This window comes from Xenopus tropicalis, chromosome 8, assembly GCF_000004195.4.
Source record: "Xenopus tropicalis strain Nigerian chromosome 8, UCB_Xtro_10.0, whole genome shotgun sequence".
Lineage (NCBI taxonomy): Eukaryota > Metazoa > Chordata > Amphibia > Anura > Pipidae > Xenopus > Xenopus tropicalis.
Window position 1 is genome coordinate 27,709,263 of NC_030684.2, and position 144,179 is coordinate 27,853,441.

Consider the following 144,179-nt stretch of genomic DNA (forward strand, 5'->3'; position numbering starts at 1 on the left):
CTGGGGCTGTAGCTGCTCCTTCTCATTTCCATTTACACACTCAAACAAATGGACCAAGCTATTTAACCACTGATGTGCAAGGTCAAATCACACATAAAGTCATCCTGTGTGTGGGCACTTTAAAGGACAATGGCACATGGGGCAATTTCAGGTTGATCAGGGGTTAACAAAACTCTCGGAATAGGAATGGCCATTCTGCTGATGCCCTTTTGGGTGCCTGGCTGGGGCATCAGCAGAAGAAATTTTCATTTTGGCCAGACTGTGCGGGCAAGCAGATGCTCAAGGAGTACAGTAGTTATTAGGTAGACTTCTTCAGCCAAATATGTGGGGTCACATAAACGTGGGGCCCCATTGTGGCCGGTATTCACCAGCTAAAGTGGAAGGTGCCCAGGGTGACACCGGCTTGAAACTGCCCTATGTTCCAATATATGCGCCCCTAAAATTTGTTAAGTTGATGTAGTTTAGTGATATATATTCAAATGGTTCAATAAGTAGGGCCCCTGGGAATCCATAAGCTCTATTACTCTGTTTGCTCCCCTGGCATCTCCCATTCCCCCCATGCCAGGCTGCGGATAACTCAGTAGTGGTAGCTGTGATCCCTGTAACAAGATAGTATTCTGGGAAAAGGAAGAAAAGAATTAACAAAAAAAACATTAAGCAAAAAATGTAGACCACCTAAAAATATTTGCTCAGGGTAAGTCAAACTGCAACATATTCCGAGATAATTTAATGGTTAGTGTCCCTTATAATAGTAGCAAAAGAGGATGCAAGTGATACATTGCCTCGTTCTTATAGGGCATACAGGTTTCTGTATTATTCCCAACTGCTCAAGAACGGCAGAGACAGCCATCTTGCAACTCCCGCTCACCGCTGCTTGGCCAATGTGCTGAGAGATCTAGTAGTGCACAGGATTGATGCCCATGTATCTTTCATCCTGCTAATTCTCCTTGGAGTGAGTATAATGCAGTGCAGGTGCTCAATAACAGGACTAGTTTGTCATGTTAGCAGCCTCCCCACTGGGGTTTAACACCTGAGCATTACATTTGGCATTAATTGGCCCAAGACTGCAGCAAACAATAAGCCCAGAGTCTACTGTACGGAGGCTGCAGCCAAAGAGCAGGTGTGTGACTGTGGGCTTGGGCCTTCCCTGCTCTTTGTGGTTCTGAGGCATCATGGCGGCGACCAGTTGCATCGCAAACAGTGGTAAACTTTCAACTGGCCATAACTAGACTGAAAAATATCTGGCCATAAAGCATCCAGGTATCTATTGGGCAAGTTTGAATTTTCTATCGGGCTAGGTCGCATTGACAGTCTCAGTAGGCTCAGTATTATCTGTTCATTGGCCCCTGGGACTGGGCAAAAACCTATAGCAACCAACTGAAATGTTGCAGTCATTGTTCCATGTGGAGCTTTCAGGCATACTGCAATAAACATATCCGGGAATTACAGCCCCCCCACAAATTGGCTGTGCCCTAGGCAGGTGCTTCTGCTGCCTACCCTAGCTCCAATCCTCAATCCCTGGTTGCCACAGAAGCCATGAGTGGGGGCCCAGTCTGGCTAATTAGGGTGAGATTTGGGGAGAATGTGAACATTTCGCACCATCGTTTAGCTCTATTATAGAACTAATTAATAGTGTTTGTGCCTTCTATAAACAGAGTCTTCCCTTCAGCCTCAGCAATGGGGGGACTCTAACCTCCTCTTCATTCAGGCTACTGCCACAGTGCTTGAAGAAAGGGGGATTATGGGAAATTAAGTTCTTCATCTCCATCTAGATGCACCTTAGCTGGGGGGCAGAGCGATAATAATTGTTTCAGTTTCCCAGTCAATACCTCGGGTCATTTGGACTCCGATATGGGCGCCCAACTTCTCGACCCTGAAAGAACATCCAGGCTTGCAAGTTAAAGTAACCTCTCAGGGCCCGAGTGGGGTGTTTGTACTTTTCAAAGCTCTGCACTCATAAGAAATGCTGATCTTGGGCAGAAGGGATCAGTGAAGATCACATGATTTCAGATAGAATGGCGGTTATAGAATTATTACAAGTGCAAGGAACTTTAAGCACCCCCATGGAATTCAATAAAAACGTTTTCCCTGGGCTGGGGCTCCTTTCTGGCCCTTGAGCCTGCACAGTACAGTAAGGTGCAAGTCTAATAGGTGTATTTATTAACATTAGAGACAAACATCACCAGTAATGTTTCCCTGAGCAATCTATCAGCAATTAGATTTGAACGGTCACCTACAAGTTAGAAAACAAAAGCAAAGATCTGATTGGTTGCTATAGGCAACATAATTAGTAAGGTTTGTCTCAAATGTTAATAAATAGTCTACACTAGGGGTGTATGCTAAAGCATGTAAAATGGTGGTGCAGCACTGCAGTAGCAAGTCCCCCGGGGTGACTTTTCACTTGCCCCCTAAATGCCACCTGGGTAATGCTATGCTTAAACTTGTAAATATCTATGTAGATTGTCCCTAATTATATAGGGATTTATATATTATAAGTGACTACCCTGGGGCCCCGTTATATGGATGGGAACTAGGGTGCTGCTCTTGCTCCTGCCAATGACAGATTGTGCCCTGCTGTGCAAGTGACACTGCTCTGCCATGAATCTGTCAGCAAATGACACACGTGCCCACCTACAGCAACCCACCTGTTCCACAATAGCACCTTGAGCACTATCTGACAGACCCTTGGCCAGACCTGAGACCAGGGCTGTATTAGTTCCAGTGCTGCCCTCGGCCGCCCCCGCAGCTCTCAATCGGCACCGGCACAGACAGCCCTTCTGTACTTTGCATGGGTCTATCTCAAAGGATGATATTTCCCCCCAATTTTTACTTACCAAATAAGGACACTTGGTTGGCCCCCAGACCAATGATCAATCATAATAGTAGTCTAAGCAGACCAACGTGCTCCTGCAGTTATTGCCCAGCAGGGATTCCCAACCTGCTTACCCGAAATCTGGCTAGGCCTATAAGCTGATGATCTGTAGGGACCAAGTAGGCAGTCAATGTGCGCCATGTGAGGCCTGGGGATTAGGGTAGAATCTAGTACTATTCACAAAAGAACCTTGGCAGCTGATAGTTGCTAGGTAGTGGTATTACTGTATCACTGTATCACAAGCATCACTGCCAGAACTAGAGCACTGCAAAATAACCCCTTACAAGATCCCTAGTGAGGGAAACTCCCGGCCTCCCGTACCCAGGTGAGGGAACTGGCAGAGAGTAAAGACTTACATACCGGCAGGTTGGTGGTTGAATCCTTTGGCCAAGACATTTGGGAGTTTAGAGGTGCATGAGGTAGTAAAGGGGCCCAGCAGGTACTGATCATATTCAAGCAATAAACTCTTCCTCCAATAACTGTTCCGCAACAGAGAAATGTTCTCATTTTTTTTATTTTAGAAATCTCTTTTCTTCACAACATAGTTTCACTAATACTCTGTTCCGATTGGTTATCACTTACATAAGGGATGTCAAACCGAAAGGCCCCTCCAAGCTTTTGTGAAGCACAGTGGCTTCACGCGAGGGCGCCATTTTCACATCCCTGACCAGAAAGAGCAAATCATTGAGAAAGTCTCTAACCTCAGTAGGAGGGGAATTAATTCCAGCGAGCCCGCCCATTCTGTGAGGTAAAAGGTTGGTGCTACCTGGGGCCTTGTGGCCTACGAAGGCATCAGAAGGTCCTTTTTGCATTCTGAAGCTGCAGTAAAAACTGGGGATGATAATTTGAGGGTGGGGGGGATGAACGAAAGGCTAAAATGTTTGTGGGATGCCCCAAAATCGGGCTCCTAATTGTCCTTTGTCAGTGTCCATCATGGAAGGACTCACAATGCGCGGTACGAGGCCTGGTTACCAGCAGATTCGGCAGTTGTGGGGGTCACATCCTGGCGGATTCTCCCCTATCCTGGCTTCTTTTCTTTCTGGAAGCTGAAGCTGGTTCTCCTGGTCAGTTTTCTCTGTTTCTGGGCAAAGTAATCGGCTCGAGCAGTGCTGGCCCGCGACTCCAGAATGTAATTAACCTGCAGGGAAGAGCAAGGGGTACAAGACATATTTAACATCCAGTAAAGCAAATAGGGTTATATGAGAGATGTCTATTCTGTGCCCCTCTGGCTGCAGCTGAATTATAGCCCCCTGCTTTGGGCAATTAAGGGTTGCTGGGAGTTGCAGTTAATATATGAGCATCTACGGGTTCGATATCCTTTCATTAAATCAGCTTTTTGTCGCTTCAAGAAAAAAAAAAAGTGAGACTGCTCTACCCAGAGTGGAAAGGGCAGTACTTAGCTCCACAGATAATGAAGGCAGCTTTATGCCGGCTATTAACATCATCTGAGTGAATCTAAAAGCTGCAATTAACCATTCAATTAGGTCTATTGCTAATTATCCCATTTGCTGTATACACATGACGAGCAGTTATCATACTGTCTACTTGGCTCACATTATTAGCTGCGATCCTTAATATTTTACATGGCCCTCCCCAGAGCCCCTGGGCCCAGCAGGTACGTGGCACTGCAATGGGCGCACATTTGGCTTGATTGTATTTCAGTCTGATATATAAGTTTTAGTTGGATCAATTGGTTGGGCAGCTAAGCACAAGAACTTGTTTGCTTAGCAAGTGTATTAAACAGTGCTGTGCTGCCTTTGCTCTCTACACTGCACCTTAGGCCAATCAGTACTCACATAAGAGCAACTCAGTAGCACAGTATAATAAATTGCCTGCAGGAGGCCTTCTAACCCCCGTACCCCAAGCCTTTAACCCCCGTACCCCAAGCCTTTAACCCCCGTACCCTGAGCCTGCCGCAGGAGGCCTTCTAACCCCCGTACCCCAAGCCTTTAACCCCCGTACCCCAAGCCTGCCGCAGGAGGCCTTCTAACCCCCGTACCCCAAGCCTTTAACCCCTGTACCCCAAGCCTGCCGTAGGAGGCCTTCTAACCCCCGTACCCCAAGCCTTTAACCCCCGTACCCCAAGCCTGCCGCAGGAGGCCTTCTAACCCCTGTACCCCAAGCCTGCCGCAGGAGGCCTTCTAACCCCCGTACCCCAAGCCTTTAACCCCTGTACCCCAAGCCTGCCGCAGGAGGCCTTCTAACCCCCGTACCCCAAGCCTTTAACCCCCGTACCCCAAGCCTGCCGCAGGAGGCCTTCTAACCCCCGTACCCCAAGCCTGCCGCAGGAGGCCTTCTAACCCCCGTACCCCAAGCCTGCCGCAGGAGGCCTTCTAACCCCCGTACCCCAAGCCTGCCGCAGGAGGCCTTCTAACCCCCGTACCCCAAGCCTGCCGCAGGAGGCCTTCTAACCCCCGTACCCCAAGCCTGCCGCAGGAGGCCTTCTAACCCCCGTACCCCAAGCCTGCCGCAGGAGGCCTTCTAACCCCCGTACCCCAAGCCTGCCACAGGAGGCCTTCTAACCCCCGTACCCCAAGCCTGCCGCAGGAGACAAAGTTTGAAAGAAACACATAACAACAGGGGAAGGGGGTTTAGGGGGACAGTATCATGTTCAGTACAGACTTTGTGCAGCATGATTAGTAGTAACAGTGGTTAAGACAGTACTCAAAGTTTACACAAAGGGCTTATGTACAGATGTAACATTGTATGCAAGTTAATCCACATGTTAAACAATAACTGTAATACATATTTTGCTTCAGAGAGGGCATCTGTCTAGTTGTTCCAGTTTTTTTTTTTTTTTTTTTTTATTTAGCGGACATCCCCTGGCCATATAGGTGTATCAGGGGCATAACAGAGCAGATTAGACTAAGCCATTCTTCCAGTGTTGGAGCATAGAGGGAGCAACATTACTGCTTTCCTTACCAGGTATACGAGGGTTCTCCAAAGGGGCCAATCTCATTTACCACATTCTGGCGGGAGTATTTTGGGAAGAGCTACTTTGTCCTGAATAAAGCTCATCACCCTGTCCCAATATCTCTCTATGACCGGGCAAGCTCCATATCATGTGGCTAACGTTTACACTGGGTATACTACATTTGGGCCAGGCTGGATTGCTAGTTACATGCATGTGAGTAAGATGTTGGGGAGTTATAAATAGGCGGCATAGAGTTTTAAATTGTATAGACCTATCACTGGTCACTGACCCACACCCATATTTTTACCTGCTTAGACCTGCATTGCCTGCCTGCAAGTTACTCAGTTTTCTGTGGGTAACCAGCAGGTACCCAACCCAACACAAGACTCTAGCAGGAGACTCTCTCTAGCTTGCCCCATGAGGGCCTCTAACCACCATGCTCCAGCCTACTTGGCAAGACTCCATAGATTTGAAAGGCTGGTACGAGGTTGTGAGCTGTACAGATTAGTGTATAAACCTGCCTTTGTGCACATGATTCCAACCAGAAATGACAGTCACCTTAATATGACATTGATTGGTTGAGAGGCTTTCACTACAGTGACTGTGCAGAGAATCCTGCTGCTATTTTATGTATGGGTGTGAGTAAACCTACTTTTGCATTACATACCTCTTGATTTATACAACCCAATCATGGCACCCTCAGCAATTCCTGATTAGCAAATCTGCACCCAAAAATCCATTTATTATGGCAATATAACGCACCTCTATGCAGTAGTATCATTGCTGAATTAGTTGTAGTCACACCCACTCGCACACCACTGATTGTATATAACCCATAGCTGCAGCAACATATGGAATGATCCCCCCAGTTACCCCATGTCATATATATGGTGATAACCTGGGCCGAGCTGACAATCTGCGTGCCTCTGTGTATTTATAATGCCAGGGCCTTTTTAAAATCCCAGGGCTGGTAATAACCACAAGTTCCATAAAATACCTCCCAAGGGCAACTGGCACAAGTAGTGGATTCCGTGCATTTCAGGGTGAAATCTGCCCCACATGTGCAGGAGAATACAACTGAAGCAAATGGCAGGGGCAGTATAATAAGCATTTCATTGCCAGCAGAGGATCCACTATGTTTGCCCAATGCATGTATTTTCTCTCCCATTGAGGTGCCCATTTCTTATATTATGTATTTCCAGCACCCAAGCGCTCTGCTAAATCAGATATAGATCTCCCTAGTGATCCACTCGCTTTATAGCCCTCCCCTCACTTATTTATAGGTAAATTCTAGTAAAAAATAAGCAAAACTCTATATTAATTTGGTAAAGGTCACCCTCGGTAACATGCCAACTTTAGCCTTTGTTTCGAATATACTGAAGGTTAATGGAAGTCGCTCAGATGGATCCTGCTCTCTCTATATATCTATAGAATACCTGCCATAAAGGAAGATGCAACTGCTGTTTTCTTGCCAGCACAAAATAAAAAATAAAAAAGTTCTTATGAAGCTTTCATTTTCCTTCAGGGTTGGTGTTTACCAAAGTCTCTGAATACTTAAGAGTGGATTCACAAGTGAGTGGAAGGGGCCATAAAGCTTGCTTTAACTGGAGCAGCCTCTGTAGATTTGCCTGGAGGCCATAATGCCACAACAGGATCATTCTCAGCAGCCTAAAGCTATGCCTTTATAATCCTGATGTCTACGGGAATAATCTGAGGAACAGGGTGTACTTGGCCATTAAATCAGATATCTCAGTAACTGTTATTGGTTAATAAAGGGCCAATTTTGGTGAATCACAAATAACAGCATTCCCACAATGGCAGTCGCATGGTCTCATGTTCTCCGTCTCTGTGCAGCCCAAGAGGTTAATAAGAATGACCTCTACGTATAAATGAGCTGCACTGAGCGGTGATGAGGAGTGTGATTATAGCCAGGGCCAGATTTATGGGTGATACGGCCTAAGGAACACATCTAGAGCCACTCTTAAAGCAATACTATCATTTAAATCCACCCTACATAGTGTGTGTGTGTATAAATGTGGTGTCAGTATCAGCAGGGCATTGCCACTCACCTTTAATACAATCTCATTCACTGTGGCTGCATCTGATTCAAAGTAAAGATGTTTGTAGTCATGGTTGCTCAGGTACGTCACTTTAAACATTGCATGGCCTGGAAGAGGAGAAAAAAAGTGATTAGAATAGCCAATATGCAGCATGACTCCATGGGTGGTGTATTGAGATGTGCATGGTTATTAAGTGCACCACACCACCCCTGTATAAACCACAGAGGGCAGTTTATTGCCAATAGATTAGTCACAATAGTGCAAGCTAGAATGCTACATTTATTCTGTAGAATGCTTTACCATACCTGAGTAAACAGTCCTAGAAGCTGCCTCGCTGTTTGACAAAGCAGCAGCCATTTTAGCTTGGTCTTACTTCATTTCCAGGTAGCAGCGGGCAGGCAGGGAACAGCTCTCAGCTCAGAGCAGAGGGGGGAGGGGGAGAGAGGAACAAACTGAGCAGACTCCTGCCTTGTCCTGAAGAATTTTTCTCAGAGCAGGAAGTCTGACACAGAAGATCATGTATACAGAATAAAAGAAAGGGAATGCAGCGTTACTTAGTTTTTAGCTTTCCTTCTGCTTTATGGAAATGATTCCATGTCAAGGGCTCTGCCCACAGGCTTTTAGTTTAATAGGAAAAATAATGGGGCATTGCTGAGTCCTGGGTTCCAGACCTGAATATAAAATGCTCTTTAATTCCCACAAAGCAACCAGAGATGGGGGGACTGATCAGCAATTGTTCCCATTGGGACCCTCAGGCAGCTGCAGCATCACAATATGGGATGGAAATATTCTCTATTTATTAGTTTTCATTTCCGTGCAATTGACTGGAAATTGAGATTCTGTACACAGACCATTCATTTTTTACTTGGCTAGAGAAGCTGCCATACTGTTTGCCTTAGTCCCCAAAACAGTGAGGTGTTCCTGTTATATAGAAACAGGATCCAGGGGAATATTCCAGCCCCTTTACTCTTACATTGTTCCGTATCTTAAATATTTATCCTGTTCTGCAATATCATCCAGCAGGTTGTGCGTAAGATTGTTATTATATTGTGCAGTCTCGGAGGCCGGTACATTTTATCCTAGAACGGTAATTAAGCATCATTACAGGGCATTCATCTTGTCCCATTAATCCACCTAATGATTTAAAGATGAGGACAAATATATAGGTTCTTTAAATCATTCCCCAAATTAAAGTTTGGATGGTTCATATATTTGCTGCCGCTGCCTGAAGGGGGATAATCTGTTCCTGATGCATGGTGTAATCAGCCGCGTATCTGGGGGAGTTAATAGGTATACAGAGAAGTTCTACTCCCAATGGCCGTTGCTTGTATACATACCCAATATATTCACAGGCCCCATGGCCACCCTCTGTGTAGTCCAAAAAGAAAGTACAGCTTGTCTTTACAATGTTCTTTCCCTGTCCCAGCGATGTCACTGCATAGATCCCAGTCCCATCAGTGATGTCACAGGCATACCTTACCCACTCTGATGACATCACATCTATTCTGCACCTATCGCTGAGGTCCCTGGTGGGGGAGTAGAGGGTGTGAATGTATAAACCCAGGTGTAATATTGGCCTTTGTTGGGAATGGGTCATGAAGGCGAGAGTTCATAGCGGTGCATCATTACTATCTTTATAGCCATAACAGCACCCATGTGTTAGTTGCCTTGGGCAACTTACTATTTAGCACATGTCAAGATGTCTATACATAGCAAGATATGGAATCCAATATCCAGAAACCTGTTATCCAGAAAGCCATCTTCCATAGACTCCATTTTAAAAAGATAATTCTATTTTTTCAAAATGATTCCCTTTTTCTCTGTAATAATAAAACAGTACCTTGTACTTGATCCCAACTAAGATATAATTACCCCTTATTGGGGCAGAACAGCCCTATTGGGTTTATTTAATGGTTAAATGATTTCCTTTTTCTCTGTAATAATAAAACAGTACCTGTACTTGATCCCAACTAAGATATAATTACCCCTTATTGGGGGCAGAACAGCCCTATTGGGTTTATTTAATGGTTAAATGATTCCCTTTTCTTTGTAATAATAAAGCAGTACCTGTACTTGATCCCAACTAAGATATAATTACCCCTTGTTGGGGGCAGAACAGCCCTATTGGGTTTATTTAATGGTTAAATGATTCCCTTTTCTCTGTAATAATAAAACAGTACCTGTACTTGATCCCAACTAAGATATAATTACCCCTTATTGGGGCAGAACAGTCCTATTGGGTTTATTTAATGTTTAAGTGATTTTTAGCAGACTTAAGTTATGGAGATACAAATCCTGCAGAGACCCCTTGTCTGGAAAACCCCAGGTCCGGAGCATTCCAACAAGTCAAATACCTGTATCAGACAAACTATACTTTTTCTTTTTACTGCTAAGATCATAAATCTGTAACAGGAGTGCCCCCTGCTGTTCTGCTAAGCAGTGGAAGTTACTGATGCAGGAAGCATCTCCTGACACTGCTCAAAAACCTGCAGCAGCCCTGTTCTGCTTTCTAATTGGAAGCCTAAATGCCTCATAAGATCGCATTTAAAAAAAAAAAAAAAGAAAAAAAAGGTCCCTTACCTAAAAGGATCAAGGCTTCAAGTGTACTATATGCCAGGTGTGCCATTAGACTAAACCTACCCACAAAGCGCTGCAACCTCATTCCCCAAAAAGCATCCGCTACTGGTATGTGTTTCACTATGGCAGAGCTACGCAGCGGAGCTTGGCGGCCGTGGCGTCACTGTGGTTATAGCACACACGCAACTTTCTCTTTCCATCTTTAATGAAATTACTCAGACGAAAGGACACACAATGCCCTGCATGCCATCTGTGACAGAACCAGAACTACATCACCTAAACGCAGTGGGGCTTTCCCTAAGGTTAATTATGTGATAACTTTATTCCTTTAGGGGAAAACATATGAAAGCTACAGAGTGCCTTTGAATAGGGTATATTTCACCACTAAGAGACAGTCATGCTGCCCATGGGAGACATCATTTTGTGGCATCTCTGGCAAGGGGTAAATCTATTTAACCATTAAATGGCTGGGTAGCACATTAAGAATTTATTGCTTTAGAGGGGCTGCAATCCTGAAAAGACCACGTACTTCTGTGCCCGCCACATTACGGGTGAGCTATAAAATCACTGCCTGCTGTATCAGGTAATGTGACAGACTGCCAGCTGGACACCCCAACAAAGCACATGCTCCAGACACTAAACCTGCTAACCTATCCATTATTTTAATAAGGACAAGCTGTTGGGCACTCCCATAATGCCTAATGTTTTTATTCACAGTTTAACATGAAATAGGAGATAAAAGTGAAGGGATGAGATAGAGGGGGCAGAAGAGGATGGTGAGAAGACACTCAGGAGAGAAGGAAGGTGAAGGCACCAGAAGGGTATAGATGGTATGGGCCATTTTAGGGGCAGTTTTTTTTATCCCCTCTTGGCTACTGCCTCCTTACCCCCAAGTGGTATAAAGCCCAGAATAATTTATTCTTAAAGAACTGCAAGATAAAAAAGCTGGTCCAGGATTACTGGGCACGGGGTGCAGGACAAAAGTAACTCCACTCTCCACTCCAGCTAATAAACCTTGCAGGAATCCCAATGCCACCACTGCCATATACCTGCCTATCCAATAATCTGCAGGCACAAGGGCTCCCAAAACAGCCGCTGTTCATCCAAACAGGCCTCTCTGTGCGGCCTTTCCATCGGTTATAGATGCTGTTCAACATGCAGCTTAGTTAGGAACTCATGTCAATGCTTGTTCCCATGTTTGTGTGGATGGTTAGCTCTGTGCCATAGCAGAAACCCATGTCTCTCAGTTGTCCCTAATTAAAAACAAAGTGTCAGACGGGGAATATTTTTGAGTGAAAGATATCATTTCAAGTAACATAAAGGAAGGCCATGGATCAAGATGTGCATGAAGGATTAAAAGCAAACGGTAGCCCCTGAGCCAGACAAGGATGAACGAAAGAGAAAAGTCACTGTATGTGTATAAATATTAATGAAGCATATATTTCTTGGTGCCCGTATGAATGCCGGGCTGATTAATACAACATGATGCATGGGAGTTTGCAAAAGGGCACCTTTAATGTTTCTATTGGCGCAGCATGCGTATGGGGTCTTGGGGACCAGCGAGGGTACGAGTGGGTGTGACTGCCAGTGCCTTTTTGTGTTTCGTCCCAGTGACAAGGACATGCTGGGGAATCCTCCGACCTTTTTCATACACGCTAATTAAAAAGAAATTACCTCTGGTTCTCGGTTCCTTGGTGAGACACCAGAACAGCAGGTTTTACACATGAACAGCTCAAAAGCTGCTACTCTTTATCCTCTCTCTCCTCGTAACCCTTCCCATGCCGACCCCGCACCCAGGGCATGCCAAGTCAAAATGATATCTCAGAGGCAAAAAGAAGCGAGATGAAAAGGGAAGAACAAGGGCCGAGGATCAGAAGGAACAAGGGGCACATGAGTAATGGGAAATGATGTGATAACGGGGAGAAAAGGGAATATTTGGGAGAACGGAATGAAGGAGTAACGAGAGGAATGAAGGGGGCTGTTAGACTGGAATGTGAGAAATGGAGGGGGGGGGGGGGAGTTGGGTGCGTCATAAGGCAAAAGATGAAGGCCAAACAAAGGAGAAAGAAGGGAACAGAAGAGAAAAAGGTGCAGAGCTGTGAAATAAGTAAGCGGCCCAACAATTTCATAAAAACATGTAAAACACCAACTGTTCTGGGAAGAATCAGACACTGTGAAAAACTGCGACCAAAGTAGTAGTACAGCACTCTGTCAACAAACATGTCATACAGTGAAGCAAATGGACGCAAATGAACAATAAAATGAATAATTGTGCAACAAAGCATCTTGCTGACCACTCAGCCCCCCTCCCTGGCACTGCTTATGGTTCTGCCATGCAGTTTGCGTGCTTTTGTGTGTGTACGCCATACTAGGCTGTGTCTACCCGTGTTTTCCTGCAATGTGTCTGTGTGTTTGTTTAGAGAGCCGAGCAGACTCGCTTTCCGCGGTGAGGGACATCAATCAAACTGTCAGTGCTAGTGACAGCTGCCGACAGAAGGCCAGGGTCAGAGGTTACAGGATAAAAGAAAAAGAGGAGGGGTGCAGAAATGGGCTGATCTTCTCTGTGTCTATGCCTTTCCCTTTTACTACAAAGAGGCACACACACGGGAGGCCCAGAATTCATCATCTTCATCAATCTTCTTGCCAAAGCCTTCAGGCCAGCAGTGCGGAACTACTATATGCAGAGGTGTGACGGGATGAGGGTCTTCCACTCCGCACCTGCCGCTTCCTTGCATGTTGCATGGGGTAAGGAGGGACCACCCTCCCCCAAAATGGCACATTATGGTCACTAGTGAATGTAATGCCTACCTGAGACACTGGTGCCACTGCCACTGCCAAGGCCTTCAGCAAAAGGCCTACTGTAAAGCTCTAACAAATCAATCAATTTTAGGTATCTGATTGCTTTCTCACTGGTGCTGAGAATACCTCCCTATACAAATGCATGATTATCACTTATTAATGACACTGTTATACCTTTGCACGACTGTAACCACCTTAGGCTTTTGGCGCCTTTTAGAGCAGATCCAATCAACACCTGCACTTGAAGTCGTACAGCCGAAATTTCCCTTTTCTTATTCTCTTTAATTTGCACCTGCAGACAATCGGGTAAATGAGCAATCAGTATATGGTTACTAAATGCTATTCCAGGTTCCCTCCTGTCAAGTAACTGCCTTTCTGCATGAAGGGATCCGTTGGCTCAATAGCAACCTGCGACTTGTAGCCACTGAGCCAAATAGAATTCTATTGATTAATGGCAGAACTGCTCCCTAAACCCATTCCTCCTTTAGAAGCAGCAGCCATGGGTATATAATGGCAACACAAAGATGCAGAATTGCACTGTTACAGGGATAATGTTCCAAATGTCCAATGGCCAAAGAGGGATAAACAAGAGATTTATTGTTTTGGTCCATGAATGGCGCAAAAGCCTTTAAATCCAATACTATAAACACAGGTGCACGGTGCACCCCACACCCCTGCCAGGCTATGGCAATATAAAGCTGGTATCCGCACTCTCACCAAGAAGAGACCATGGTACAGTGCCACCTCTGTGTGCCATATAGAAGCCATGGAATGGAGAAAGAGATAATAGAATATTATACAATAAAACATCATAATGTTTGTAATAGTGAACAGGGCAGAATTAACCTGTGCAGCACTGACAAAGGCTGTAATATGCTCTAAAGGGGCCAGCGAGTCAGATAAAACCCTTAACGCTCAAGCCATCTTTGGAGGGATATAAAGTCATTATGTAGTGCTTTCAATTTCACTCTATTTCCAAGGCAGATAGCCTGGCCTGTCAGAGGCGCGGAGGGAATCACTGCAGATGCTGATTGATTTACTCAGGAGAGAGAAACTCGCAGGGCACATAATAGTGCGAGTTTAGGAGGCTAATGTTGCAATAGTCGTCATCCTTAGGTTGGCAGCCTGATACAATCACATTATTGTCATATGCGGCAAGTGGCTGCTCTCTGCATATCATCTCTATTTGCCGACTTGCTTGGGTACGTATGTACATTAGGTTTTATATGCTGCCTATTGTGGGCATTGCATGACTATTCCCCCCAACAAAAACAAATCTTTATATAGGGGAAAGGATAAGAGTCTCTATATTTAAGGTTTTACTATGCCTCGTGGGACTTTTGTTTAAAGTACAAGAACTATTGGATACATTATGACATTACTATTATCACAGAACGCTTTACAGAGAATATTTAAGAGCTTACAAGATAATCCTGACTACAACTTCCAGAATCCTCTAGTGCAGGGCTGTCCAACTGGAGGTCCATGGGCTAGATGTGGCTCTCCAAAGGGTTTTTATGGTCCCCAGTGTGCTCAGTCAACATCTGAATGATTTCCAGCCAAATATGGGTTGGGTAGGCCCGACGGAGGGCCCCATACACGGGCAGATAAGCTGCCGAATCAGTCAGAAGGCCCAATATTGGCAGTTAAAATCTGCCCATGTATGGTCACCTTTAAATGATCCCAGGGACCTGCTAGTGTTTTAAATGAAGGGTATGAGAGGCAGAAGAGAAGGGCTTGGACTACAAAGTACATAAATAAATGATGATACACTGTTGTTCTCAGCATAAGCAACCTGTCTCTCCGAATAGTTTATAAACGACCTTGTAGAGGAAGCTGAATGCACAATGGGTGCCATATAATTAGCCCCAGCATAAGTCCTGGCACAGAACCGTGGGGGCTATTTCTTATGGGGCTGACATCTTCATTCTGACAGTCATCCAGTTGACCCGGCACTGCTGGCGTTTGGATGCGTGCATAAGTACAATTTATAATATCATTCCCAGCTAGATAGGCTGAGCTTGTGTTACCAGAGATAAAACATGGAATAGAGGATATATTGCACAAGTCTGAGCTCTTATCTCTCTCTCATCCTCTCCTTCCCTCTTATAATTCATTCAAGGAGGACCCCAGGAATCATTTTTTTTGATGTAAGCCTTGCAGTGAGACATACATCACCGGCCGATAAGAATCGCGCTAAAACTTGGGAGAAATGGAGAATGTGGAAACCAGTAAGGGAAATATTTCTCTGTTCCCCCCCATTAGAAAGGAGGCAGGGAAAGCAGAAAAAGCTCTAGTTATACATCTGAATTGTGGTGCCAAAGAAGCATTTATATCCAAGCAAGCATTTTTATCCTGAAACTTGACCATAAGCTCCTAAAATATGTCTTGCCAGGATTCTCCTCTGCCAACCGAGGAACTCGGCACAGCTCTGTAGGGGTGAAAGAAACAAACCTGGGCCAAGATTCAGTGCAGCAGTGCCCTCTGCCCATACAAGAAATACTGTTATCTCAAATCATGATAGATTGCTATCAGGCCCAGACTGAAAATCTGTGGATTCTAGCAGATGCCAGAGGGGATGCTGTAAGATCCCATAGGCCAGAAGCTCCCAAACTTTTTTTTTTACACATTCAAATGTAGAGTTTGGAGCAACACAAGCATGTATGAGCTGTGATTGGCTATTTTATAGCCCTATGTGGACTGGCAGCCTACAGGAGGTTCTCCAGACCTGATTGCTATGATTATATTCCTACCCTACTTTCAGAATAGCTAACACCAGTATGGGTTTTTATATATTTTCATTATCTTTTCAGAACAATTATGCTATTATATAGTGTTATATATCTCTATATATTGCAAGGGCATGCCTACTAATGGGGACAATAATCACATTGGTGCCATTAGTCAATACTCTTACAATTTGTACAGTTCCGTGGTGGGCGAGTGTTAGGATCCAAGTTCAAGGGGACAACACCAGTCTGACTCTCATAAAAAAAAAATGGCAACATATTTAACTAAAATTGAAAATGAAATTACATTTAAATGCAGCACCTCTTGTGGGAGAATCCATGGTAGATCAGGCATCTGTTATTCAAGGATATTTGAACTGCACCTCAGTACTCTTTTTATATTGACTAGGGCTGTTCAACCAGTGGCCCATAGGTGCGTTTTCTGTGGCTTGTCACTATCCTTGATATGATTTGCCTTTGCCTTGAGAGAGCTCTCATATTGCAAACAATGCTGCTGTTCTGCCTTGCACTTGATTGGACAAGTGGCACAAGATACTTGATAGCTGTTGGTTCCTATGTGATAAACAGACTGCAAACAATGGGGCCAGTGTATTGGGCAATGGTAATTGGACAAGCCATGGCAGATAACTGTTTCAATGGATCAACACTGTGAATACACTGGAGTCAAGATACTGAAATTGACTCACATTTACAACAAAGGAGGACAGGGAAAAGATATAAGTGAAGAATAGTACAATGTAAAAGAAGACTGAAGGGAAAAGGAAAGACTTGTGTAAAGGTCCCCATACATGGGCCGATAGTAGCTGCTGATATCGGCCCCTTGGACAAATTCGTCAGGTAATCGGCCCATGTATGAGCACTTCCGACAGGCCTGCCCGACCGACATCTGGCCTGAAATCAGCCAGATCTCAATTGGGCAGGTTAGAAAATCTAGTCAGATCGGGGACCGCATCAGCTCGTTGATGCGGTCCCCGGACTGACTTTACCTATACCCGTCATTATAATTCGATCGTTTGGTCCCAGGGTCAAACGATCAAATTACCCTGTATTCTCCCGATATCCCCCACCCATAGGCGGATCTACCAGTGAATGGGAACCTTTAGGGAGGGGTAACAGAGGAAGGGTAGAGATGTAAGAAATGAAAAAAAAACGGAAGAGTGGAAGAAAGAAGAAAGGGGGAGGTTGAAAAGGAGAGCAGGAAAGTGGAGGTAATTAAACCAATAAGACAACAACGGGTTTGGTGGAGAGAAGCAGAAATGAGAAGAGGATGGGAAGGCCGTGTAATGCGCCAGTATACTCCACACAGGTAGCTATAGCAGAACCACTGCCGGCCTGGCTAGGATTTCTCTGGGACTGACAGTTGCCCTTTAAGCAGTGAACTGCAATCACAGACTGAATCCTCAATGAGACACACAAGCTGCCAGCCTGCTGGAAAGGTCAGAGTACAATTCAGGAAATATAGTATACTATAAACATTTACAGTAAATTATAAAAGTGTGATTTTTCTGCCAAAACAACTTGTTTTTAGCATCAATATTCCTTTAAAGTGCTTTGAGGAAGCGCAATATGGGAGGCAGGCTCAGTTATGTAGAACGGCGCGGCCGTGTTTGGAGAATATTGCAGCCAGCGGATCACAGAATAAGGAATACGTTTGCTGCCTTGAGAGAAGTGATTGATAGAATTGAGATCCACTGGCTGGGATCCCACAGTAGCTTGGCTGCCGATGGCAAGATGCCTCTACTTAAGAACAGGAAGCTTGTGAGAATCCCTGAGAAATCCCTTACTCAGCAATAGCTAATTATAAACCAACTGTGTGCCGAGTGCTAGTAATACATGGAGCCATTACTGCAGCTTCTCAATGTAATCAAATGTCAGGGTAGGCACTGGTTTTTGTTTTTCATTTCATATCTGCAGGATGACTGTATATTCATCACCCACACACTTCCCCATCATTCAGAAATGCAAGGGTTTCATTTACATTAAGCCTTCCTTTAAATGTCAGTGCATCCTAGTCTGGCCACTCTGCCATATAATGGAATAAACAGGAGGGGTTATGCACATTGGAGGGAGTATGAAGAGGGGTGAGAGCCCTGGGGCTCAATGCAGTTGTTGTTAGGAAGACAAAAATGGCGGCATCAGGGCAAGATGAAAACCATATCTGTAAGCATTTCCCCAAAGGTCACTTACTTGGACTTTTCTCCTCTGCCAGATCACATGCGCAAAGCACATCTGAATCAATGGAGATTGGCTTCTGTTTGATCCAAAACTTGGTGCTGGTCTTCTGATTGGTCACCGGATCAATCTCCACTTTCTCACCAGAGATCCCTGTGGACAAAGGGCATCACATTTACTACCAATTGAAGCTTCTTTTTACTTGCTCATCTACTGATGATCCCTGTAGATTGTAAGCTCTTGTGAGCAGGGCCCTCTGACCTTATTGTTACTCTGTATACCCTTGTTTGTTACACTCCTGTTTGTTTAAATTTATTGTCAAGCTCGGCTGGCACTATATAAATAAATGATGGTGATAATGCACTATGTGTATCCACACACTGCCAGGAATGAGTATGGCCACCTTAAGCCTTTGGACCTTTTTGTGGTAGCCTCCAAAGCCCATTTCTACAATCCTCTCCGGAACAAGGTCTACAAAAGGGTCCATTTAAACAGAACCACTGAAGTCTATAGCTAAGGGGGCCCATGCTTCACTCTACACCTGGTCAGGGCTGTGCAACCTGTCCTCCTCCCGAAACTTGGATGGAAGCCAAAAAGCCAGTGTGCCGGAATGTGATGTGGATAAGCTGGAGAGGCTTCCTATATTTATATTTTTCTTCCCTGGTAATGGCACAGTGCTAGATCTATAATGAAAGCTCTACGCACTCACAAAGAATGACAGAGACAACACAATTAATGATATATGTAGAGAGAGAGACTAATCCTATATACTCAGCACAACACTGGCAAGTTCTTGGAAATGTTATTAACAGCAGATAAGACATTAGGGCAGGGGGAACCTGTTAAAAAAGTTCTGTCTAGAGCTTAGAATTGTGGCTCCTTAGGCAGGGTAGGAGTTAATGCTGTTAATTTGCCAGTCTCTATCATGACCACATAATACCAAACTCTTCCAGATGAACAGATGACGCCGGAGGTTTGAACCTGGAGTGATTTTTCGACAGTAGCCGAATATAAACCAGCAGTGACACCTAAAGTGGCCGCTGATTTATAGCCGCGGTGAGTTTGGGCCCATGTCCCCATGAATATTAGCACTACAAATCTGGGCCCATTTAGCACAGAGAGCCTGGTACATACATCACTGGCTCCTGCTCCTAGTCAAGGTCACCCTCAGAGCCATCAATCTTTCCAGAAAGGGGCAAGTGGGCCAGGCGTGGAGTAGAGCAATGGGAGAGCCCAGACGTTCCTGTCCCTCTCATCTGCCTTTTTATCATGTAAAGATCGTGCAAACTTCCATTATTTTTATCTGCTGCATGGGCCCTGCATCATCCATCCACTTGCCTCTGTTGTGTGATTCTATATGAATGTGTGTTATACAGTATAACCTTATTATTTACATATAGCACCAGTTGCACTTTATAGAGAGCTTATAATCCATTTTTAATGGAGGAGGCTGAAATAATGCTATGGAATGTAAAGGAAATGATGTGTATTTATATACTAATGAGGATATATGCATGCATTAAAGTATAAATGCAGGTACTAAGCTTCCTACCCCTAGGTAATCCACACCTGTTCAGGCCTATGGACCCTTACTATGAACCTGTACTTGCAGTGGTGCCATGGAGAGAGAGAGGGCAGGCAGAGTATAGCGCACACAGGCAGCATAGGGCAGGCAGAGTATGGCACACACAGGCAGGGTAGGGCAAGAAGAGTATGGCACACACAGGCAGCATAAGGCAGGCAGAGTATGGCACACACAGGCAGGGTAGAGCAGGAAGAGTATGGCACACACAGGCAGCATAGGGCAGGCAGAGTATGGCACACACAGGCAGCATAGGGCAGGCAGAGTGTGGCACACACAGGCAGCATAGGGCAGGCAGAGTATGGCACACACAGGCAGCATAGGGCAAGAGTATGGCACATAGGCAGCATAGGGCAGGCAGAGTATGGCACACACAGGCAGCATAGGGCAGGCAGAGTATGGCACATAGGCAGCATAGGGCAGGCAGAGTATGGCACACACAGGCAGCATAGGGCAGGCAGAGTATGGCACACACAGGCAGCATAGGGCAGGCAAAGTATGGCACACACAGGCAGCATATGGCAGGCAGACTATGGCACACACAGGCAGCATAGGGCAGGCAGACTATGGCACACACATGCAGCATAGGGCAGGCAGTGTATGGCACACACAGGCAGCATAGGACTGGGCATCTGTGGCAGCAGTGCTGAAACTCACAGGCCCGAGGGCAGCAGTGCTAAAACTCAGACTGGTCACAGGCTGAGGGTTGCAGTGTTGGACTGGAAACCCAGGGGCCCACCATTCTTCCATCTATTTCTCCCCTTTCTTCCTATTCAGAAATAGGGAATAACCATGAAACAGGCCAATGGAGCAGGAGGGCCCACTGACACCTGGGCCCACCAGGAGTTTTCCTGGTATCCTGGTGGGGCAGTCCGACACTGGAGGGCTGCAATGCTTAAAGTCACTTTTAATACAGAAAAGCTTGAACATAAAATTGGCAGCAATATATATTTTTGGGGGCACAGTGGAAAAAAATATTTGTTGAGAAAATGCTGCTTATAAGGAACTGAACTCAGGCCCTCATGATGGCGCTTCATTATTTGTATCTGTATGTACTATACTCATTTTTTTCAAAAGAACAGTGTGCAGTACTGGGAAATTTCTATGCATAGAGGTTTATCCTTATGTATCTAAAAAGGTTATAAGCAATATTAAAGAGATTGTCCTGCTAAGGCCAAACCCTACTGGCTTATTCAAAAGGTATAATAACACAACATGCTGTGGGAGAATTACAAGGGAAGCTGTGGCCATCCAGCATGAGACAATGGCAGTATATGAAAGTAACACCTTTATGGAGGATAGAGCAACATGATATCACCTCTTGAGATTTATATTAGAGAAATCCACAAAGGGAATTAAAAGTTAGAGGTTCCTTCACATGCAGCCTATTATAGTGCTGACAAGCCAAGCAAGACCATTGCTGGATGAAGGCCATACGATATTTAACCCAAACACGTTAATGTCCCTTAGCAGCATGAACAGAAGTAAAAAAGATCATACAGTGGTGTGAAAAACTATTTGCCCCCTTCCTGATTTCTTTTTCTTTTGCATGTTTGTCACACTTAAATGTTTCTGCTCATCAAAAACCATTAACTATTAGTCAAAGATAACATAATTGAACACAAAATGCAGTTTTTAAATGAAGGTTTACGTTATTAAGGGAGAAAAAAAACTCCAAATCTACATGGCCCTGTGTGAAAAAGTGATTGCCCCCCTTGTTAAAAAATAACTTAACTGTGGTTTATCAATTTCAATTTTCAATATCAATTTCTGTAGTCACCCCCAGGCCTGATTACTGCCACACTTGTTTCAATCAAGAAATCACTTAAATAGGAGCTACCTGACACAGAGAAGTAGACCAAAAGCACCTCAAAAGCTAGACATCATGCCAAGATCCAAAGAAATTGAGGAACAAATGAGAACAAAAGTAATTGAGATCTATCAGTCTGGTAAAGGTTATAAAGCCATTTCTAAAGCTTTGGGACTCCAGCGAACCACAGTGAGAGCCATTATCCACAAATGGCAAAAACATGGAACAGTGGTGAACCTTCCCAGGAGTGGCCGGCCGACCAAAATTACCCCAAGAGCGCAGAGACAACTCATCCGAGAGGCCACAAAAGACCCCAGGACAACATCTAAAGAACTGCAGGCCTCACTTGCCTCAATTAAGGTCAGTGTTCACGACTCCACCATAAGAAAGAGACTGGACAAAAACGGCCTGCATGGCAGATTTCCAAGGCGCAAACCACTTTTAAGCAAAAAGAACATTATGGCTCATCTCAATTTTGCTAAAAAACATCTCAATGATTGCCAAGACTTTTGGGAAAATATCTTGTGGACCGACGAGACAAAAGTTGAACTTTTTGGAAGGTGCGTGTCCCGTTACATCTGGCGTAAAAGTAACACAGCATTTCAGAAAAAGAACATCATACCAACAGTAAAATATGGTGGCGGTAGTGTGATGGTCTGGGGTTGTTTTGCTGCTTCAGGACCTGGAAGGCTTGCTGTGATAGATGGAACCATGAATTCTACTGTCTACCAAAAAATCCTGAAGGAGAATGTCCGGCCATCTGTTCGTCAACTCAAGCTGAAGCGATCTTGGGTGCTGCAGCAGGACAATGACCCAAAACACACCAGCAAATCCACCTCTGAATGGCTGAAGAAAAACAAAATGAAGACTTTGGAGTGGCCTAGTCAAAGTCCTGACCTGAATCCTATTGAGATGTTGTGGCATGACCTTAAAAAGGCGGTTCATGCTAGAAAACCCTCAAATAAAGCTGAATTACAACAATTCTGCAAAGATGAGTGGGCCAAAATTCCTCCAGAGCGCTGTAAAAGACTCGTTGCAAGTTATCGCAAACGCTTGATTGCAGTTATTGCTGCTAAGGGTGGCCCAACCAGTTATTAGGTTCAGGGGGCAATTACTTTTTCACACAGGGCCATGTAGGTTTGGATTTTTTTTCTCCCTAAATAATAAAAACCCTCATTTAAAAACTGCATTTTGTGTTTACTTGTGTTATCTTTGACTAATAGTTAAATGTGTTTGATGATCAGAAACATTTTGTGTGACAAACATGCAAAAGAATAAGAAATCAGGAAGGGGGCAAATAGTTTTTCACACCACTGTATATCACAAGCTGAAAGAGGATGCAGGGAGACTCACCAAGCTGGACATCCGTAGTGAAGCGCAATCGGTGAATCATGCTGACTTTGAAAGACTTGTACTGGTGGCTGCTAAGCATGTCCTGCACTGTCGCAATGTCAATTTGGGTCTCCTCCTCTGGAGGCTCCTCTCCTCTGGAACCTGCCGAAGAGATAAAACAATGCAGTGGATTTTTGGACAAGTAACATATGGCTTTCCACAGCCTACATGATACTAAGATATCAAGCAAATTGCATCTTGCGCTGGATCTGTTATGTGATTGCAGGCCCAATGGCTGAATGATCAGATCACTTGAATTTAGCCCACTACTTGGGTGCCAAATTGGGCAAAATCTACTCTTGTTGCAGCATTGTTAAGTGTATGGCCAACTTTAGTCTACGTTCTAGTAGACATTTTTAGACTTGTGAGTGGGCTGAAAAAATGCCAATAGGACACAAAATGCATAGGGCACTCCCTGGGGCTTAAACACCATGACCACCTGTTCCACTTGGTGAATATATCTATAGTTGGTCCTTTGTGTGCTCTTTATTCTTTAGTGCATAATTTGCTTATTCTTAATTCAGACAGGCCACAGACTGGTGCTGCAGCTTAAAGCTGGCCATACATTATAAGATCCACTCATTTAGTGACCGCAATTATTCCCCGATATGCCCACCTAAGGGCCAAACCATGGGACTGCAATGGGACACATGCCATCAGGCTGAAGGCCACATCAATGATCCAAAACAGTCTTTGGTTCGACGGGTAGATCAAACCTGCCTGATCATCATCTGCCCAATTTTCAGCCAGATATCAGTCAAATGGGCCTGTTGGAGGGTCCCATACCTGGGCAGATAAGCTGACAAATCTGTATGAAGAAGCAAAATCAGCAACTTAAATCTGCCCATGTATAGCCACCTTAAATTGAGGGGATGCAGGTAACACACCTCAATAAGTGCACCAGTAAAAATGCCCCCCCAGAAACACTCTCTAGTGATGTTTGGGCCAGCATCCGCACAACTTCAACAGGTTCAGGCTGAACTTTACCATGCAACCACCCTACTATGAACTCCATAGCTCAGTATTCATAGATTTGCATCTGTGCGTCCCACCCCTTTTCATGACATCAGAGAGGGGTGGGGTGCAGGTCTATAAATGCAGAGGCTCATTGGGTTAGGGTCGGGTAGGAAGTGCCTAGATTAGGGTCAAGTGCGAGCGGAGTTTCTGTTAACCCGCACATTACTGTTGCCCTCTACCTATTACATGACTAGCATATGAAAGCCCAGGTGCTTCTGAACTACAATTCCCAGCATTCACTTTCAAACAATGATGAGAGACAGCTGCAACAGTGCCACCATAGCTGGTGGGTGACACACACTACAAAGGCAACAAAAGAGACAGTGGATCTCAAAATAAGAATAAAAACATTATTTCATTAAAAAATGAACAGAGAATAGAGCAGAAGAGGCAGCAGGGCTGCCTTCCCACTCTGGCAGTGAAGGAGTCAACCCTTGCCTTCACCCCCTCCTGTATGATTTAGATACTGTGGAACTTTAACAACTTTTTCCCATAAAGCTGCCACCAACCCCATTACCAAGCTCATATATTCTTCTTTACCAACACCCTGACTTTTTCCTGAAGCTATTAGTTATACTGCAGATAACCACGCTTTAAGCCAAAATGTCAATTACTTTAAAAATACCACTACAGAGCCCCACACGCTGGCTCACTTCTTTAATTTTTTGACGCGATTTTGGAAGGCGACCAATTTGAAAATGAGCATTTCTGACGGATTCTGTTTAAATATAGCCGCCGGGATGGCAGCCCTGGAACCGGGAAATAATCAGTCAGATGCTTTTAAATAAAGTGCTGCATAAAATATGGCAGAAACAGTGATTTAGGCCTGAGCGGAGACAATGTGACATGCTGCTTACTGCTCTGGTTAATGCAAGGGCCTAAAAGGGGCACGAGGAGATTTGAGCCGCAGATTAAAGGAGCCGCCATTGTTTGGTGTCAGGTGATGTGTAGGAGCATACATACCATGCTTTAAGTGGAGCCTTTACAAGGAAGAGTAATCAAACATAAATCAAAATAGATGCTTTATTTGCAAAACTACATACTAATATTAGGGATGCACTGAATCCAGGATTTTGCCAAGATTTGACATTTTTTAGCAGGGTTCGGCCGAATCCACGTACCTGGCTGAAGTGAATCCTTAAAATCAAATCAGATTTGGTTCACAAAGAATTCGGGGGTCTGGCTGGATCCCAAAACTAACAAACTGTAGGAGGCAAGGCGGAAGCAGGAGAAATTTTGCATGATTTGGCTTGGGGCACTTTCCCCAGTTGCAAGTTCCAGCACTGAGTAAAGTGCAATCTACCTTATGTGGAACATCAGGATATATCCATATATATTCACACTATTTCATTTAATATTTATACTGACAATGGGTTTAAGTTCTTACACAAAGATAAATGGGGTCAAATGCCATCCATGGCTCTCTATAAGACTATGAATAGCTTTCTCTTTTAAGAGAGGGCATTTGTTGCCAGAAACAAGAATTCTATACAGGTATGGGATCCCTTATCCAGAAAGTTCCGAATTACGGAAAGCCCGTCTCCCATAGACTCCATTTTAATCAAATAATTTAGAATTTTAAAACGGATTTCCTTTTTCTCTGTAATAATAAAACAGTACCTTGTAATTGACCCCAACTAAGATATAAATAATCCTTATGGGATGCAAAACAACCCTATTGGGTTTAATTAAAGTTTTATTGATTTTTTTAGTAGACTTAAGGTATGGAGATCCAAATTACAGAAAAACCCCTTATCCGGAATACCCTTGGTCACAAACATTCTGGATAACGGGTCCTATACCTGTAAAAAATATTTATTATCACTTTTTGACATTATTAATGCTTTAATCTTACTGGTCTTTACTGACAGACAATTGGCTGGATAGTCTCTTGCTTTATTAGTCAACTCTGCATCAACTGTTACAGATATCAGAGAAGTTTTTTTAGATAGATGCCTGTGCAAGGTAATGTATGTATATTGACCAACATATGGCAGAGAGAAGGTTAAGCCACTGGCAACATGGTGCTTTATCATTTTAATACACTGGTATTTTGCTTAATGAAAACTCTTAATTGTAATTCAGTTAATTGTACACACACACACAGTCTTCAGTTAGAATTTCCTATAAGGCTCTGGCTTTTTATACAGGTCTAAAGCCACTTAACCAATTTTAATATATTAAGACCAATTTCCCCTGAATGCTAATTAGTTCTTAACGATAAGATGACGAGGGGAGCATCATGGGAAGCGAGCGGCAGGACATAAAATTCAATTAGCCGTGGAAAGAACAGGCTTTCTGCACAAGTTGCATGGAAAGGGGTGGAAAAGGCTGGAAATACGGACGGTAAATCTGTCTGATAACTGGAAAAATGGACATGGCCCCCATGTTTGCACAACTGTAGGGCCAGATTTAATGTGCACATCTTATGCTCATTGTGTTATGTGGATGGGCTAAGCAAAATGCATGAAACAAACTGTCCTAATTACATTTTCTATAATAAGGTCAGGAACCTATATTTATTTTCCATAATCTCTAGCAGAAAGATTCCAATGCACTTTAATGGAATCTAATGTGCTAAAACTTGCATCGGGGGGGATCATAGTAAACCTTGCGCTGGACAAAACAACTGGCACAAGGTGCAGAACATGGCACTTGGTGCAAAGAATATAGATACATGTATACAGATGCTATGGTAAAATACAAACTCCTTACTCTGCATATAATGCACAGTTCCCTGGCCGGCTCTGCACATAGATACCCTCCTTGTCTGTATTAATAACCCAGATATCCTCCTAGTTAATGGACACATTCCCTAAGCTTTGGATACTACTGATATACCCCCCAAACCCCAGCTCTACTATACACATATAACTAGCAGTTTTTCATTTGGACAAAAAGGTTGAACTTGATGGACATGTCTTTTTTTAAATCTTAGCCACTATGTCATACACAGCACCATGTACACAAGCCTGCCTATAAAACAAATATCTGTAGTGTAATACAGTAGAATGCTGTTTTTTAAATGAAAGAGATAAGGCGGTTTGCACTAATGTGTCATGCATTCTGTTTCCATCTCTTTGCGACCCCTTCATCAGTTATCTAGAGATTCTCATTTCAGAAGCGCAGGAGTCAGACCCTCCGCACAGATCAGTCATGGCCGAGATAAACAGGACTCTGATGCTTATAAACAAAGCGAGTCAATCAATCACAGTCGGTAGGCATGTATTCTTATCAAGGAGAACAATGGGGAAATAAACCCCTAAAGAATAAAGTAGTAGCAAATATGTCAGGGGCTAGAAGTAAAGGGTTGAAAATAAGGGGAAATAGACACATACTGTTCTCTCGCACAAGGCAGAACTCCAGGGAATTCTGATTCTCCAGAGTACTGTCCAAATCCACAGGTACATTGGGCTGGCTTTGTTTCTCCAGGCGGTACTGGGGACCTGGAACACAGGAATGCAGAAACGGTTTAACATAATGTCTTAGTATTATAGACAAAGTCTTTCTGTTATACATATACAGACATTTAAGAAGGTAACCCAGAGAACAGGAACAATAATCAATAGAAATTTCTAGCACACCCCATTTATATTGCAACCTATGGCCTTATAAGAGATAATTCATATATCATCGGCCCCAACTTGCTCAGTGTTACTCAATATACAGAGATCTATACCTAATACAGATACAGAGCATGCTGTGTGTATAATACAGGTAAGCACTCACTGGGGGTTCCTAACATTTGGAACCCCCCAGTGATTTAGAGGGCACAAGGAAGATAATTATAGGAAGAGCCTTTGCCACGTTACTGCAGGTTTTCAAGGGCCACCATTTTTTCATCAACTTGTTGATGATAGGAAATCTGAAAACAGTAGTTTTGCAGGAGCAGCTTAAGCAACAGTTTTTCATTACTGACTTATTACCATTAACATTGGAATTATCCTCCCTTTCCTTTATATTTTTACCTGGTCAACCTGCCTGCCATATTTGTATCCCTAGAGCAGTGGGCACAGAAATAGGCACCCCTCTGGGATCCTTAAGTTGGCCCTATAGTTGCACAGTCAGGCAGAGGTAAGTGCCTTCCAGTACTAGACATAACATTCCAAGGGTCTCTTGTTTGGACTCCTACTTTTGTCTAAATAATGGAGATACACATAGGTGTTTGTCTGATCAAACAGAAACAACTCTGGACACAATTAATGATATATGCAATGGTAGCTAGTATATAGCATTTACTGACCACTTGCATTGTGAATAACACAGACAGGAAGCAGCAATAAAGTTACGCTGGCTGGTAAGGAACATTAGAGGTTAACGCTTAGTGCAATATGAGTAGACGCTCTAGGGAGACCCTGTAATGTACCATTTAATACTCGAGTTGGACTGGGCTCTCCCAGAGACAGCACATATAAGACTGTAGGCCTCCTGTGCCCTTTACAGAGACCTTAAAAATGTCAGCGGCCAGAGAGGAAACAAGTTTGTTTATGTGGCAGCGGGAGGCGTTTATGTGAGGCAGTAATACGGCCGTCAGGAGAGAGCCAGGCTAAATGATTGATTTCCCACACAAACAGGCCTCTTTATGGCCCACAAACAGATTTAGCTGTGGGCTTTTTCTGCCAAGGTCCGAGTGAAAGCTGCTGGCCCAGACTACAATTTTTCGGTTGGACAAGTGCCTCTGAGAGCATGATGGTGGCTTGCGTGCTGGCAGCAAACTATCAGGAGCTCTTCCATTACTTCTAAGGGGACAGAATAATAATCAGAACAAGAAGAACATTATAGCAGGTACAGAGTGTTGTGCCGAGTAACTAGAGTGTAAGTGTGTGTGTAATTAAACTACATCACCCAGCTTTCCCTGCTGATCTATAGCTATTAATGCCAATGCCAGTTGTAGCCCTGCAAAAAAAACAAAAAAACAAAAAAAAACTTTGGGGTGCATTGAAGTTCTCTTTCGTCTTCACTGTATCTAAATGCTGCATTGTGTAAGCAACAGTGTCTAGAGCTCCTGGAAAAGAGGGCCCTGCTTGAATCTTACAAAGTATGAAAATACAAAACACTTGGGTAAACTTTCAGAATTGCCCCCTGTATCTCTAGTTTTAAAGGGATTCTGTTACACTGTTTACATAACAAATAATTCACTCTACCATTTAAAATGTTATTCTTGAACCAACAAGTGTATTTTTTGTAGTTGTAATACTGGTGTGTAGGCACCATCTCAGTGCATTGTGCCTGAGTCTGAGCTTTTATATAACCTATTGTTTCTCTTACTCCCATGTAACTGGAGGAGTCCCAAACTGGACTTGGATTTCTTACTATTGAGTGCTATTTTGATATCTAACACTTTTAGCAATACGGGTGTCAGGGAGCTGCTATCTTTCTACTTTCCCATTGTTCTGCTGATCGGCTACTTGGGGGGAACTTGCAGCGCAGCAGTAAAGTGTGACTAAAGATTATTATAGCACAAGTCACATTGCTGTAGCACCCTGGGAAATTAAGAATATGGTTAGCCCCTTGTCAAATTTCAACCATATCGGCTTGTTGAGGTGGTCCTTGCCCTGATGGCCTGTATCCTCGCGGGCCAAATGTTTAGATAAGTCCGATATCACCCACCTTAGGTGGGCATAATGGAGAAAGCTCCATCCATTAATGGGACATTAGCAGCATTTTTCAATTGGGAAAGAAGCGTCCTAATTTTGCCCAGGAGCCTGTCAGTAGTTGTGCCCGAAATGGTCCGTCACTAGTGGCAACAGATTTTGGGCTGAAAACGGTTAATTGTGTGGTTTCCATTAAAGCTACTGATAGGCTCCTGTCAGATAATCTTTCAGTCCTGGTGGATCAAGCATTATTTGCAAAATATCATAGTGTACACCTCATCAAAATAATCATAATAGTACAGGTATAGAAAACTGGAGAAAGCCCATTCAGCAACTCCAAAAATAATCACAAATTCATTTTTTGCCCCTGATGAAGACCCTTTGTTGGGTTGAAACGTGTTGGGCTTTATTTTCTATGATTTTGTCATTAATACATTTTTCTTTTGTATTTACTTTCTTTGAGTGTGCAGATACTTTTTTGCTTTTGTGATCAAGCATTATTTGTCATAATGGAAATGTTCATTTGTCTGCTAAAAGAAGTGTTGCTGCAGCGGTTTCTATTGTCTGGGTGGTCTGTCTGAAAAAAAGAGACAATAGAAAAGGGGGCCACTCCATATACTATGCATACTGTTCTGCCTGAGTAGTACTGTAAAGGTCAGCCTTTAGACACAGGGTCAGAATAGGCTGGTGGGACACAGAAAAATATACCTGTGGGCCATGGGCCTCATGGGTCACTCCCCCCCCCCCGGCTTGCTGCCTGCCTGGGATCTACAGCAAACTAAAAGTGCAAGTACATGGGCGTGGTGGTGGGGGTAAGGATCACAAGGGGGGCCTCTGTGACTGGGCTTGTGGGCCATTGGTTGACAGACCCCCGTGGTCTGAAAGCACCCCATTCTGACACTCTGTTTAAAACATTCCGACACTACTGCTTTAAACAAATGGAAGCAGATGTCAAAAAACAGACTTAAAATTTCACAACCGCCACTTCTTATTTAGTGGGGAGGGGGGAAGTTATCCTTTCACTCAAGGTCTCAATAAACCGGCGCAGTGAGAAGGAAGGAAAAGAAAAAGGCCCATGTGTAAGTTTTATCTTAGATAGCGATGTCTGTAAACTCTATCTCTCTTTTCTGCTGACAAGCAGCGGCCGAGATAAGATTGGAAGCGAGACTCACTTTGCTGGGATAAATAAATAATCAATACTCATCTAAATGGAAATGAGGAGAAGCAAAACTCCCCCCAACTCCCCACCACCTCCTGATAACAGGACCCCTTATCAGGGATCCAATTTTTCAGGCCTGGCCCTTATCAACATCACTCAGCTAGGAGGTAATGTGCAGAAAGGAAGGGGAAAAAATTCCTGCTGCTAAATTGAAGCGATTGAATGAGATCAGTTTAGTGAGGTGTTGGTTACCCGCAGTTCAAATGTTTAGAAATGCAATTTTGCTCCCATTATGTAGCCAAGGAGGTGAAAGATACACAGGGAAATGGTGCGGGCATTAATGTGACAGCAACTTTACACTCTGCAGCCCCGGCGAGGCCAGCAATGTCGCGCACAGCTGAGCTTTTCCCAGAAATTATTCCCTTTAAAAGGGAATTTAAAATATTATAATGGTGCTGGTAGGCGCAGGAGGCATTATGCATAATGTTTAATGCAAAAATGGCCACTTGGAGTACCAGGTCAGTGAGTAGTAGGGCAAACGGCACAGAGAGAGAATTTAAAGGAACACTGTCATGTTTTTTTCAATACGCATCAGTTAATAGAGCTTCCCCAGCAGAATCCTGCATTGTAATGTGTTTTTCAAAAACACAAACAGATTTTTTATATTTTATTTTGAAATTACACATGGGGCTAGCCATATTCTTAATTTTCCAGGGTGCCACGGCCATGTGACCTGTGCTCTGATAAACTTCAGTCACGCTTTACTGCTGAGCTGCAAGTTGGAGTGATATCACCCCCCTCCCAGCAGCCAATCAGCAGAACAATGGGAAGGGAGCAATATAGCAGCTCCCAGTAGGTATCAGAATAGCACTCAATAGTAAGAAATCAAAGTCTGGCTTGGGACTCCTCCAGTTACATGGGAGTAGGAGAAACAATATGTTACCTGAAAGCAGTTCTAATGTGTAGCGCTGGCTCCTTCTGAAAGCTCAGACTCAGACACAATACACTGAGATGGTGCCTACACACCAATATTTCATCTAAAAAAAATACATTTGTTGGTTCAAGAATTACATTTTAAACGGTAGAGTGAATTATTTGCTATGTAAACAGTGTAATTTAGAAATAAAAAGTATACCATAAAAATCATGAAGACACATGGAGCTACTACTAGTGTTTTCAACCTTAAGCTAACTGGACAATGGGTGTCACTCACAAAGAAAAAATGGAAGCCCCTATCTGCCTGTCACAATTCCTAAAGATATTAAAGGGAATGTTGCCCAGCTGATTCAAATGGAATGCTCGTTGTTTCCAACCAGATGGTACCAAAGTCAAAATGCCCCTAGCTCAAAGATACAGCTTGCTTAATAGGCCATAACCCCTTTCTGTGCCTGTGATTACACTGTACATCCCTCTCACCCACTCAACATGTAAAGCTAGTGCCACAAGAGGCAGATTCGTGGCAGAAGAATCAACATCTACGCTTAAAAAAGCTTTTGGTTGTGCCTGCACCAGGAGCCATTTCCTCATCCTGGGTGCAGGCACATGGAGCAGATTTCAGAAATTGTAATAAATATATGTATGCCAAAATCTGCTGTGTGTGCCTACACCCCTACAGGCTGATTCAATGGCTGCGAGTACAGGCACAACCAAAAGCTTTTTTGCTCAAAGGGATGGATTCTCAGCCTGTGTTTATCTGCAGTGAACATATTTGCCCAGCCCATATTAATAAAGCTGGACAAGACTGATGCATTTAATGTGCAAATACAATTGCAATTTTTTTTTTTAAATATGGCATACTCTGTATCAACTTTAGTGGTAGAAAAAATATGCGCTAAACTGATTTTGCAAACTGCAAATTTTATATTCACAAAGAGAAAATTGGTGCAATATTTGAGCATAATAAATAAGCACAGCTCATGCAAATCGCAATCTCATTTGCGAAGTTTTGTGCGCAATTCGCCTTTTACTGTGATTCGCAAAGAAAGGAGAGATGGGCACAGCAGTGCAAAATGTAAGCATTTAGTGGAAAACATGCACAACCAACCATTTGCAAAGAAATGTGCACTGTCTGAACTTTATAAATGACTCCTGATGTTTTTACACAAAATTCTTTGTCCGCACCACAATTTACTGTGCGCGCAGGTCTTAATATTTGTGTGAGCGCATACAATTGCACAGGAAACAGTGGTTGCGCCTGTGCCCAGAGCCACCGTCCCGCCTGATCGGCAAGACAACAGATATCCAAGGCTCTTTCTATATTGGTCACCTCGTCAATCCACCATACACACACTTAATATCTTACCAAATTTCATTTGGTACAACAATATCAGAGCGTGTATGGCCAGCTTAACATTCAATTAATCTTGATTGTATTTTTTGTATTTACAGTGAAACCAAAATTACATGCCCTGATTTTAAGTTTTCCCACATTTTACTGAAGTCCCACCAATATATATTTATTGTATATGCATTTCCCTGATGTTACATTTCCTGAATTATACACCATTTTTTTTCTAGTCCCCTGAACATTTATATTCCATTATTGTATTATTTATACATGTAAGGAAAAGAAATGTATAATAGGGTGTGATATCCTTTTTTGAAATAAAGTCTATGTTTGTATGACTGTCCTTTTATCCATTTCGCAGCCAGATGAGAGCCATCTGATCCCCGGTGTCACTGGCTCTCTCTCGTTTCCTGCCTGGCAGAGATAATACGCTAGCTCAGCACCGCAGACACATTTTTGGCGATTCGGTATCACTTTAGACAACATAGGATGCGGGGTTTGACAGCTGTGACACAACTCCTAAACAGATGTTTTCAGTTATGTTAAAGGTATTAGCCATTCCCCGACTGCGCCTATAATAGCATGCTGTGACCTGCGGAAAATTCAGGTCACCCTGGAGAAAACTTGGCAGGGAACCTTGTTTAACAATTAAACTTGGAGAGCAGTTTGCACTTAAAAGGATTAAATATTCTTGGCCCTGGATGTTTGCAGAGTCACTGCTTCAGGAGGGAAAAGGAAGAGGATTTGTACAGATCATCACCATTCAAATGTGCATCTGGCACCGGAGCGGTCAACATTCTATATATCAAGATGGTTCTCTTTATGGCTCCTTACAGCTGCAGCCTACATAGAAAAGAGGCATTTAAGATCCTTACCTTTCACAGGGAGGTAAGGCCTATGGCACATGGGGTATATTCTCTGCCAGCTTTTCTGAAGTTTCCAAATTTGCCCATGCAACATGCCATTTGGTTAAATGGAACTGTAGTTTTCAGCAACCAGCAAAAGTTACAGTCCCTGACCATTTCGTGTCTTACATTTTGGCTTCCTGAAAATCTCATCTGTTCTTCAGTGAAAGTAAATTAAAAGGTCTTTATAAGGGGGAGGGTGAAATTATAGTAGGCAATTTGTAATCACCAACCGCACAGTAAAATGCATTGAGGCAAGGATAACAAGCAATAACATCTATGCCATTAGTCTAGACAATCTTGATGGTTTCAAGAAAAAAAAGTCTAAAGCAACTGGACTTTTGGAAATATTTCCCAGATGATTGGTTTCAAGAATCATCAGAAAGTCAAGTTGCGTTAGACCTAATTCTACTAGATATTCTCCTGGCATGTCAATACCCCATATTTGTAGGGAGTCTCCCTAATTTAAGCACCTCCCATCTGGTCGCCGGCAGGAACAGGTCTCCTGCTATGAGTCATTTTCACCCAAAACCTAATTTACATGCTCCATTAAAGTGCACACAATCGCCATCCAAACTCTTTCAATATCGTCAGAAGCTGGGGAGCAAAGGGTGGGTAAGGGGCATTACATGAGTGGCTAAGATGCCCCCAGAACACATCTGGATCTGAGATGGCATCTCTGCTTCTCATTCAAGTCTAGATGGACACTTATTACAAGAACTGTACCAGTCCATGTTAAAATGAAAGAGTACTAAATATGGCTATAAATTCCCTATCATCAAGTCCACAGCTGGGCAACAAGGCCTGTGTTCTAATAATCCAGAAGAAGCCTTCAGGTATTTTTACATCCACCAAGCCAGATTATGGCTCTCAAAGGCTTTTTGAATGATCTCAGTATTGTGTGGTCTGTGACCATATTTTTTGGGGTCTTCCCAGTTTGCAAAGAAAATAAAAAAGGGTCACATAGCTAATGGAAAATGCTCTCTCTCAATCTAGTACCCCTCTCACTGAACTAATTGCTATGGAATGCCTGCCAATGAATATGGTAAACTGACCTGCGGTGTTTCTCTTTTTACACTGGCCTGGCTAAGCATCAGTATGTACAGACCCAACCCATCTCTGATGTCACCAAATGGGTAGGGTGCACAAGGCAAGAGTCTATGAATACTGACTGCTGTTAAATACTGATAAAAAAAAGCTCCCTGCACATCCATTGAAAATTACATTAAACTAAAGGCTTCAGACATAATTGATATTGATGAAAGAAAGTGTCTGAAAATACCTATAAATGTGGAAGAATATATATAAAATATTGACCCCCTTAAGCTTCAACACTGCTTATAGCTGTTAAAATTTGGCCATGAAGGCAGTCCATAAACATGTGCAACCCTTACATTTATGTTCTCTTACAATACGGAAACTTTTACATGTGTGTGCGGCAGCCACATTATTCATCATATATATATGCTATAGATGCAGATGTGCGCCCTGTCTCAGATACACAGATTTTACTGGATATTGTACTGGTGGCAAACATTTGAAAACAAATATGATCTAAAAAATTCCTGTAATGAATCCAGCATCTGTAAAAGTTTGTTTTTGGAGCAGGGCTCACAGAATTTTGTGTACATAATATATACTAAACTCATTCTGCACCTAACTCTTATTTTTGTAATTAATGGGGAATAAAGAAGAAAGTATGTGCCACGGTTGGTTTAGGTAGGCCCTGTACAGCTGTAAAGTTTGGGAGAAACCAATCAATTATTATTTTTTTTTTTTTTTTTTAACTCTAAAGTGCGCACTTGTCTGGCTCAGTCAGCGTCCTGCCCTTATTTTATAAGCTGGACATTGGCAATTATCCTTCAGCAGCAAACGTGGCCTTGTGTTTTTGCATCTGACCTCTGAAGTAGTCAGAACTCACAGCGACCTTGAGAAGGAAACTCAAGAACGAGGCAGCAGGTTCCTGGGTGGTGATTAATTGACCTGGTCTCAATTTCCTACGAGCGGCAGCACAGACAGATAATTCAAAGATACACTAGATAAAAGCGAGCCTGAAAAAAGTACACAAAAGGCGAAAGAGACGTGGCAAAAGAGAAGAAAAAAAAAAAAGACGGGGGGAAAAAAACAACAGCTCAGCCCAGCAGACCATTTGCAGCAGCTAACGACTTGTTCATTATGAGTGATGATGGAGAAAGAGTTTTCATGCTGGGATGGGATAGAGATTTATATGCATGGCTCTGTCTCCCAACTTGGGAGAAAGATCATCATCATTTAATTCTATCTCAGCGGTCAGAGATGGGCGTCCAGAGGAGCTAGGTACCACGGTGCGCTGTCAGCTGGCACAATCTGAGCGCGTGCAGCTGGAACATCTGGAGCAGGCTGCCCGTGGCCCAGGCTGAACAATAGACTCTGGAGCACTGCCAAATTGCTTGCAGACATTGGCAGCAGAATGAGGCTCCCGTCCCCTCTCCATCTCGTTCTTCCTTTATGAGGATCTGATCTCTCTCAGGCTCTCTTATCTATCCCTGGGAATACGGCCTTGAGATCGTTCTCCCATGTCCTTCACTGCCTTATCGCTCACCACTTTTATTAAAAACTTCGCTCCCCCCCCCTCTTCCCGCCTGTCGATAGCTTGTTTAATCTTATGATAGATGGGGCACTCTGGCTGTTGGAGGGGCACACAAGCTTTGGAGAGATTTGCAAGCGCTTTGAAAAATCTGGTGCTGTATAGGAACAGGCCGATGAGATTGATATGCCAGGGGGAAACCATAGGGCCGAATTATCAGCATGTTGATTATTAGAATTTTGTGTACACATGCTTTAATCCTAGCCATAGGGTAACTGTGAAACCGTTCTTTGTAAAAATCGCTATATATGAACTTTTCTTCCTATTATGTCTGGCAGGTGTGTACAAATGCGCAGGCAACATTCTGATAATATTACACATTAGCCTGTTGATATTCAGTGAAATAACATATGTTATACACAGACTGGACATGCCAGGTAAAATGAATTGGACTGCTGGTGCCCATTCCACACTGGAGCACTGAGAAGAAAATTTATTGTATTGCCACCCACTTGACAAAAGCAAATACCTTTTTTGACATCACACAGCTCCCATGAGCATGGAGTGTCGGACACACAATGTTCATTTCAATGGCAAAAAGGTGTGATTATGACATATTTAAAATGATTAAAATGGTTTGACATGATAAGCCATCTAAAGTTCTGCACATTTCCTAATGTCTCTGCAGTGTCCCACCTGAATTCCTTTGTGAGCCCTTCCTCCGTTTAAGAGCTTTTTCTAGGATGTCCCGCATGGTTACGTTTGTGCTGTCCACTTGGATCAGGGAAAATCCATGTGCTGCATTTCTGTTGGAAAGACATAATAATACACCATTCATACATTTTCTTACACATCAAAAGTGTATAATGTTTTTCAATACAGACAAGACGGAAGACGTAAAAGAAACTCTTATTGACCCTCCTGGCTTAAAGCGACCAATACAAAGCCCAACAATTATTATTAACAAGTATTCAACCAATCCTCCCGAGACCAAATGGACAAATACCACACAATAGGCTATACATGGTAGGGCTGCCTTTCCATTGTTCCACTCAAACAGCCTGTGGATCAGCAGAGCAGCGAGGGAAAAGGAACTGCAGTTACTTACTTACCTTTGCTTGGTACAATTTTATTGGTTAGTTAATGTTAAAGATCAAGCTGCCACCCCATTACTTTCTCTACCCAGAATTTTTCAGGGCCTACTGCGCCCTTTACCATTGTTCTGCAGTGATGGGAAATGATCAGTTCAGGCTTCAGGGAAACAATTTCACTGATCTAAATGCAATAAAAGGAAAACTAAACTAGCTGAATTTCACTTATTACAAGGGAAGACGTGGGGGAACATTTATCAAAGTACGATTGTTTCCAAATGCAAAAAAATCTTATTTTTTCTAAGTTTTCATACTGTGGGTTTTCGTTAATTTGCTTAACTTTACCGTACTTTGTGACAATTTGCAATTGGAGCTGCAGAGTGCCATTGAGCCCTATGGGAGACTTTCCTTGGGCCAGGTTGGAGCTGCAGAGTGCCATTGAGCCCTATGGGAGACTTTCCTTGGGCCGGGTTGGAGCTGCAGAGTGCCATTGAGCCCTATGGGAGACTTTCCTTGGGCCAGGTTGGAGCTGCAGAGTGCCATTGAGCCCTATGGGAGACTTTCCTTGGGCCAGGTTGGAGCTGCAGAGTGCTATTGAGCCCTATGGGAGACTTTCGTTGGGCCGGGTTGGAGCTGCAGAGTGCCATTGAGCCCTATGGGAGGCTTTCCTTGGGCCGTGTTGGAGCTGCAGAGTGGCATTGAGCCCTATGGGAGACTTTCCTTGGGCCGGGTTGGAGCTGCAGAGTGCCATTGAGCCCTATGGGAGACTTTCCTTGGGCTGGGTTGGAGCTGCAGAGTGCCATTGAGCCCTATGGGAGACTTTCCTTGGGCTGGGTTGGAGCTGCAGAGTGCCATTGAGCCCTATGGGAGACTTTCCTTGGGCTGGGTTGGAGCTGCAGAGTGCCATTGAGCCCTATGGGAGACTTTCCTTGGGCCAGGTTGGAGCTGCAGAGTGCCATTGAGCCCTATGGGAGGCTTTCCTTGGGCCAGGTTGGAGCTGCAGAGTGCCATTGAGCCCTATGGGAGAGGTCCAAAATCATGAACAGAAGGATCAAAGTCAGAAAGGTTTTCCCGCCGTTTACGATTGTTCAGATACAAAAATTTTGTGACTTTCTGATCGCCAATACAATATTATCTTGACTATTACGATTTTTTTGTAAGCATATTTGCGACATTTCCGATCATCAGAAATTGTTGTATCTAATCCGAATTTTACCCACTTCAGGATTCGAATTTGTACTTTTATGAATCTGACCCATAGTTTTATATTTTTTTTTTTAGTCTGGCAATGACCCTCCCATGCCATGGAATCAAACTTATTTTAGGCTTGCTGTCAGACTAATAGGAGGGCTTTGGTAAGAGCGTCACAAAACAAGTTAGTAACAACTTAGGGAAGGTCTCACAACAGGAGTAACATTATATAGTTGTCTCTTATTTTACAAACTACTAAAAAATGAAAACTGTCTATTTTGGGCACTTTCAGACACACATTTTTAATAAGCCTGAGCAGTAATTCATTATAATCACTTACAAGCGCTACTGCAAGTGACTGTCAGGTGACATAAACCAGCATCCTCGGACGGCTCAAAACACCCTGTGTGCCATTGCCTTTAGATGCATGTTTAATATGTTAGATCTTAGCACCTAAACTGGCATAGTTTTTCACGAATCTAACACCTTTTCTGTAAATGAATAGCAGGAGAAGGCTGCTAACTGAACTTTGGCCCTGTGCCACAATGCGTTTTTGTCCCTTCTAGGTTAATAACATGAGCCAAGCCACTGGTGATGGATGGAGTGGAGTACAGATAAAGGATGGGCTCCTGTGTGCATTCATTAGGCTATGCTTTTGTTACCAGAATGCACTGAGCGGCTGTTGGACCCTTGCAATTTGTATCTTCCTGCTCTACCTGTGGACACCTCATCCAGCCTGCCATGTATAAAAACGGCAGTGATAAGTGAAACCTCGTCCTGTCTTTAATGATAGCGATCATTCTCAGCTAACGGGTCTCTCCATCTTCCTTTATGGCCACGGCCTGTTTGAGCCAGGGCAGGGAGGGAGTGTAGGAGGAGAGACGGCAGTCTGTGGGGGAGAGGAGGAGATGTGTTGCTGTTTGTTTGACATGCCTCCTAGGCCCAATTTGGGTTTTATAAATGAAGAGGAGAGGCAGCTTGCTAAGGAGCACATACGACACCTTCTCCACCACTGTTTTATCACATCTGTGGAGTGATGATGCTTGCTTGGCAAAAAATGGGTTACATGGGCTGCAAGTAAACAAATCTAAAGTACATACAACACTTCTACAGTATCTTATCTTACATACAGCCCTTACCATCATTTCTGCTCAAGTGGCAATAAAGTTATGAGATCCCAGAAAAGAAAAGTCGTTTGCTCCACTTTTTTTGTGGGTGTAATTAATAACAGGTGCACGCAGCAAGGCTTCCCCAGGAATGCTGTCTTCCCACACAAAAACAAGCATTTGTTCAAAACAGGAAAGAAAAATGATATAAGAACCATAGGTGGGTATATGATAGCACTGGGTGCACAAGGAGAGAATAGATAGTTATGGCCTAATAAGCAACGTTTGTCACCCAATGTGAGCTCATCTGATGTAGCTTGCTCTGGCATGGAGTATGCTTCATGGGAGAGCCAAAGATGAAACCCTGGGACAGGACTACCTACCTGCAGATGGCAATAGATTGCATTAAGCGAAGCTTAAAACAGCAGGAAAGGTTCAATCAATGGGGGGTGCCAAAGTATTAGGTACCCCCCCCTAGTGAGCAATTGCTTACCGTATACCGTGGGCTGGTGGTCCTGTTAGAAGAAAACCGGTCCAGCCTGGGGTAGCTGCAGCGAGTGTTTCCTTTTCCTTCTTCTGTCTTTGAGCCACTTGCGCAGTAGAGTGAGAAGCAGAACAAAAATAGCCATTTTTTCCCACTCTATTGCACATGCGTCAGCCCAGGACCAAGAAGAAAGAAAACGATTACTTGTTCGCAGCTACCCCAGGCTGGTGCGGCTTTCTCCTAACAAGAGCACCAACCCAGGGTATAAGGTAAGCAAATAGTATCACTGGGGGGTGCCTAATCATTTTCAAAAAAAAAAAAAAAAAAAGTGCCAGTGCATTATATTCCTTTTAAATATAGAGTGAAACTGGCACCATGTGATTAACGATTGCCTACAAGATTAAGGTGTGTTTAATTTATGCTGTACGACGCCTTTAAAATTCCCCCACTGTTTTCTTCGGTGAGGACTGTTACTGTATATACTCTGTACCAATGCAATGGTCACTCCCAGCAATTTTAAGGACAGCAGAGCACTTCTAAAGAGAATTGTTTTGGGCAATCTGTGGACCTAGCTAGCCTAGGTTATGCCTCTTTGCTTGACTGGAGCACAAATGAGATGCAGATGTATTTCGGCTCTTGGCAAAGAAAAGACAGCTAATGGCTTTATCCTGTGCCCTCTCTTCCCACTTGGGCACAGGTACTCTGGGTACGCGCTGGCTGCCCTCCTCATCCTGCTTAACGCAGCCCGGTTATTGATTGCCCTCGTGGATGGACGCTTGAAGCTCTCGGGAGGCTGCCTTCAGCCAAAGGCTGCTGGGTAGTTAGAGCAAGTTTAGGCCAGAGTTCTGTTTGCTTTGGCAGCAGTTATTATGGACCAACTTACTGCAATTACCAGCTGCTCTGCTGGTTCTCACTAGAGGAAGGATGTGTTTTATTTCTGTATTTTTAGTGTATCCACATTTGTCTTACTTGTATTATTTGTTTGTTTATTTTAGAATGTATTCTAGTAATTAACATTTTTTCCATTTTTTAATGGAAAATCAAATAGAAAGAGAAAAAAAAAGAAAGTATTTATGACTAGCCTGTATCCCGTTCAGTATGAAGTATAGGGCTCTTCAATCACAGCTTGGAATAGTGGAGGTGCGGCAAATCCATCTTTGCAGAATTCTTATAAGATGTCCATCCATGCACAATATGGAAGTCTGACACATTCTGGCCTCTCTGCCCAAACATTGATACATGCATGGGCCCATCAGGAGGCAGTTTAAACAGACTGTTAATCACTGCCCCACTGAATCGCAGGTTTATTTGGACATAAGCTGTCAGTTAATATGTTTGGTGCCTGTGTTGGGGTGATCAGCATCTCTGCCTGCCCGGGCCCTATCAATATATTATATCTAGATATTCCACAGACTAGACTAGTCAGTCAACTGGATAGATTAATCAATGTGGAGAGGGGTACCTGTTATACTTTCATTTCTATAAAAGAGAAGTACCGGTTTGGTCAATGCTAGGGCCAATCGCAATGGTCCTGCCATTGACCAACAGGTAAAGTATTACAGGAATTTCTGAAGGAATCACAAGAAAAAACAGACTAAAGATAACCATACACATCCAGGGGAAGATTTGTTTGTTAGTAAGGCCAACAAGCACATTTTTGCCTTGTCTGCCCATATAGTGGACAGTGGGCAAGTCTCTGCATTCACTTGAACCCAATACAGTACATTGTCTTTACACATTTCTTTAAGAGCCACACCCTGGGTTCAAGACCTCTCATTTGGGCCCAATTTTGTGGCCGCCATGCAAAACTTTGGGCTATCCATCTTGCATAAAGGGATGTACGGCATCCATTATTTTGGGATTGGGGCAAACCCCGATTCATCCGAATAACAAACAATGGAAGGCAATGGAAGGGATAAACAGAACCACACATGATGTGAAAAATTTTCAACTTTGTTTTTATTGTTATTTATTTGTTTTTAATGATTTAGATTCGGTTCAGCTAGGCACATGGATTTGGCCGAATCCTGCTGAAAAAGACTGTATCTGGGCCCAATCCCAAACAGAATCCTGGATTCGGTGCATGCCTACTTGCATTGAAGCACTTACATGGAAGCATACACAGTTAAATTGCATTTCTCTTGACAAGCATTTAATCTTCCCCAATTTAGAAATATGGTGCCAATCAACTAAAATAAGCCTCTGAAAGGCATTTATCAAATTAAAAATTGAGAAAAAGATAGATTGCCATTGCAATATGGTATTGGGGAAAAAAGGCTTGTGTGTCACTACAAGGTGGGCCTGCTTGTAAATATGTCTTTATAAGTTAATTATCCACTCAAAACCTCAAAAATTCAGCCTCTCTCCTTTCATCTGCAAACAATCGGCCCTACTAGGTGGGCCAGCAGCCATCAGCTGATCAAAGGAATTCTGCCTTGGGTGTCAAGTCTAAACTGCCAGTGTTAACCTCTGCTGCCAGCAACAAAAGAAACAGGGTTCACGCTGGATAAATACACCTGCTAACAATTTTACCCTAAATTGCTGGAACAATGCTCAAAACACAGTGAGATAATGTTAAACATTCACAGCTTTAAAAACCAGAAATCAGACCCAAGCTTCTAGTTGCCGCTTAGTACAAGGGGGCTTTACTTTATTACTGGGCAACATCTTCCCACACCTTGCCCTTACAAACACAAGAATAAAGGGTTTCTTGTGCTCTCCAAATCCAAACCATGTCCCTGATACACAGCAATGTAATGCTAAGCATATCACATCTTTTTTTACAAAAACTGGAGTTCCAAGTAGCAAATACTTACATTCTTACAAAGAGAGACTGCTTGGCTGCCAGCCCAGGAGATGAATATTTCTCGACCAAAGCCAGGGTGCTGAAACCAAACTTGTGTATGGGTTCATTGGAATCCAGCGGTGGGAAATCTGTGTCTACCTCACCATCATCCTCAGCTATGTGCAAACAGAATGCATCCACGTTATCGCTGTAACACAAGAACACACAAACACATAATAAAGAATTAAGGCATGGGATTTTAAAGGAAATACAACAAATGTATATTTTTAGGTGTAATACTGATATATAGACCGCCATGTCAGTGCACTGTGCCTGAGTCTGAGCTTTCAGAAAGAGCCAGCGCTACACATTAAAACTCTTTTCAAGCACCTATTCATACAAGCTAATGTAACTGAGGGAGTCATGAGTCGGACTTACATATTTTACTATTGAGTGCTATTCTAATTATACATAGTTATCATGTCACCTCCTAAGCGCCTCTTCTCCAGTGTAAACAGACCCAACTTGGCCAAGTCTTTCTTCATAACTGAGACTTTCCATACCCTTTACCAGCAAGTGACATGTTGCTGAGTTCTGTTGTCTTATGCCATAATTCCTCAGAAAGCTTTAAGTGAAGGTTTCACTAAACATGGTGGCTCAGTTGGTAGAGTTTGATTCTGGCCTGGGAATTATCTGTGTCTAGAAGTTTGTATGATTTCCTCGTGTCTGCATGGGCTTCCTCCAGGACAAGTTAAATCGCTCCTGCTTAAATTAACCCTGGTATGTACAAATGTGATAGGGGCCCCAGACTGGAAGCTCCAGTGGAGCTTAAACTCTATAAAGTTATCGGTAAATACTCAGGTCATCACTGCAGCTAATCTTTAATTTAGCTGTTTTTTGGTGCTATGAACCTATAATCCTGCATTTCCCAACCCCTGACAATAGCCTACAACATCTTAAAAAAGACATATCATATAAAAATTGGGAATGTACCAGTGAATTATACTCCTCTAAACATAGAAGGATTGTGCTTAAAAAAAGTTGTGCTTCAGACACCACCAAAACCCCACTAGTCCTGCCCATCTGTACCTGCTGGCTGAATTCTCTGGATGTGCAGGGGAGCCAGCGGCTCTCAGTACAGGCACTGCAGGATAAAAACCAATCAGCAGCTAGGCTGACCTGATAGGGAACTGAAGCGTGTTTTGGCTTGTGTGAGTTCAAGGCTGTGATTGGCTATCCCCCTCCTACTGTGCTTCTGGCAAAGACTGTTAGGACACGCCCACCCTTCATTTGAAACAAGGACAGAGAACTGATAGGATCTATAGGGAGCTCCAATAAAGGGCCATTTTTAGAGATAGGATTAATGTTTAGCCCAATGTGAAACCAGCACCATATATTATTCATAATTGCCTACAAAATTAGGGTTTTCCCATTTATCCAATACATCTCCTTTAAACTCACAAGAGTTTTAGAGTCGAACTGGCTATTTTGGGTGATTTAACAATGGCATCCTGACAGCAGCTACCAAAACCCAACATGTGCCGCAAGCATTTTCTAGCACTTAATCATGATAAAAAACAGAGCTAACAGAGTCCACTAAACTATAAAAGCCATATTTATTTAACTGAGAAAGATTCATTGACTATTAAAGGACTTATTCTGGCCCATGGTCGATTAGAAGTTGGGAGCCAGAAACTACCCAGGGCGTGCTGCCACAAGTGGCCATAAAAGCTATGAGACAAGCTCTCTCAGCGTGTATATGTATGACAATAGGGATACAATCATAATGTGGATAAAATCTGCTCCGCTGGAGAGACAGAACCATAACTCAGCGCCGCCGAGTGTCGGGGGAAACATCCACTGCTAAACATTCCATGGAAATGCTTCATCCAAATAAAAGGAGAGAGGTTCAAAAGGTTTCATTAAAATGATGTATGCTGCGCTCAGCATCTCAATCATACAAGCTACAGAAACAATGTGCTCAATGGTCTCTGCAGAGAGGCAGAAAAACACTGGCAGGCACGGCTTGCAGCCAGCTTGCTCACTAGGATCTATTGGGCCTTCTCTCCCCTACCCCCTTCCCAAAATGTGATCTGATCAACGACTATTCTCCCAGGAAGGGGGGGGGGGGTTGGCGGAGGTTAATATAGTACCGGAATGTAAAAAAAAATATTCTAGGAATAGATGTGTAGTTATCCTGAATATTAAAGAAGGTCAGGGATACAATAATGTCTGAGGTTTTGTAGCATATAAAGAAAAACGCAGTGTGGAAGGTTTAAGTGCTTCTTGTCTGCTGTTAAATGCTCAGTGGGTGCAAATCCAATTAGCTACATAAAGGGAAAGAGAGCAGTGTTATGATTTAACAGCCCTGGCTTTGCTGTGTACCTGGAGGGTCTCTGTATTATTCATCCCCTTGCCATTGGGCTTTGTCTGTATAAACACTTAAAACTGAATTAATAATATTGCATATAAAGGAAACTAGAAATTCATTACATACCTTCAAAATGCCGGCTCCCAGAACCAAACTAATCATACGCAATTTGGTCAAAGCAACAGGGTGCCCTAAGGTACTGGGTCCAGCCATTCTCCTACCTATCAGCTGCCTATGGGACAACTTGGTTGAGGTAATTATGAGCCTTCAGCCACAGGACTTAAATATACCGAATGCAGAATAGACTTTTGAGGGCCTATAAATGAAAGGAACCACCAAAATGGCCTGTGCACCGAAGACAAAAAGGATATTTTCATTAAAGGTAAAGTAACACTAAAATTTTTTAAGTGAAAAAGCTATTCTACCCTGCACCAATAACTGCCCTATCCTGTATGTATATATTTATTTCTTTATTTTTGTATATCTTTATTTTTGTATATCCTGCAAACCCCTTAGTATTTTGAATGCTTTAAAAGAAAATACCTGTTAAAACTTGGCTTCCTGTCAATTGAACTAAGGCGATACGGCGAAGGAAGGAGCAGGCATCAACTATGCAACGATCGATTGATCAAGCCTAGCCTTCCTTCTGCATAGGAAGGAGTCAGGCTAGACTCGATCAATCGATCATTGCATAGTGATTGCTGCTCCTTCCTTCGCCGTATCGCCTTAGTTCAATTGACAGGAAACCAAGTTTTAACAGGTATTTTCTTTTAAAGCATTTAAAATACTAAGGGGTTTGCAGGATATACAAAAATAAAGATATACAAAAATAAAGAAATAAAGATATACATACAGGATAGGGCAGTTATTGGTGCAGGGTAGAATAGCTTTTTCACTTAAAAAAATTTTAGTGTTACTTTTCCTTTAATACAGGTATAGGACCAATTATCCAGAATACTTGGGACCAACAGTATTCTGGATAAGGGGTCTTTCTGTAATTTGGATCTCCATACCGTAAGTCTACTAAAAAAAAATCAATAAACCATTAATTAAACCCAATAGGATTGTTTTGCATCCAATAAGGATTAATTATATCTTAGTTGGGATCAGTTACAAGGTACTGTTTTATTATTGCAGAGAAAAAGGAAATCTGAATTATTTTATTAAAATTGAGTCTATGGGAGACGGGCTTTCTGTAATTCTGAGCTTTCTGGATAATGGGTTTGCAGAAAGGGATCCCATACCTGTAATTAGTATTAAATATTAAACATTTTCTTAAGTATAAAATTAATTTTGCTGGGAGTCACACAAACCACTTTTGTTTTTCAGGGGCACCCTGAGCTAGATTTGTCAAATTAAGGGTAAGATTAGGGTTAGGGTATTAGGGCTTGCCATGACTGAGCTGTACTGTATGAATCTGAACTTCTCCAAAAAATAAACAACTAGCTATTTACACCAATAACATTCCCAAAAACAATGGAAAGAGTCCCTGCTGCCCTGCATCTCTCACAGTTACCAGAAGGCATGGTAGGTTGTGTGTTATAATCAAGGAGTGGCAAACTCTCTATGGAAGAGTAATAGTGAGTATTCAACCCTAGCTCTGTGGAACAAAGCATGCTCCATAGTATCCAGAGAAACAAATTCTAATGCTTGAATGGGGGCATCTGTGTTTGTAGAGGTCAGAGTTATACTATAATCACATTTACTTCAAGCTGGGAGGCTAGAAAAATTGATCTGTATATCAGGGAGGCCTAGTTTTGGCAAAATTAGTCTCTTTCATGAGAATCTGGGAGGGTTGTTATGAATGGACTAAACATTATTGCAATCTTGGTTCAATTAATTTAGGCAGATAAGGTAAATTAAGTAAATTAAATACACAAATCATTTTGTATAGGCTGACCATACCCCCAAAGAGATATGGCCATTTTATGTAGCACCGGGTCTAAATTTAAGGAATAACCGATTATAAATATCGATATTTAATGAGAAAGTTACCTCTAGGACAACACACAGGGATTTACCCCAATTTACTTTAGACAGAGGTGTTCACCAAATACCCCTCCACTATATTCAGAGTTTCCTGAAGGATGTCAGTGAAGAACAATATATCTTGGGCATGTGAAATACATTCCTCCACTGTATGAAACGTACCCCCTTTATGCTCCACAGATGCCAAAATCTTTACTTCCACTGTGAATCAGTAGAGGGATATCCATACATGTCTAAACTGTAAAATGGGGCTATGTTAATACAGTTAAACTAAACATGAAGAAAATGAAATGGTCCAAACCCAAATAGTGTTCACACAGCCTGGAGGTATACCCTACTAAGTCAATACATTTCTGTATCCAGGGAGACCAAGCCTAATGCAGTCACCTAACCAGCTTCCCAGAAGGTACAGGTATTTTCAGCCCCCAACTGATACAGTACAAAGTGCACAAATCCATGTTTGTATGTGTTAGAGCTACCCTACTGCTTCTCTTCAGGGGGCGGAAATGAAATACCTTCCATAGACTCCAGTAAAACTTCAAATTTCAATGACTATGGTCGTTGAGGTCAATTCATTTCTGAAGTCCAATGTCTCAAAGATACTTAGAGATCATTTTGTACTTTAAATCTTTCTCAAGAGCAATAAAACTAAGCAACACCCCAAATAAAATAAAGAATTGAATGGAAAATAGTTCTTTCATTTACTTAATTTACACAGAATCTTTTATAAATCCCCCTCACCCCACCCCCCCCATACATTTTTTTAAAATCTGGAGTTTTAATTGCATGATTGATGTGGAAATTAATTAATCGCAAAGTGTATGCTAATTGTTTAATTGCTCGCTTGATCTATATGGATCATTTTCGGGAATTAAAAGCAACTGATTTACTCTGGCTATTGATTGAAAGTGGCACTGAGTTATTTTGCTCGCTACCTGATTTGAAATTTCCTCAATTAATTCCCAAAACCTTTTGCTTTGGAAGCGGCTGAGAGAGTTTGCCCCTTCTGGCTGATCTATACCAACTTGTCATGCTTAAGAGATATTTATTATTAGATCCGGCAAGTAATAATGACACATTAATATTAGCGGGGGCTGTTCTTTCGCACAGAATGGATTGCCAATGTGGAATTAAAACCGATATATTTGTCAGTATCAATTTTCTCAAATTCGGTTGTGACCCGTGAGGACAAATTAATGGGCAATCCCTCCTCATTTTGTCCGCTTTCCAACAGTCCTTGTCAGGAGAGAGGAGCGCTGCCTTAGAACTACTTTTACACCGTATTACATCTTCATCTATTAATATTTGGCCTACTGTAACACACAGCAATGATGAATATTAATTTTTATTTTATGAACACGGAGGTTTGGAATGAGAGTTTCCAGAGTTTAGCAACAGATGGGCATAAACTTAGCTAGGGTGATCAAGTAAATCCCGCAGTTTCTGAGGTCTTGTGATAACTTCTATATGCTTTTTACTGTCCGACAGTGATGAGTGGGTCAGTCCGAAACTTGTGGGACCTGACTTGGGTCAGGCCAACCATTTGCCTCCAGAGACTGACAGGCCTTAATGCCACAAACCCAGCCGCTCCCTAACAGGCCCAGACTGGCAATCTGTGGATTCTGGCAAATGCCAAAGGGGCTGCTGTAAGATGCCATAGACACTCACTATTTATTGGGATGGTGGGGGGCTGTTTGGACTACCGTGTACCTGAAATGCCAGGTTGAGGAGCAGGCCTAGCTAGGGCATCAGAATAGGCCCTATCTACACTGTCCTAACTTTTTTTTTTTTTTATAGTCACACTGACACTGCCCCCTCCAAGATAGGGCAAATGTAGTGTATATTAAATGCTGCTGTGGGCCAGGATAGCCTCTGGTTGGGTAGATTTTTTGACCCTGGCATGACTACTGCACAAACCTTTCTTTCATTAGAACCATTTAAAAAAAATCATGGTGATGGTGAAAAAAAACTGAGAGCCAGTAATAAAAAAAAAAATAAAAAATATATCATGTTAACAATTTATATATTTTTATAAGAGGGGCATGTAAACATAAAGTTAAAAGCTTCATGAGATTATTTTGGAAGAAAGATTAATGGAAAAAATTACACTAATTTTCCTTATTTTTGTAGGGAGAATTTAAACTAGTTACAAACTTTAGGTCCCTAATATTACCACATAGAGATAATGAGTGGTGCTGCTGGTGTTTCTCAGGAGCAAGGTTTCTCATTTGCCAACACTTTACAGATCATTTAGCTTTGAAGAGTCCAAGACAGATGGAGTAAAAGCTTAATTGGTTGCTATAGGTTAATGTACACGTGAAAAACTTGCACCTGTGTAAACAAATAAAGGCCAGAAAGTTCTTCCTCTAAGGCAGAGATTGTTTAATTCAAGCCCCCTACCCTCAACCTTTGAGCGGGACTAGTAAGATTTCTGGGGAAATATGTCCCCTCTGAGCCATAGGTCCAGGAATACTTAGGACAGCTCTCTCGCAATAATTGATTGATTTGGGCTTTCAGGTACATCTAGGAAGGCAAATAGGCATTCGCTCCAGAACTCATCCTAACTGACCTTACTGCTAACTAATCTTAACTTGACCACCACTGCTCCAGCCCACCCAGTGGAGTGACCCCAAAAGTTTAGATGTGGAGGTGGCTTCTCCATTAACTGAGCCTTGGATACACTGAGGATTTAAGCAGGGGACTAGGAGAACAAATCAAATTCACTGCTCTAAGGTGACCATACAGTGAGCAGATAACCAGTTTGGTTATTGTCAACTAGCCTTCAGTTAATTTTTTATATCCTCCAGACAATTAAAAGCTTATATGTGCCCATCAGCCAACCTGAAGTGGGGACTATACAAAACCACTGACCAGTTCATGGATTAGAAAAAAACAAAAAAACACTGGATTTTAAAACCATGAATTGGTTACCATCTGATGGTTTTGGTCCTGGCCACCTTTGACATCCCAAGGTGCTGCAATAAATCAAGACAAGTCCTACAGAATTACTAATTTAGTAAAACACAGATATAATGTAAATGAATATTTACTTAAGTTTGGGTTCCCGGCCCTCCGTCGTATACTGCCAACAGATCAGCCCAATGAGGTCATGGACTTTAGCATTGGCGATTGTAACCACCGTCATGGGCAGCAGTTTATCTTGGCTAGTTTGCATGGAAAGGTATACGTCAATTTTCTTTGTGGCCGTGGTACCCACGTGGCCCTATAAAAAAAAAAAAAAAAGATTAATACCATATTTATGAGTAGATCCATTATGATAAACCACAGACGTGTGCGATTTGGCAAGACACGTCAAATAAAATATTCATCAAACACTCCCTGTGACCTGCTTCTGTTCATGTGGGCAGAACAGAAATGATTATTTTCTCAACAGACATTAGAACAAAAGAGAAAGTTGCAAGCTGCTAACCTGTAAAGGCAGCTTATTTGTCCAACAAAAGGGCAGGCCAAACTACTGTTAGTCTGTGCATGTAAATAATACAATTGGAATTAGTTACCATAGATGTTAATCCCACTAATGCCTGCCCAGCAGCTGCTATAACTATATTGCTATAGTTGGCCAGTTCAGGCTTCATTTCCAAGACAGAACAAAACGGGATTGGACTGACTGGGATCTGCCCATGCTGAAGGTTTATGCTTGTTGCCTTTCTTTCTTGCCATTATTTATGTCCCCAGATGATATCACACAGTGAAATAAAGTGCACAGCTCTTTCCCCCCACCCCTCTTTACTTTTACGGGCTTGTAAATAAACTTGCATCGGGAGTAAGCAGATTCATTAGGGATCTGGACATTAAACCAAAGGAAAACAGGCATATAAAAAATTATTTGTTGCTTATACGTGGAGCCAAACAAAGGAAAGGGGATTAACTCTTCGTTTCCATGAGGTGCTGGCAATGGGGCCTTTTTTCCCAGCACTTAACAAGTATCTCAAACATGTTTACTTAAATCCCTTTTGTTTCTTAATTATAGGGGAGAATGTTCCGGGGACTCCCTGGAGGCCAGCTATGCATTTCTGAGTTAATGCGGGCAAGCAGTTTGCATACCCCTATGATAATAATACTCTCACCCACATCTGCTCATAGGCTATTCCAAGAATTTCATGTGCTTTTTCTGAGGATAACAAGTATCTGTTCTGTATCTGTCTTTCGCAGCATAAAAAAAAGGTTCTCTGTTCCTTGGACACAGGGTATCAGTATCAGCTGGTCATTCTACTCTTGTACAATCAACTGATTTCATATCTGCAAATTTTGCTTAAAGGTGGCCATACACGCTAAGATCTGCTTGCTTGCCGAGGTCTCCCGATATCCCCACCTATGGGTGGGCAATATCGGGCTAAATCAGTAGCCTGGCCCTGGGGCCAAAAAATCAGATTATAACGATGGGTATAGGTGCAGTCGATTCAGGGAACGCATCAATGAGCCGATATGGTCCCTGATCCGACTAAATCTTTAAACCTGCCCGATCGATATCAGGGAGATTTCAGGCCAGATGCCGATTGGGCAGGCCCTACACGGCTGATAAGCTGCCGATATTGGTCTAAGGGACCGATATCGGCAGCTAGATTCGGCCCGTGTATGGCCACATTGACAATGGCACAGAGCTACTATATTTTACTATCACTTATTCAATCTAAGGAACACCACCTAAGTATCAAGAAAGCAGTAGGGTACCTTCCACAATCAGTAATGAATTACAGCTACAAGACAAGCAAGACAAAATCACCTAGGTGCCTATGATAAACATTTTCAGCTATTATGCTATGGTGGAAACATCAATACCTTCCCAGGGGACATTTACTTAGAACCTGCACAGAGATGCAGCGCACCCCTCATCAATAAAGGGCTGCTGAAAGGAACCAGCTATATATTCATGGGGGTGGCCACAGGTCTCTGTTGCCAGAAAAAGGTTGGGGTATAACTCAAAATAACACCATTGCAGCACTTAAAGGGGTTGTTCACCTTTGCATTAACTTTTATTATAATGCAGTTGACATTATGTCATTATGAGAAGATTTCATAAAAGTTTGGTACAAAAAAAAAACAAAGGCAGTGTGTTATTAAGTAAATTATAGCTACAAAATAATTAACAAAAAACTTGCTTTCACTCATTAGAGAGACATTTGGAGACATCTGCAATGTGTGAAGCAGATGATTTAACCATGATATAAAAATCACTGGTGACATTGGGTGGAGGAACGGAGATGAAGTCTGAGCACTTCATTACCCATAATCGCCTAAATCTTGTGTGTTTGGATTATGCAGAAAGATGTAGTTGGAGGGGTGTGAATATGACATCCCTAAGCTAAATTTTCAACCCCCCCCTCTTTTCCATCCATGATGTGAGGCAGGATTTAATGCAATCCCGCTGGGGAATGTGTTCCTCTTCTCCATTACCGGCTGATGGGTCTTGCTGAAAGGTTACGGTGTAGTCATTAACTTACTCCTAAATTATACAGCAAATTTGGAGCGATCTTGAAATGACCTCTAAGACAATTTAATGCTAGCCTTGCTGGGAAAGAATTCTGGTAATGCACGACAGCGCTCACTGCTAGGGTGCCGCACTACAGAACGCACCACAAAGGCGTTGAGGCTTCATTTAAAATAATGCATATTTTACATCACAAATCTAGATTTCTGCTGGTTAAGTGGCGTAGAGGAAAAAGCAGTTTCTTAAATGCTATTATGATAATGCTGTACTAAGCATTTATGTGGTCCTCGATTTGATGGCCTGCATAGCGGTCACGTTAAAACTTTAAGGTTTTGACATAACGTATTAAGGGTTTCATAGACAATTTACAGCCACAAAGAACTGCTAAAGGTGGCCATACACAGCCCAATAGCTGCAGTCGGACCACAGCAGCAGCATATTGGTCTGTGTTTATGGCCCTGATGGGCCTGCCTGACCAATATCTGACGAAATTCATTGAATGTCCATCAGGCGAGTTTGATTTTCCCATTGGATTAGGATGGGGTCTGTCCGTTGATCCTGTCCTCAATATGACAGCCTGCATAGCACAAATTATGAACCGATGGTTTGGCAGATTAACTTAATATCACCCACCTCAAGAAAACATCCCCTTGTTTGGTGAGCGGATCTTTTTAATGTATTGCTACCTTAAGAGCAGACAAAACAAAACTGTGGGGCTGAAGTGGATAGGGTGACTAGACTGAAGGCCATCTTGGGTGGAAGTAGGAGTGAAAGCTTAACTAGCATCCTGCAAAGCACCATGGTTTTTTGCCCACAATGCTGCCCAGGTCAGGAGATATTCAAAGTATTTAAAGGAACGGCATGTGCAGAATGAGCAGAACCCTGGACTTTCTCTTGTGCACAAAGTTCTGCCCTCTGCACCTTGAACCAGATGTGCAATTAAAGACAAACAAACCAGCCAATATGCCTCCTTTTTCTGGCAAACGTGACACATAGGGGCATATTTATTGTAGCGCGTAAGCCAACACTACTGGAGATGTTGCCCATAGCAACCAATCAGATATTTGCTCTTGTTTTCTAACTTGTAGGTGACCGTTCTAATCCAACTGCTGATTGGTTGCTATGGGCAACATCACCGGTGATGCTGGCTTACGCGCTATAATAAATTTGCCCCTTAATGTCTGTGTTGGTTACTTTGCAAAAGCCTATCAAAGATGGGAGATTTACAGGCAGATCAAATCATTTGTTATCAATTAAAATACTGCATTCCAAAATGACTGTGGGAAGGGGGGCCCAGTATTGCTCAGCACCACAGCTATTATTTAATTATAAGGCCAGATGGTTTAAGGCTCCGCTAGGCAGAATATGCCATGAGAAATACTTTATCTCCATTGCAATCATCACTACAACATCAGCTCCAGGGCTGAACTAACGCTCATGTTTTATTCCAGCCGCTCCTGTTGTATGTAGAAGTTAATTATGTTTTAGGAAAAGAACCAGGGTTTTCCCGGCTCTCACTCTTTCCTGCGTTGGTGAATTGGCAGCACCAGAAAGGATAAGGTTAAATAAATCAAACTAGGTGAAAAGCAGGAACATCACATTTTCCAATGGGTTAATTGATCAATTGGCCACAAACAAATGGTCTTATTTATAATGATTTGTTGGGAAACTCATTGCTAAACCTGAAAGGAAGACTGGATCTGCTGGAGTCAGTTCAAACACCTAAAGTGCCACAGATGCACCAATGGCTAGAAATCTGGTCAAGCATGTTGGTTGATGTATGACCCCATCATTTATCAGCCAAAGTCTGTGACATTCCAACTCTGACAACTGCTATGTAGAAGTCACAGTTTAAAAATGTGTTCTGTATTGGACATTTAATGAGCACAAGTGTCTTGTACACTGTTACTCCCATACATATGGGAACCACTTTCAAGAGGTTCACAATGTACCAATAGGTGTGGATTTTTACCCTAGGAAGATTCCAGAGCTCACACCAATGAAGGTGCAATTTTCTAAACCAGTTTATGAATCAAGTAAGCCAGGGTCTCACATAAGCTGATGTGAAGCAACCTTGAAACATCAGGCCATACCCAAACTATTAAAAACGGAATAAAACTGCACAGTGCAAATGTAAAAAGTGCACCGCCAAATATATCAGCTCAACCCTCTTAAGTACATATGTATTGGGATCTCTATCGTTAAAGTGTCCTATAGTATACAATTTCTATCTTGCACACATTCTATTGCTGTTGGCTTTTTCATTGGGTGATTTGGACCTACAGACAGCTAGGGGTTGTCCCTGGGGCAAGTGGAATACTGACTGTATTGTTAGTGACAGGGCATCCCAGCTGACAGTCAATCATCTACTGTACCTGTAACCAAAGTGAGACTGTGCCAAAGAGTTTTGAAAAGTTTCTTTAGTCATTCAGCCACCAGGGTGGTTTAATGATTATATATATATTATATATATTCTCCCTGTCTTTGCATGGGTTTTTTCTCTGTGGTTTCCTTTTATACTCCAAAAACATAAAAACATACAGGCAGGTTAATTTGCTCTTGATAAAATAATACTTATATACAAATATCATGCTTTTGCACTATAAAGGAAAAAATCATTAAGAAAAATAATACAGGAAACTGGCACGTTGCAGATCTGTTTTAAAAATATGATCATTTCACAGGTATGCAATTATTCTGAAGTTAAGGCTTCTTAAAGAGTTTAAAATAGTTTGCCCTTCCTCTATGATTAAATGATAACATTGCTATCATAACATCAAATCTATTCGCTTCTGAAAAACTAGTGTGTACTTGTTTACCTGAAACAATGTAGCTCATTACCCCCACTAATTTTAGTTGGTTAGATTGTGTGGCGTCCAAGAACTGAAGCCAGACCCTAGGAGGGTGGCGCGTATTGATTCCTGCAGCTATCCTTCTCCAAGAGTAATGCAAAGTGATCTGAGGAGGTAGAAGCGAGATGCCACGAGAACGAGTTTTCAAGAACCAGCGGTGGCGTTTAATTGAAAGCAAATTGCTTTTTGTTTCTCGTTCTCTCATTTTGGTAAACAGCACAAAATTTTTGGCTCTGTTCAGCAAAAGAAAGTCAGCCACGCTTGTGGAGAGGTTTAATTGCAGCTTTCCATTTGCAGTGGGGCCTTGACTTGCCCTAACAATCAGGTGAGGCCTTGTGCATTAATATGCTGGGATCCGATGTGTTAATTTGACGTAACTTTTTTCCCTCTGCCTTGACAATGTGTCATTAATTTGTTCGTGGGCCGAGCTTGCTCCGGAGCGGTGACAGATTCAAATGCTGGGTTTCTTTATCCTAATCATTCTTTTTTGGCACGCCCCAGCCTGCTGCTTTCCTAGGGACTGCTGTTAATTTGTAATGAACTGGCATTCAGGAGGGCGCCTTGATTTTTAATTCTGACTGTGTCAGATCCTTCAGGAAAATTACAAGTTTCTGTAGTTACAATTACTGCCAAGCTTCACTGATGAGAGGTTTACGGAAACGGCTCCTTTGTGAAGCAGGCTGAGTGTAATCGGCTGAAACGGGTTTATCTCGACAGAAAAAAAAAAAAGAAACAGAATGCAGGGTTTTTTCTCTTCTATTTTAAAGGCATCTCTTAACCCTTGGAAACTTACACAAAAAAAAGAAAAAACACAACAGTAAAAATCACAATTTTGTTGTCAAGTTAATTAGCAAGTACTGTAGAAATAAGAGTGGTAAATAGCTTGACATTAGCATAACATGCCACAAATACTGTAATGTGGAAAATAGAGGGCTTGGGAACAAAAGACGCATTTCTCAAAGGCTTTTGAACCCTCTACTCATGAATCACTGGCATACTTGCTTCTTTAAGAATATTCACAATTATAACATTATTGTGGTCCTTTTTTTATATATATATATACAGGTATGGGATCCCTTATCCGGAAACCCATTATCCAGAAAGCTCCGAATTACGGAAAGCCCGTCTCCCATAGACTCCATTTTAATCAAATAATTCAGAATTTTAAAACTGATTTCCTTTTTCTTTGTAGTAATAAAACAGTGCCTTGTACTTGATCCCAACTAAGATATAAACAATCCTTATTGGATGCAAAACAATCCTATTGGGTTTAATTAATGTTTTATTGATTTTTTAATAGATTTAATGTATGGAGATCCAAATTACGGAAAAACCCCTTATCCGGAATACCCTTGGTCCCGAGCATTCTGGATAATACCTATATATATATATATATATATATATATATATATATATATATATATATATATAAATATATATAAGGATTTACCCTTAAAGGAATACTCTCACTGGAAAACTTGTTTTTTTCAAGATGCATCGGTTAATAGTTTTGCTTCAGCAGAATCCAGCACTGAAATCCATTTTTAAAAAAAGCTGATTTTTTTATATTTAATTTTGAAGTCTGACATGGGGTTAAACATGTTGCTGGTTTCCAAGGTGCCCACAGCCTTGGCCTTGACTCACTTTACTACAGGTATGGGACCTGTTATCCGGAATGCTCGGGACCTGGGGTTTTCCAGATAAGGGATCTTTCTGTAATTTGGATCTCCATAACTTAAGTCTGCTAGAAATCAATATTGAATAAACCCAATAGGCTTGTTTTGGCTCCAATAAGGATTAATTATATCTTAGTTGGGATCAAGTACAAGGTACTGTTTTATTATTACAGAGAAAAGGGAATCATTTAACCATTAAATAAACCCAATAGGGCTGTTCTGCCCCCAATAAGGGGTAATTATATCTTAGTTGGGATCAAGTACAGGTACTGTTTTATTATTACAGAGAAAAGGGAATCATTTAACCATTAAATAAACCCAATAGGGCTGTTCTGCCCCCAATAAGGGGTAATTATATCTTAGTTGGGATCAAGTACAAGGTACTGTTTTATTATTACAGAGAAAAGGGAATCATTTAACCATTAAATAAACCCAATAGGACTATTCTGCCCCAATAAGGGGTAATTATATCTTAGTTGGGATCAAGTACAGGTACTGCACTGCAAGTTGGAAGAACAATGGGCAGGTAGCAAGGTAGTAGCAACCTGACCCCTCTGCTGAATGATTTAGCTGCCTGAACTGACAGTGCCTCCATGGACTAATAGCACTGCTGGTACTGTCCTGAATTTTAGCATTTAGGCCTATATTGCCTCCCAATAATTTAGGGTGGCATCAGGCATTTATCTGACAGCTAAAATACACATCCAATACACATTTAGCTAGACTGCTAAAATGCTAGATTGCTATACAATGTGCACGTGGTAGAAATTAGAAGAGCACCCAAGGAAGACAAACACTGTTATGCTTTTAGATGACTTGGGCCGTAATCACAGCACTTGAGTAGCAAAAAATAATGTATCTGAAAGCAGTTCTGTTGTGCAATACTGGCTTCTTCTAAAAGCTTGGAATCAGACATAATGACCTGAGATGGCTGCCTGCACACCAACTAAAAAAAATACTTTTATTGGTTCAAGAATAACATTTTAAACGGTATGGAATGTACACAGTGTAATTTAGTAATAAAAGCTACACCATAAAAATCATGACAGAAATCCTTTAAACTAGATAGGTGCCAGACCCTACAGGAATATGGTTATTTTGGTTTTTTGGAGCTCAAGATTGAGTTTTAAAAAAATAGCATTATTCTTTGCCATTTCTTCGTAAATGACATTTTGAAGCCCCTATTTGTATATAATAAAGAAAAAAACAGTATAACTGCTTTTTGGAGGTCAATAATGGCTATGGCACCACAATATCAAACACATGAAGTATATAAGACGAGGAACGCAAATAGATTAATAGGGCTTACAGCAAACCCAGAGTGATGCTTAGACAAGGTAAAGGCTGCTGAGTATTTTTACACTTACATTTTGGTTTGGCAGGCTTAAATGAGGGATAATATGGGTAGGTTTGTATAGAATCTAATCTGACTATAACAATCATGAAATCTTTTCGTTTCTATCCTCTAATTGCTGTGTAGTATGTTGGAAAACTCATTCTTTATATGAAAATGCCCAGCTTAAATTCAGACTGCAGTACCACCCATTTTCACAATGTACTAATACACAGAAGAGAACTGTTACCGTTTTATTTTTTAGGCTAATGCCACATGAGGCATAGGGCGGATATTTTCGGCAAGTGGAAAATCGATTTCTGAAAATTCCGTCCTACGCTTCCTACATGTGCCTGCACCCGAACAAATAAGATACGCTCGGGTGCAGGCACATGTAGCCGAAATACGCATTTACAGTAAAACCTATTATCACAATGTACTAATACACAGAAGTGAACTGTTACCGTTTTATTTTTTAAGCTAATGCCACACGAGGCGTAGGGCGGATATTTTTGGCAGGCGGAAAAGCGCTTTCTGAAAATTCCGCCCCAAGCCTCCTACATGTGCCTGCACCCGAACAATTGAGATACGCTCAGGTGCAGGCACATGTAGCCAAAAGACACATAAAAACACGAGAGAAGGCACCTGAGTGTATCTCTCATTCAGGTGCAGGCACATGTAGGAGGCATAGGGCGGAATTTTCAGCAAGCACAAATAACCGCCCTACAACTCGTCTGGCATTAGCCTTAGAATTCAGGTCAATCTTTGTGGTCCAACATTTGGTAGGGCCCTCCTTACCTAATCACAAGGTTACAGACACATGAAAAACAGGGTTAAGTAGCAATATACTCCCCTATATTTCCAGGGATATCCAGACAACCCATTCCCTGGGTTGTTTTATTTTTTTTTTTAGGGGGGGGTTATGCATGGTACGCTGCTGACAAAGTTCAGAAGAGAAACCCTAGCGGCTCTCGTGAGGCAAGCAATGCTGAAGACCAAACTGTTGAGCTATAATTGATAAATTAACGCATGACTTTTTACATTTTTTTTAGAATTTCTCTATACCAATTATAAATGGTTTCCAGAGCCCCCGTTTTCGACAGGGGGTCCCTGTTTCCGAGAAACCACTTGCCCTTTTACACTGCTTGTCAAATTGACACGGTATGTTTATTCTCCAGCCGTACTATCCCTCTGCATTCATAGGCACGGCGCTGAAGTGCAATAAAGAATCATTAGCTGCATTAATACCACATCAAGTAACACCTTGCGAATATTTTATTAGTATATTTTTATGCGGGTTGGGGGGGTGACAGAGAATGATACTTAATTTTTCTATTGTCCTGCTCTGTTAAAGCTCATTATAATGCCTCTTGTTATAAGAGCTTTTTAAAACCATTACCTGCAGAGATGTTAAAGACAGAGCTATTAAAAGGTTACTTTAATGTGAATAATAGCCTCCCCGATATACTCCAGTTAATTACTATTGGAAACCAGTTCCATTTTAATTTAGGGCTGAACATTTAATGAAGGATATGCCAAGGTAGCAATAATGACAACAACAAAAAAAATTATTCATGGTCAACAGACCCATTACTGCTGTCTCGTTTAAAGAGATAATATCCTGCCTGGTTCCGCATTACTGCGCTCCACAATCAAAAATGACATTTTTTTTGCCATTTCTCGCCTTGTCTGTCAAATTAGAAAGCAGAAGGCTGATTGATAGCACTGGCTTTAAGATTGTACAAATTTATTTCCAACAGCAGGGCCAGGACCTTCGCAATTTCAGGGGAAAAAAATGGAGAATGTAGTTTATATAAATGTTACAAGTATATCGGGATGCATGGAATATTGTAGAGTGAATGCCGCTATCAAAATGTTTTATGGATATTTACTAATGGTTAGTGATCTCTATAAATGCTGTACACATTTTGCCTTTATTCAAACAAACTGCTGTATAAAAAATATAAAAACCTATACACACGGGCTGTTGTGGGTGGAAGATTTAAGTATGTAATGTGTCTGTTATTTTATGGAAGTGATTTAGCCGACAGAATTTTAAATGGTCTGCAGTCAATAACTCTGGGTTCTTATTATCCGACCCCACATAGGAAATTATAAAATTAATAAAAAAATCAGATTTCTTCTTTATTACTACAGGTTTCATATATACTAGTCTATTAAAATAACAGATTCCGCTTACTGTTCTCATAAATAAAGCATCAGTTTCAAATACCTACAAAATGCAGGGAATTAAAAGGCCACTATACCCTAACATTGTACAACAGAATTGTGCAGAGGAATATGTATGGTATCGTTTTATGATAACTCTCAGAACAAACAATGGACCAATCCATTTACAGCCATGCTTGTAAACCTCCCTTAAGATGACACCCACTTCTCTGCTAGGCTACATGCCCTTACAGAATTATATCACAATAAGATGACATTATATTATAGGCTAAGAAGAACAAGGGAGAAATAAGGATATTTATTTCTAATAGGCACAGAGAGTAAAAATAGAAATGAAGAATAAATGGCCCTAGTTCAGAGCAGGTAAAGACTACTGATAGTAGTTAGATTATCATGATACAATGTGCCCCTTTGGACAAACCTTCAGATAAATGGCTAACCCAGGACAAACACAAGAGGAGCTCAGATTAAGTTTTTTCACACCAAACTTTTCAATTGTAGCAACCTGGATGATAGATTATCATATTCACTTTACTAATAACTGAATGCCCTGTGACCACATCTGCCAAGGCCAAGGCTACTACTAAAGAGGATGGTCTCCAGCTAATAGAATGATCAGCCCACATCTATAATTGCCATTCCAGAGTTCACACTCACACCTTGCCCAAAACATCTGCACAAATCCAGAATCGCCCTCCCTATTGCCCTCTAGGCATTCTTTTAAGTAATTGCCTTATCCTCCAGATCTTCTCAACCCATAGAACATCCTGCCTGAGGAACAGGCTAGGCCCTGCTCACCGAGGAACAGGCTTTTCTCAAGATTGTCAGCTGATCTAAGTGATGCAATTTGCTGCTCTAAAGCATAGTTATCTTCACATTCACCATAGTGTTAAGCACTTTGGAGATCCTGTTCTAGGTATACATGCCTGTTGCAAACTTTAAATAGCAAGACTTTTATGGGCTTATTTATTAATTTTTGCGTTTTGCTAGTACATTAGCAAACTTGATTGAACAAACAACTCAAATATCCCTAATTTTTGAGTTTACAAATAAAAAGAAAACTTGAAAAGCTCATTATCTTCTTCATGGTGGATAAAAACAGGAAAAATAGAGAATCACTATTTATAAGGTATGTTCAGGTGCAACTTAGCAATCCCTACCCACCACTTGTGGGTGTGTAGATGTGCAAAAATATCTAAAGAGGTTTCCTTGGAAAGAGCCAATGCCAACCACATATTTCACTGCGAGCGCGGTTCTAATTAACCATTCCTTACCCTCATTAGGATTCGGTTTGGTATTTGCCTGAAAGGATTCGATGTGCGGCTAAATCCTAAAAATTGATTAAGTGCATCCCTAATATATGTACATACACACACTGCATACTGTAAGTCAGCCCCTATGCTTTGGAGCAGGGCATGAGCTGTAAAATCAGGAGAAAAAAGATGGGGAGCTACTCGGTGCATCAAAAGCATCAAAGGTGCCAACAAGGCAGTAAGTGTTTTTCATAAGCAAACCACTTGTTTCACTTTCCAGCTCCTACAGAATGAGGCTTCTACTTTAACTTGAAAGCAGAAAGCCATCTTTTTACTGCACACACATCAGCCTGGAGCCACTAAAGAATGAAGAAGCAAAAGAAGATGACAGTTCCTTGGTACTCACTCAGAAATACCCCGTGGAAGTGCTATTTTTGGTTAACAGGAGCACTAGCCCGGGTTATCAGGTAAGTGGTTATAATCATATTGGGCACCCCCAGTGATTAAAGGTACCCATACACGCACCAATATTATAGTGAAACCTCGTATTCGGTGTTTGTATAGTGGGTTGACGAGGCTACCAATATTGGCAAAAGCCTTGGATATCGGCTGTCTTGGTGATGAGCATTGGCAGTAGGCTGAATCCTCAGACAGGGGTAGAATTCTGTTGTTTCTACCTGCATATCTTAACGATCCTTCCTGGGATCAATGATCATGATTGTAACATATATGGCCACACTTAAACTTACCTTCTCCTTAAAAGGCTGCCATGAGGCAACCTTGCCTCAGTTGGCAGTGAGTGTCCAGTTACTAGGGGTGGCAAAAAGATGCCTATGGTAACTTTAAGAGCAGAATTTCCATGTTTTAAAATGAAAATTTTGCTCTGGTAGAGCAGAGAGAACAGTAGAGGTAAGCACAGAACGTATGGGGGAGCAGAAACAGGGCTGCTAAAAGCGGCAGCAGCCCCAGAATCAACACTGCCTGGGGCAACAATAAGGGGGAAGACACATGGAGCTACTAGTAGCAGCTACTTGTCACAGCTATTAAAACAGACAATGCTGATCTATTACTGATAACTGTGTTTTAACAGAGGCAATTCTCAGTATTGTCTATGGCAGGGTATTTTCTGGCTTTAAGTAGCCATACAAAGTAGCTGCTACTAAGTAGCTCTGTGTATCTTCACCCTTAAGGGCAGTGGCACACGGGGAGATAAGTCGCCCAAAGTTTCCTTGAGAGGCAACATTAGGAGACTTTGGTAAACTGAAGCGACACATATGCCATCCAGGAGATTAGTCGCCCACGGTAACAAAGATTAATCACGGGTGACTAATCTCTGCGTGTATGTATGTATAACTTTATTTATAAAGCGCCACAAGGGTACGCAGCGCTGTACAATCTTGTGCCACTGCCCTAAGGCTAATGTCCCACAGGGAGATTTAGTCGCTGCTATTTTTAAAAAGCGATTGCCAGAGACAAGTCGCTCGTTTTGTCTCTACATAGAGGAGAATATAAACCGCCAGTACCTAAACCGACGTTACTACTTCAAATCGCTTATTGCTCCAAATCACTATGAGACCCTTTTTCGAGTAATTTTACAAAGAAAGCACTGTCATTCAAAATTATTGGAAGCGCTGAAAGTAAAACCCATTGAGCGGGAAGTCGCTGTGATTTCTCCATTGCACTGAATGTCATTTCTAATTGTGGGCAGGGAATATGACACCTGGATTTGTGGGAAATAGAATCGCTCCGTTGTTGAAATCTCTAGTAATCGCTTGTTAGGAAAAGACGAGTGGCTTGACGCTGGAACTTGCTTTTTAAAAATTGCAGTGACTAAATATCCCTGTGGGACATTAGCCTTAAGGAGAAGGAATAAGAATACTGCAATATGGAACCCATACAAAAGTACCCCAAGTATTGTAGTTTTTGTTCCAACATGGGGGTATTAGATAAGTGAATATAATCACTGGAGAGAAGGGGTGCATAACTATTTAAGTTTCCTTCTTTTTTAAGCCTTTAAAGTGATACTGACACCAAAAAATGTCTTTTAAAAATATGAACCTACTTCCAAACCTATCTATAGGTCATGCTGACTGTTTTTTCCTAAAAGTCCTGTTTCTCTACATAAATCCTGCTGAAGATCCTGAATCCGACTGTCTGGCAACCCGACTGCAGCTTCTCAATCTCTGTAAAGGACTACTTCATAAACTGGGAGGATTCAGCTTGCCATTTGCTTCAAAGAGTTCCCCCTCCCTCCCTCGCTCTTTGCATTGTGAACTAGATAGCAGGCAGGCTTGATCTTTCTATTGCCTGCCTGCTTCAAAGGGCTGCCCCCCCCCCCTTTCTGCTCTTCGCACAAAGAATATAAATAGCTTTCCCGTGCCTGCCTGCTTCTAAGGGCTCTCCCCTCCCCATTAAACATAGAAAACGGAGCTGAGTTTGTCACACACTGGCTGAAAGCAGAAGGGGTGTTGCAGGTTTGTGATTGGACATATTTATTCACTTGGGAGGCATTTAAATTAAAACCCGGAAGAGGGAAACAAACATGGCTACTCTGTGGGTCTGTAATTCGAGCTACCATAATTATGAAGCGATAAAACTTTGCAAATTTAGTTTATAAGGAATTTAAAGCTGATACAAATTAAAGCACAACAGCAGGTGTAAAACATTTTTTTAATTGGCTGTCAGTATCACTTTAAGTCCAGAGTAAGGTGAAAGGTTAGAAGGGCAGATGCCCTGTTAGCTTACCCGTCAGTACACTTGGTTGTTTAGAAGGTGTAAGGTATTATGCTTACTGTGAAGTATAGAAACTGCAATGAACGCAAGAAGCTACAAAGGATGTCTTTCCATTAATACTTATGGGCACCATTTCACTTCAAACTACAGCTGTTCACATTTTAAAATGATAACCAAACTGGTTATATCAGAATTCTTGGGTTCAACCCCATGGCCCAAACAGCTGGAGATGCACACTTTGAGATTGGTCTGAAAGCCAAACCAATTAGGATGGATAGCATGCCCATACATCTGTATGGAATCACACGTGCATGCAATTCACTGCTTCCGCCACCCCAACAGAAAGCTACTTTACTTATTGTTGTCCAGGGAAACCAAAGCTGCCTAACCTGCTGTCCCTTAATGTATGATGAGCATATATCATTTATAATGCTAATATCCCTTTAAACACAAAGCTCTGTTAGAATAAAACAGCTGATGTTAGTAAGTGCCATTGCTATGAGCATCTGACATAACCTTTCTGCAGTAAAATTCAGGCCAGGCGCAGAGGGGATAAAAATGGCACTTTGTGTTGTTTTATACTATAACAATTCAAATGCTAAGTTCCCCTTGTTCCCTGTTATAAATTTAGCCAAGCAGTGTGTTGGGATGCGAGTTGCACAGAGCGTTGGGACCGCAGCGTTAATAGCGATGTCTTGTTCAGGATCCTAGTAAATGGCTCTGCGTACTTCTAATTATCTGAATCGTGCTCCACGCAAGAGCAGCAGGCAAAAAATGGTATTTAAAGACTGCACATCCCTAAATGCTGCTAAAATCCATTAACCAGCGAGTGTTAATTGGAGCCATATTCATATTCATTTGCACTCCGGGCCCTGATAAAATATTTCCCAAGGTACGCTTTAAAAGGAGTCTTAATTTAAGGAACTGCTACAATCAACACTTATGAAAATTAACAGCTGAGTAATTAGTGCTCATGAATTATGCCATAGCCCACGCTCGCAGACATAGGGACGAGTGAGCTGATGAAGCGGCTGGGACAGAGAGGTGTCCCCTGAAGATGGGACATCATTAACCACCACCCCCATGCATATTTTACTTCTTTTTTATTTATTTTTTTTTAAATTAGAGGCTAAGGCTATTTTTTTTGCCTGTATGCAGCCTGATACAAATCCAGAAACAGTGCAAAATTTGCAGCAGTAAGGAATTTAAAAGTACATTTGTGCCTGTCTTTGCTAGAAAGTGTAACAGAGCATCTGCTGCTACTTCCGCAGACTAGCACTGTTCTTTAAACATTGTTTTGACCCCTTATTTACAGTACAGCTCATGCTTTTGCTTAATATCTGCAGTTATACTTGTGACTCGAAGTTGTTATATTGACTATAAAACGGAACCTTTTTGATACAGATGGTACTGTTCTGCTGAAATCTAAGCAATAAGGCTACTATCCAGATCAATGCAAATATGAAAGTAGAGTTGTTCTTTATTTAAGATATAGAATCACCAAATTTTAATGACTAAGGGATCATAGCATCATTGGATAAACTGGGTATATTGCAGATATAACCTAAAAACAGGTTTGTACTCAATAAAATGTTATGTTATGGCTCCATTATGCAAGCTTTGGGTCACATGATGGGCCCCAGTTAGCTTGCAGAAGAACTGAAGCACCAATCACTCCATATAACAGCTAAACATGGACAAATCTGCCTAAGTATTGTGGTTAATTCTTATCCCAAGAAATTGGCAGGGAGGTGCCAAGTTTTAAAAAATATGACTGGAGGTAAATAGTTAGGACCACCATATGGGGTTCACCTTGACATGGTATGGTAGCTTGTCAATTTTATGATCATAATTTGATAACTAAAAACCCCTGTTTTTGTAAATACTTGCACTAGCTTAGATACTAAATTACTAGTCACACAGGGAACAAGGAATATGCAATTATCAATCCGCTCTTCTTTTGTATGCTTCTAGCAAATGTGGCCAGATCATTTGCACTTCAATTGTACTTATAAATTGTATTCTACCTTGGTGTGCTCCCACAAACCCCCATTTTGTGTAATTTGGTAACAGGCATGCATGAGGTTCTGAAGAAAACAGATAGGGATAACTGCATAAGTACTTCCCTTCATGGAGCCATTCTAATATATTGGCCCTATGGGTGCTGTTCATTTTAAGTCAAGGCAATCAGGCAGATCTTGCATTTAAGAGCAAACATAATCAAACCTGCCACTGTACGCACTGCTGCACCATCCTATGCTCTACTGTTGTACAAAAAGAGCATGTAACATGGAAGACTCACCTTGCCATCAAATTTGGAGTATTCATTGAAGGGGTTATTTAGCTGTAGGGGGCACTGTTCTAGTCGGACAGACAGGATGGACTGTTTGCCCTGGTTCAGAGCTCTTTCCTTGAAGTTCTTCCTTTCAAACAGTGAGCTGAGCTCCTCAGCTGTAGGAAACACAAATAGAACATGAGAAAGTTTTATTATGACCTCAGTTAGCTCAAATATAATCAACTATAGAACTACTTCTCTTAAAAACCATTAACAAGTTCCTAACATGCCCAAGGAAGGCAGCAGCAGAGTGAAACCACAGATCAGCCAGACTGTGCAACAGATGAAGTCCCACCCTGACACAATAAAGAGTAGTATCAAAGCCTACAAAGATATATGCCTAATTTATAATGATCTTGAACAAAATAATTACATCCTTTACCCAGTAGCAACATATTACACAGTGTTTTACTGACAGTATAGAGTTGTCAGTGCCACAAAATCTAATTAAGTACAGTTTACATTCAATTTATTATTTAATTTAGAAAAACATATGGGCAGTGAATACTCTGCATAGGGAACATTGTTTATCTGCATACCATTGCTATTTCATGTGCATAAGAGCAGCCATGATTGCTCATCTGAGACTCTTTTGTAGAAAAATACCTAATGAAATAGCACCATCTAGTGGTAAATTGCCAATTTTAACTTTGAACCTAAGTTCCCCTTCCCCAGTCACCTCCCCTGCCTATCAGCAATAATGGTTAAAGGTCCCCATACACGGGCCGATAGTAGCTTCCGATATCGGTCCCTTGGAGTCTTTTTCGGCGATTTGCGCAAAATCGCGCCGCCGCATGTGCCATCCCGCCGGCGACTTACATGTTCGCCGGTGGGATGGCAGGGGGAAGGCAACTCGGGGAGATTAGTCGCCCGCGAACAGGGAGTTTTGCCGCGGGCGACTAATCTCCCCGTGTGCCAGAGCCCTAAAGCTGGAGAGAATCAAAAAAAGAAGGCAAATAATTAAAAAACTATTAAAAGTGAAGCATTCCAGATAATAGATCCTATACCTATATTTCACTAGGTGCAGCTCTTAGTATGGCTGCTCCTCAGTATCCTTACAAAGAAGGTTTACAATACACAAAACAGCATTACAGTAATGCCAGACAGCGGACTCTCCCAACAGCAAATACATTACAGGTGCTAGCTGCTAAGTCTGCATTTGCTTCTGCAAGAAAAGCTCGGTCCCCATATTCACCTGAGTGGCTCGTGTTGCGGTCCTTCCATTGCACGTTTTTGCACTTTATCTGGTTCTGTCTCTCTTTCCGAAGACGTTCTAGTTTCTGGGCTGGAAAAGAACAAAGCAAAGAAGAAAGACCACATTCATTTGTCAGCAAAAGTTTCTCCGAATGAAGATTGCAATTAATTCCAATTTCATGAATATTTCATACTGTGTATATTAAAAGATGGAAATGGGGGTGGTGGGGGGGGGGGGAGTAGAACATTCAGAGGGGGGGAGACATAAAATTTTTAAAGCTGACACCAAGTTCAGAAAATACCAACAAAAACAGAAAAATGTTCTTGATTTATAATTGAAATTAGGGGACATAAAACATTAATACAGACCATAAAGATAGTATTAACATAGAAGGGAATCATAAAATGTGAAAACTTGGGTGATTAATAGGACAGTTCGTTATATAAATCATTAATAACGGTCTTAAAGGAATTTTAATGTACAAATGAAGTCCCGCGAATGTTACACGGCGTGCATAAAATTACTGATATGAATTACGTGCCCCCATTTCAAAAATTAAAGATAAATGAACTCGGGGCTCAACTATTAAAGTTTTAAAATGTAAAATCCTTTATCTGGAATCAGGAAAAATTATAAAATGTCACGGCCATATAAATTAGCGGCTTTCTCCAGTGGTGAGATAGATCAGTTTATAGGTAATAAAGAAGGTGATTTGTATCAGCGGCAACATTATTCAAATATGTAAGGCGACGGCATGTGAAGGAAGATATTTTTTATTTTACGCACTCTTCTTAAAGATGCACACTAACATCGCAACCATGGCGGGGACACGGGACTTCATAGGGAAGGAAGCCTTTAGCTTACTGTATGCCTCTGCCTTATGGTTGGGAAAGGCAGGACTATTGGGGGGGGGGGGGGGGGGGGGGTTAACGGCACAAACATTATTCAAAATAACTTTCCAATTTACAATAAGTATACATTTTTTGATTTTTAATTATTAAACAGAATAACAATAACAAAAGATTAGTAAAGTTAAAAAAAAAAAGGAGAGAAAGAACAGTCAAGAGCCTCATTACAGTAATTTCACAAAGTACAGCTCAAGTACATACATGGATAAGTTATTACAGGATTGTTATTGTCTAGATATCCATACACCCTATCAAATTTTTTGTGGCACCCTCGGGCTACATAGGTTGATTTTTGCCTGGGAGTCATTTACCAATTTTTTCCAGTATTTAATAGCAGGTACAACAGTTAGTTTCCAATGTTACAGTATTGATTTTTTTCACGTAAAAAAATAGCAAATAGCAGAGTTCTACATGTAGGGAGAGCATGGAATCAGTTACTATGCCAAAAAGGCACAGCAACGGGGAATGGATATTAGGAAAGTTATGTTTCTTGGCCAAATATTTTAGTACTTCTCCCCCCAAATCTTTGGCTCTCTGGACATGTCCAAAACACATAGAGGTAGGACCCTATATCAGTCATACATTTGGGCAGGTATCAGGCAGTGTGGTACAATTTTGCCAATCTATATGTAGTAAGATACACCCTGTGAGTTGTTTGAAACAGTCTTTCATGGAAATAGTTAGACTTGTTGGAGTGCGTCCATCCACGTCATCCTCAAGCTCAAGGATGTCCCATTTCCACTTAAGCTTAGTCTTATCAAGTGGATCAGAAGGGTATAGCAGATGCTTAATAGTTTCCTAAGGGCAGGTTTAAGTAGATATGCCTCTAGGGTTGTTTGTTTAAGTTGCACTGGTCTGGAGGGAAATTGTGTTTGACAGGCGTGTTTGAGTTGTAGATATCAAAATACCATAGTTGGAATTCTAGCTTAAGAACCGGCAAAGAATTACGTTTCTAATGATGTCCCTTAGGGTTTCTGTGCCATATCGCACCCAGTAGCTCATTCCAGGGACCATCTTCAAATGGGGCAATTTAGTATTTGCCCACAAGGGGGTCCAATCCAACCATATTTCCAAGTTACCAAGGGCCATTCCCAGGGCTTGCACTATCGGATATAGGTTTAGTTGCGTATATATAGAGAGGCCTTTATGTTATATTAACATCCAGGTATTTAACACTATCAGCCACCTGCAAATTGGCTATACATTAAAGCTTTCCATATCTGCATTACCTGTGTTGGATCGCCGTCGTATTCCAAAATCCCAACTGGAAGTAATATCTACTGACTGAGAATACACATAGCCTTGGGTCTCCCCTCCATTGCTCTGCATTTGCGTGGAATTTTCTCCAGACACAGATGACTGGTAAAGTTTCTCCAAGTCCACGTCATGGTCAATGAGAACCATCTCGCACATACCGGTGTCATCACTTGTAACATGGGACTGGCGAATGTGGGCCAGGATAATTAAGGGGTTGTCCAGAAAGGCCATTTTCTGGTCCCGTGGGCTACGGGATATTTACTAAAAAAGCCACGGATCCATGTAGGGAAGAGGCCCAATGTCCTAAAAGGCAATAATAATAAAATGGAAGATAAGTACATGCAAAGAAACTCAACAGGTATAGGGCAGAAAATGTGCTTCTCTAAAGCATTATAGGAACTAAAAGGATTGCCTGCAGTACTGTTTCCATTTTTTAAAGCATCATACTCAGAAAGTCAAACATTGCATACAATTACTTTTGCTTTTCAGTGTCACACTTGTGTGAGTGTGCTTTAGAACAAAGCCTAAAGAAAACAAAAAGAAAACTTGAAAAAAAAAAATTCTACCAATGCTGTATGTTACTTATGATTATATATTGATTCCAGGCTCAGATAAAAACCTCTTAGGACATTATCCCTTTATTTACGGAGCCATATTTATAGACGCAACAGGAAGTGAGCATACTTAAGGACAAACAAAACCAGCTTGAAATAGGTAAGAATTTTACATTTAATATTCCCTAAATTGACAGACAACACATAACACAATAATTTAGGCTGAAGAAACATGCCCATCAAGTTTAACCTTATATACAACTTGCCAAAATGCTAGTTGATCCAGAGAAAAGCAAAATAAAACTAGGGATGCACCAAATCCACTATTTTAGGATCCGGCAGAACCCCGAACCCTTTGTGAAAGATTCGGCCGAATACAGAACTGTATATGCAAGTAAGGAAGGAAGTAAAACTTCTGTTTTATAGACAAAATGTCACATGATTCTAAGGATTTGGTTCGGCCAGAGGCATGGATATGGCTTAATCTGAATCCTGCTGAAAAGGGCAGAATCTTGGCCAAATCCCAAACCAAAACCTAGATATGGTGCATCACAAAAAAAAAAAAAAACATATGATGCAAAATTGCCTCAAAGGGGGAAATAATTCCTTCCTGACTCTAAGATGACAACTGGAACTGGACTTTATACTAAGAGCTATTTTCAATAACCCTGTATTTCTTCACTTGCTGAAAAGCCATCCAACCCTTTCATAAAGCTATATAATGTATCAGCCAGTAGGACTGATTCAAGGAGAGAATTCCTCAACTCTCCACAACTCTCACTGTAATAAACCCTCTTTGAAGAACCCACTTTCCCCTAACCTGAATGAATGCCTGTGTGTCTGCTGGAAGGACCTACTAGTAAGCATTAGAGAGATTATTATATGATCCTATTATACATTTATACATAGTTATCATGTCACCCCTTGAGCTTCTCTTCTCCAGTGTAAACAACCCCAAACCTGGCCAGTCTTTCCTTATAACGGAGACTTTTCAAACCCTTTACCAGCTTAGTTGCCCTTCTCTGGACTCTAATTCAGTAACATCCTATTTGAGCTCTGGTGACCCAACCTAATGGAGCAAATTAATGGTCCTTTTAATACAGCTCAAAGCCCTTGTTTGCCCTTGCAGCTGCAGATCAGCATTGCTTGCTACAGCTAAGTTATTAAACACAAGTACCCCCATGTCCTTCTCCATCAAGGAGTTGCCCACGGTAGACCCACTAAGGGTATGAGTACAATTACCTATATCTACACACAACATCACCAAGACCAACAGGCCTTAGTTTAGAAAGAAGTGTTTTATTTGGCACTTAGGTGAAATTCAAATAGATCACAATATAGGAGAGCATAGCTCATTGAAAGCAAGTAAAACCTTCCTTTGGGTAAGCTGAATGCACACTGATGATGTATTTGCTCTCGTTCATACACCTGGCTACTTGGGGGTGAAAGAAGCTATGTGCCCATGAAGCCAGCACTAAAGAATAGAGTGCAAGGGTATGCATTGATGCTATCCCTTAGCTAGTTGCATCAACAGGTAAAACTGACTTGCACCAAGTGACAATGCCTAGCTTGCATTCATACTGGAAAACAGCTGCCAAAAGCAAACCTACAGCAATATGCGAACAATAGGGAAATGCCCTTTGTCCACACCTATGGAGAATGACATGTTGGTCACAGAACATCTCCAACCAATATAGAGTGAAGAAATGTTCTTTGCCAAACAAGCTCTGCCCAAATACTTAAAAAAAAAACAACATAAAATGGCCTGCTGTACTGGCCAAACAGCAATATAATCTTACCACTTGTGCACACCATGTGTTATTTTTATAGTGCCTCTAATTGCCACGTTGATATCACAGGCTGCCAGAGTGTGGGTATGTACACGGATGCCATTCACAGCCCAGGCGACTCGGTGGCACCTTTCCCACTGCTCAGGTTGGTGCAGAGATATGATAGACTCACAAATCTTAAATTAAAGTAGACAAACGTGCCCAGCTTGCATGCCGCCTTCTATCAATACGGCAAAATGCTAATTTCCTAATTAACAACCTAATTAGGTAATTATGGCGTTGCAGAAGGATGCGGCAATGAAATATGACAACATGGTCACCTCTTTATATGGCACCTGTGGGGCCTTTTCAGCTGTTACCCACAAAGCCTACGGTATCAATCGAAGAGCAGATGTCAAAAAAGACCTTGGCATTTTGCAGGCTGGAATGTGACTGAGCACGGCAGGCACCAAAAGTTTAACCCTCGCACTGCAAGACTAGTGGGCAATCTAATTTTCACATGAATAACATCTGTGAACAAAGGTGCATACTTGATTATAAATGTACTCAAAGAAGAGCAACTCTGTTCTAGGATTGATCAGGTTTAAAAATTGCTATTGCACCATGTTACCAAGTGCATAGTACTTTGACAGATAAACCAGTGCACCTCCATATTTCCTGCCGTTCTGATTGTTTGTATAACAGGAAAAATAGAAAGGTGTCTATAGTGTGAATGGCCACTAGTACAGGCCGACTGGTCAGAAAGTGCATACAATTGATCCATGGATATCTGCCTTTAGGCTAATGGCACACAGGGCATTTTTTCCACCAGCTGGCAGAGAAGCAGGAAACCACCACTTTGCATTTATTAATAATATGTATAATGATCATTCACATATATTTATTTGGTACTAACCATGATAAATGTTGTAATTTATCATTGTGATCAATGAAAGCATTCTGAATACAAAAAAAATTAAATAAAATGAAACCCCCACTCTCAGCTTCTTTCAACTTTCAAAGGGATCACCTGACACCAGTGGTTTAGGGAGATATTGGCCAAAAGATTTCTATTTCCCCCCCAAAAAAATCAGTCTAAGCATGAGCAGACAGGTTCTTTTTGTATAATTTATATATGACTCCACAGAAAAGGACATAGGGCTCGTGTACATCCACAAGTATAGTGAGCTAAGTGCAGTTTTGAGCCCAATTGGTTTTTCCTTCCAAAATGCAGTATTTTTCCCAAAATTCCATTTTTATTGCAGTCACAAAGCAGTGATGCTCATTTGCCGGAACTATGCGTACATTTAATTAAGCACAACTGCACAGAAGTCTGCCTGGTGTCATTTCTGGTATTCGGCATGCACAAGACATCTGCACAAGGGTGCCTAGTCAGGGGGTGGCCGTAGCTCTAAGTGTACCCTTGCGTCAATAGATGCAGCAGTGCCCGATTCAGAAAGGGAAGGCAAGAAGGACTGAGTGGTGCTGAGTGCAAGGTGCACATTTAAGAGGTTTGATGGGTAATTGACTAGGAAGAAATGAGACCTACTATGTCCAGCCTACAGCTTGTGAATCCTTTGATTTTGGAAATTACTGGTATAAAATTGCTTGTGCACACAAAGTATATGTGATATTGCAGCTTCATAGGAGTTAAAACCCCGACTAGCAATCATAATCACTTCTGTAATCTACTACACAATGAGCCATAATCAGGTTGCTTGTGATAAACTTTGACTTAAGGGCCATTAAAAGTCTTGCAGGACCTACAGAATAACATCCCTAAATACTCCATATGTTATTCATTATTGTGTATGGGTGGCTGGACTCTTTGTGCTAATTACTCAACAGCCTGATCATCTGAAAATCTATGGCTGAACATCAGGCATCTCTGGAACCTAAGGGACTGTTACTATCTGAACAAACATCTTTTCTAAGCTACACGGTGATGGAAGTAATAATTGTGCGGGTCTGTGAACCAGGCCATTCTGGGCCATTTGGGAGTGATTTCATTCACTTTTTGAGACAGCCCTAATCATGAACATAGGAAGAGGGAAAAACTTAGCTGTATGGAATTAGCCAGGCATTTTTGATGCTTTGATGCCAAAACATTTACATGATGATCACCACTTTGGTGAAAGAATTGAAAGAAAATTGGTAACACATGCTGCTGTAAACATTACTTGAGCAGCAGCCCCAAAATGGGCTCTCAAAGTCATGGTTCTTTGTCATGGCTTTTTGAAGGTATGAACGCATTCTTCTCTATAAGTGGAGTTGTATTACTTTTCTCTGAATTTCTCATAAGTTTTCTATACAGGTATAGGACCCGTTATCTTGAATGCTCAGGAGCAAGGGCATTTTGGATAAAGGGTCTTTCCGTAATTTGGATCTTCATACCTTTTTGAAAAGTTGCGGCGACTAACCTGCGCAGCGGAAATGCGCGAGCAATTAGTCGCAGTGACACCCATTATATTCTATGGGAGAAAAGTCGCTGCGATTAGTCGTTGCGATTGGCTTCATTAAAACTCACAACGACTAATTGCCCCGTGTGTCTGTCACAACCTCAGGGCCGTGAGTTCCCAGACATAGGGCAGGACCCAAAGAGCAAACAGTTGGTTTCACAGGATGAGGCGTTTATTGGAGAAATGGCAAGTAGCCATCAGCAGGTTCCCATAAGCCAGTAGGTGGTAGCCAGCCTGCACTCTTGTTCCTTAGGGAATAGGGAAATACACACAGTTGGGGGGGAATCTTCTTGCCGCAGCTAAGGTAGATTCCAGGGGAACACAGGGGAGGGGGTCCTGCCGTAACGAAGGTTACACCCCAGACAAAAGGCTCCTTGGAACTCTTGGCAGCCACCTTTGTAGCCAGAAAGGGAGCAGCCCCTGTCGTAAAACCAAAACAGGATTTGACTCCTTCTGCCAACCCAAAGGCAGCTTCCGGAGGGGCCAATCATAGCTAATCCCACTGTGCCTATGGGAAGCCACCTAGTGAGCATGCCCAGTTCAGTCTTTTGCATTTACTAGACAGAGCACTGCTCTCACAAGGGGTAGCTATGTGTATTGTGTCACTATGGGGTCTGGCTTTGTGTGCCCTCACAATAGGGGCAATTAAATGGGGAGGGCCAGACAGAGCTGGCTTGCTACACACAATACACACCTAGATGAGATTAACCTACACAATGCATCTGCTACAACAGGTAGGAGGGGGCAGGGGGTACATTTCAGCATAAACAGAAATATCTGATAGTTTCATCCAACTTATACAGTTTGTTATGTCACAGTGTCTTCACCCTAAGTCTACTAAAAAAAACAATAAAACATTAATCAAACCCAACAGGATTGTTCTGCCCCCAATAAGGATTAATTATACCTTAGCTGGGATCAAGTACAGGTACTGTTTTATTATTACACAGATTAATGAAATCGGTTTTAAAATCTAAATTATTTGATTAAAATGGAGTCTATGGGAGACAGGCTTTCTGTAATTCAGAGCTTTCTGGATAACGGGTCTCCAGATAATGGATCCCATACCTGTACCTTGTTTCTTATTGTTGATCTGTTTAAAGAGATACTGACACCTGAAATTAACCTGCGCAGCGGAAATGCGCGAGCGATTAGTCGCAGTGACACCCATTATATTCTATGGGAGAAAAGTCGCTGTGATTAGTCGTTGCGATTGGCTTCATTAAAACTCACAGCGACTAATTGCCCCGTGTGTCTTCACCCTAAGTCTACTAAAAAAAACAATAAAACATTAATCAAACCCAACAGGATTGTTCTGCCCCCAAAAAGGGGTAATTATATCTTAGTTGGGATCAAGTACAGGTACTGTTTTATTATTACAGAGAAAAGGGAATCATTTAACCATTAAATAAACCCAATAGGGCTGTTCTGCCCCCAATAAGGGGTAATTATATCTTAGTTGGGATCAAGTACAGGTACTGTTTTATTATTACAGAGAAAAGGGAATCATTTAACCATTAAATAAACCCAATAGGACTGTTCTGCCCCCAATAAGGGGTAATTATATCTTAGTTGGGATCAAGTACAGGTACTGTTTATTATTACAGAGAAAAGGGAATCATTTAACCATTAAATATACCCAATAGGGCTGTTCTGCCCCAATAAGGGGTAATTATATCTTAGTTGGGATCAAGTACAGGTACTGTTTATTATTACAGAGAAAAGGGAATCATTTAACCATTAAATAAACCCAATAGGGCTGTTCTGCCCCAATAAGGGGTAATTATATCTTAGTTGGGATCAAGTACAGGTACTGTTTTATTATTACAGAGAAAAGGGAATCATTTAACCATTAAATAAACCCAATAGGGCTGTTCTGCCCCCAATAAGGATTAATTATATCTTAGCTGGGATCAAGTACAGGTACTGTTTTATTATTACACAGATTAATGAAATCGGTTTTAAAATCTAAATTATTTGATTAAAATGGAGTCTATGGGAGACAGGCTTTCTGTAATTCAGAGCTTTCTGGATAACGGGTCTCCAGATAATGGATCCCATACCTGTACCTTGTTTCTTATTGGTGATCTGTTTAAAGAGATACTGACACCTGAAATTAAGCTGTCTTTTAAATATATAATAACATTGTCTTTGAATTAGCTTTATAATTTTGCCATAAAAGTACTTCCTGATGCTTTAGCACATCCTATCTGATTCCTATGTTCCTCTATGAGGGGGCTGCCATATTTGTGTAGCAGTAGTACGTTAGCATTAGAAGCTATAACTGACAGGTTGAAAAGGGACACTCAGGTTGGCAAAACAGTCAGGTTTAGGAACTTCAAGTAACAATTATTTATAAAAGCAGACCTAATCAGTGAGAAATGATCAGCATGGTCTATGGGTAACTTTTTACCTACGTTAATATTTTGAAAAGTATTTCTTTCATGTCAATATTACTTTAAAGGAAAAAGAAAGGTAAAGTAACTTGGGGGTGCCAAAATGTTAGGCACCCCCAAGTGACTTTAACCGCCTACCTTTTACCCCGGGCTGGTGCCGCTGTCAGGAGAAAACAGCCCCAGCCCGGGGTAGCTGTCGGCACTTCCTCCTTCCGGCTTCGCTGTGCGCGCATGCGCAGTAGAGTGAAAAGCCGAACTTAAACATTTAAGTCGGCTTTTTCGCTCTACTGTGCATGCCCGGCCACCGGCATTTTAGGAAGCTGAAGGCGGAAGGAGGAAGTGCTGCGCTCCAGGTACCCCGGGCTGGTGCTATTTTCTCCGAACAGGGGCACCAGCCCGGGGTACAAGGTAAGCGGTTAAAGTCACTTGGGGGTGCTTAACATTTTGGCACCCCCAAGTGACTTTGCCTTTCCTTCTCCTTTAAGGCCCCTGTCACAGGGAGCGTTTTCTCCACTCTCCACCTGTGGTTTTTTTAGTTAGAGGAGAGAAGCGGATATGGAAGCTACATGGAGCAGAGTGAAAGTGGCTATCACCCCAAAAATGCCAGCTTTTGCGGTTTCAGGCAAATCTCCAACTTTTGATTGTCAATGCAGCTACTGTGTGACGCATTAGAGCGGACCTGCTTCTCTCCACCAGACTGAAACCAAAGGCAGAGACAAGCAGAGCAAACGCTGTATGTTTTAGAATGGAAATTGTCTGATGGCACTCCCATGCCTGGACATTGATTCTAAACTGTTGTATGCAATATTTTACTTCTGTGCCTGTTACCACTGCACATACAGGGCTGATCGCAAGCTAAAAAATGAATTTGATGCATTTTATTTTGAACCAGGATCCACCCCATGCCAAGTGACAGGTGGATGCCAATGAAGTGACTGGCAACAATTTTGGCTTCTTCCCATTCTCAAAAAAATTAGGGTTTTCAGTATGGGTATGGAAAATTTTTAAGTGCTAATCAGGGTTACACCCAATCCGCAGTACTTCACATTCATGTGAATAAAGCTGTGAAGCAATCCTTAGCAGGTTGAAGCCTTTGATTGCTGCATCCTTATGGCTCCATATCCACAGAGAGATTTGACTGCCAAAAAGTAGCCATAAAATAGTTACATAGTTAATTTGGTTTCCCAGTGCATAGACATATGCCTATACAGACATACAATACACTCCTATATATACATACACATACATATAAAAAAACTAACTTGAGATTACTGCAGCCTTGGAAATTGTACTTGTCCAAGAGGTCATCAAGTCCCTCTTAAAAGGCATTAATAGAATCTGCCATCACAACATCACCCAGCAGGGCATTCCCCAACCTCACTGCCCTCACCAAGAAGAACCAATTTTGCAGCTATAAACACAAGTTCAGTTACTAGTTTATAAAGGGAGCCTCTTGTTCTTTTACATATGAAATAAGATCTCACTATCTGTCTATAAAGTACTCATAAACATACTTGCAAAGTTATGGGATGCAAAGAGCCCATATCCATCAAGTTGCATCACTTATCACAGGGGGCTCAAACTCAATTTACCTGGGGGCCGCAGGAGGCAAAGTCAGGATGAGGCTGGGCCGCATAAGGGATTTCACAAAAAATTGGCTTTCAAGGGATAATGCAAGGCACGGCGGGCGGGAGCTGCTGATTGCGGAAATGACGTTATGCCATCATAACAGTTATTATGGGAAGACGTTCTGTGTGCACAATTAGCTCCTTAGCAGCTAATTGTGCACACAGAACGTCTTCCCATAATAACTGTTATGATGGCATAACGTCATTTCCGCAATCAGCAGCTCCCGCCCGCCGTGCCTTGCATTATCCCTTGAATCGCAATAAAAATCGCGATCCATTCATTGCTTTTGAGAAGGCGTTGGTGCGGGCCACAAAATATTGTACCGAGGGCCGCAAATGGCCCGCGGGCCGCGAGTTTGAGACCCCTGACTTATCAGGTGATAGCTGCCTGGAACACAGCTTCGGTAGGCAACTATTGCCTGAAAATTACTTGTAGAAGCACACTTTCCTGAGCTTTGAGCTACCTCGTATAGATATTGGTGTTTTAGGTTTCTGCTATAAACATTTATATTTTAGTAATTATCAAAGAACAAGGATTTAGAACAGGACACAGGCATAGAACAACTGCAACTGTATGATGGTTTTAGACATCAAGACCAGAGGTCATTCTATGGATTGTATCACATGTCTCCAGGCACAGTTATTTCCTAGTGACTTCATGGTTATAGGCCATTCTATTTGCTTGGGTCTTGGAATGTTTATACAGAACAGGGAAGGTATCTGATGTCCCCTGGCACAGGTATTCCTAGTGACTTCATGGTTATTGGCCATTCTATTTGCTTGGGTCTTGGAATGTTTATACAGAACATGGAATGTATCTGATGTCCCCTGGCACAGGTATTCCTAGTGACTTCATGGTTATTGGCCATTCTATTTGCTTGGGTCTTGGAATGTTTATACAGAACATGGAATGTATCTGATGTCCCCTGGCACAGGTATTCCTACTGACTTCATGGTTATAGGCCATTCTATTTGCTTGGGTCTTGGAATGTTAATACAGAATATGGAATGTATCTGTTGTCCCCTGGCACAGGTATTCCTAGTGACTTCATGGTTATTGGCCATTCTATTTGCTAGGGTCTTGGAATGTTAATACAGAATATGGAATGTATCTGTTGTCCCCTGGCACAGGTATTCCTAGTGACTTCATGGTTATTGGCCATTCTATTTGCTTGGGTCTTGGAATGTTAATACAGAATATGGAATGTATCTGTTGTCCCCTGGCACAGGTATTCCTAGTGACTTCATGGTTATTGGCCATTCTATTTGCTTGGGTCTTGGAATGTTAATACAGAATATGGAATGTATCTGTTGTCCCCTGGCACAGGTATTCCTAGTGACTTTATGGTTATTGGCCATTCTATTTGCTTGGGTCTTGGAATGTTAATACAGAATATGGAATGTATCTGTTGTCCCCTGGCACAGGTATTCCTAGTGACTTCATGGTTATTGGCCATTCTATTTGCTTGGGTCTTGGAATGTTAATACAGAATATGGAATGTATCTGTTGTCCCCTGGCACAGGTATTCCTAGTGACTTCATGGTTATTGGCCATTCTATTTGCTAGGGTCTTGGAATGTTAATACAGAATATGGAATGTATCTGTTGTCCCCTGGCACAGGTATTCCTAGTGACTTCATGGTTATTGGCCATTCTATTTGCTTGGGTCTTGGAATGTTAATACAGAATATGGAATGTATCTGTTGTCCCCTGGCACAGGTATTCCTAGTGACTTCATGGGTATAGGCCATTCTATTTGCTTGGGTCTTGGAATGTTAATACAGAATATGGAATGTATCTGTTGTCCCCTGGCACAGGTATTCCTAGTGACTTCATGGGTATAGGCCATTCTATTTGCTTGGGTCTTGGAATGTTAATACAGAATATGGAATGTATCTGTTGTCCCCTGGCACAGGTATTCCTAGTGAATTCATGGTTATAGGCCATTCTATTTGCTTGGGTCTTAGAATGTTTATACAGAACATGGAATGTATCTGTTTGCTCCTGGCACAGGTATTCCTAGTGCAAGGTTAAGAAAGTGTCAGAATAACCAACTACACAAACACCATTTAGGACACTGTGCTGATATAGAAAATGTATTTTACCAGAGAGATAACTTTTTGGGTGCTGAGAGAGTGAGACACTTTCCTAAAGATGGGCAGAGAGACACAGTTATGCTAAAACAAGGATGATTGGATGCCATGGCATCAGCCCCACGTAAGAAGAAATGGTTAAATGACATAATTTTGCACTTAAATTTGTTATCTCACATCTTCATAAGCTTTGAGGACATATGAGCTATTATTTAATACAGGTATGGGATCCCTTATCCGGAAACCCGTTATCCAGAAAGTTCAGAATTACGGAAAGGCCATCTCCCATAGACTACATTATAAGCAAATAATTCTAATTTTTAAAAATGATTTTCCTTTTCTCTGTAATTATGAAACAGTACCTTGTACTTAATCCTAACAAATGTATAATTTATCCTTGTTGGAGGTAAAACAAGCCTATTGGTTTTATACAATATTTAAATTATTTTTAGCAGACAAGTTATGGAGATCTAAATTACAGAAAGATCCCTTATCCGGAAAACCCCAGGTCCTGAGCATTCTGGATGGCAGGTCCCATACCTGTACTGTGTATTGTAATACTCTGTATTAATGTTTACCTTAAATAAAGCTGTCTGGCTAATATCCTGAGCGAATCTGAATGGTTCAAGTCAGGCCCAGGGGCAACTTCGGGACCAGACTTTGAGTATTTCAATCCAAGAGTGACTTAGTCACTGTGGACAAGAATCATATATCCCTAGTGGAGAACCATATAAGAAGACAAGTACACATGAATCCGACATATGAGTATGAATACCGACATTTCAGAACATTTGAAATACAACACCTACAGACTCTTTTCTCAAATGTCTGAAAAAAATGATCTAATTAGCTTAATTAATTTGTGTTAAAGGGCAAATAAAACATTATCATTACTCTTTGAAATACCGTAGGTTCCTAAGAATCTGACGGCAAAACCCATCCACTCAGAGATATAACCCCTAGTTACAGCTGAGGCAACTGACCTAGTTAGCCAAACAGATTGGTCCAGATGGCGTATAGTCTAGTCCTTCCAAAGAGTGTCAGTGGTGATTACAATACGGTCTGAAAAACTGATGGACATCGGAACATCTAGAAACTCTACGGCAGGTCACTAATGACATGTTTTTGTTCTGTGACAGTTTGTGCGATCTTGCCATCTCCCATAGAATACTATATTATTCAGGCAAGAGCTCAGGTGTTTCCGGCATGTGTATATCCAGACTCTCCGGAGACGGCAGTCATTAATCTAATAATAAATGGGACTTTCATGAACGGGTTCTTCTTAGAAGTAGTGAAATGATTATGCATTGTTCTAACAGGTAGCTGCCTCTGATAACAATATTATCCTGTAGGAATGGGATGTTCAACCTGTGGCCAATCAACTGCTGTAGATTTACAATTGGCCATTGATGAATTGTGACTATTATGACTTAAATCGGAAGGCTGAGCTTGAAATAAAAAAAAAATATTTTGAGATAAACATTTGGGCATTGGAAATATATGTTGGTTAATTGAAGAATGGATTTTTTACCTACAGAAGGATAAAAATTGTTTAAAAACAGTACCCTTTATAAAGTAGTGTGCAGGTACAGGCTATTGTATGTATAATATCTTCTCTCTGCATGACTGTATGTTATTGTATGTTATACAGGTTTATGGTTCTGTGAGTGGATATAATTTCATACAGTATAGTATGAAGACACATTATTTTGTGTATGGAATATAGAACCCATGCTCTCTTACTAAAGAAAGCATGGTGATAAGTGCAAAAATTGGCGTAATCTTCCATATTTTGCCCCCAGTGCAAAAGCTGCTTTTACACTTGTTTGTAAATGCTTGGTAAGTTGCAATTTTGCAGGCCCTTCTCCCCCCACTCCCCCTCAAAATGCACTAGCACTGAAATACATTATAAGGAATACTGTCATGGAAAACCATGTTTTTTTTTTTTTTTTAAAAATGTATCAGTTGAGCTTCTACTGCAGAATCCTGCATTATTTCTGCTCATGTGAGCACACAGCCCATCACAAAATGGTGGCTCAAAGGAAAGGATGTAAAAGGGCAATAATAGTAAAATATCCAAGTCAGGCTTGAGACTCCTCCAGTTACATAGGAGTAGAAAAAACAATAGGTTACCTGAAAGCAGTTCTAATGTGTAGCGCTGGCTCCTTCTGAAAGCTCAGACTTAGGCACAACGCACTGAGATGGCGCCTACACACCAATATTACAGCTAAACAAAAAAAGTACATTTGTTGGTTCAAGAATAAAATTTTAAACGGTAGAGTGAATTATTTGCTATGTAGACAGTGTAATTTAAAAGTACACCATAAAAAACATGAAATAATCCCTTTAATATTTAAAGGCTAGGTGCAATAAAAAGAAGCAGCTATTCCAATCTCTTAAGGCCCAGACCCACCCTGTCCCCAACCACATTGCTGGCCACGTGTATTATTCCAGCTGTGTCACATACAGCCTAACTACAGGCTTGGTGCCCATTATCTTCAGGTTGCCTCACATCATGCGCCTATCTCTCTGGCAGTCATTGCCGAATAAATATGGCTATAAATGTCATATTTTAAATACTAATCCAACAGTACTAGCTTACAGTTTCAGCTTCTCTATAGCAGTAGTGATAGAACTGTTAGGACTGTCCAGTGCATATACTCTGTGCTCTGAGCGGCTGTTGAGAAGCTACGCTTAGGGGTTGTTGCAAATTATCAAGATAAAAATGAGGTTGGACTGACCTATAAACTGATGCTACAGGTCTGGTTATTAAATTCTGATAACTGCCTTACACCACTGTGACATTTATATTCTATATACTGTATTTTGTGCGTCGGTTCCTAATCCCAGTAATTGATGGCAATTGATTTGGGGGCAAAGTTTTTTCCTGCTAAAGTGTTGGTTGCCTTGGTCTAGTACAGAAGCCCAAAACATAATAATAATGTACAACATTTCTAACCTATTTCTTTAGTTAAGCTTTAGTTCTTCTTTAACTCCATTAGATTGAAGAAACACATACTTTTTTATTCAAATGGACAATGCCTAGTTCTCAAACCATTACATCAATTTTGAATAAAGCACAGTGCCCTATAATAGGCAACATGTGGGCAATGTTTGGATACCATGATCTACTGCTGGGCAATGCTTGGATACTATGATCTACTGCTGGGCAATGCCTGGATACCATGATCTACTGCTGGGCAATGCTTGGATACCATGATCTACTGCTGGGCAATGCTTGGATACAATGATCTACTGCTGGGCAATGCCTGGATACCATGATCTACTGGTGGGCAATGCTTGGATACAATGATCTACTGGTGGGCAATGCTTGGATACCATAATCTACTGGTGGGCAATGCTTGGATACCATAATCTACTGGTGGGCAATGCTTGGATACCATAATCTACTGGTGGGCAATGCTTAGATACCATGATCTACAGGGGGGCAATGCTTGGATACCATGATCTACAGGAGGGCAATGCTTGGATACCATGATCTACTGGTGGGCAATGCTTGGATACCATGATCTACAGCTGGGCAATGCTTGGATACCATGATCTACAGGTGGGCAATGCTTGGATACCATGATCTACAGGTGGGCAATGCTTGGATACCATGATCTATGTCACCTGTCTTTTGGGTAGACCTTTTATATTATTATATAATCTAGCTTTTTAAACTTTCTAAACCTTTTTTACTAAAGTTATCGAATCATTTAAAAAACACATAAAACAAAATCTTAAACTATTAATATCGCCAAGCCTGACACAATTACCAGCGCATTACAGCAAAACGCAGATGATCACACCAAACCCACAGCCGTAGAGGGTGGGAGAAATGTATCGTTTTTCAGTCAGTTAAGGTTTTGTTTAAATCATTCATCTACAAGAGGCTTGAGTCCATACAGGCAGCCCATATTTCAGGTTCCAGAAACACACCATAGATTTTCAATGACTGATAGGAGGAATTTTCGAAAGGCAGAGTCAGGGAGGCTAAAGTGCATTTTTCATATTAAAAGAAGGTGAGGTCAGGAAGACATCTGCCTTTCTTCCTGGAGAGAGAATTGATTAGCTTGTCAAATCCATTTTCTTAAAAAGCAATGGAGCTGCTCTGTCAGCATCAAATACGAACGGAAAGGAAGAAAATGATTTTCAAATTTATACGGTATGGTAGCAATGTGATCAAAAGCCTGTTCTATCACAACATCCACGGCTTTGCTAGAAACGGGTGCCATAGGGTGCCCATGACTGAATGCCTCTGGTAAGAATCCTTACTGTGTAAGGTAGTTTTTCTTTTAGAACATATGGAGCAGCATGGTTTCTAAACACATTCTACAGTGGTTTTACTGTGAAACCAAACATTGTCAGCATCCTTCATCGACACTTGTTCCAGATACACCTGAAAATGGCCAATTTTTATGGTCTAATCACTATTTGTTTGACTAGTTTAAGGGGAATATATATCAATATATGACAGAGCTCACCACAGAAAAATTCTCACACTTTCTATTCACTCATGTGAGATTTTTAGAAGTGCATTTATCAGATAGTAAACTCTAATTTTCACCCATTGATAAGTATGCTTCTAAAAATCCCATAGGAATGAATAAAGAGTGGGAAAGTTTTATATAAAGATACCAGCAAAGCCCTGGGCAAAATTTCATTGGTGGGACCCCACTGCCCCAAGAAATTTGTGATACAATAACCCACAAGCATGAGAAGTTAATTTTGTAAAGGCAGGTAGTAAAGAAATGGTCTGCGCTTACTGAAGCAGACATGACCCCTAGGTGTGCCGCCCTCGACAAACAGCCCAGGGACAGAAAAATTACATAACTGTGATGTCACAAGAAGAAATGCAAATATATTAAAAGAACTATACTGTAGAGCTCCTCTAGTAGATTAAAATTGATTAAAATGATTGGTCTGCCATCTCTGCAGAATGCTTCGGCCAAAAGTCATTCCAGATGAAACGTGTGATATTGAGCCCCCTACCCTGGTGGGCCCTAGGCAAATGCCCCTTCTGCCATTTATTAAAGATGCTGGTAGAAAATAGGTTGAATTCTGGTAAGAAGAATGAAACTATTTCTCCAAAAAGTATTCTCCTTAGCATGCATGGCCACCTTAAGACTAGTGATCATATGCACTGGGAATGACACACCCCAGGGAATTTTACTTTACTTTTGTAAAACATGTCCTAGGCAGAAAGTGTAAGCCCCCCCCAAGGATCTATTAGACCTGTCTATCAAAACCTGACTCCACCTACTGCATAGAGAGTGATTGCTAAGATGGGCAGAATGAAGAGTAACTATTATTTTATAAATAGTACAGCATTTTTAATTGATTATATTTAAAAAGTTTCTTATTGGCATGATGCAGTCTTGATAGGCGAGATTTATTTTCTAAAAATTTTCTGTTAGACTATTGGTGAGGAAGGCTGGTTTCACCTGTGTAGTGCCAACTTTGCTCAGAAATCCCACCATAAGAGTAGTACTTGCCTCCTCTGCTGGGTGCATGTCGGAGAGCGGTTGGCCTATGCAAGGACAGCACTCTGCACTTTATTTAGTCTGTGAGCAAGGGCAGCCCTAAAAATAAATAGTAAAATGCTCCTTGTGGCACTATTGGAAAGAAACAATCTCCCACCCACTTTGAAGAGTCCTTCACCAAAAAAAAAAGCTTGTTTTCCCATAATAAAAATACAATTCTAAGCAACCTTTAAATACATTTATTTAAATGTTCAATAGCTTTTAATTCATTTGTAAATGTAATTCCTATAGAAAACTAGAAAACAGTATTTGTTTATCCCTTTTTGCTCTCTTGATCTGGCAATCAAAAAAAAAAAAAGTATTCAAGCCACATCCAGGTCTGTCAATCACCTAGATTAGTTTCAGGAGTACAAAAAATGTAAAAAGTAAGACATATACAGGTATGGGATCCCTTATCCGGAAACCCGTTATCCAGAAAGTTCTGAATCATGGGAAGGCCATCTCCCATCGACTCCATTATAAGAAAATAATTCCAATTTTTAAAAAATGATTTCCTTTTTCTCTGTAATAATAAAACAGTACCTGTACTTGATCCCAACTAAGATATAATTACCCCTTATTGGGGGCAGAACAGCCCTATTGGGTTTATTTAATGGTTAAATGATTCCCTTTTCTCTGTAATAATAAAACAGTACCTGTACTTGATCCCAACTAAGATATAATTACCCCTTATTGGGGGCAGAACAGCCCTATTGGGTTTATTTAATGGTTAAATGATTCCCTTTTCTCTGTAATAATAAAACAGTACCTGTACTTGATCCCAACTAAGATATAATTAATCTTTATTGGAGGCAGAACAGCCCTATTGGGTTTATTTAATACTTAAATGATTTTTAACAGACTTATGTTATGGAGTTATGGAGATCCAAATTACAGAAAGATCCCTTATCCGGAAAACCCCACGTCCCGAGCATTCTGGATAAAAGGTCCCATACCTGTATACATTTTAATAGCAATTACATTTACAACTAACCTTAAAACCACTGCTTAGAATTCCAGTTCCTTTCATTTTGCAAAAAGTAGTTTTTAGGTAGAGGACCATATATGTTGCAAAAACCTGCTTCTGATTTTGTTGGTAGATATATGCTAAGTAATAAATACTGGTAAAAAGATTTATTAGGAAACATTTGCTGTGATGTAACCTCGTTTGTTTAATGTATACACCCATTTATAGAACAGCGTTGCAGACATATATTGGCACTTTATAAATACACATTAATAATAATATGATCTGTTTACCTAAAAAAATTGTGGAAAATATGGATGGGGGGAGTTTTCGTAATACAAACTTCTACATGTTTTTTACATTTTTTCTTTTAACACAGACCCTTCATGTTCCAATGTAGTTCAATGGGAGCCTTTCCTGCATTTTATATCATCATTTTGACCCATTTCCCTCAAAAACCCTGTTAATCCCCTGCAAATTTTACTGCACATTTGAAATCTTTATTTTTTTTTTGCAGTTTACACCATCTTTACAGGAAACCCCTGGTTTTTTACAACCCTCCATTTTATGTTTTCCCAATTTTGGGGTTTCGGGTGTTCGCGCATGCACGGGGGGGCACCCCCATTAGAAGTCCGGCACTGACCACAGCGCTTGAGTATATTAACTTGCAATGCCTGAAGCTGACTTTTTATGACCCTGTCTTTCGTGCCTAAGGGCAATGGCAGAAAAGCTACAAAATGTCTTCTTTCATTTCCACCAGCAGTAATGTGAATTGGAGGTGAGAATACATATGTGTTGCTTTCACTATTTAAAGTGGCCCAAACATTGCCTCATGAGGAAAGTTCAGGCTACCATGCTATGTATATGTTCTCCCACCAGCGATTCACAAACACTGCTGTTGGGAAGGAAACTAGGGAAATTTTGTTGCCTGCTATAGTGCAAATTTATCCCAAGCGACATAATGTCCCATGTGCCATGCCCTAAGGGCTCCACTGGTGTCTTTGCACATCATCATTTTATTGTACTCCTAACTTTGCGCCTACTTCAATAGTCTGTGGCCGTCTATATGTGGGTGATCTATACCCCCCACTGTTACAGTCTATGGATACACTATGCTATTGACCATGGTATAGTATAGTCAGAGACTGTAAGTGTGTGTGTGTGTGGGGGGGGGTTATAGATCACCTTCATATAGAGGGCCACAGACTTAAAGAAGTCTTAAAGAATGCTTTAGTTTCCCTCCAGCGATATCTGTCATTCTTTTGTAACCTGGAGCGAAATTTAAGCCTTCTTATTATTTACACCACTTTTTCTATCCAACTCACTCATGAGTACAAGATCGTAATTGTAACGTGTATGGTCAGCTTTAGTTTTAACCATCAAACATCTTTCGATAGGGCACTGAGAAAAAAAAAATCAAAAGAAAATTATGAGTTAAAGATGCCTCTTTCAACCCCTATTTAACGGGTAGCTTTAAGAAGTAGATTTGGCATAAAAAACTGTTGATAAATGCAGGAAGAAAACACTGATCTTATAATAAACATAGCAGAGGACAAGACATATGACTAGTAATGCCAGGGAGTACACTACTGTGGTGGAAAACAATAAATACCAATGACTCGGGGCTGAACTCACACATTTTGAACAAGACAGATATATTTTGTTTCCATTGTAAAAGTTAAAAAAAAAAAAAAAAAAAAGTAGGAACTGAAAGTAGGAATATCCACCTAGGGGCAGCAAGGACCCCAGCTTATCTCCTTTAAATGCTCCCCAAGAGGAACGATCTGACATGGCCACCACTTCATGCTATGTTTGCATTTTCCATGTCGGCACTGGCTGCATAGTCCATCTCCCACTAGTCACTAATCCAAAATTAATTTTGAACAAGTGGGAGGAAAACAAAGGAAGAAAAAAAATAGAAAAGTTAATCTGATCCCAGGTACCAGCTCTCATTCTGACCTTGTTAGTGGGCCGCCTCTGCCACAAATTGAACACAAATTCCAAAGGTTAAAGGACAAAGAAAGGCTAAGTCACTTGGGGGTGCCAAAATGTTAGGCACCCCCAAGTGACTTTAATCGCTTACCTTTTACCCCGGGCTGGTGCCCCTGTTAGGAGAGAACAGTACCAGCCCGGGGTACCTGTAGCAAGCGCTTCCTCCTTCTGCCTTCGTTTTGCCGGGACCCCACATCCGGCGCATGCGCAGTAGAGTGAAAAGCCGACTTCTCTGTTAAAGTTCCACTATTCACTCTACTGCGCATGCCAGCAAACAGGAAGAAGGAAGCGCTGTAGCTACCCTGGGCTGGTGTTGTTCTCTCCGAACAGGGGCACCAGCCCGGGCTAAAAGGTAGGTGATTTAAGTCACTTGGGGGTGCCTAACATTTTGGCACCCCCAAGTGACTTTGACTTTCCTTCTCCTTTAAGAGAATTGGGAAGGAGCATGATGTCCCTCATTGTACCCAGCTCACTGCCTACCTTCCCTTTCCTAACCTGCAGTGGTTAGTTGTAAGACCCCCACAGCCGTTAAAGGAACAGTATGGTTACAGTAGGGTTTGGATAATCCCTTGCATGTGTCAAGCTATTTTTTACAATTTATTAGCCAATGGAAGACTGTAGCTTGTAGATCCTTTATGTAACCAAGAACAAGGAATAAACAAGTATTGCTGTTATCCAAGCAGACAAAATGTATTGCCTTGGGCAAAGAAACTGAATGTGAATTAAAACATTGTATCCCTAATTATTTTCTTCTGATAAAGGATAATAGTACACATCATTGTCATTTCTGCGGGGCAGGAGGAGTCCTGAGGGCCAGAGGAACTAAAGATGGCCATCCTTTAGACTGATTCAGCAGTTTATCTGCCCATGTATGGGCACGAACGATGAGCCTGCCCAACCAACATCTGGCCTGAAATCGGCTAGGTTTGATTTTTCTGTTGGATCAGGGACTGCATCGGCTCGTTGGTGCGGTCCCTTAACAGACAACGCCTATACCCGTCATTCTAATTCATTCAAACTTTTAGCCTATTTGAAACCTGCCTGACTGCTAAGCTAGCTGCCTGCTGAAGTCCAGTTAGGGAAAGAATTTTGGAGAATGGTCATTTGTTATTCTAGATATACCTCAAAGCCCAGCTTGAAGATCAATTAGGGCGAAATTTAGGGCAAATATGTATTTGCGGATACACCATCTTTATCTATATCTGAGTTATGGTGGGACCTGAGGTTAAAGTTGGACCTTCAGCTGGGGATTAAATTGAAAGAGCCTAACAACCACTGCATTACTGCAAGGCCAGTCCCTGGATCAACTTTTTACCAAGAATTTCAGTGAACTAAAAAAAGGTATTATTTAAAACTTATCTGACTTATCTTCTAGAATTCCACACCTTCACCCTTTTTGAACCTCAAGATAAAAACTCTTTTTTCTAATATCAGTGGATTCCCTTCTTGTTGTTGGATGATATGATTAGCCATTACAACTAATTACACATTTGCTTGTATTTTCTATCTTGTACTAATCTGTTCAAAGTTAAATATTGATTGGTTGCTATTGGCAACTGCACATACATTGTACATTGTAATGTCTTTTTAACACTGGAGACCAAAATTGCATAGTCTAGATAGGGCCCTACATAGGAAGAATTACTCTCTATTTCTTTTTTATGCCTTGCTTGCCCTTCGTGCTGCTGACTGCCTTTGTTCGCTATAGTTATTATCTACACTTCGATCACTTATCAGTCGGAGTTGCCTTACTTGGTTCATAAGGCACAAGGTATGGTCTCCTACTATGTGCACATGCTGGATATGAACAGCTGTTTGCTATGATGTAAGAAATTAGCTGCACTTTTTGGTTTCTAAATTTACAAACAAATAATAACACTGATAGCTACAAATGGGTTGGTGTAGAAAAAAGCAGACACTATTTTTTTAGTTCAAGCTGCCATTTAAGGACAATTCTCTCAGCTCATTAAATGGTTAGAGATTTCTGAACACTCTATCCTAAAGACTATCATCTATACTTTAAAATAAGCAGCACATACAAGTTGAGAATAAAGAAGGTTATAAGGATACTTAGCCTCCCTTAAATATCATATATAACCATAACCTCTCCCATGGAAAACCATATATTGATGGACTCTCTAAACATAGAATAAGTCTTCACCCCTAATATACGATGCTTATAATACCCTCCCCCTAAGTCATTAATGAACAAGTAAACAAAAGACCCAGTTCAGAACCCTGGGGGACCCCACTGAGAACCTTAATCCAAGTATTGAATGTACCATTAACAACCACCCTCTGAACCCGATCCTGTAGCCAGTTTTCTATCCATGTGCAAACGACTTCACTAAGACCAAATAGCCCTTTGTTTAGAGAGCAGTTGTTTGTGGGGCACTGTATCAAATGCTTTGGCAATAAGGACTAATTTTATCTTAGTTGGAATCACAGACCCTATCTTTATTTCCTTAGCCTTAAATTCTTTGATTCTGGTGGGTCATTCCCAAAGTGCAGGTACCAATAAAGGTATGGCTTATTGAGAAGTGTGTGGGGTTCTGGGAGATCAGAACATGACCTAATATCTTAACATGCCAGAATAACATCACTTAATATAATGCAATTAGGGATGCTGAGCTGGAGGGCTGCATTTACCCTGGGCACCTATCATTACATGAACCTATTTCATAGCATAATGAAATGTAATCAGGTGGGTAACTAGAATCTTAAAATAAACTCATGTTGCTTAAGTAAAACTGTGACTTGCCTTTACAGCTAACGCTTATTACCTAGCGCAAACATTAGAAACAGCAATTTTAGACTATGAAAAATAAATGAAATTCATTCCAGGGTATAGTAAATGGCACTCATAAATATGTTAATTGGCTTGTATCTTGGAGCTATCAAAATGCCAATTAAGCACAGACATCATTAAAAAAGAAAAAACACAGATGGGACAGTGTGTCTGGGTTTGACGGGTGTAATATTACCTGGCATATTGATATGAATGAGTAGTCATTTTAGCTTAACCCTTATCGAGCACGTGAGGCCATCGAGTGTCACACAGGACCAAAACTGTCCATTTTTTTATACATTGATATTATTCAAGGGGAAATATACCCTACCAATATAAATGTCTTTCCACGTATACAATATGAAAACACACAATGTGCATAGTTATCATTTCTGCATTGCACAAGGAGCTGCCTTATTGCTTATTCTCCACAGTCTCAGAAATCATTTCTGCAAATTAGAATTATTTGCTTAAAATTGACTCTATGGGAATTCCCATAATTTACTTTCTGGACATTACATTTCCATATAAGTGATCCCATACCTGTTGGTATGAAAATCAATCACCATTACAGAAAGGGGCCCTTCCTGAGATGATGGAGAAATCTCCTTTGCTCAAGTTTTATTACATGACATAATTATCTGCACCATCCTGCCGTAAAAAGATACATTTTCTATACATAAAGAGAACAGCTCTGTCCTAAGACAATAATTTCTTTAGAGTATAACCCCAATTCGTCAAGTCTTTCTCTTCAAGTTAGTTAATTCAATCCTCTAATTAGTTTGGTCACCCATATGTGAATTTTTGTTTTTCTTTGTTGAAGTCTAAACGCACATTCCATGCCCAAGATGTAGTCCAGTTTATGATTTGTCATGAGGCAGAATAATGCTTCCATCCCAATTCATTCAAATTCCCTTGGTACTAGTACCACATTTTTAAGGGCAGCCTCTACAGTATATTACAGGGCTGTCCAACTGGTGACCCTCCAGGGATTTGTATGTCACCCAGACTGCTCAAGAGCTCTGTTGACCTGGGGTCCTTGGGTTTTCCAGGAAAGGGATCTTTCCATAATTTCGTTCACAGTATCTAATAGAATATAATCAAAATCAACGCAATTGAACTTTTAAAAAGTTGCGGCAATTAATCACCCCGTGTATCTTAGCCCTAACCCTTACTTCTTGGACAAAATCACTGCATGGCAAAACAGGTTGAATTTGAAGTTGTGCCACATTTTTGAATAAACCCTGTATACAGGATGAGGCGGCATACACAATACAATCTACTTTTTGTTGACCTTTGATATTAGCCTGATTTTGTCACCTATATTCTAGGCCAAATTAGGCTGATCCAATCATTTGGCCTCCAAGGCAATGATTAGATCATAATGAGGCCCAAGGGGATTTTCAAGGCTGACCAATTGTTAGGGTTGCCAGCTGATGGGGACTGGAGCTGCATGAGTTAACCAATGGTCTAGTTTGACACACTACTGCTGAGCCAATCAGCACTCTGCATTGGTTTTTTAAACCCTCAGTTAACTTGGGCTAATTGCCAGATCAATTTGATTAGCAGTGAAAGTGTATGTTCCTGTGAAGTGCTTGGCTTGTTAAATACAGATTTAGTATCTAACTAGTGTAGGTCCTAGGCTTGTTATTAGGCAATTCCTGATTGTGTTTTCCCTGGCACAGTGTTATGTGCCTGCTTACTTGGTTTAGACCTGGCCTGTGACAACCTGCTTTGTATTCTCTCTGTCTCACTTTACTAGCAGCTACCTTGCTGCAGCCGCACTTGTACTGGGCATGAGTCCGCTTCCTCCACACTGCTGCCGAAGAGCGCTATGTTTACAAGCGGTACAGCTGCTATTGTTAAGCCAGCTTGCCATCCTGGATGCTTCATTCCTTCCCTCCTGCGCTCTCTGTATACATAGTGTAAAGGAGCAAAGAGAATTACATTGTAGCCCTCAACCACTGGGATCCCTTTGTGAACATAAGAACATAACATCAATAGATATCTGGCCAATGTTTCAGCTATATATCTATTGGGGAAGTTGTCAGGGACAGACAAGCTGCCAACTCGATCTGAAGAGGCTGAGTAGGCAGTGTAAAGGGGCTTGTCAGGAAAACGCCACTCACAGACGCGCTTGACACCGGGACGGGGTACAAGGGGGTTACACGCAGTCACCTTTCACACAGGTTAGACTAACATCAAGCACCCCCAAACACACCACCGCCCCAAATACAACTATTCGCTGCCACTATCTATCATTAACAGACGATAGAAACCTAGTTACTCAAATATATCACACCCAAACTTTCCTACTGCAGTGAGGGATAGTTCTACAACTTCCACACACACACCAACAGCCACGGTTAATTTACATATACACTGCCCTACTGACAGTCCCCTAGCTAATAGCATGCACACAGCCAAACAACTAGTACACCTCTAGGTCTGAGCAGTCATAAAAGGTACATGGGAATTGATATAGAGCCGAAGGGCAGAACTTATTAAATTTTATATTTAATATTACAAGAGTAAACAGTGCATTAAAAGGATATTACAAAAGAGACATGTACAAACAGTAAATAAAATAAAAGGGGATAAAAACACAGAGAAATCCTATGTACGTTACTGAATATTCTTGTGCCCTCCGGAGGCCGGAGTTTAGAAACAGTGAACTCACAATCCAAAAAAGAACATGGATGCCCCAAAATATGAGTTAACTGGCACCTGGGTCTGTGCCCTTTTTTATCCTACTCCTGGGACCCTCCCTCATTACTGTGTTCATGAGGAGGGAGTGCCCAGGGGTGTGTCACAGGACCCCCCCTGTAGAGAGCTGTACTTCTCCTGCCCGTTTCTGGTCATATAATATTGGTACTCGCCAGTACCCAATATTATTATGACAATAGGGGCTTGTCTTAACCCATATGGGGGCGATCAAAATGATACCAAACATGGGGGGTGTCCCAGTCCCCCAGAATCCATCCTTCCTCACGGATGGGTACTGTTTGGTATCATTGGGAAGCATGGGGCCTCCTCATAAATCCTATGTGATTTATGAGGATGTGGACCCTAAAGCAGCGGAGATATGGATCCATTTCTATAATCCATATTTTCTGATAGCTGCACCCCCCCCTGCTGCTCTAGGCCCCCAGTTGGCCTCTTTGATCCCAGATCAAAGAAAGCAATAGCCCCAGGTTCCCCGCCCACCAAATGGCTGGATACGGATAGTCTGCTCCCTCCGCTGGAGTTGCCCTCTTCCTGCAGCCCCTAAATGCATATTTAATTAAGGGTCTCTGCAGGAGACCAGATGGGGCTAGAGATTAACCCTTTGCCAGGTCATGGCCATATGGTGCCTGGCATGACAGAGCTGTTTGGCTTAAATTCAATTTTAGTTTGGTGTAAACCAGGGGTGGCCAATACGTCAATCACGGTCTACCAGTTGATCCCTGTAAATTTCTGGTAGACAGCATCTTAACCAGGGATTGCGGAAATGCGGCGCATCTAATGGGAATGCGCACATTCAGGGCGTCTTAGGGGGAATGTGTATGGTGCGCCTAAAAGGAAAAGCGCGCCTAGAACTGTGTTGCTACAATGCTACATGGCTACACACAGTAAGTAGCAGTGCAACTTACTCACCCTACACCTGCCTTTATATTGAATAAATTTAGCTTGTGATAAACACTGTCATGTTTATAAAACTGGTAGCAGAGCCCACTATTACTGATATTTTTTCTTGTGGCTTGCACAGTGCCATAGATGGCGTGCTATTTTTATCATGGCAGATCTCGCAACAGTGGCCAGGAGGCAAGAGTAGATCACAGAAGGATAAAGTCTGAGCACCCCTGGTGTAAACACTTTTATTCTTTGACAATTTGCAATTGGTTTTCGTTTTATATGGTTTTTCAGTTTTTTAGCTTTTTGTTTACCAGCTCTCTAGTTTGGAATTTCTGCAGATATCTGCCTGCTAGGGTTGAATTTAACCTAGCAACTAGGCAGTGGTTTGAAAGATAGACAGGAATATGAATAAGAGTGTATCTGTATAAAAGATAAGTAATAAAAAGTAACAACAGTAATAAAATTGTAAGCTCACAGAACAATCGTTTTTGGATTCTGGGGTCTCTGACCCCCATTTGAAATCTGTAAATATGTGGAAGGCAAATAATTTAAAAACTATAAAAAAAAAAATTGACCAACTGCAGTTGCTACAAATGGGAAATTCTATAACATAAAAATGTTAATGTAAAAGGTGAACCGCCCCTTCAAATCTACCCCTATACAGCCAGCCTAAAACAGATAGCAACAGTAGTTAAGATTATTGTTATTAAGTGCAGTACAATAGTAGATAGATGAACAAAAGAGGGATAAATAGATTAAAGGCAGAACAATAAACTGATATGCTGCAGCTGCAAAGGTAAAGTAATAGCCTGCCATGTGGAGAAACAGCTAGAATAATAAAAGTAGATAGTTACATAGTGTTGACTAACTGTAGATATTAGTACAGGTATCGGACCCCTTATCCGGAAACCCGTTATCCAGAAAGCTCCGAATTACGGAAAGCCCGTCTCCCATAGACTCCATTATAAGCAAATAATTCAGAATTTTAAAACTGATTTCCTTTTTTTATGTAGAAATAAAACAGAACCTTGTAATTGATCTCAACTAAGATATAAATAATCCTTATTGGATGCAAAACAATCCCATTGGGTTTAATTAATGTTTTATTAATTCTTTAGTAGACTTAAGGTGTGGAGATCTAAATTATGGAAAGACCCCTTATCCGGAATACCCTTGGTCCCGAGCATTCTGGATAATGGGTCCTATACCTGTATCACAATAGCCTTGGATACTATGCTTGTTCAAGAACTCATCCAGGCCCCTCTTATAGAATCTGTCATTACAACATCACTAGGAAGGGCATTCCCCAACCTCACTGCTCTCACCGTGAAAAACCACCTTCGCTGCTTCAAATGAAAGGACTGTTCCTCTAATCTAAAGGGGTGGCCTCTGGTGTGTTGATCATTTTTATTGGATAAAACACCCCCTATATGTCTATAATCCCCTCTAATGTACTTGCACAGAGTGATCATGTCCCTTCGCAAGCGTCTTTTTTCCAGGCAGATAAATAGAATTATCAACAGACACATGTTGTTCACTATAAGGCCAAGAAGTACCATTTTTCACTAGGTCGGTGTAGGTAGTTACATTATCAAGGTACAATGTCTGTGTGTTTTTATTATAGTTTCTAGAATGTTAATAGCACAGGCGTATAATCCGGCAAAGTTTTGTAGCGACACAATGAATGTCAGACAATTAAGAGCAAGTCCCCGCCATTAAGAGCTTGCAATCAACATGTTATATTGCATGGCTAACAAAGACTGCAGGAGCAGGAGATAAACGCTCCTCACCCTTTATGCTAATGCAGCCATCTTAGCATTAATAATCACATCCACCTTTCATTATTGCTATTATATCTGTCGCTGGGGCCTTGGCTTTCACATGGCGGAGAAGCTAAAAGCTTTACAAATGTGCGAGAGTGCTGTGTGTATCCATCTGGTTTAATAGATGCAGCAGTGAGGTGAGACAGCGCCTCGGCTTAAAATCTTCTCTACAGCCTTAATTAACAGCAGGGACGTCACAATTTCTCTTTCCGCGTAAATTCTCTGGGGTGTTTTAATAAACAATAAGCACACAGGCTTTTGTCTAGTTGCTGATGATGTGATTGCGGTATATTCTGTGTCAGTGGAAGCAATTAAGCGTGTAGTACGTGCAAAGAACAATTCTTTCTTAGAATATTTGTGTAATGATATTTTGGGTCACAGTTTACAACTCTTTGGGTCACAGCAAATGGAACAAGAGGGTATTTTGATTTCTGCTACCTGTTGTGAATGCTTCCTATAGATTAGAATTATATATATACACCCACAGACACATACAGTGGATATGAAAAGTCTACACACCCCTGGTAAAATGTCAGGTTCCTGTGCTGTACAAAAATGAGACAAAGATAAATCATTTCAGAACTTTTTCCACCTTTAATGTGACCTATAAACTGTACCACTCAATTGAAAAACAAACTGAAATCTTTTAGGTGGAGGGAAGAAAACCAAAAAAACTAAAATAATGTGGTTGCATAAGTGTGCACACCCTTAAACTAATACTTTGTTGAAGCACCTTTTGATTTTATTACAGCACTCAGTCTTTTTGGGTATGAGTATGTAGACTTTTTATATCCACTGTATATGTTTATATATATACCCAGACTGGCAATTTGTGAATTTAGACAAATGTGGTGGGGCTGCTGTAAGATGCCATAGACAGTCACTATTTATTGGGTTGGTGGGGGACTATTTGGGCCTCAGTGTACTTTTTTGAATCCCAGTCCTGGCCCAATATACCCTCACACAGTGCTTCTCAGTACATATGCAGCCCCTGTTTCTTTTTTCATTTATTCACACTATAGTTTTCCATTGTTTTGGTCTAGAAATAGCATTGGAGTCACTGTAGAAGAGATGAGCTTAAGGAGCCACAGGTGTGAAATGCTCTTCATGACATTCTCTATAAGGTTTGAGCCTAATTTTTTAGGGGACTTGAGGTGAAATTACTCAGATTAATTAATCAGATTTTAGAATAAGTTTAAATGTTTGTTATTGTCTCCAAGGCATAGTGGCCACAAAATTTATATTCTGCCATATAAATACCAATTCCTACCAGTGTTGACTGAGTTTCCTAGGGCCCACCTTAGAACTTGACACACTGGGCTCACAGCAATTAGATATAGATAATACTAAATGCCTAAGGATTTTATGTAGCCCCGTGGTTGAAATAAGAATGAGCTGATTGGAATTCTCTAGGGTCTGGCCCCACCATGCGATGGAATGGTACGCTGATATGCCAGTTCAACACTGGCAAGAAGCAGCACAATAATCCATCAAGAGCTCCAATACAAATATCTTCAAATGTATGTAATTTTACTCTTCCCAAGCAATTATGTCTGTGTTTTTAAGAATTTATTGCTTCAGGGAATTGCTTCTGGAAACTGTTATTAGAAAACTGTGCCTGACTAGTAACGTTAACACTGTATAGTAATAGGAGCCAGAACTTAAAAGAAACGCTGACGCAGAAAAGCAGGAATGAGATGGAAAATCCCACTTTTGACAGATTTGTAATAAATCCACTTGTAGACGCACTTAGTTATGCGTAAAATAAGGAATGCACAATCAAAATGTCCAGAATGGACCCACACCTATAAAGTAACAGTGACAAAATTACACACACACCCCCCCCCCCCTGTTCCTTGTTCCTAATGATCTTCTGTCCAAAAGCATGGCAAATATAACGACCTATCACAAATGCTTACTACCATAGACTAACAAGTAGTATTGGCTACCAAGGCAATACTACTGGCCCAGTGCTCTGCCTGTCCTTAGCCCCCCCTTACCTGCCAATTGTACACAAGCCACCATTTCTTTTAAGGGCAGCCATAGGCCGCCCCCAGTCTCCGCCCCCTACCCCATCAGGATCGTGTGCATGCGCATCCTTGTACATCCCATACGGAGCACTGGGATCAGGACGCTCTGAAGTTTTGTGCGCGTCCAGTCCTCAGTGCTCCATATGTGAGATGCAGCTGGGAAGCATGCCGTCCCAAAGGCTATGCTGCCCTAGGCCTTGCCACAAAACCGGGTCTGTTTGCATGGTTCTATTTCTCCACTACAAGGTTATTGGACAAGCCACACATAGCAGGGTCCACAACTACATCCCACTACCTTGGTGCAGTAAGTGACAATCCTTAAAGGAACAGTTCAGTGTAAAAATTAAACTGGGTAAAATAGATAAGAGGAGAGAATACAGAAATAGAGTAATTAAGGTATAATTGTTATTTCTGTATCCTCTCCTCTTTTCACACTTTTGCTCATGAAGACTCATCCATTTACCCCAACGGATCTCAGTTTAAAGTCTTTTGAATGTTTTGACCTTTGCTTCCTTGGGTCTGGTAAGTGGGCACACTTACCGAACTGTGTCGGTGGAGGAGATTTATAGCAATGTGCACTTTGTGTATTGTATGGTGTGTTGCATGTCACACCTGGGGTCTGTTGTCCTTTAAAATGTATTACACTGTACATTTGTTTGTTTTCTTTTTAATGCACTTCCACTATATCTTTTATGAGTGCATTTGAAGCCAAGAGGTAGCTGCAAGCAAAATACTTTGTGGTTTGTAAAATTTCACTGAAGGGAGACAACTTATTGCGAGTATATTACACATTGGGTAAAAGAGATAGACTGCGCAAGATAAAAAATGTTTTCAATATAGTTAGTTGGCCAAAAATGTAATCTATTAAGGCTGAGTGAGCAGATTTGTAACATAATAGCCAGAACACTACTTCCTCCTTTACAGCTCTCTAATCTGTAAGCAGCCAGTAACCAATCAATGACTTGAAGGGGGGCCCATATGGGACATAACTCTTCAGTTAGTTTGCTTTTGAATCTGACCTGCCTGCTCACAAACTAGTTATGTACCATGTCCTAAAGTCACTGACTAACTAAGAGGCTAGAAAGCTGAAAGCAGGAAGTAGTGTACTGGCCATTATGTTTGAGATCTGCTCAATCCAGCTTTATAGATTACATTTTTGCCTAACTATATTACAAATATATTTTATTTTGCCCAGTTTCATTTTTACATTGAACTGTTCCTTTAAGGAATGAGCTAACCAAGAGGGGGCTTTAGACAAAACGATTATGGTTTTGGCCAGTCACTGCCACGGTATTTAGGGGGTCCATAATGGCTGATTTTTGTGATTCCCACATTTAGTGGTGAATGCTGCTGTGTTGGGTCTAGTAGCCTTGCGGGGGCTTTAGAGAAGAAGAGAACCTTAGCATAATCCAGCTCTGAGAAAACTCACCCAACATTAAATAGAAACTCAGCCTTATGTAATTCTGTTTTGATAATCTGTCTCTTACCGCCTGAAGGTAATGTGTACCCAGCCTTTACAATCTGCAGCAAAGCTCCAAACATTAGAAGCAATGACTAAATCCCCCTTCCATCTCTGTAGGAACGTTCTCTGTGCAGTTCATGGAAAAGAGTGTATCGTCTCATCAGACTAAGCTGACTCTACACTAAACTGTCTCTGTGGTACAGAGCAATCCGCATCTCTCCGAGGTGACTTGTTGACGATCTCATTAGCGCTCCCATTCTGCCTAATTAATCCTGATATTTTTCAAGTTATAATGAGGTGACTTTCTTAGCAAAAGAAAGGAGAGAGCAAATTATCTCCTTGAAATAAAGAACAAAACGATTAAATGTGAGCACAGTAATAGGCTCACTGCTTTGCTTAACTCCCGGTGTGCGCCGGCTCAAATACTGAACTTTGTATAATATCCAAGGGCTTATCATTTATTCATATTACTCTTGTACTTCTGAGCTTCAAACCGGCTCCTTGCTGAACATCAAATGATCTGTTCACTCCCTCCCAGACAAGGAGAATTAGAGAATTTTGTGATTCAGAAAAAGCATTTCTCAGTGCCAGCTTTACCACAGATCTGGGAGAGAAGCATATTTTCAATTAACTCAATAGCTTGTAAAACTTGGTACCATTAATGATTAAATGAGGCCTCAAACAAAGGGTCCTCACTAAGAAAAAGAAAATGTGACCCAAGGGTCTAAAGTTTGTCAGGGGCAGTACAGGTATGGGACCCGTTATCCAGAATGCTCGAGACCTGGTGTTTTCTGGATAAGGGGTCTTTCTGTAATTCGGATCTCCTACCTAAAGTCTGCTAAAAACATTATTTAAACAGTAATTAAACCCAATAGGATTGTTTTGTCTCCAATAAGGATGAATTAAAAATGCGAATTATTTTATTAAAATGGAGTCTATGGGAGATGGCCTTTCTGTAATTCAGAACTTTCTGGATAATGGGTTTCCGGATAAGGGGTCCGATACCTATATAACCCCTCGTTCAAAATAATTGCAATGAATAGGGCTTGTGATGAACATACTGTTTACCTATTGTTTTAGTAACAACAAATCTATGGTTTTAGTTAATGCTTGAATTAAACTGAGAAACAGGGAAATTTAAACTTCTCCATGTTTGGTCCATGCAAAGCAGATAATTAAATGACTAGTGACAGTCACATGCCCTGCACACCCTTTAGGTAAATAAATATACACAGGTGGTTTGCTTGTTGCTAATGTATATTAGTTAATCCCCTTGCAAAATGGACTCCTGCTTACAAAACAGTCACAACAAAGGCTAAAGAGAGAAGGGGTTAAAAACAGGTAATCTAATTATCTACCTTGCAGGAACCAAATATGAATGGTACAGGTATGGGATCCCTTATGCGGAAACCCATTTTCCAGAAAGTTCCGAATTGCAGAAAGGTCATATCCCATAGACCCCATTGTAATGAAATAATTCACATTTTTAAAAATGGTTTCCTTTTTTCTCTGTAATAATAAAGTATTCTTGTACTTGATCCCAACTAAGATATAATTACCCCTTATCGGGGGCAGAACAGCCCTATTGGGTTTATTTAATGGTTAAATGATTCCCTTTTCTCTGTAATAATAAAACAGTACCTGTACTTGATCCCAACTAAGATATAATTAACCCTTAGTGGAGGTAAAACAATCCTATTGGGTTTAATTACTATTTAAATAATTTTTTAGTAGACTTAAGGTTGGAGATCTGAATTACGGAAAGCCCCTTATCCGGAAAACCCCATGTCCCGAGCATTCTGGATAATGGGTCCCATACCTGTATTTACAAACGCAGTGCACTATACAATTTTTAGATGCAAATGCCATTCTTTTTTCCATTTAATTTCAGCATAATTGTGGTTGTACTGGTAGTTGTGCCAACTGTAAACTGCATCAAAAGAGTCTAAACAAACGCAAGTTGCACTTTTGTTTCTCCTTTATTCATGTGCAAGAAGCAGCGGACATATCACTTCTTGCACGTGGCATTAAATACCATTAGCATGGGATTCTTTTGGGCCACGTCTGTTGCACTTACTGATGATGTTCCCTTTGGGAACCCAGGAACTTCTGTCACATCCAAGGAGGCAGGAACTTCAGGGTTCCCCAGTGTCAACAGAAACACTTGTGCTTGATCAACAGAAGCAGCAGGATGGACCCAAAACTGCATGGTGCAAATATACAGAAGTACAAGGAGAAACAAGTACCGTATAAACTTGAGTACAAGCCGATCTGAATATAAGCCCAGGTACCTAATTTTACATCAGAAAACTGGAAAAACTTACTGACTCTAGTATAAGCCTAGGGTGGGAAATGCAGCAGCTACTGCTAAGTTTCAATAATCAAAACAAATACCAGTAAAATTACATTAATTGAGGCTGAGCGTATACTGTATATTATTTACTGTATGTGTTCAACTTAAAATAAATAAATAATTAACAGTATTCACCTGTATTTGCAATGCTGATCACATGATATGGATATACCTGATCAGTATTGCCAATACAAGTATAGGACCTGTTATCCAGAATGCTTGGGACCAAGGGTATTCCAGATAAGGGGTCTTTCTGTAATTTGTATCTCCATACCTTAAGTCTATATTAAATCAATAAAACATTAATTAATCCAATAGGATTGTTTTGTATCCAGTAAGGATTAATTATATCTTAGTTGGGATTAATTACAAGGTACTGTTTTATTATTACAGAGAAAAGGGAATCAGTTTTAAAATTCTGAACTATTTGATTAAAATGGAGTCTATGGGAGACAGGCTTTCCGTAATTCGGAGCTTTCTGGATAATGGGTTTCCGGATAAGGGATCCCATACCTGTATTGGTAAATACTATACTTAGGTACTAATTATAGGTAATTATTGATTGATTGAAGTTAAACACACGAGTTTAACTTCGATCAATTTTGATTAACTATAATAAGGATCTATACATATCTAGGGATAACTAGTACCTTGAAACTGCAGGGCTTAGATTAAAGGAACAGTAACACCAAAAAATGAAAGTGTATAAAAGTAACTAAAATATAATGTGCTGCTGCCCTGCACTGGTAAAAGTTGTGTGTTTACTTCAGAAAGTCTACTATAATTTATATAAATAAGCTGCTATGTAGCCATGGAGGCAGCCATTCAAAGGAGAAAAGGCACAGGCACATAGCAGATAACAGATAAAACACTATTGTATTCTACAGAACTTATCTGTTATCTGCTATGTAACCTGTGCCTTTTCTCCTTTTTTCCAGCTTGAATGGCTGCCCCCGTGGCTACACAGCAGCTTATTATATAAATTATAGTAGTGTTACTGTAGCAAACACACCAGTTTTACCAGTGCAGGGCAACAGTGCATTATATTTTTATTACTTTAAGAGCTCTGGCACATGGGGAAATTAGTCGCCCGCGACAAAACTCCATGTTCGCGGGCGACTAATCTCCCTGAGTTGTCATGACCCGCCATCCCACCAGCGAACATGTGAGTCGCCGGCGGGATGGCACACGCGGCGGCGCGATTTCCCGAAATCGGTGAAAAAGCCTCGCGAGTCTTTTTCGGCGATTTCAGGAAATCGCGCCGCCGCGTGTCCCATCCCGCCGGTGACTTACATGTTCGCCGGTGGGATGGCGGGTCATGGCAACTCGGGGAGATTAGTCGCCCGTGACAAGGGAGATTTGTCTCGGGCGACTAATCTCCCCGTGTGCCAGAGCCCTAAAGCTTTCATTTTTTTAGTGTTACTGTTCCTTTAACTGCAGGGGAAAGTGATGTCACTTCCGCCCAGGCGGGCAGAAGAGCGCACTATTAGTGGGGCTGGTGGGGTTGGAGGGAGAGGGAATTGCTGGCAGGGGGTCCCAGGAGAGAAGTGGGCAAGCAGGGGGCACGTGATGTCACTTCCGCCCAGGTGCGCAGAAGAGCGCACTATTAGGTAGCCTCGCGGGAGCGGGAATCGCTGGCAGGTCAGACTTTTGTATGTCCAAAAATGCGTATATTTCACCTGACCCAAGGGTGACTTTTTCAGCACATTTTGGGTGCTGAAAAACTCGGCTAATACTTGAGTATATACAGTATATACGGCATCAATAAGCCCAACATTTGCGCCTATTTCAATGCGACTGTACGTGCAGCAGTGTTTATACTTACACACTATGGAGGAGCTTCAATTTTGCAATTTTGCAATAACAAAGCCCAAAGATTTTTTAGTTATTTAACTAATAGGCAAAAAATTGTTTAGTACAAGCCCTATTTATTGCACTCATGCTGAACAAGTGGGTATTCTTATCCCAAACATATTCATATAAATATAAGCAGTAGTTCGGTGGGGGGGGGGGGGGGGCGAGGCACTTACAACAGACATATTTTTGGAAGGTATTCTTCCCCTTTAATACTGTATATTAAATGGTATCTACCATACCATATAAATACTGATTCCATTTATTCTCTCTAAAACCAAAAAGCGATGTATATTATTATAGCTGACTGAATGCAGTAAATAATCCCAGCCCGCCATTTGTATTTGTAAATAGAATGTTTAGGCTGAGCTGCTCCCATCAGAGCCCAGAGAGACAGCACAGTGTACCTAAATAGACTGCTCTGTTCTGATGAACTCTGTAGAGACTTCCTAATTCAAAGCCAGCAATAAGGCAGTTGCCATGGATACGTATACATGTTTATAAGCGGGGAAGTTCTGCACATTCAATGTTCAAGTTCTAATGTCACAACTGTTTGACAGAAAATAAACAGAGGCTGATTCCTGTTTCAATCGAGTATTGTTTACTATAAAGGCGATGTCAACCCTAACTTTTATATTATATCTAATGCCAAGGGCGCCTTACCCCAACCATAACCGCATATGTTCCGCTCCCTCTACTTGTTCCTACAACCCGCACCGTCTTATTATGTCTCTCGCCGTTTAGCCTGTCTCCCGGCGGCCATTCTGACGGATGACGTCATCGAGCGCGTCTGTGTTCCAAATGCGCATGCGTGCCTGACACCGCTTGAAAGAATTTTTTTTCAACAAGCTTTATTAAAAACGCCAAATATCGATAGCACTGCAGAACATCACTATTTCTTTATAGTAAGTGACTGTATAACATAAATGAATGGCTTTTATTAAGTAACCTTTATATTTTATTGATAGTTTTAAAGTGTATATCTAATAATGGCATGTAAAAGAAAACTTTATTTAAGCAAATCAAATAAATTGAATTCATTGAAATACAGTCTATTTTTTTTATTTCTTTATTTGGTCAAATGGTTATTTATTGTTTTAATATCGATCATTTTTTTTTATTTCAAGGGAAATCAATGTACTATTAATGCTTTACATAATGTGATTAATATGTACCCACCTCATTTCAATTAATATAAATTCATTTTATTTTTACCCCATTGTTCAATTATTTATTCATAATATCAAATATATTTCATTAATTTATTAATATATATATATATATATATAAATATGAGCATGTACAATAAATTAATGAAATATATTTGATATTATGAATAAATAATTAATAAAGGAGAACTAAACACTAAAAATGATTCTCTTTAGAAAAAAATAATTTTATATATTTATGGGACCTGTTATCCATAATGCTCGGAACCTTACTCAGTTTCAGTGAGAAGCTAATCCCCTGTTTTAAAGGGAAAGTTAATCCCCTTATTTTTTATGCCTTTCAAGGGGAAGTTTATACCCTGTTTTTTTTTTCTATTTCACATCTTAACAAGGGGAAGTTAATCTCATAATTTTTTTCTATTTCACCTAGTTTCAAATGAAATTTGAACACATTATTGTTTTCTAAGAATGACGACAATGCTCCTAAAATGGCTGCTGGAGCGATTCCTGTTTGGGAAAAATAGGGGCACATTTACTAAGCAATTTTTACAAAAAGTCTAATTTTTTCTTACTTATAGATAATTTCGAGATTTATGAATGGGTTTTCGGCAGAACTCGATTTTTTCTCTATTGTTCCATGAAAAATTTTAGTTTTTCAAAAATAACTCCCATAATTCGTGATTTATTCATGTTTAGTTAACTTTTTTAACTAAAAAAAATCGGCAGGTTTGATCTGTCAAGTACAATTGAGTCCTATGGAGGCTCAGAATAGTAGAAGAATAGAAGAGTCAGTGACAGTGAGTGGGCCGCCATCAGGGGGCCACAGGGGGGCAGTTGTCCCGGGCCTTGACAATTCTCGCTTTAAAGGGGGCCCTGCCATGATACAGTTTTTTTTAGCTTGGGCCCCCTTTTGACAATTACGGGCCCTGTTATTGGTGGTCAGCGGGTAATTGGTTGCGCCCCGTGCGTATGTGTAACGTCAGTTATGCGCAGTGCGCAACCTTATAAGTGTGGATGCAGCGGGGCATGGGGGACATAGCTAGAGGATGCAGCCGGAGGACTGAGCTGGAGGATGGAGGGGGAGCCAGAGGAAGCAGCAGGAAGCTGGGGGAGAGCTGGAAGATGCTGGGGGGAACCGGAGGGTGCAGGGGGGAGCTGGAGGACGATGGGGGGAGCTGGAGGGCACTGGGGGCGATATGGAGGGCGCTGGGGAGGTCTGGAGGGCACTGGTGGGGAAGCTGGGGGGCCTGGGGGAGGAGCTGGAGGACGCTGGAGGGTTGAGCTGGAGGACTCTGGGGGGGAGCTGAAGGATGCTGGGGGGAGCTGGAGGACGCTGGGGGGAGCTGAAAGATGCTGGTGGGAGCTGGAGGATGATGGGGGAGCTGAAGGATGCTGGGGGGAGCTGGAGGATGCTGGGGAGGACGCTGGGGGGAGCTGAAGGATGCTGGGGGGGAGTTGAGGATGCTGGGGAGGGCGCTGGGGGGAGCTGGATGATGCTGGGGGGAGCTGGAGGATGCTGGGGAGGGCTGGGGGGAGCGCGAGGACATAAGGGGGAGCGGGAGGAAGCAGTGGGAGGACAGGAAGTAGGGAGCAGGCCATAGTATGAGGACACTGGGGGGAGGACCAGCAATGTTTTAGGGGGGCCCTGGGCTGGCTAGCAATGTTTTAGGGGGTCTCTGCTCTGGCACCAATGCAAAACATAACCACTAACAAAAAAGACTAAGATGCAAATCCTGGATGCCTGCTGTGCCACAAGGCAATGAAAAATAACAACGTACCCGTTCTTCTAAGGGCAACGTATGCCGCCAATGGTTTTCCTTTAAATCCCGATAAAAAAAAGAAAGAAAAAATCTACTATGCAAATCCTGTGCTACAATCTATAAATTATATGCAGATTTAATATGCCAGAGAAGTTGCAATATCCGTTTTTTAAATACTGCGCAGATTTTTAGTAGAGCATAATAATCATTTATATTTTCACGCAGTGATTCGAATATATTACCCAGCAGAATGAAACACCTGCCTACTGCTAAATTGATAAACCTGCGTGATCCATCTGGGGTGTATTCCTTCTGTCTTTCCTGGCACAATGATACAAATGTCACAACGTTCCTTTTTATTTCTTAGGGAGAGAGGAAGCCGGAGCAATATGTTCCGCGCGTGTGTTGATATACAGTGTGGCAGAGAGTTTAATGTATCTCGTAATGTCATGTCTATATGCGTCCTTCACTGAGAAGTATCGCGCAGGATCGGACTTCTTTCTCCACAGTGAGAAGGTCAGCCAGTTATATGACAATCCTCAAGCAATCTTTTGTACTACGAAGGACATTTCAGCCCCCAAATCCATCATCTTAAGGACCGGCGGAGCTTCACGACACGTGCAACTGAAGGGGATGAACATTATTGACGTTTAGTTGTAGGGCCGCAAAATTCACAAATGCTGTGTGGTTAATTAAATCCTTTCATAGTGGAATTAGGCACGTCTTTTGTGTTCTTGTATTTATATTTTATACCCTTAATAGCATGCAACATCAAGAAAGGGGCTAATAGCAAGGGAAGCCTAAATATACGTGTCAATCAAAAGGGGAAAAGAAGAGTCTGTCCCTTCGCTTCCTCTAATAAATCTTACATGCTCTCTGGGTCACAGGGTTGGGTAATGAAGAGAATAATGTCAGGATATTCAGAGGAATTCTGTGACCATATAAAAGCCCAAGGCTGCAGGATGAACATGTTATATAGATCATGGAATTCTGTGATATCATGAAACTTTTGTTAGCAGGGCCGCTGCTGGCCAAATGGGTGCCCTAAGCAGAAATTTACTTTTGTGCCCCCTCCCCCAAATATTACGGAAGTAAAAATAAAATACTAAAAAAAAACACCTACTATAGGGGCCCCACACAGAGTGCCCCCAATTGCCCCCATAGACAATGCCCCCATAGTAAGTGCCCACAATATCCCCCATAGATTGATTGAACTATCCAGGACAGCAGGATGCGCTATAAAAACCGGCGGGACAATGTTGGGGGGTATGTTATAATATATAAAAATGATTTTTTTTTGGAGCAGCTGGGATGGTGCCCCCCTGGGAGTTGGTGCCCTATGCAGACTGAGTACTCTGATTATAGGGAGCGGCGGCCCTGTTTGTTAGCTAAGGGTACATTACTTCATATAGAGTCATGTGACACAAGTGACATCATTAAGCACTCATTAAAACAGATGATGTTACTAAGGGTCATATACTATAGGGAACAATGCAGCCTCTGTTGTAAAATGTTAGGATATTTAAGAGAGAACTCCATGACCATATAATAGATCATGGAACACTAAGTGGGGGTAAATTATTTCATAAATTGATCAAATGGAATCACTACATACCTTTTATTAATGCAGACTTTATTAAGGGTAATATAAAGAACAATGTAGCCTCAGTTGAAAAAAGAGGAGGAATTCCATGACCATATAAAAGCCTAGGGCTGCATGACAAACACTTTTTTTTATAGATCATGGAACATACGAAGTGGGGGGTACATTATTTCTTAAATTAAATCATATGACAATCACTAAATACTATAAATGTAAAGGTAATATAAGGGACCATTTAGCCAATGTTGTTAAACAGATGAGGAATTCCATGACCATATAAAAGCCTGGGGCTATAGGACTTTTTTTATATTTATCATAAAAAATTCAGAAAGTACATTATTTCATACAATTAATCATTTCAGATAACTAAGCACCTTTTATAACTGATGACATGACTAAGCACCAAGCACCCCTACGGATATATTTATAATATTCTTGATTTTAATAGTGTCAAATTGTCCCTATCACCTTCACTCACTATGATCAATGCCATTAGGGCCAAGGGCAGAAGTGAACTGAGGGCCCCAGCACTGCAAAACAACAATGCCAAATGCTGCACTGCTCACATAGAGTAAAATGGGCATTAATTACCTATAGTTTTGTTCAACTGTGGAATGCCATGAAGCAATAAACAAGAATTCTAGGTTTACTGTTTCTGAACAATGCATTGGTTCTTGGGTTTAGGCTTTTCAGAGTTAGCAGATGGCAGAAATTCCCAAATATGCTCTCAACTGCGTTAGAATTGTGCCCGCTAATTTCACGTTGGTGCCCCAATGCCATCACATAATTAATCCAGAATCCGTTTGTGGCCATTATCTCATTCCCTCCTAACAGGAAAACAGCATTTTATACAGAAGGGTTCAAGTTCATGTTATTTCTTTCAAAAATATCAAGTACATTATCTATTACAAAAAGCCCTATCTGTTTACACTTACACATTTTTTATTAGGAGTGGGTGCTGTCATCCTGTTTGCTTTTTTTTTTTAGGTAAAATGAAACATCACCCATAAATTATCATGACTAGCATTTCATGGCTTTACTACACAATACATTTTGAACATGCATCTCACCTAGAAGGCAGAGGTGCTGAGACAACAAAGCCACCCAAAACATCTGTTGTTTTCAGCACCCACAAACGATCTCAGTAAGAGCCCCTCCGATATTACAGTTCATAATTCTGACTCTGTATTAAGAAGCAGCCCTTCCAATTCCCAGCCTTTATCTGACTTCAACAGGTTATAACAAGGGCCATACAATTATGCAAAGGATTCACATTCGCAGTTGGGATCGCCCTGCAATGCAATAACACTTGATTTTTTTACACTGGGTTCAGAAATCGAAGTTTCCACAAAGGGAACCTGATGCGTTTTTCTTTCAAACACAGTCATAAAGGAATTTTCTTGCTTAAGGCCAGTTTCAGCTAATGTGCTATTGTTCTGCAAACAGGCTCACCAACACTTATAGCTCAACAGACCTTGACTGCCATCTACTGTTTGAAACTGGCACCTCTAGTTTAACTGTGTAATTGCCGCAATCCAACGCTGAATTTTGATGAGCTTTGTCTTCCTTTGGTATCAGTGCTTGCAAAAACCATAGGGAGCACAGTGTTGTAGCATGTATACCATTCCTTTATTATCCTGTATGACACAAACTGTCCCCTAAGACTGTTGCCTTCTATGGGCAGGGTCCTGTAACCTTTTGTCTTGTCTTGCTTATACTTTACACATAAAAATGATTCCCTTTTTCATCTCCCTGCTTTAAAGCAGACCTGTCATCCAGGCATAAAAAGCTATATAATAAAAGCCCATTTCAAATCAAACAGGAAATCCAAACTCATTTTGGCATGACGGTGGGGCAGAGAGTTACTTTTGCTTTCAATTCAGAACTTCTTAGATATTGCTGCCCTCCTTACATTCCTTCTCCCTCCTCACCATCTAATTTTGTTAAAACAATTTTTATATTGTAAGTGAAGTTTATTTTGCTTGACAAACACAAAAGAAAAGAATCTAGAATAATTTCTAGGGTGACAGGTCCCTTTTAAATTCTGTTGCCATGCAGCAGTATTTTATTTACTGAAGTGTTTTGCTGTCACTTTAAGGAGGATGTATAGATATATAATGTGCAATGATAGAACAGAAACACAATGGAGAATATGTGGAAATATTGTAGTGACATATGTACCAGTCACTAATCTGGGACATACTGATCATACAATACAAATAGGCCAGATTCTACACTAGCTAACCTTATAAAGTCAGCAGGTTTTCAGTGCAGTGTATCATTGTAGTCTGTAGGGAAAAAGCAGTTGGCATTACTCTATATATATATAAATAAAAGGTTATTTCACAGGCCAGCACCACTGAATATAAATAACATATAAGCACTCCCTTTATTAAGCCCTAATTGTCTGAACAGCCCATCAAAGCTTTATAGCAAACATACGGTTGCATGACATCATCACATGTCCAGTTGTTAACCATAAAGTTACTAGAAAAATGATGTTACATTGTAGTCTATGGACCAAGTCACACTATAGAATATTAACCCTGTTTGCAAATTCATATTAATAATCAAAATATATACTCATAACATTCAAATCAACACATAAATATACATTTAAAGATAAACATATAAGTCACAATCCCCATTAAGTCCTCTCGGCTGTAATGTTTTTAACCTAATAATCCAATAAACCTTCTACATTTATGTCCACTAGTTCGGTCACCCCCTTATTGTGGTCTCATTACCTGTTCCAATATCAAAAACGGAATGACATTATGACTACAGTATGTTTACATTCAGCATAGTATCTTGGTACAGGAAGGGTCACATGTTTGCGCTTAATACTGGATCTATGTTGTGATATGCAATCCCGCACGGGAGTGGGTACTTCCAAAACGTTAACATTGCTGCTGTCTTGAATTATGTCTGTCATGGTGAAGTTAACTAATTAAACACTACGTTGGACACATTGCTGGTAGTGCTGTGTTTCATTGAAGGTATATATATATATATATATATTTCCCCTTTATAAACCACAGGGCAGCTTCTGGGGGATTTAACAGGAGTCAATGGGGTATATATGGCTGTAAGGACCACAAGCATTGCTGGTTACATCTAAACCAATGCTTTGGGCTACTGTATATGAAACCCTCATAAGTTTCTGATGTTGACAATGAGTAGGCACCAATATCTGAAAGCGGTGTCTAAAGGGTTTCTAGTACATTCTGTTTCCTTGTAATTGCATTTATGAATAGGAATGACCTGCCATAGTAATTGCCTTTGCTGAGGATATTTTTTTTTTAAATAAAATCACCCACGGGCACAACAGGAAAAACCCTTCTAGTGTTCATAAATAGATTATGCTGCTGGTGTATTAAGCGAATACATAGTATTTATTCGGGCAGCAGTAATACATTTTTACAGCAAGATGGTCCTGTTCTACACAGAACACTTAAGGGGAGGTAGGCAATAATTATTATTAACATGTATTTATAAAGCGCCAACATATTCTGCAGTGTTGTACAATAAATGGATGTGCACAATGAACAGACATATTTCATACAAAAAAAACAACAACTGATACAAGAGGTAAAGAAGTGGTGGTTCAAATCATACATAGGAATGCAAATATTTAGGGAAAGAAACATTATGGGGCTGATTTACTAACCCACGAATCCGACCCGAATTGGAAAAGTTCCGACTTGAAAACGAACATTTTGCGACTTTTTCGTATTTTTTGCGATTTTTTCGGCGTCTTTACGAATTTTTCGTTACCAATACGATTTTTGCGTAAAAACGCGAGTTTTTCGTAGCCATTACGAAAGTTGCGTAAAATCGCCCGATTTTTCCGTAGCGTTAAAACTTACGCGAAAAGTTGCGCCTTTTTCGTAGCGTTAAAACTTAAAAGGTGCGAAGTTTCGCGTAAGCTTTAACGCTACGAAAAAAGCGGACTCATTTCGACCCGTTCGTGGGTTAGTAAATGTGCCCCTATGTGTAGTGATGGGCGAAATGTTTCGCCAGGCATGGATTTGCGGCGAATTTCCGCGTTCCGCCATTGGCAGATTGTTTCGCGAAACGGATGAAAAAATTCACCACATGTCCAAAAATTGTCGCCGGCGTCAAAAAACAATAGTCGCAGGCGTCAAAAGAATAGCCGCGGGCGACAAAAGAATAGTCGCGGGCAACAAAAGAATAGTCACGGGAGACAAAAGAATAGCCACGGGCAACAAAAGAATAGCCACGGGCGAAAAAAAAATAGCCGCGGTCAACAAAAGAATAGTCACGGGAGACAAAAGAATAGCCGCGGGCAACAAAAGAATAGCCACGGGCGAAAAAAAATAGCCGCGGTCAACAAAAGAATAGTCGCGGGAGACAATTTTTTTTGCCGCACAACATTTTCGCCATTTCGCTAGTTTTTTTTCTTTTCGGATCTTTTGAAAGATTTGCGAATTTTTCGAAACGGAACAGATTCGCTCATCACTAATTATGTGCACAGTACTACTACTGTATAAACTCAGTATGCTACTAGTAAACCTATAGAGAATTCCATACAAGGGACTAGAAGTAGCCCAGGCGCAGAGCAATAAGACTGTAAAGCTTCCTGCAGCAGGGCCTAAGATGTCAGGACTCTTCTAGGAAGTCTTCTAGTGCTTGACTGACTAACTGCTTTACAAATCAACATATATGATACTACCCGAGTTATTAATTTTCACCCACCCAGTAACCATTTCCCACAAAGAAAGTGTCTCTCTCAACCCCAAAGGGCTCATTTACAGCTGGGGTAGAAAGGTGCAAAAATAGGCAGAAAGTATCAGATTGTGCAATGTGAACCATCAAAGTTTGCACCTAGAATGGAGTATAAAGAGCTGTGACTCCCTTAGTGTATGGTACTGCCTGAACTTAAAAGCTCAGCATTATGGAGCAGCATCTCTTGGGCCAGATATGGGCTCCCCTGGACTACCCCTCCCTTGTTCATCATTCAGGATGTACAAAGCATAAGTACCAAGCCATATACAGTATGCCATAAGGAAGCCCTGTACTTACAGTCTGCTTAGGGCTAAATACATGCTTCCCTTCAAATGTCAGTTCTGAAAGGTACAGAATAAAGATAAACCAACCATTTGTTTGGGTGCAAATGCTAAGTATACAGAACTGTGTACCCCTGCACACATGAAACGAGTATTTATTTTATCCTCTCATAGTATCTATATTAAAAAATCCTTTATTTGTGTTAATAACAAAAGCAAGATGGACCACCATTATCTTTAGTGCAGTGATTCATCATCACTGACCTTTCCTGGTTCCTGATCCACTCCTATGAGCTGGGTACAGGCAAGCCCCTATTTCATATACTGTATCTGCCAAAAGATGAGTACGTTTCAGCTCCTCCTAGGAAGTAAATAGAATACCCAGTTATGATAAACGTATTGCATGTTTAAAAATACCACTTGTGTTGGTTAGTTTTTGTACGTAATCTGTACGTTCGATGTATACATCCTCTCAATTGAGAAAGCTTCCTCCATTACTGCCTATAAATCTCTGCTCCATGCCGGCTCTCAGGTAGCACAGTGAGTGGGAGCAGGAATTACTATGTGAGTGGGCGCGGGGGCCAAGCCAGGGGGGGGAGCTGCATGAGTCTCCTCTGCATCAGTCCCCTCCGAAGATTTTTTTTGAATGGGAGCCATTGCTGAGTAGTTACACCACTGAATCCTGTTACTGTACAAAGCTGTGGAATATGTTGGTGCTTTATTAAATACTTGTTAATGATAATATAAAACCAATGTTGCAGCTGCCATTCTGTATCTAGGCAAAGTCTAAGAGAAAATGGTATCTAGCAGAACAAATCCACGGAAATATCTTTCTGACTAGTCAACTCAACTAACAAGTGGCCCCTTGGGTTACCATTATCTCGTCCTGCAGATACTCATTGTGAAGACTGAAGACTGATATACTTTTGCATGTGGTTCTTTGAGGTTAAGCCTTCCTCAGCATATGCCAAGCATTGTGGTACTGTCATTTAGAACAGGTGTTTCTGAGCTGTGGTCCTCCAGCTGTCATTAAATTACAGATGAATGTAAAGCTAGAAAGTGAAGTTAAAAATAAAGCTTGAGGGCCACAGGTTTGGCAGTGAAGGTATTTAAGCTTATATACAACATATGTGCTCTGTATCTGCTTGGCATTTAAAGGGAGAGGTAAGAAATGTGAATTGTAAAGAACTAGGAAGGAATGTTGCACAACCATTTAGATAATGAGGGGCCAAATTGTTCTATTTCCTTGCCGTACTGAGCTGATTTACTGTTGTCTCTTTCTATAAAATAGATACTATTTTTTGAAGCATGAAGTCCCAGTGTAACCATTCTAATACTTCCCAGACAGTAGATTTGGCAGGTAACATAGTAACATAGTAACATAGTAAGTTGGGTTGAAAAAAGACATACGTCCATCAAGTTCAACCATAATGCCTATATATATCCTGCCTAACTACTAGTTGATCCAGAGGAAGGCAAAAAACCCCATCTGAAGCCTCTCTAATTTGCCACAGAGGGGAAAAAATTCCTTCCTGACTCCAAGATGGCAATCGGACCAGTCCCTGGATCAACTAGTACTAAGAGCTATCTCTTTTTGCATTATTTCCATAAAGTCCTTTGTTCTCTTGTAGAGAGCCGGTCAGTATGCAGTATTACTGTACAGGCAGTACAGTGGCCCAGTTGGCCCAGCATTTTGGCTTTAAAGAGAAGTAAACCCTAAAAATGAATATGGCTCCCCATCTTGGATTCTGTTAGGAGTGTCACTGACACTTATATGCTCAGTGTGCTCTAAAGACTGTAAAGAAGTGGCTGTTGCAAATTATCAAACAGAAAATTAGGTTTGTCTTAGTCTGTCATATAAAATGATGCTACAGGATTGATTATTCAATTCCAATGCTTAGTGGACTGGTTTCAGAGATGCTATATACTAATAATCTATATTATTTATAAATCAGCTTTATATTATATATATATTTTGACATTCTATTCTATATTTACTGTATATTGTGCATTGGTCTGTTGAGACCCTTACTTATGACGGGTAAGTTCTGTACACATAAAACACATAAAATCCCCCAGTGTCCCCTATAAAGACAACCCAAGGCAGGGGAGGTAGGGGATTAAAGTATACACATATGCTATATATGTGAAGTATAAAATCTAAGTCTAATATGCTATCTTATAAAATCACAAGGGCCTGACATGATAGTGCTGACTAGAGTTAAGGTATACTATGGTCTATAAAAGACTTTCAGGGTCTCACTTGAAGCTGTTTGTGATACATTTCAGCTATTGTTCTGTTTTGCTGAAAGCTTCCACAAGACTCTGTCTTTGAGTCTTTGATTAATAAATAAAGCAGCAGTTATGCCGAGAACCTTGTCTCAGGGTCTTGTTCTATAATAAGGTTCTGGTAAATTAAAATCAACAGGTCCCTTAAGCTTGGCAACACGAAGCAGCACAGAGCATGTCCTGGGAAATGGCAGAAAAGAAGATGGGAAACTACTGGGGGCTTCTTTGGAGGCACAGATATTCATTGCTAAAGAGCTGGGTTTAAAAGTAGCAATTAGCACTCACCAAGCTTGTAGGTTTGAAAGTGTGGTGCATGTCACATGGTGTTCACTACAAGTGGATATTTATATCGAAGCGCAGGGTACTCCACCAATAGAAGAATATATTTAAAAAACCTTTATTGAATATCATGTGGCTTAGATCTACGACAATGCAACGTTTAGACAAGTACCTACCAAGCTACCTTGATAAAGAACTGAGGTTGCCTTGGGCTGGCAAAGAAGCCCAAAGCATAATGTACAGCATTTCATCCCTATTCTTTCTTTAGTTCTCCTTGAAGGTACCAGGATAGCCATTTATAAGGATCTGTGTCTGCATAAGTCTCCTTGGGGTACCCTGGTTTCTCCCCATACTCCAAAACATACAAACAGGATAACTTATACCTGATAAATTAACCGTTGTGTGTGTAATTGTGATAGGGACCGTAGATTTCAAGCTCCACTGGGAAGACAGATGTGAATGATGTATAATTTCGGTAAAGCACTTTAGAATGTGCTTTCTTAAAACAGAATGTGCACATGGGCCTCCAGCTGCCCCCATTCCCTCGCTGGACTTGTGCACCTCGCACTGCCATTTACCTTTTCTTCAGCTCCGGTGGGCCCCGCTGGGTACCTTGCTCATTAAAATAAGAAGTAGAATGTAGGACTCATTACTAACAAAGCGCTTAAGTTGAAAAATAAAAACAAACATCTCATTGGTTGCTACGAGTTACTGAAGTGGTGCAATTTAGCGCCCATGTTTATTCATTTGCCCTTTATGTGATGGATTGAAAGGCAGAGGTGTGCAGTATCTTAAAATAACTTCTCTGCTTAACCAGAGGCCCAGATATATCATCCAAGTAGGTTTTATGATTCCACAATGCCTAGTGTTTCTTTTGACTTTATGAATTACATCATCCTATTGATAGTATCTACCCAATGAACCAATGAATGCTGGTAACCACAAATCCATTAATCTCTGGAGAAAGTGTACAAACCCTATGGAACGCAACCATCTGTGCACATTTTTTAATGCTCCATTATTTCCTCAGGCAAATCTACACACTAATAATAGTAATATTGGTTTAGTAGACTAGGATACACTTTTACTATTACTGCATGGTGGCTACAATATAAAGAGTGTGGGACTGGGTTACCCATTACCCACATAACAAACAACTGTGGTTATTGAACACAACTATTGTTGAGCTCCACTTGCTGCTTAAAAATCCAGTCTTTTTATGTTGTTGTTTGTATGATAATTAATAAAATACACCTTTCAAAAACAAAACAAAACATCCAGTCTAGTCTGAGTGTAATCTAGAACTAAGTTCTAGCTCTTTCGCTTTTTCTGTATAAGTTTAAAACAATAAAAGATCATCCACTTGGGGAGTGACCAGTCCAGAAAAAGGGAAATAGGATCAGATGCCAAAATTGAAAATTGTCATAATATCCAGTAAATATCTTTAGTTTTTACCATCTTTTATGATACACCGTTGCTTTAATAGTAATAAGGACACACAATCTACCAAGAGTTGAGACCCCTAAGGTATGTCTGCTGGGTCTGGTGGAAGATCTCCTTCCTAAAACACACTCCATAATACTAATGAGATCAACATTATTCTTTGCTAAAAAAAATTGATAATGAAGTGGATGAGTCCTACTCCTCCTGGTCTAAATGACTGGATATTTCCAGTTAACAAAACTGCCACCCTAATTAAACTAACCTACATTACTAGAGGCACACTACAGAAATCTGAAAAAAATGTGGGTTCCCTTGCTGGATGCTAAGCTAACCCAACGATTGACTTCCCTTCTGAGAGGTACAGAGGACACACTACTTACACTACGAATAGGACACTCTAGGCTGCCATTGGGGCAACACCGTTCTAGATAATGAGGGTCAATAAGCATCCCTTCTCTAGTGAGTACTGCTAAATGTCTTCTGCTGGTATGGATACTAATTGTACACTTTGCCTGTTGTTATTATTATTATTAACCACAAGCCGTAATGTAAAATGTTCTTGTATTTGTTATTAAAAAGCAAAAAGTAAAACCTTTAAAAAAAAAAATGACACACAATGCATGGAGTTGGTATGTTCTCCCCATGTCTGCATGGAGTTTCCTGCAGGTAAGTTAATATCTCTTTCCCTTTATCTCTCTATAGTATCTTTGTATATAGCTTTCTACAGTTGAACAGTTTGCTATGAACAGTTTCTACAGCAGTATCTATCTATAGTATCTGTCTACCATAGTTATCCATCTGTCTATCTATCCTGTCTACATGTTTCACTTCATCTTTTATCCTATTACTTTGCTGCCGTCCCTAAGCTATCTATATTTCTATCGTTCTCAATCAAGTTAGAATTTCCACTTTATATATCTCTCTATATATCTGTCAATTTTTTTTTAGTACAAGACTATTTATCTGTCTCGCCATCTCTCGCTCTCCATTTGTCGTCAGATCTGCGTGCAGCTGGCTGTGCTAAGAAATGCGCAGTATTAAATACAGCTGAAACATTTTATTATTGCATTGTCTGCCAATAATGCATTTTTTTAAAACTGGGAATTTATGTCACGAGTGATTCCAGCGTGCAGTTCACAGCTAATTCTCTTAATAGATTTAGGCTACTCTCCTGTGGTTAATCTACAAAGGGTTTTCTTTTTTTTAGAGTGAGAAGTTTAATGAAATAGTTTTACCAAAAATATCAAATTATGTGATATGTATCAATATTCCCTGTGTGAATAAAGACTTGAGTGTTAGAACCAAAGAGCACTTAGTAACATAATACTTGCCTCCCCCCCAAAAAACATCTTAACCTGTTTTACATATATATATATATATATATATATATATATCTAGCTTATTAATTAGGACTACCTTCTGCTTCCTCTATAGTGTATGGGGTTTATAAGAGGCTTTGTTGCCCCATATAAAATACACAAATTGCATAACAAGTGAATAGGTGGAACCTGTGATAAAGGAAATGTAACAGGGTTTTGGTATTCTTGTAGTAGTGACTTGCTATACTGTATGTAAGTCTAAAGCTGGCCATACACTATAAGATCCGCTCATTTGGCGAGGTCATCTTTCCCCCAATTTGTCCACCTAAGGTGGGCAAAGTCGGGCTAATGTGATCATTTGGCCCGAGGGCCCATGCTTCCATGGGTTTCCTCAAGGTGTTTTTGGTCTTACATGCCAAATACATACAGGCAGGTAAACTGGCTCCATATATGACCCTATTATGTTGTGTGAATGTGATAGAGAGGCCTTATATTGAAATTTCCACTGGGGTAATGCCAGGAAATGATGTCTTTAAAGCACTGAATATGGCGGTTTACAGTCACTTACAGCCCTAATGAAGCTAGACGATATTGAGGGTCTACACCCACTAAAACCTCCACTTGGATTATGTTAGAAAGTGATGTTGTTAAAGTTCTCAGTATTTAGTATTTTGGAGCTATAAATATGGGAATACACTACACCCACTGAAAGCCCTGAAGGAAAAAGCTAACCTATAATGAGGGTCTACATCCATTGAAAGTCTACAGTATATGGAATAAGATTAGACTGAACAAAGGGTCTATACTCACTGAAAGCTTTGTAGAAGCTAGACTATATAGATGTTCTACACCCACTGAAAGCCCTGATGGAAGAAGTTGGATTATACAGAGGGTCTACACTCACTAAAAGCCCTTATTAAAGATGCTAGATTATATTAAATGTTTATCTCCACTAAAAGCACTGATGTAAGAATCTGGACTATATTGAAAGTCTACATACTCTGAAAGTTCTGATGGATGACGCTAGACTATACTGGGGGTCTACACCCACTGAAAGCCCTAATGGAAGGAGCTAGACTATATTAAATGTCTACACACACTGAAAGTTCTGATGGAGGAAGCTAGACTATACTGGGAGTCTATACTTACTGAAAGTCATGATGGATGAAGCTAGACTATACTGGGGGTCTACACTTACTGAAAGCCCTAATGGAAGAAGCTAGACTTAACTGGGAGTCTACTCTCACTGAAAGCCCTAAGGGAAGAAGCTATACTATATTAAAAGTCTACACACACACTGAAAGTTCTGATGGAGGAAGCTAGACTATACTGGGAGTCTATACCCACTGAAAGTCCTAATGGAAGAAGCTAGACTATATTGAAAGTCTACACACACTGAAAGTTCTGATGGAGGAAGCTAGACTATACTGGGAGTCTATACCCACTGAAAGTTCTAATGGAAGAAGCTAGACTATATTGAAAGTCTACACACACTGAAAGTTCTGATGAAAGAAGCTAGACTATACTGGGGGTCTACACCGACTGAAAGCCCTAATGGAAGAAGCTAGACTATATTGAAAGTCTACACACACTGAAAGTCTTGATGGAAGAAGCTAGACTATACTGGGAGTCTACACCCACTGAAAGACCTAATGGAAGAAGCTAGACTATATTGAAAGTCTACACACACTGAAAGTTCTGGTGAAGGAAGCTAGACTATACTGGGGGTCTATACCCATTGAAATCCCTAATGGAAGAAGCTAGACTATACTGGGGGGTCTATACCCACTGAAAGCCCTAATGGAAGACGCTAGACTATATTGAAAGTCTACACACACTGAAAGTCATGATGGAAGAAGCTAGACTATACTGGGAGTCTTCAATCTGATAAGGTGAAAAAAAACTTATTTGATAAAAATTGTACTTCCGAAACCAAGTCAAGAATGAAACAACTGCAGGCTGAAAAGAACTTTTGTTTGCAACCTACACAAAGCACTTTTAATATTACAGGTCTTTTAAAAGGCTACTAACTAAGCTGTCTACAAAATATATAATTCACCTTTTAAGCGAAGGGCAGCCTGCAGACAGCAATCAAGGGCTATTTTAATACATACCAACATACTATATATTTTGTTTAAAAGCCATTTAGGCCCTTGCATTAAGACTGGCCGTTTGCAGAGTTCACACATTTCTAAGTGATGTGGCTTTCCAGCATGTGATTTCAATGTCACGGGAATAACTGCCTCCAGCTATTTTTACATCTTTATGCATTAACTCAACGTGCATACATAAGAAATATTGCAATGCTAATTCATTTTAAAATGATAAAATTTGTCTATATTATAATATTTAAGCCCCTGGGTTTCTGCAAGCTAAAAATATTTTAATGTCATATTTCCATGTAAATTTTGCTTCGAAATGTAATACCCTTTTAACATACATTAAATTTTCAATATTTCTCAGACAGTTGAGTGTTTTTTAACCGATTCATTTGCCGCGTGTTGGACGGCGAAGGATTTGTCTGAAAGCTTCAAACTGGAAAATAAATAAATAAAAGAAAAAAATAACGAAGTCTCAGTAATTTGAGAAAATGACTTTCTGTCCAGAAAAGGTGAAACCTTTTTCAAAATGACTGTGGGTTTGTCTGTAATTTTGCGGGGCAAATTTAATTCATGCTTGTCAGCTATAAAGTCATTTTTCTGTCTCTCTCTCTCTTCGTTCTCCATCAGTTCTGATTGAGAATCGAAGAACGGGGAATTATTAAGGAAAAGGGAGGCGGCGGTGACAAAAGATCATTAGGTGTACGGAGAGGCTCTGAATTTGCTAAAATAGTTCATTACTACTTTGTTGTTATACGTGTCGCTCGTCTCAGAGCTAACAGTCTGTCTTCATGTTCAAGTTCACAATTATTGGCTATAAGAAAAGCTTGTTGAGTCACTCCTTTGCCCAGAGTCTAGAACAGGGGTGGCCAATACGTTGATCACGGTCCACCAGTCATTCCTCCGTGGATTTCTGGTGGGCCGCGATGAAGCTGGGGATGCAGAAGTGCTGCATGATTGCGTACTTACTCCGCGTCGCATTCTGCATTGGTTCAGTTGATCGCAAACGAAAAAAGTCTGCCCACCCCTGGTCTAGAACATTAATGCCAAATTTTTGGTCTCCAGCTGATGTGAACCACATTTCCCTGCCTTGTTAAACTATACATAGATAACAGCATTCTAAACGTGTCCAGCTACCCACTGCCACTTCCCTTTAAAGGGGTGGTTTGCCTTCAAGTTCAATTTTGGTATGTTATTGAATGGCCAGTTCTTAGTAACGTCAGCTGGTTTCCATTTATTATTTAGTTTTTTTAATTATTTGTCTTCTTCTTCTGACTGCAACCTTTGACATGGAGGTCTCTGACCCCAGCAGCACATAAACTATAACGTTGTAAAGTTACAATTGTATTGTTATTTTTTATTATGTATCTTCTTTTTTAGGCCCTTTCCTATTCATGTTGTACTCATTTTTTGTTGCTTATCTTTTTATTTATCTTATTTATTTATTATTTAAACCACTGCCTAGTTGCTAGGGTAACGTAGACTCTAGCAACTAGATACCTGCTGAAATTTCAAACTGGAAAGCTGCTGAATAGTGATGAGCGAATCTGTCGCTTTGCCGTAGAATCAGAGAAAAATTTGCGCAACTGTGAAAATGTTGCGCGTCCAAAAAATTGGCACCCGCGACTATTCTTTTGTCGCCCGCAGCTATTCTTTTGTCGCCCAGCTATTCTTTTGTCGCCCGCGGCTATTGTTTTGTCGCCCAGCTTTTCTTTTGTTGCCCGCGGCTATTGTTTTGCTATTGTTATTTTTGGACGCGCCAAATTTTCCCGCACCAAATTTTGTTCATCCGTTTTGCGAAAACAATCCGCCAATGGCGAAACGCGGAAATTCGCCACAAATCCATGCCTGGCAAAACATTCCGCCCATCACTACTGCTGAACAAAACAATAAATAGTTACCAAAGTGAAGACCAATTACAAATTTCTCAGAATATCACTCTCTACTCAACATCGTTCCAAAAGTTAATTCAAAGATGAACAACCCCTTTAGTTCATAGGGCTTATGGAGGATTTGGCATACATTTGAGCTGAACCAATATAGGCCTTTGTTGAAATGTATACCGTGAATGTTTAATCTGATAGGGATGTTAACCTGTGGACAACATTTTATGCAACTGAAACAGCCCATTGAATCAATGACAATAACCCAGAGAAGTGCATTTCTCTTCCTTTGCATTAAATCCATAAGTGGTGGGCAGGGACCAAAGACCCTGCCCGGGGGGGACTAGACATCTTAGGATTGGAAAAGCCTGTTTAGGAAGGTAACTATTCCCTACACTTCATGTACTTCTGTATTTTGTCTCAGTTTTGGGTTACTAGGATTCAGCTCAGATCAGAATCACATCTAATAAAGTTCAATGGAAGATTTGGTTTGACTGTGCTCTTGTCATAGAACATTATTCAATGTGATTGCAATCTGAGTCTGTTGAATTCAAAGTGAAAACCGCTGACTTGGATAAAAATCAGGAGGTCTTTAGTTGTCATAGGGATGCTTGTTGTTGGCGCAGTTCATAAACAACGGAAGGGACACAGGTCGGGCATACATAATGTGATCTGCACACACATATCTATCTATCTATCGATCTATCTATCTATCTATCTATCTATCTATCATCTATCTATCTATCTATCTATTCATCTATCTATCTATCTATCTATCTATCTATCATCTATCTATCTATCTATCTATCTATCTATCTATCTATCTATCATCTATCTATCTATCTATCTATCTATCTATCTATCATCTATCTATCATCTATCTATCTATCTATCATCTATCTATCTATCCATCTCTCTATCTATTTATCTATCATCTATCTATCTATCTATCATCTATCTATCTATCTATCTATCTATCTATCTATCTATCTATCATCTATCTATCTATCTATCTATCTATCTATCATCTATCTATCATCTATCTATCTATCTATCATCTATCTATCTATCCATCTCTCTATCTATTTATCTATCTATCTATCTCGTCACTATGCCAGACATTAAAGAATCCTGGGGCATTTGCCTTCTGTACCGTTTACAACAGAACCTTGTCCCCAAAGGGAGTATAAAAGGAACCTTTTCTCTAAGCTTCCTTTTATCACATGCATGCATATGTGGATATTGTATTTATTACTAATCCTTTAATTTGTCCTGCTTTCTCTATGAATCATTTACAATGTATGGGCTAAGCTGCAAAGTTCAAAAACCATGCTCAAAAGAACTGGGTCATTTATCAACACTGGGCAAAGTCACTGAATCATCGCTATGGGTTACTGCCCATGGGCAAATTTGCCCAGTGTTGATAAATGAGCCCCATTTGTAGTTTGCACTTTGTTATTTTGGAGCTGCAAAACTGGGTCATTTATCTACACTGGGCAAAGTTGCCTCTGTGCAGTAACCTATGGTAACCAATTAAAATGTTGCATTCATTGTTCTACCTGCAGTGGGCTGAAAAAAGCCAATCACAGATTTGTCGGTATAGGTTACTGCCCACGGGCAAATTTATCCAGTTTTGATAAATGAGCCCCCAGGTGGGCGGCAGTTTGCACCTTGTTCCTTTGAAGCTGCATACAGAAGGGGTAGGTTTCCAACTATTGTCCCTGGAATACCCCTAGCTTGTGCTTCATTTATCCATGCAAGCTAAGAAGCACCATGGGTCATTAACTGGTGTGGAGCCCTGTACTGTCTTTCTATGGCCTGCTCCCACTCTTCCATGGCAGAGGTGCAAGTGCTCCATTGCTGGGCCATAAGAAGTGCACTTTTCTTGGGACCCAGCAGCCAACTTCTTCTTACAGCTGCCAATGATGGCTCTTTCTCTCATGGAAAAAACAAGTAAGGTTAACAAAAGCAAAACAACCAACCTACAATACTTTTAATATATATATATAGAGGTGTATGTCATTTCCAAATGCAAATGCAGAATGGGTCAATGTTAGCCCTTCATGCTTCTGCCATTTGCCCAGCAAATAATTACATTTTACTAACCCTTAACAATCTGCAGCACTTTTACATGAGAGCACATATGAGAGGAACATACGGCATCCATAACTGCAGTGTATATTCCCATCAGATGGACAAAGCAAGTATGGAAATGTAATAGCAAAATGATATCACTAGGTAATAGGAGATTGTTTTGTTTTATACGATGCAAATAGATCAGTATTATTTATTTATTCATTTTTACTTAGTGGATTGATATCACATTGTCCAAGAAAAAAATATATCACTTATTTCATTCAGCAAATTATATCATCACACCAGGTAGTGAAATGTAGCAGGGCAGGCAAACCCCTTGTGGATAAAAAGGCATTATGGACATACAACTGTTTCCGTCTACTGCAATGGAAATGTTTTAGCCTAATGGATACATACAACATGGTATCAGCTGCTTTTTCTTCAATATTAAATGGAGTTCATTACCCTTTTCATTGTCCGGTACAACATTCATTAACATTTACCCACAATTTGGAAATTACATACAATACTGCACAGCTGCCAACCAACCAGAATTGTGTCTTCAAGCGCAGACCACCAAGAAATTAATGAAAGCTAATTTAAATTATGTTCATTATAGAAATTCTAAAACCAAATAGGGAAAACTTGAATCAGAAGCAGCATACGGCAACCCTGTTTTAATATTATCTTGTAAGGAATCCCTGGGTAGGCTCCTGCCCATTAGAATTCTTTTGAGAATGACAGTCACTTGGAGTCTATGGAATTTCACAAAAACACATGCAAGTCACAATAAATCCACACTGCTCTTTGCTTACAGCAGTCTCTGTTGAGCAAAGCAATGAAAGTAGAAGCAAAAAATGGGTCAGTTAGGGTTGTAAGAGTGCTGGGAGTGAGCCAGAGCAATAAGGGACTTGTGTTTATAAAGTACATAGAAAGTGCAGGAATGGGAGCAGGTGCTCAACTCCCCATAGAGCTGCAATAACCATCTCTCTCTGCTAAGCAGCTGTTGAAAGTATTTGGGAATGAAGCAGGTCAACAGACTGCCTGAAGGGTTCAGCATCTGCTGCCCAGGCTCCTCTGTGAGATGCCTACACACAATATCAAGGGGCCAACAGAATGACCCAAGAAAGTTTTAACCCCATTCACTGCTTAAATTACATCAATCTCTGCTTATTGAAAGAAATGGTGTCGCTGAAAAAGAAGGCACTGTTTGCATTGTTACTACCAAGAACTGCACATATATTAAACTTAATTGGCTGTTTGGCTGAAGCTAAGCATCCAAAAGATTACAACCTAGAATCTTAGACCTAAAGATGGGTCTTACAAGAAATAGCCTCTCCTAATATGCAATAATCTGCAGGGCCACTTCTGTATGTGATGACCCAGGAATACGCCAGTGGTGACATTGTGCAGACTCTATAGGGCTCATGTACCTCCGCAGTCTCTTTGCATTCACGTGTGCATAAAACCAGTTAAAAGTATTTGTGTTAAATGCACTCTTTGCACCTCTGTATAATTGTGCTCAGCCCTTCCCTTCCTGTCTTCCTTTTGAATCAAGCGCTGCTGTGTCTATTGAAACCTCCTGACCAGGCGGCAGCTTCAGGTTTCCTTCACCCCCAGCATCAATAGGAGCAGCACTCAAAATGACACTTTGCTCACTGGTGTGGTTACCACCTTTTCATTGGCCAATAATATGCAGGTAGGGGCGGGACCAAAAGGGGCAGACCTATGATGCAAATGGGGAGGAGCCGCTATGACATCGGGCAAAGCATTCGGAGAATCAGCTAGGAGGCAGGGTAAAAGAGGTAATGGGCAGGATAGAGGGCAAGTGGGGGGAAGATAGAGTTACTCCAGCAAAATCCTGCATTGAAATCAAAATTTTTAATTTTTCAAAAGCATAAACAGTTTTTTTTTATATTTAATTTTGAAATTACATGGGGCTAGCAATATTCTTAATTTCCCAGGGTGCCGCAGCCATGTGACCTGTGCTCTGATAAACTTCAGTCACACTTTACTGCTGTGCTGCAAGTTGGAGTGATATTGATATTGCCTTTCTCCCAGTCAGTCAAACACATGAAGATCTGCCAAAATCTAAATAGTAAGCCATATCTGCCTGATCCACTTGTTTGTCCCCTGATCAATGATCAGATCACAAAAAGCCTGCAGTGAGTTGAATGGAAACCTATGAGACCTATTGCCACCATCTGGGGGAGGGGGTGTAGCCATTCACCTGGTGAGCCCCTCCCTCTCCTGGCTTGGGGGCAGGTGTGGGTGGGAGGGCTTAGAGGGGGTTAAAAGGAGCAGCCAAGGCAGGGTTCAGCAGATAACCTTTTATTTCTGGATTGTGTGTTTTTTTTATTTGTTCTATGTGGTTATATCAAGGTGGTAGTTTTTTGTTAAGGTGAAGAAGCTAGGGGCCATAGAACAATAAGGCCTTATTAGATGTGACCAGGCTGTGTCCCAGTGTGATCCCTGGCCCCCATTCATATCGGAACCCAGATCAGATATTGATCATGAAGGCAAACTCGGCCCCTTGTAGGGAGAGCTGGTACCAGTTCAATCATGATAGGAATCTGCAGCTAATGCCTGCCCAAGTATGGCTCATGTTGCTGATAGACAAAATAGTCCAGTATAGCGAGCCCTGTATACTTGGATGAGGAGCACATTTAACTTCAGTCCTGGGTAGCAATTTGATGCCCTTTAGACTGTAAAAGGGCGAAATAACCATTATAATTAAGGTTTGCTCATTACTTTATTTTCCCCAGCTATCGAGCTATCAGAATGCATGCTTTAGCAAGCAATAACTTTTCAGCAAAGCATCTCACAGGCTGAACAATTGCTTTAAATTACTCTTATTGTAAGAAAAATGTGCCTTTCAAGTATGAATCACTTACATGCTTGCCAAAGACGGTCTTCATACAAAAAAAAAAATAAGAGTTTTAATGTTCATGTACCTTTTATAATTATTTCCAAGAACAAACTCATGGTGACTTTTAAGGATTAATATTAAAATACCTGCCTGGGCATCGCATGAGAATGATTTCAGGAGGTTCATCACCAATGCTGATCCCAAGTCTAATCAAAAATAGGTGTTTGCAAAATGAATCCCATTTAAATAAAATCCATCATTCACCCCAGAGCTGCTCAGCCTTTTTTCCAACGATTAATTCCAAAGTGCGATATTGATCAGCTCACATATTTCCAGTCTCGGCTGACAATTATTAACCATAATATGAAATTTATAATGTAGGGAGCTGGAATCCTGGGAGATTAAAACGGTACTGACTTTCAGTCTTGGCAAATAATACAAAACATTGATCGCCAGTGAGCGATATGTTTCAAAGCTCTTGACAGCGTGCATGCAGTTATTAAAAGGATTTCCTCTCTGACAAAGACAAAGCCAAAGATTTTGCATGTAGGAAGACCAGAATTACACTTGTAATTTCTCGCTTTTGGAGAGAGAAGGCATTAGCTGTGCGTGACAGAGAAAGAGCAACACTAAGGGGCACATTTACTAACCCACGAACGGGCCGAATGCATCCGATTGCGTTTTTTTCGTAATGATCGGTATTTGCGATTTTTTCGGAAAATTTTCGCGACTTTTTCGTTACCAATACGATTTGTGCGAAAAAACGCGAGTTTTTCGTAGCCATTCCGAAAGTTGCTCAAAATCTTGCGATTTTTCGTAGCGTTAAAACTTGCGCAAAAAGTCGCGATTTTTTCGTAGTGTTAAAACTTGCGCGAGACATCGCACCTTTTAAGTTTTAACACTACGGAAAAGGCGCAAAAAGGTTTTACCGCTACGAAAAAAATCGCAAGATTTTGCGCAACTTTCGGAATGGCTACGAAAAACTCAAGTTTTTTCGCGCAAATCGTATTGGTAACGAAAAAGTCGCGATAATTTCCAAAAAGTTGTAAAGTCGCCGAAAAAATCGCAAAAAATACGAAAAAGTCGCGAAATGTTCGTTTTCCGATCGGAATTTTTCCAATTCGGTTGGAATTCGTGTCTTAGTAAATCAGCCCCTAAATATATAACTGGATTGCAAGGACCACATTGTGACCTTTAAAGGTAAAGACGTAAACACAGGCCCGGATTTGTGGAGAGGCCACAAAGGCCCGGGCCTAGGGCGGCAGAAGTTTAGGGGAGGCATGCCGCCCCGCCGCAAGAAAATTTTTAAATTTGGCTCCCATACGGAGCAGTCGGGACCTCTCCCCACTGCTCTGTATGGGAGTTTAAAGGAGCGTTTGCGCATGCGCGCTGGGGAGAGGGGGCGTTCACGCATGCACACGGGGGGCGGGTTCGCGTATGCGCACGGGGGGCGCGTTCGCGCATGCGCAGAGGGGGACACCCACAGGGGCGGCCTCGGGGCGCCTCAGAGAGAAATCCGGCCCTGCGTAAACATCTCTTATCTTGCTGTGTAAGGTAGAATACACAACAGTACTTGAGTTGAATAATCTTGAAGAAATACGTTTAAAGGGGTGACCAATGTTGACATTTAATAAGAGTTTAGAGCGTATGTGTGTGTGTAGGGAAGGAAATAGCTTCTATGGAACCACAATAACAAATGGTCTCAGAATTCAATGGCTTTAAGGGTGAAGACACACAGAAGCTACTTAGTAGCTACTGAAGACCAGAAAATACCCTGCCATAGACAATGCTGAGAATTGCCTCTGCTAAGACACATGTAGAAACAATTAGCAGTAAATGATCAACATTGTCTAATTTTGTAGCCGTGACAAGTAGCTGATACTAGTAGCGCCATGTGTCTTCACCCTAAAAAATGAACATACTAGAAGTAGTAGTGTAACTGTCAGTATTATTTTGTGCTGGATACAACACTGTCAGGATCTGTGGGGCATCAAACTCTGGAACTATGATTGCATTAACCTACTGAGCCACAAGAGGCTCTTTGACCAGGACTTGGTCAGTTGCGCCGATGTGCATCCAGCATCTCTGCCTGTTTCCCTTCAGTCTCCACCCATCTTGTTAATCACATGCGTTGCTGTTCTAGTAATTAGGAGCCTTTTTAAACCTGCTCCTGGTAACCCCCAGTTGCTTGATCATCAATGCTTCTGAGCCTGGTCTAGCCACATCCTGATTCTGACATCAGTGATTCAGGATTCCTGCATTCCCTGCCTGGTTCCTTGTGCCCGTTCTCCTGTTCCTACCTGGTACCCTGTCTTCTGTAAATCCCCCTGGTTTGACCTTCGGCCTGTTTACTTAACCTTGCTTGCCTGCTGCCTGCCACTGTCCTCAACCTGCCTTTTGGACCTTGCCAGTTCTCTGCCAGCTCTGACCAATTTGCCTCATCACAGGCCTGTATATTAACTCTTATTTTTGTTCTGTTTGGTTTTCATTAAATATCTTTGTTTCACCTCACTTGGCCTTGCTAGCTCTCCATCCCTTAAAGGGAGATCTGGGGGTTACTCTGCACATAGGCTCCTACCTGTTGGTCCCTTACCAGAAGCCAGTTCTGACAAACACAGAATGACCTCACAGCCACAAGGTATCAATGTCCCACCCCTGTGCTGATTATTTCATTCAGATTTGGACCTATTTCTATGTGCAACCACTGCAGAACATGACAAGGATGGTAATTTTGTTGCATTATCTGAAAGCATTCCTGCCCAGGGAGTATGAAACAGAGAGGAAAACAAAAATAAAAGTGACTGGGACACTATGTGATGGTCTTATATCAGTATGTATATATCTAAGTTTCTATATTTGTGACAAACAGAATATGAGACGTCAAACAATACCATACCTTTTCATTAATGTAGTCCTTTAATGAATAAAGTCAACTGTACAATAGCAAAGTTCTGCCACAAAGGAGTGTAGTGTAGTAAGGGAATCATGACAAGAAAAGCCATGTACTGCACCATGCAAGTCACTCCCATATACCGCCAATGTAAAATCCAGTGCTCAGATGCTTGTGACACCCCCTGCAAAAGGAAAATTATTTGCAATGTCAGAAACACCATTTTGCAGCTATGAATATGACTGTGAGTTTAGGGTGTAAGGTTGGAGTATGAGTGACATCACAACAGTGTATGACATCATTACTTAGCAAAATCTTGCACTGATAGAATATTATGAAATTATCATAACAGTTTATGCAATTATCATAACACTTCTGCAAAGTACTGTATATTTTTGTTTTGTTCACCCTATGACAATTACTACTTGCTCTTACAATACAATGGCTATTAAAGGATGGGACAGGGCTTCAGGAAAAGGTATTTTAAAGGAGACATATTGGATAAATGGGGAAAAACACTTATTTTGTAGGCAATTATGAATAATATCCGGTGCTGGTTTCCCTTTGGGCTAAACATTAACCCTATCTGTAACAATGGCCCCTTTATTGGAGCTCCCTATAGATCCTATCACTTCTAGGTCCAGTGTGAAATGGAGAGTGGGCGTGTCCTAACAGTCCCTGCCAGAAGCACAGTAGGAGGGGGAGAGCCAATCACAGCCCTGCACTCACACAAGCGCAGACAGGCTTCAGTTCCCTATCAGGTCAGCCTAGCTGCTGATTGGTTCCTATCCTACAGTGCAGGGTAAGGAGGGCCGCCGGCTCCCCTGCGCATACAGAGAATTCAGCCAGCAGGAAGTGGAACTGATGGGCGGGACTAGAGGGGTTTGGGGGAATTTCTCTATAAATCAGTCTGAAACACAACATTTTTAAGCACAATCCTTCTATATCTAGAGGAGTATAATTCACTGGAACATTCATAATTTTTATAGGATATGTCTCCTTTAAGGAATCTAAAATTCCCTAAGTTATGCAAACTGCTAATTTGGAACAGGAAGTCTTTCAGTGCTATTGGATAGTCCTGGGGGCAGGGTGGAATGGGATTTGATAGCAATTATATAATTCATTAGGGGGTGTCCACGTCCAAGTTTGGGGTTTTATTCTTGCACAACCTCACAAAGCTATGTACAAATGACTGTGGTACTTGCAGGGGGATGGAGTTGGATATTTTCAGAGCCTACACCTTGTGGGATAAATAAGGCAAAAAAATATAAGGGTGGAAAGTACAAGGACCCAATTATCCCAAAATGTCATGCTAGATGTTTGCAAGGGAGCAATCTGCACCCCACCACCTGCAGTCCTACAACTCCATTACCCCTTGTCTGGCAAAATAAGAAGAAGGTACAGAACCAATGAGACAAGAAAGGTTTGAAGAGACAAGGAGCTGATCTAATAATAAGTGAGGGTGCTCTTATGGTGACCTGTGGATTTTGTGCATTGACTGCAATCCACCTCTACCTGCCTCTGCCAGCTTGGTGCTTAACCCCATGCTATCATGTCACTTTGTTAGTGTAGGGACCCATAGGGTTAAGCTCCCTATGGCTTCATGTCCCTACCTTTCCTTATCTGTGCTGTTATAGGGCAGAGCCCTCTACTCTCAGGTTACAGTTGAAACACTATCCTTAATAGGTTTAGCCAGGTTGACCACTCCCCCTACAGGCTGATATAGTGTCTGGCAGGAGGAAGTGTCTTTCTCTTTTGGCTGCATGCTGTGTTCTAGGCAGAGCCCCAACTGAGCCTGGACCGGACATGGGCCCAGAAGCCATTTTGTACCCTAGGGGACCTCATACCCTAGTGAGAAGTCGGGGACAGGGCCCCGTGAATGAGAACAAGCCAGCACAGTCAGTTATATGTAATAGCACCCTCTAGGAGTGGTGAGCATAGTCAGCTTAGTTAGTAAGGGCAGCACTAGCCCCATCAAAGGAGACTGTAAGGGTTTAGTATAACCCAGGCTTTGTATGCCTTGCTGTAGGGACCACAGTTAAGACACAGGATTCAGGCAGTTCCTTACCCTGAACCATAGTTGGCTGGAGGGCATCCGTTCCAGTAAAGGGCATCCATCCTGGGCTCACAACTAATACTCTGCATATCCTTCAAGTGGGTTATACTGTTCCTTAAGTGTCACATCTGCTGTTATTCTCTGTGACCATCCAATCTGCTGTGTCTGTGAGTAATACCCTGCTGCACTACTACACTGTGCCTGTATCCAAATAAACTTGTACTATAGTTAACTATAAAGAATCCTCTGGCGTCCATTATTCCTATTGCACCACACTACTTCAGCTAGTTGTAGTTCAACAACACCCTCAGCTCCATTATATAACTCCCACCTAGCGGAGGCCCACTCCTGTGCATTAAGGTCGCATGTAACACATGCTCTACAGCACGCTACTAGTCTGGGTTGGCCATATTATAGCCAAATAGGTGTTACATTAGTCTAGTTATTACAGGGAAAGTATACCCTACTTTTTACATGAGCTCATTTAGTTGAGCTTATTTAGAAACACTTCAGAACTTCCAAAAATAAATTTATATATATATATATTATTTTTCCAGATATACCTGATTCCATGGATTGAAAGTAACCTATGACAGTTTATAGCTGAGTAATATAAACGATTTCCCATCATCCTTTAGGGTAAGTCATGATTTCCTTTTAATCTGTGTTTAAATTCTTCAATCCCAAGGGTGCCAACTAGCCTTAATAAGTCCCCTTTTAGTCATTATTTACCCCAGGAGCAGCCTAAAAGGGGCATTGTGGACATGGGTATTACTAACAGAGTCACAAATGTCTACTCAAAAGAATTTTTTTTTTTAATATTCTCTTACTGCATCAACTTCCAACTCCTTTACAGTATTTCATAAATCTATCAAACTTTCTGCCAACTTGCAATAACCTTTCCTTATCTCAAGGAGCACACAGCCTGGTAATTTAGCCAAGCCACAAAAAAAAAAAAAAAATTAGGTAGAGAATGTGAGCGTTTAAAAAGAAAAAAAAAAAGACAAAAAATGGCAATACTGGATCTGTAAAAGCAAAGCAATCTGAATGGGCCATTCTTCTGTGATTAAATCCAGTGCAATTAATCTGCCACAGTTCTGCAGCCTTAAATATTCTCTCACTAAATTAACCTCTTCACGTTCCTGAAAGTCTTGAGCAATTAATTAGGACAGTGACTAAAACCCCATAATGCCAGGTGCAATATTCTCCCCACTTTTTGCTATAAAACATCTATGCCTCCTGTCACCATTAGCTAATTAATTCAATGGCCTCTATCTACCAATAACTTTTTTGTTTTATTTAACTGCTTCCCTCAGCAATGGGGACCCACAGTTCTGGGATCAGGGTTGTTTGTGATAGCACCACTGTCTATAGGAGAAGATTAGCAATATAGGAGTGTTAGTGCTTCATCCATGTTTGTGCAAGCAGTAAAAAGAAGTTCTTGGAGCATCTTCAGTACCAACTCATACTGGGTCAGAGCAGCCTTGTTCTGGGTTAATTTGTGCTAGTGATATTTTTTTCACTCCCATGAAGACCACATCACTAAGGGGGAGACTTATCAATCCACGAACGGCCCGATCATTGGTTCGATTGGACCGTTCGTGTTTTCTGTGACTTTTTCATACCTTGCGTAGTTTTTTTTCGTTATTTAGCACGACTTTTTTGCACTGTGCGTAAAAAAAACGAGTCAAAATTGTATTGTCACAACGAGTACGAAAGTTTTGGATTCATTCAAGCTTCGGTATTGTGACTTTCCTTGGGCCATGTTGGAGCTGCAGAATGCCATTGAGCCCTATGGGAGACTTTCCTTGGGCCGGGTTGGAGCTGCAGAGTGCCATTGAGCCCTATGGGAGACTTTCCTTGGGCCAGGTTGGAGCTGCAGAGTGCCATTGAGCCCTATGGGAGGCTTTCCTTGGGCCGGGTTGGAGCTGCAGAGTGCCATTGAGCCCTATGGGAGGCTTTCCTTGGGCCAGGTTGGAGCTGCAGAGTGCCATTGAGTCTTATGGGAGACTTTCCTTGGGCCAGGTTGGAGCTGCAGAGTGCCATTGAGCCCTATGGGAGGCTTTCCTTGGGCCAGGTTGGAGCTGCAGAGTGCCATTGAGTCTTATGGGAGACTTTCCTTGGGCCAGGTTGGAGCTGCAGAGTGCCATTGAGCCCTATGGGAGACTTTCCTTGGGCCAGGTTGGAGCTGCAGAGTGCCATTGAGCCCTATGGGAGACTTTCCTTGGGCCAGGTTGGAGCTGCAGAGTGCCATTGAGCCCTATGGGAGACTTTCCTTGGGCCGGGTTGGAGCTGCAGAGTGCCATTGAGTCCTATGGGAGGCTTCCAAAATTGTGCACAGAAGGATCAAAGCCGGAAAGGTTTTCCTGCATTTTATGATCGTTCGGATACGAAAATTTTGTGACTTTCGGATCGCCAATATGCCCCATCTAGAATATTCCGTTCAGTTTTGGTCTCCAGCGCTCAAACAGGACATTATTGAGTTACACATGGTCCAGAGAAGGGCAACTAAGCTGGGAAAGGGTATGGAAAGTCTCAGTTATGAAGAAAGACTGGCCAAGTTGGGTCTGTTTACACTGGAGAAGAGGCGCTTAAGAGGTGATATGATAACTATGTATAAATATATAAGGGGATCATATAATAATCTCTCTAGGCGCTTCCAACTGACACAAGGCCACCCATTCCAATTAGAAGAAAGTGAGGGAATACAGGGTTATGTATAACAAGAGAGGCTTCAGATGGGGTTTTTTGCCTTCCTCTGGATCAACTAGCAGTTAGGCAGGTTATATATAGGCATTATGGTTGAACTTGATGGACGTGTGTCTTTTTTCAAACTAACTTAAAATGTTACTATGTTATGTTTCTGTTAACTATTTACATTTATGTAAAAGATAAAGATGTCTTTATTTTTTTTTCCTTTCTCTCTGCTTTTCTCTCTTTTCTTAACTTTGGTGCTGTCATTTTCTTTTTGCCCTAGGGCCAAAAGATTGAATTACAACGATAGGTAATTGATCAGGAGCCATTGGAGTGAGGGCCGCATCAATGAGCCAATGTGGTCCCTGATTCGAGTGGAAAATCAAACCTGCCCAATCGGCACCCAGATAATTTTCAGCCAGATATCAGTTGGGGGTGTCTGTCGGAGGTTCCCATACAAGGGCAGATAAGCTGCCATATTGGTCTGAAGGACTTGGAATCAACAGCTTAAATCTGCCCGTATATGGCCACCTTTAGTCTTCCAACCATATCTTCTTTATCTTTTTTCTCCCTTTCTCTGTGCTCTTCTTTCTTTTCTTAACCTTAATGCTGTCTATTTCTTTGTTCTTTTATATAACTTGTATGTATCTTCAAAACCTAAATAAAAATGATTGTTAAAACTACTTATTGTTAGAACTACTTTTAGTGCCTTCTAAAAGTACATTTTTTAAAGAAAAATATGTATTAGTTGTATGGAATGGGTGGTGAACCTATGATTATTCCCTCTTGCTTAATAGCTTAATGTAGTTTAAGCCTTGCCTAAGCTGCCATTTTCTTACAGGCTGACTCACAACAAGCTTCCAGATCACCTACCATAGCCCTCCTACTGTGTTATAATGCCTAACAAGAACCCAAAAGGGCTAAGGGCATTTTAAAGAATGGATAGCAGAATAGGGTTATAAATATAACTCCCCATATGCAGCCTATATTTATCAGCTATCAGCTATGCCATCATAAGAATTCCACTGCACTAAATTCTGCAAGAAAAATGTGAGTATGGTGGTCCTCTAAGGGGTTACAGAGTGAGTCACTGCACTTTGTGGATCAGTGCATCAGTAACACCTGTGCCCAGTGTTCCACTTATTAATCCTCAGCGGAAAGCAATTTCTGCTTCAACCGTTAGTAGAAATCCCAATAAGGCTCAAGTATATCCATTAATGAATTAATAAACATTTGTCACCAAGGCCTGCAATGCATTTACCGGCTAATTCATACTCTTGTCAAGCAGACTAATGGGTGAATGTAAATGGCAGCTATAAATCCTGGACTAAGCAGATATTAAAAATGACAGGTGTGCTTATATAAATAGAAAACAGCATTTAGAATAAGGTATCATTAGATTTTTATGCACTACTTCTAGGATAGATAGATATGTAAATAGGTAGATAGACAGATAGAGACAGATTGATAGATACCCAGGCAGATAGAGCAGACTTTATTGGAGCATCCCTCCAAACAAAATGTACATGGCACTCCTTTTTTTTCATTGCAGGGAAGGGTCTCCCACCACAACTTGCTGCACTGTGTAAAGCTGGCCATACACTTCCAGATCTGTTTGTTTGGTGAGGTTGCCAAACAGGACGATCTAGACCCAATTTGGCCACCCACATAGTAGACCAAATGAGCTAATTTGATCATTGGCCCAGGAGAAACTGGGTTGGCTATGTTTATCAGTCCACATATGGCCACTAGGGATATGCATTTTTCTCAACTGCCACTATCCACTGCCTATTGCTTCCCACTAACATTAAGGGGAAGCCATAAGGGTGACCTTGGTGGGAATTAATCACTTCAAAATGCACCATGTGCCAAAAGTCATTCTTTAACCTTCAGCACATGAGAGCAATGTCCTTTGCGATAACTGTATCATAGTAATATATTGTAGGGTTAAAATCTAGTTGGCACTGGAAGGAATAACCTTTCACTGATCCCTTCAGGATTCCAAAGTAGAACACAGAGCAGTACATGGGTTGACACTGTACTCTATGCATTAATGCCAAGGCCCTTATATGTTTCCCTTGGATGGTCTTTAAAATATCTATTTAATTTGCCAGTACAAGTACTCTAGAAAGAGAGAAGTCAACGTCTTCATTGTTCTTACTATTAAAAAAACCTTGACATATAACAAAAATATGGGAAAAAAAACTACTTTGTGAATGGTACTTTTACATGCTGGCTGAAATGTCACTTAAAAGTTTAAGCCAAAAGGTTTAATTTGCTGTGATCTGTTTTAGATTGGGCCTTCCCAGCCACCATGTAATGGGGGAAATCTATTTCAATCTGCTGGCTCCAGCTGGTGTATACTCTTCTCTCTGTGCAGACTGCACATACAGGTGGTGTTCTCTGTGACCTGTCAATAGCCACAGCTCTTGTGCATCTCAGAATCCAGCGTGGAGCTTATAATATGAGTATTTGCCGTCTGGAAGAAAGAACAAGAGATGGGATAAGCAAGATGGTGCAATTAGCTTGAGGCAAACAGTTGGAGAGAAAAAATGGAGAGGCCTAAACAAACCCCCTCTGCTTATGTTAACCCTGTCAGTGTTTCTGAAGCTGGTACGTTAATATATATTTAAACTGGTGCAAGAAAATCAAACATCATAGACCAAGGAACTTGCATAAGTAGACCAAGAGAAATAGTCCAAAGCTAATCTGCTGCATATAATGGACAGCTACTTACTTTTCCTTCTTGAGTCCTGGCATGATATAATGAAAATAAATGTAAGTAAAAAGAAGGCAGCAGACAAAATCAGTTCAATCCTAGCACTGGGAAAAAGGTTTTGCACGGTAATAGTAATGGCAAATGTGAGGGTTTGAGGAAGTTTGATTGCCCAATTTGCCCCCATTGAATTGCATGGCTATTACCAGCAAACGCTTGTGCAAGCACCTGCCATTTAAGTCAATGGTGAGCCTGGTGTGTCATTAACCTAATGACACTTTGTGTTTGGTAAGGACATTTTGATAATAATTTACTAGCTAGATAATCTTACAGAATGAAAGGTATGTGTTTTATAAATAAAAGAGTGAAGCATTTTTTGAATTGCTAACTATGACAAGGGACCATTTTTGTGAAGGCAAACAGGATTTTTTTTTTTGCTTAGTACACGTATAGGACCTGGAGGTCTTTCTATAATATGGATCACCATACTTTACAAAAAAATCATTAAATAAACCCAGTAGCACTGTTCACCTCCAATCAGAATGTATTATATCCCAGTTGGGATCAAGTCCAAGGTAATGTTAATTATTATTACAGGGAAAAGGGAAATCATTTTTAAAAAGTAGAATTATTTGATTAAAATAGAGTCTATGGGAAAATGGTCTTTCCATAAGTCAAAGCTTTCTGAAAAAAGGGTTTCTAGATAATGGATCCCATACATGTACTGTGATTACAGGAAAAGTCACTCATGCTAAATGCCATGTCACATTCAGTTCTGACTTTTTCAGTTAAACATAAATAAGACAAGCACATCTCTGAGGATTCTCTAACACCGTCCCTTCTCTCATAGCATTCTCTCATGAAGCCTCCAGTACCCCTGTCCTGCAAAAAGCCACTAGTAGAGTGTCCTGACCGTTCAAGGGATCCCTCTCCTTATCCAATAAATCTCCTTCTCTGTCATGTCCACATATAATGTAGATGCTTTTTCCGGCTGTCTCACTATAGCCTGTAGATCCCCTACTGACCTACACCTGAATGGTTAGTTCCTACCTGGCATACAATTGCCCAGGGTACTAACCCCAATCACTACCTCCTAATCAGGGCCAAAGACTGCCCATGCTACCCTACAGCTACCTGACCACATCTAAAGTGGTCCTGGAACACCGTGCTCCTACTTTCCCCTGATCTTAGCTAAGTACAGCTGTCTTACTGTCTGGCCCTGCTGCTTGTCTTGCTATCAGGTCTTCATAGGCCAAAGAGAAAGTCCCCAGCACAGACATTTCCTTTTATAAGCTTTTGTAGGGGTATTTCTTGGTGCCACCTGCTGGCTGAACTAAATACATTACTATTTATATTTTGAATAAAACATGTTTTACCTCCTTACACCTGAGTTCAGAATTGATGGGTAATGTACAGCAGTCAGAGGGGTGATCTCTTACTCAGAAACACGATATCCAGACATCTCCGAATTACGTCCATCTCTCAGTTTTATCCAATTTTAAGCAAACAATTCAAATTTTTTAAAAATGATTTCCTTTTTCTCTAATAATAATAATAATAATAGTAACGATAATAGTAATACAGTGCCTGGTATTTGATCACACCGTAAGATATCATTAATCCATATTGGAGGAAAAACAATTCATTGGGTTTATTTCACGTTTTTTAGCAAACCCAAGGATGGTGCAAATTACAGGAAGATCTGTCATCCGTAGACCCCAAGTTTTGAGCATTCCAGATAATAGATCCCATACCTGTACATATAAAATCCCTATGTGATATAACAACATGCCAGATATATAAACCCTAATTTGTTTCAACTCTTATTTCAAATAGCAGCGTTTGCACTTAAACTACTCAATAGTCTAAGAGGTTAAAATCTCCTCTGACATTAAACACATACAAGTTGTGTTTTAGTTTTCACTGTGCTCTCTGTACAGAATGACTTTCATACGTCCTTGATGTTGACAAGAGAAATTGCGCTTTTGATACCATATCAGGAGATAGAGAGCCGGCTTCAAGGTCGGGAGCAATACCATGGTTCATAAAGAAAAATCCCAAAGATGCTTTTTAAAAGCTGAGCTACGGGAAATGCCTAAAAAGAATTCATTCTCCATTTATATTTCCAGTTTTGAAAGCCGACGTTAAATCACCGAGCGTGGACATCAGATAAGAGAAGGAAGCATCTGCACATTTTAATGTTCCTCTTAATACAAATATATACCCACGTCTTCTGCTCAAACATCTGCCATAAAAAGTTTTGGAGAAGGGTATAAAAGAGGAATTTGCAGCAGCTGTTTTATGGTTTGAAGGTCACAATGACTGAATTCTTGGGAAAAAAAAATCTCAACAAGCTGAAAAATTGTTCTCCCCTTCATAGAGAAGAGGAAGATAGTTTAGAGGTGTGTGTATAGCAGCATGGCAAATAGGCTGAAGGAACATATAGCAGCAGTATATATTTTTAGTGCCCCCCCGTCATGCTCACTGACACCCCAAGGACACTAATGGGTCGGCAGTGGGGAGATGAGGACATGGATTAGGGGAGTAGAAAGGTACATGCCTAGTGCCCCTCCACCATTTTACCCCAGGCACATGTCTCTTTTGCCTACCCCAAGTTCTGGCCCTTGGCTTAGCCTCCTCAAAGAGAGACCATATATAATAATTGTTAGCCCCAAACAGAAAATTTCCTCTGAAGATCAAAATGTGCAAGTATTTGTAACCCATTGCAACATTTACAACTGAGCTCCCCTGTCCCTTACCTAAGGTTGCTAGCTTTTGTCTGCAGTGCAACCACAGAGGGTGGGACACTGATGTCTAGGGGCATCCCCTGAGCACTATCAAGCATCTATTAATAATGTCACTGCTGGGACCCATGGGGTGATGGGCACACTTGTATGCTCATTCTGATCAAAAAGGGGGGTCAGTTAGGTAAGCATGTTGTATCTGCCTGTATATCAGCTATTGAGTGCCTGGAATCCTAAATTACTGTCGGATCCTATCAAAGGATTTAAGGGAGCTGTCTTGCCTTTATGGTTCCATGCCCACTTCACTTCTTTGTAAATAAATTCACAAAGTATCAAGTTGCCCCCTATGGTTTATCTGGGTGTCTAGGTTGGTGAGCGCACTGTTTGCACATGTGACCAAATGATTCAACCCAGTTGCAGTAGAGGATGGACTGTTTGCAAGCCTTATCTACTTTTAGCACCCCCTGCAGCAGTGGTACTTCTGGATTATTCAATACCATTAGTATCGCTGAAGAAGGGCAGTGTGGGTCAGGAGTAAGCCAGAGTTTTATATGTGCTAGTTGGGCTGACAAATAATATAATTCAAAGTCAGTGTCAGTGCAAAGCGTGGGGAGGGTATTCCACTGAGGGATAGAGACAACAGTTGGGTAAGGGCCAAAAGTGAGTGACAAATCCCATTTTTATCATCACCTGCCACAGAAAGGGCTATTTTACCATATGAAAGGCTTTGGCGATGTACAGTTTCGCCAAGGCCCTCCATCCCATGTTGTCATGGTCCATAAAGACCAAGACCACTTGGTCAGGTGCTATGAGATTGTCTATAACCTGTTGGAGTCTCCTGGCCAACGCTTTTGCCAAGATCTTTAGATTACAGCGTAAAAGAAATATGGGTCTATAGGACCCACTAGCAAATCTTTTCCAGGTTTTGGCAGGACTAAGATTATTGCTTCTCATTGAGGGGGGCAGTTCCCCTCTGGCAAGGGCTGCTGTATATACTGCAAGGTGTTGGGGGGCCAGTGTATCGTTTTTCACTGGTTTAATACAACAGAGACAAATAAAAGCAAGATCTGAGCGGATCAGAGACAGACTGCATTTAAATAAACAGAAAAGAGGTACATAATTCCTTCTGCATAGTGTGTGAATATAACAGATAGGAGGCAAGTACATATTGCATGTCTCCAATAAAAATTCTAGAATTTAGCAGTATTTTTGTGTCTATCGCCAGTCTGTCAAACTCTGAACTCTCCCTCACATTTCGGCTGTGGACAAATGCCCCGCTGTGGGTTTGAAATCCTCTC

At 41.1% G+C, this 144,179-nt stretch overlaps 1 protein-coding gene across 2 annotated transcripts; it reads right to left on the bottom strand.

Annotated features, from left to right (window-relative positions):
• Positions 1 to 3,368: 3,368 nt before the first annotated feature.
• mapkap1 (MAPK associated protein 1) lies at positions 3,369 to 106,757 on the bottom strand. 2 transcript variants are annotated; one of them, XM_012967840.3, is made up of 12 exons: positions 106,680 to 106,757; positions 70,627 to 70,957; positions 68,490 to 68,579; positions 67,262 to 67,410; positions 50,524 to 50,696; positions 43,145 to 43,321; positions 37,153 to 37,262; positions 27,284 to 27,391; positions 22,890 to 23,030; positions 18,160 to 18,297; positions 7,856 to 7,953; positions 3,369 to 4,010 (listed from the first exon to the last, which is right to left on the bottom strand). In XM_012967840.3, exons 2-12 carry the CDS (start codon positions 70,883 to 70,885, stop codon positions 3,891 to 3,893), a joined length of 1,563 nt encoding a protein of 520 aa, XP_012823294.1. In that variant the 5' UTR covers positions 70,886 to 70,957; positions 106,680 to 106,757; the 3' UTR covers positions 3,369 to 3,890. The 2 variants fall into 2 exon arrangements, with proteins under 2 accessions (XP_012823294.1, NP_001093676.1); NM_001100206.1 differs by having other exon boundaries at positions 3,371 to 4,010; positions 106,626 to 106,742.
• Positions 106,758 to 144,179: the final 37,422 nt, after the last annotated feature.

Excerpts from the sequence above, each read along its gene's own strand:
- mapkap1 (XM_012967840.3), bottom strand. The coding sequence starts at position 70,885 with ATGGCCTTTCTGGACAACCCCTTAATTATCCTGGCCCACATTCGCCAG. Across the intron at positions 37,263-43,144 it reads CAGTCTCTCTTTGTAAGAAT|AAATGCAGCACATGGATTTT; the intron begins GTAAGTATTTGC and ends TCTTTCCAACAG. Across the intron at positions 7,954-18,159 it reads GGCAGAGGAGAAAAGTCCAA|GCCATGCAATGTTTAAAGTG; the intron begins GTAAGTGACCTT and ends CTCCTCTTCCAG.